This window comes from Neodiprion virginianus, chromosome 4 (assembly GCF_021901495.1).
Source record: "Neodiprion virginianus isolate iyNeoVirg1 chromosome 4, iyNeoVirg1.1, whole genome shotgun sequence".
Lineage (NCBI taxonomy): Eukaryota > Metazoa > Arthropoda > Insecta > Hymenoptera > Diprionidae > Neodiprion > Neodiprion virginianus.
Window position 1 is genome coordinate 18,029,838 of NC_060880.1, and position 118,090 is coordinate 18,147,927.

Consider the following 118,090-nt stretch of genomic DNA (forward strand, 5'->3'; position numbering starts at 1 on the left):
CTCAAACACCCTAATGTTGTATACTTAGCATTACTGCTATATGTATATTATTATCACTATGGCGATTATTGTTATTGTTCCAAATTAAATCGAAGTATCGACATAACTTATTCCCGAATGTGTTCAATTCTACGTTAAAATTGAACCATTATTAAGTATACAATATATATCTGTATATGTGCAATGGTCGGAATATGATTGATAGCTTGTGGATTCGGTTTGTCAAATTTAATTTTGAACCATGCTATAAGAAAATTTCATTCAGTATTCACTTCATGATATAAATTCAGTATAATTTGCTGGCAGCTACGTGAATTTGGCAAGTTTTTTTTCTTAAGATGAAAAATAAAAAACAGAGTATTTAGTTTTTCGAGTTCTGAACACAGAAATGGGAAATAAAAATTTAAATCAACAAAGTAGTAGCGTAAAAGCTTACACGTAAAACTCAGCGGTACACTAACACATTTTTTTATTTACTTATTTCTCATACACCATGTACATATAACAATATATGTATTATACAATATATATATATATATATCTAAGTTATTAATTATATAATTATTTATTTACAATCATAGGAATGATATATATTTTATATAGTATTAATAAGGTAGATATCAGGTTGGCCCTTATACGGTGTAAAAAAAAGTTTATGGTGGAGCCTGTCAAATTGGTTCCAATTGGTAAAAAAAAAAAAAATTCCCTAATTTTTTCCGATTTTTATTTTATTCCCCTAGTCTTCCTGTTCAAGCGAGAAGTTTCAAATTATTCAAAAATATGCCCATTCACTATATTTTGTACTGAATTTTATTTCAAGATTATTCCTAGGCAAAAACATCCATGTATTCTAGAATATTCAATGAGATTCATCTTCCGTTCAGTGAAAAATAAAAAAATCATAAATGGGGTATTCCACGAGAAACGTGTGCTATATTAATTATTTTTTTTTTTTTTTTTCCAAGACGCCAAATGATCGGACTAAGTAAAAAAAATAACCTGAATATTTGCATGTCATCGACTGCGATATTACGTCGTGTTCACAGGTGGGTTATTCCATTACAGTGCTGACTAAATGAATACTAGTGTTTTGTTATAATTTTTAATTTTTTTTTTTCAGATCATGTCTGATTGGTAAAACGATGTTTTTTTTTTTCACTAAAAAAAGATGAATCCCACTGAATATTCGAGAATATGAATTTTTTTACCTACGAATAACTTTAAAATAAAAGCCAGTAAAAAAATGTAGTGTATACATAAACATATTTTTGAATAATTTGAAGCTTCCGCTTAAACAGGGAGACTAGGGGAATGAAATAAAAATATAAAAAATTGGGGAATTTTTTTTTAACCATTTGGAACCGATTTGACAGAATGCGTCATTAATTTTTTTTGCCCCCGTATAAGGACCACCCTAGCAGGTATATCATATTATTAATGCTTTAGAGCATGTATTATTCTTAAATTTACTTTTTGCAACTTTATCATTTTATTTTTTTTCTATAATCTTGTTTTATATTGGCAAAAATTGACACTTTTGATTTATGTGGATATAATGAATAGTAGTTTAAATACTAATTATTACTTTCTCAATACTATTACGCGATTCACGAATAACTGTTAAAACTAAAAAATCAATTCGTAGTTGATAAAAACGGAGAAATTCGGTTGGTGGAGCGTTTGATATTATTACGTACATACAAAGAATCCGACAAAAGTACCTAATATAATATTATTTCGAAAAATATGGCAGTACATGAATAATCACATATCGCTTAATTTCATCCGTGACAAAATCAATGTCATAATATCAGAAAAGAAATTGAAACTAGATATTGTTTTTATCTTTACTCATGTTTACTTACACTTATTTATTCATTTAATTACTTTTTGTACCGGAGCCGCTGTCTTTTATGTCATGCATAATAATGGATTTCAACTGTTCACGTACTTTTTCGTACTATCTATACATTACGGATCGGTTCTTTTTTGCTTTTATACTATTCAAACAACAACCTATTTACCGTTTGTTATTAAAAAGTAATTAACATCGAAAAAAAAATTACTTACACTGAGATTTAAAATAACCAATTAACGTCGTTTACAGTATACATGCATATATATATGTATATAATTATGTATATATATATATATATATATATATATATATATATATATATATATATAATTGTGTATACGTATACTTTAAGTTGGGCGACCTCTGGATTAAATTAAACTTATGCGCATACATATAGATACAGTTCATGGCACGTGGTCCAAAGTTCGTCTCGTTAACACATCGTATAATCATCGCAATGATAGTCACTAAATATTGTTTTTGCGATAAATTGCCAATATCAGCAATGGCTAACTGTAACAATAATAGTAATAATGACTATTATCATCGTTATTATTATCATAAACGCAATTTTTCTTGTCATGTCAAATAACGTTGTCTCATATTCGTACATCGTCAAATTCGTCACCTCCGACAATTGTTGAAGCTTCAGTCATACCGAAATCGAGGCTCTTGCTGTTAGAATACGTTTGATGAAAAACAGAGGAAACATCATGTCACACGTTGTGCGAAGAGCAAAACGGTCGAAAAAATTGTGGTAGTAAAATTTTCGCACCCGCGTTCATCGAGGAATTATCGCTCGTGAGAAAGGTGCAAGGAATTGATTATCCTCGCTATTAACATTGATAACGTTCGATCAAAGATTATCGTCATCATCGTCCTCGCCACCTTCGATGAACTCCTCGCTGTCCTCGGAATCAACGGCGTAATATTCGGCGGAGAAACCCTTGTTCGATATCGAATCATCGGATCGGAACCTGATCAAAAGTGCCTCGTTCATCGATATGATGTCCGTGGGATTCTGTGAACCAATAGCCAAAGTGAACAGGGGATCGAAAAAGGTGTCAACGCCATTAGCAACCTTTCAAAAACCAACCGAGTCTCCGCAGAACCTTCCGTAGCTCGGACCCGAGGTATCCAGGCTCGCATAGACCTCGACGAAGTCGTAGCGACATCCGATTTCATCTTCGAGCTTAAAGGTCTTGAAGGACAGATGTACGTTTTTTCCAATCGGCGCCTCTATCGCCCAGTCGCAGTCGGAATTATGCTCGTAGTTGTGGTCACCGAACTTTGCGTGGGAGTATAGATACCTCGGTGTCTCACTAGCCGTCAGATGACCACCGCAGGCTGGAAGCAAAGAAAAGGATTATTGGGTGACCGCCTAAACAACGCTTTGAAGGATCAGGAATCCTTTCACGGAGAAAAGTTTACACAGTCATGGTTAGTATGGAGATTGTCTTAGAAATGTAGTTTTCGGGTACAATATAAATTTGGGTGTACTTTATGAGTTGAGAACTTATAACGGACTTCATGACTTCAACTGGCTTCACATGCTTTCAGGTTACCGCAAGTTACCTGAAATGACTTTAAGTAACTTCGCAAGACTTTTTTACGCTACTACATCCGAATTAAGGAATCGTTATTCGCCCTCTGGTTCTACATCTTCCAGGTATTCCACTAACATACGAACCGTCATTGTTACAACCCATTTTACTGGAATTTTCTATCGACTTTAACAAAATAATATTCTCCTCAGTGAATGATGTACTCACCCGTCGTGTGCGTCGCGAGGAACCCTTTCCTCTGGACGGACTCATCGCTCTTGAATATCATGTACATCTGGTTACCCGTCGCCAGGATTGGGTGCGGGACTTTACTGCCGCAGAATCTTCCCAGAGTGTGGCTGTCCGGCGAGTCCCCGTCGTATATCGCGATGTGGTCGTAGGTGCACTCCTGGTGGGGTTCCATCTCGAACACGTTGAAGGTCTGAAAGAGTCAAGTGAAGCTGAGTTCCGAGGCTGCTCGTACGCGCTTGTCGTTCTCGACTGTGCGTCTTACCAGCTTTATTCGGTGTCCCGCTGTCGTTGTGAAGTGCCAAACACAGTCCTTTCGTCCTGGATAGTACTCCGGGTAGTTCGGAGAGGTAATCGTACCCGATGACGAGGTGATCTCGTACTTGCAGCCACCCTCTTTGCAGTCGTGACCGTTCTCATGGAGCGTGAATCCGTTGTGACAGAAGCACTGGTACGATCCTATCGTGTTTCGACACTCGTGCTGACAGCCGCCGTTGTTGCTTGCGCACTCGTCCATGTCCGTGAAGAACACCGCTGCGAAGCCTGACTTCTGGACGCTAAAAGTAAACCGTCAAGGAGGGCACTCGGTAAACGCCAAGACGCAATTGACTTACAGTGCGAGGGGTTGAATATTCCTCGATAATGCAGTTAACCGAAAATGTTTATTGTGATGCAGGCTTTTCATCGGGAAATGTCACTTCAGCAATGCTTTGAGCACTGATCGGAGATGACTTCGAAAAGCTTTGAATTCCAAATACTTCCAGTAACTTGACGTCAGCTCATATTCCGTAAGTTATATTTAAACCTATTCGAAATATTTGAAGCGTAACTTCAAAGATCGAATGATTTTATGAATTCAGAAATGACCAAGGACAAGTGTCTTGATGGTTATAAAAAACTTTCAACTACTCCGAGTGATTTCAGGTAACTTAAAAATGTGAGGAATTTCAAGAGAATTTAAGGGGATACACGTGAAATACTACAAGAGTAATTTTGAGTACCTTCAAGTGATAGTGATATCGACGTACTTCAAGAATGACTTTAGGTAATTTTGAATGACTTCAAATGATTTGATAAATTCAAGAAATTACAAAATATCATTGTTCTATTGGATATGAACCACTATGTAATAGTTCCAGACTGTCTTTAAGAGAATTTTTCGCTACTGAAAGAGAATCCCGAAGACTGGTTACTTGGAATATATGATGGAAAATGAAAAAACTTGAGTCGCCAAGGAATGGAATGGTCAACCCCTCGTCGAGGTGTGATTATTGTGATTTCTTTTTAACCTGTTATCAGACGTGAAGGTAATGCGCATAGAGTTACCCTCAGAAGTCAGAAGAGGCGGGAACTTTCCACCACAATATATGCCGTGCTTGCGGAGCACGTCGTCACCCAGCTTGCTGTGTACCTCGACCGAATCGTACTCGCACTCTTGCTGATAAACATTGTTACCCTCCAAATCGAAGTGCGTGAAATTCAACGTTATCCGGTACTGTGGCGGGGCTATTATCTCCCACACGCAGTCCTTGTTGCCCGGATACGCCTCGGGGAACGACGGACTCGTTATCGTTCCGTTACTCATATCGTATATTCCCCCACAGGCATCTGTGAAGCATTGTTTTTTGAATTATCAACCCTCTGATTGACAGCCAGATTCATTTTCTCTTTTGATGGAGCCTATTTAGTGTTGTGAATACGATTGTGATGTGAATAATCGGAACACTCGTGATTTACCGAACCATTCCAAAATACCTACTCAAACTGGAAAATGTTGGAGTCCAAAATTCTTCTGACAATTACGGGTAAGTAACGTCCCGTTTCCAAAACTACCACGGATCACCAAACATGTGAAAATCTTCTCACTCACCTTCGCAATGTTTTCCGTCAGAGTGCAGCTCGAACCCAACTCTACACGAGCATTCGTAACCACCCAGGGTATTGATGCACTCGTGTTCGCAGCCATGATCGATCAGCACGCACTCATCGAACTCTATTGTAAGTGTGAAAGATATCTTGTTAAACAGGGAACGGGGATGAAAACCGAAGCAAGCTAATCTACCTTTCATGAACGTCGCTGAGAATCCGGCCTTCTGGACCGAACCGTCGCTGACGAACTTGACGAGCAGCTGGCTCCCGGTGGATCTGATGTCGGGGGGCACCTTGTAGCCGCAGTAGACGCCGATCAGATGCGAGTCTGGATTGTGGCCATCGCGTACTTCGACGTAGTCGTAAACGCAGTTGTCGTGGTTCTCCACCTCGAAGGACTGAAATTTCAGGGCGACCTGATAATCGTGCGGAACCGAAAGCTTCCAAACGCATTCTTTGCTCGACTGGTAGTCCTCGGGGTAGTTCGGAGACTCCAGGTGACCAACACCGTCGAGTTCCAACTCTCCACCGCAAACGGCTTCGTAGTTCGCGGTGAAGCCTCTGTGCCCGTTGTGGTGATTGGAGGTCACGTAAGTGACCAGCATCCGACTTCCCGTCGATATCACCGGCTCCTGGATCCGCCCACTGCCGCAGTATCGTCCTGTGAAATCGGTCGCGGAGGTCAGAGAAGACGAGGAACACGAACATTTGGAACAGGACGGAGAGACGCGACCTTCACTCACCCAAGACCGCGCTCTTGTGCCAGTATCCGTCCCGGATCTCGATGTAATCGCTTCTGCAATAATCGCTGGTGAATATGTCCAGCGAGGTGATATTCAGGACGATGCGTTCCCCGTGAGTCGCCGTTATCCGCCATTCGCACCGCTCACCTTCCGGGCTCGACGACCCCACCGGATGGCCGGGGGAACCGAAGCTGCCAGCGTTATCTTGGAAAGTCCTTCCGCACCCTACAAAGAGGATCAGGAACCATCCCGGATAATCATTGCGTAAGAACGGTCGATTTTTCAACGATAACTTTTGCCAGTCGTACTCACTGTGACACTTGTAGAGCAAATTGGTCTGCGCTATGTCCCCCTCGCTGAGCCGGATGCGCTGACCGATTTCCGGACGCTTCTTACCGTGCGTCTCCATCGGCAGTATAGTGTCCAGGTATGTTCCCTTCGAGAATGTATTCTTTGCGTAGTGCATTATCGAATCATAGTCGTACGGGAGTCCCAACGAGTTGACCTCCTCTTCTGTCAGCTTGTTGAAGTTGTACTCTTGACCTATAGATTGGACGATTGACCGGAAGATGAAACGTTAGCGAACGGTTAAATTACATGTGATTCTCCAAGAATGTTCACGGAACTCGAGATCTGGCTCGATCCTGGGCCATTTATATACCTAAACGGTAACTGAGTAAACTGTGTAGTTGAGAAGGGTTGGTTCTACATTGCAGCGTACACTGTAGATATGTATAGATATACATACACGCGTAATTAAATACAACTTTACGCAACCATTAATTAAACCTGTGAATTTCAGTTTGTCTTGGCCGTTTGCTTGGAGTTTGATCTAAATCACCGTTTCCGTTCAACGCAGAGTTCCGGATACTTGTACCGAAACTTTGCGCCGGGGGTGGTTTAACACCTTTCATTCAATATTCTGGTAAACTCAAACTCACCGCTCATTATGTTGTCGCGTATAATCTGAACGTGTCTGTCTCGGTCCGGACGAGTGTGTTCGTGCCAAAAACCGACCACGTGGCCAAGCTCGTGGACCACGATTCCAAACTTGTCGCAGTTCTTCCCGATACTTATGGCCTGCGGTCCGTTTCCCCGTTTTCCAACAAACGAGCAGCACCTTTAAAAAATGATTATCGGTTACCCTGATACTTTGGCTGATTCCATGATTCTTATCGATGCTCGACTTACCCGCACGGTCTTTCAGTGAAGACGATATAGTTTGGATGCTCGCGCGGTACCCGTTCGACGAACTTCACGCAAGTGAAATTCTCCCAGTGTCTCATCGCCTGCTTGAAGAGCGCCTTGTGAGCACCTGAGAAATTCGCGTCTATCTCATACGGAATCACACCATGATCCCAGACCCTCTCTTTGCGGGCGGTTGCTGCACGCCGGGATCTCACGCGAAGCGGAGTCCTTGAGAAGGACGTTCCTCGAGTGTTCAATTGGTACTTTGGCTTGTGCTCGTTGTAGAATTCTATTGAACGGAGACGCCGGTCGTGAAGAGACACAACTTCGCTCGAAGACTCGAGCTCGTCGTTCACTATCAAGTGTCGTTCTTCTCTGAAAGGTTCGTTGTTGAGTAGAAGAAAAAAATAAATAAAAAATTTGCATGACCAAATACCGCTGAAAGCTCGTCATTTCGAGTCACATAATACGTGTTCGACGCTTTCTCTTAGCATACCTCTTTTTTTTATTATACTCAAGATTTAACCGTTCCTTTTTTTTTTTTTTTTTGTTACTCGTAAACTCCATTCGTGATATTTGTTTTTGGGTAATTTTGCAATACATTTGAGAGTGAATTACAACACACCGCAACATTTCAGAAAAGTCTCTGAATAATTAACGATAACTAAAAACGACCCTTTCCCCAGGTAATGCAGGTGACTCTAACTTAGGTACATGTTTACTGGAGGACTATAAACAAGCCCCTAACAATACTGCGCGGAGCGGGGGGAGGGGAGGTTGGTTGGGGAGGAGTTTACTCTCTGCAGGGGTGTTAATTAATAATATCACTGCAAGCTCTGCGCTTCTCTGCATTGTACGCGGTGACTGCAGGAACACACAGTGAAATATGTATAACAGGTACCCCTCGGATCAGCAACGAGCTCGCTGGATAAACGACAATAGCCCGCTAGGGTGGCTCACTCGAAGTCAATTACTAACTGGGCGCGACCGGGTGTAATTAAGACTAATAAACCAGCGGCAGAACCTCACGCTAATCTCCTCTCAACTCATGAGCACTGTCTGCACTGCACGTTTGTTAAGAATAGTATATCAGGGAAATTGACATGTTTCCCGAAACACGTGATCTCTTTGTTCTCGAATCTTTTCTACAGGGAGAATAGGGACGTGCGATTAATCAATCGCTTAGAAACTTCGATTAATTGTTTTTTTTTTTTTGTTTGAAACAACCAATTAATCGATTGATCAGAAAATCGGTCGACTAAAAGGGTGGATTAATCGAATAAATGACTCGTTCAAAGAGCAGATTAATTGCTTGGCCGGAAGGCTGATTAATTAGAAGCTTTTATTTGTCGATGGATCGGTACAACGATTAATTGAAAGGGCCAGTTTGTCGATTACTTGGAAAGAGGATTGATTGATGGGGTCGATTATTCAATCCATCCAAAAAATACGATGAAATGAAATGGAATTGGCGATCAATTGGAAAAAATTTTGATTGAAAGTGCCGATCAATCGATTAATCGGAACAACGGTTGATCGAAATTGCGATTATTCGAAAAAAACAGTAAATCCAAGTCTACGAGTAGTCCCAGAGTCAGTTTCTATTAAAAGGATGTCAAGTATCAAAAACCTAGGAATAATTTTCACTTATCACATGACTGTAAATAATCAGAATTTGTAAATTACTCCGAAAATCTTTGCAATCCGAGACTGAACTAGTTACCATTATTTCTAATATCGTTTGAAAATTGTTTGTCAAAGTATTTTTTGATGCAAAGCTGATGAGAAATAGACCGAAAGACAAACGAAAAACCTCGACCTCCGGTAGAAATGTTGCAATGAATTTCCTGTGCACAATCTTTTATTTTTCTCATCTGTCGAGCGTTGCCGCGATAAAAAAAAAGTTGAAAAAAGAAAAACAAGAAATATAAGGCAGCTTAACACGCGATTACCACCGTATAATAGAAACTGGGACACCTAATGACTGACGTGTTTTTCTCTACTTTCAGGGAAACGATTGTGGGATGAGGAACTGATATGTCCCGAGGGTTCGCTTCGCAACGCAGAGGCGCGTTTGACGTGACGTGATCTGCATTAGGCTTACAGCTGATAAAAGGTCTCTTCGTTCGGTCGTTTGAATGTGCAACCGTCGATTTCTGATAAAAATTTACGCCACTTCACTGTCCTATGAAAATATCCCATCTTGGCCTAAGCTGCAGAGATTAGATCACACGGGCGTCCATTTAGCAAGTCAGAGAACTCGCCAAAATCTCAACTTTCAAACTTGCGCGTAGAGTTGAGGTACAAATAAAGGCAAGAAATCACTTTTTACAGAAAACTCGGCTTTTCTAACAAAATAAATTTTTCAACGCATTTTGTAGGCAAGTTTTTCAAAGGGAAGCAATTTTTCATTCACAAGTACCAAAATGATTAAAATATACTTTTTGCGAAACTTGAAGTTTTGTACCAGGGTAACTTGACTGTGCTCGTGAAAAGTCAGGATTCTTTTTCCAACTGAACTGAGAAAGTACCGACAGCGGAGAGAAAGGAAAAAATGGAAAAATGCGGGCTAAAAGTAAATTGCAAACGTTGCGATTCTCCGTTTTGAAAGCCGCTTTCGTACCGTTAACTTACTGCCACGTTGATGGAGGGTTTTATTTTTACGGTATGCGATATGGGGCGTCAAAAGTGCCTCTCGACAGCGATATTTTCAACGATGTCGACTTCTATCTACGAACCCTCGGGGGACCGATTCCAGTTTCATTCGTACATCAGGTTGCGCGGGATGTGGGCATGAGTCGATTACCAGTCGCGCAGAGCTGACGCCCGACTTTTTGCAATAAAAATAATATTCCTACCTGCGAAATATTTTCCGCCTTTACCCCTCGGGTCATAAATTTGAGAACTGCACCCCGCTGCATACAAGAACAATATTTCGCACATGAACCGCGGTTGGACGTCAAAATAGTGAATGCGATGTACCGTGCGAAGTACGAATTATTATGACGCATACATTCGCAATTTTACATACAGAACGGTGTGTACAATTTCATGCGGATTGTAAATCGGGCCGAAATTTGTCCAGTTATAAATCGAGTCACGAGTCACGTAGTTTCGGAATTCTCATGCGATAAATGGATTGTTACGTTGTATTCTGTCAATCTCTGCGGTCATTGTAATGACCAACATGAAGAAAAAAAAATGAAAATAATTAAAGAAATGTTTGCGGTCGAATTTTTGCGCCTTACAAACTAGAAATGCAACAATTTCATTTTTCTTCGAATTCATGTTACATCGAGCCTGCATCGTCAAGCTCAAATTTGTTGCACACGCCGCATAATGGATGTAAAAAAATCAAAGTTTCAAATTTCGATTACAGGAATATATTATTAATTGGACAGACAAGTTTTTAAATTTAAAATGAGCGAAATATGTTATTAATACTACTGCCAAAATATATTCCGAGAGTTTCAATGAAAAGAAAGGAATTTGAACATATTTTTTGCATTCAATCAAAGGAATGATAAAACTGTTTTCGTGTGGTTTACTGAAACAGTTTTCACAATTTTCACTACACGATCATATTTGATCAGAAAATATTTCAATTTTCACACAGAATCGAATCACGGAAATTGTTTTTGGTTTAATTGAATTTCTTTTTCTTCGGTACATCCAGATAATATATTCTATTGATATAAATTTTAATATTAATCGGACCGGCTGAATACTATTCAAAATCAACTATTTGTGTAGACATACACATCGGTAAAACGGGTGAAATTGGCTCACTTCCAGAATGGAATCCGGCATAATCAAGTAAGCGAATTGTTCGCCAGATCCGGATCTGCGATTCCGGACGCGGTTCACCGTGTTTGACGTTTTCGTAAGCTCGTCTACATATGTAGGTACATATAGGTATAATCCACACATGCGTCAATATTATCATTATTATATACACATAATTTAAGCCAGGGTAACTAACGTTCGTTCTCTCGGTAATTTCCATTGTCTGAATGGAACCGGCGTCTGGTTCTCCAGGTACTTGACGCAGGTTTCAATCGTGCAGTGCGGCTTTTGCACGACGCATAGATCATTCCATTATCTCTGTCGGGCCACCGTTACGGCTCACAAGGGACCCCGGCTCTATGGGGGTTTGCAGGCTAGCGTTAGCTTCTCCGGATTTCCGCGCGTCTGCACGTTTGCCTTTGCATTTCGCAAATTATACCGCGAATCGGACGCGCATGCATCGCAGGAGTCGCGTTTTTCCGCTCGTATGGAATTTACTGCATATTTTGTAATTTGTGGGGCAGATATAATACAAATGTGAAATATCGAGAAACGCTTGGTTCTGTATCTCAATTTCGAATTATTCCACTTTTCCGTTTTCGCTTCATTCGCATTCAATGAACACTCGTACGATGGAATTTAAAGATTGAGCTGATTTGTCTCATTTTCAAACCACAAAGGATAAGTGACGGATGGAGTTACCGGATTTATCTGTTTAACGCTGATATATTCTAGAGCAAAAAAAAAAATAAATAAAAATCGCGATGAACAACCCGAAACGAAAAAACAGTTTGGCACAGATCTCAGAAATTTGAATTTTTCAGTTTCAAACATGCGGTTTGTACATTTTTAACATTTTTCAAATATTTCATTTTTTCAACTCGATTGATTCAACCGTAGCTGAAATTTTACCTAGATTAATTGCAGAACGATAGAAAATAAAAAAATTAGATCAGGAATACAACGCAACGTGAAGAAATTACACAGATTTTTCCCATTCTCCGGAAAACGTTTTTCCATTACATAATTATCAACGTACCTATGAGTTTGCAAAAATTGGTAAACTTATACATGAGCTTCGATATAATCTAATAAATCTGTAATCGATTCTCGAATTGATGTTTATGCCTGAATCTGATTTGCAGTAAATTGTTTTTTTTTTTTTTTTCATTCTTTCTCCTTTACATTGGTAAAACGATATTGCCTTGAATATTTTTCTTCTCTACTCTTCGTAATCGCAAAAAAAAAAAAAAAAAAAAAAAAACTTTCAACGACAGAAAAGGCACGCGTCTAATTTCGAAGGGAGAATTTTGTTCCAGGTCGCCGATGGACCGCTTGAATTGAAGTCTTTTTTATCGGGCAATGCGTCGATATATCAATCCTGGCACAATGGGAAATGAGCTGGAGACCCTACAAAGGCGCAGATCTGAACGTCCCGGGGAAAGGCGACGTCGAATCTCTGTTCTTCGACGCACGATGTGAGTATGTATATATACATATACGTGTATATACATGTGTATATATATATATACATCTATATGTATGTATGTATGTATACATACCGCAGGGTACGAATGACGCTTGATATTTGTCCCGAAGCTAAACCTGAAGCCGAAGCCTAACCTGAACCCCGGAGATTAATAGCTCAACGTATTAGCTCGCTTATATATATGCGATGCTTCGCCAACCTCGCAAGCTCTCCGGGAAACTTTTTGAATTCTGGGCGTCGCAGCATCAGGTGACTGATTTTTTCCCTCCTTACTCACTGTCTTTTCTTATTTATTTATTAATTTTTTTTTTTCAATTTATCCAACGTTTTTCACAAATTTCCTATACCTGTAAATTTTCTACAATTTTTAAATGATAAAGAGAAATCGAGTCGTGGTCGTTTAAAAAAATTAACAATCCAGTCGGAAAATCTGGACGAAAAATTCAATCTGACATGATCTGACCTGAGTGAAAATAATTCTCATACATCTGCGGTTATGTGATACCTGTGTCTTTGATGCCGACGGCGACGTTTCTTCTCCCCGCCATTTTCCGACTCCGAAATTTCATGGGGCTGAGACCTGGGTGATGACGATGGTTCGCGGTGACCTGGATGGCGTACTTTTACTTCCCGAGGTAATTCCGTTGGTTCTGAATTTTTCCGGAGATTTTTATTCTCGGTTTCATCCGGGTCGGTTTGGTGATCTCGATTGCCTCGATGCTCGGCGTGCCTTACACGCGATGATTCCTTCTTCTCCGCTTTACTCGATCTTAAAAACGATAGCGAATATCAGAGCTGAATACTTGTCGCGGAGAAATATGCCGGAAAAATCAGACAGTCGATGAAATCGGGGTTTAAATACTGATCGATTGGCCAAGTTGATGAATGAGATGAATTTTTATCAAATCGAAAGTCGTAATTCTAGTTTGCTGACTCGAAAAAAAAAGAAAGCTTAATTAGTAAAAGGTATTGATTGAATATTTTTACGTGTCATTCTCTTTATTTAATGCGAAAATCATTCAACTTAGCAAATTTCGATGAAAATCGACTTAATTATATTTGCAACTTTATTCTTCACAACTATTTTTAAGCATGTATAATAAACAGCTGAAAAATTCATGAAAGTTTTGTATGGAATTCATTTTATACGAACAAATTTATCCACAATCACTGAAATTGAACAAACATTGTATTTTTCGAACCGAAAAAACGATGGAACGCCATGCAATTGATAAGTTCTCGAAGTATAAACGAGCAGGATTTGTTCATTCAAATTTCTTACTCACAATCAGTCAAAGACATATACTGTTTTCACAAAATTTGATTCGATTGATACCAGTCACAGCTTACTAATTGAATCGTCTCTTTTTAACACTTTTTTCGCACAGAACACCTCCAACTACCTAGACTTTTTCAAATTGTCCGAGATATTTCTGCGTTTCATTCTTGTTTCAATTTCCCTCTTTTTTTCATCACAAATTTTTTTTTTCTCCCTCTCCGTCGTCGTTAATTCCATTCTCTCATTTCTAGAATTCCCCGTTATAATTAAATTATGGAAATTAGCCTTTTGTTCTCGTCGGAAATAGCGACGAGACTCTAAAGCGAGTGAAAAATCGCCATAGAAATCACAACTTGTGTAATTAAAGTGCGAGTTTGGGTTCTATGCAAGGGCTTGAGCTACGAATCGAAGTTCCGACCCACCCTGAATCAACCCCGTAGTTCGGCGGCAAGTTGGTCGCCACCTTCGGACTGAACTCAAAGGCTTCGCCAAAATCAGATCCTCCGATTTCGTACTCGTTTCTATCGACCATGATTCCCTCCGAGCCTCCCTCGTTGAGGTGAAGTCCTGCTTCCGCCGAACTGAACCCTTCAACCCCGTCATGCTCCTTTTTGAACTGCAAGACCTCTGCGGGGGAAACGTCGAAGGTTGAAAAAAAATTTGTCAACCAATTTCAAGGTAACCATAGAGTCAAATTCATTGATTAATCGTTTGCAAAAGTGAAATTTTATTCACAATCAGTGAAAGGGACATCCGAACCCATAAAAAAATATATCCGAATCGAGTTGAAGAATTGCCTTGTGCCGTACTCTACAGGTCGTACAATTTATCGTTTCTCATTATTTGAAGCTTCTTTTATCGTTTTTGAAGGTGAAAAATTTATCACAATTTGCAGATTTACTTTTGAACCTCAGACTTGTATTGAAATTAATTGTATTTCCGTATGTATGCGATAATAATGAGGGAAAAATAAGGTTGATTTGATATAGTATACCCGTTTTCAATTTTTCGTACCAAAATTTTAATGAAATTTTCCGGTTATGAGATCAAAGGATTACGAATACAGAAAATTTTAAAAACTTGCAGACCATCAATTGTTAAAGTCTTTGGACTGAATATTCGTACGAACCCGTGAGGCCTTCTTCTTCGACTTGAAGACCCTCGTTGAGAATCTCGTCTCTGTATTTCTCCAACTCTTCGAGGTAGCTTTTGTTAAGCTTTTGCTGTCGCCACTCTGTCTCATATTGGATATTTGGCAGTGCGATATCACCGAGAAAACCACCTGTAATTAGATCGTAAATTGCATAATAGTCAAACGACGTTGACAACATTCAAATTCAGATTCGGCACAATTATTGACTTTGCTATAAATACGTCCCAATTTAATTAGAAAGAGTATTTTCATTTCAAAGTTATGTTGAAGGATTCTTAATATATTTCACAAAGATGATGAATTTTTTCATTATAAACGTTATCGGTTATTATCTCGGCTGTTTGGACATAAATTGATGACTGGTTTTTTTTTTTTTTTGATAATGTTTTGAGGCCCTACTTGACGGATTCTGCGGGTCCAGCAGAGAAGGGGCGAGGAAATTGAAAAGTGGCGGGTGAAAAATTGAACAGAGCTTGGGAATTTGAAATGATCAAGAATCGTCGTTTGTAGGCTGTTGATCGCAGTTAGAGGCAATAACCGTGACCACTCCGAGCTTATCTCGTATGAAGACTCGGCGAAGAGGTCTAAGGACGCCTGGGTGTCAGAGACACACTGAATTATCGTTTGCCATAAATCAAAGTCAGTTATCAGTCTCGAAACAAAAAAAAAAGAATGAAAAGAAACAAGACGCGAAGCCATTCTCAAATCGTTAATGAATGTAAACAACCGAGCATTCGCTATCTAACGTTTGACCTCTTCGTGGAAATAATATCTATATTGTAAAATTAAAGCTGAATTCACAATAGTACGAATTGTGGACATAATGATTGGGTGCACGATGTCCGTCTTTATCTCTAACGGAACATTATCTTCCTATGACGTGTTATGAGGTGAATTCTTAATCATCGAGCAACGATCTTCTCAAACCAACCGCTACATTTTCTACAACACAAGACTTATTACCGACCGGCCTTGCAGACGTCGAGGTCCAGGTCGCCGGTGATGAGGGTTGGAAACTCGATCGAGAAGAGCTGCTCTATCGTAAACCGCTGCCGATCGCTCGACGCGGGTTTTGCAGCCCGCGGCTCGGCGCCGAGGAGAAAGGCGAGAAGGACGAGGAGGACCGGCGTCGAACTCATGGCGGCGTTCAAAGCACCGATCGATTCGAATCGACTGATCGAACTTCACTTCGACTCATAACACGCGATCACTTAGAGGCGGGAGACGCGGCGGCGTCGATGAGCTTTCGATGCTTCGCGACGAGCTTTTTCACATATTCCGTAACTCCGCGCGCTTTCCGACGCTCTGGGTGACCTTGTGCCGGAAAAGCTCGGCTGGTGGCGCGGGTCGTACGTCGGCGGGAAACCGGAAGGCGACGCGACTCGGGACGGGCGAAGATCCGCGGGTGAACTGACGCGAGACAGGCGCGGGGGCGGCCGAAAGCGCTCTGGCGTTCCTCGGGGCGCAGCGGGCGCCGGAACGACGACGATCCGCTCTCGAGAGGCGACGCGACGCTCGGTCAAAGTTCGGATCTCGGTCAGAGCATCGCGAGACGACGCGAGTCGCGCTCGGCGCCGCGTGTCGGGCGAATCGCCCGGGTCGGGATGCCGAAAGAGTCCTGGAAAAAGTCCCGAAGGATCCCGCGACGTCGCCTCCTCCTCCTCCTCCTCCTTCTTCTTCCTCCGATCTTCGCCGCTCGCTGCTCGCCCTGCACTGCCCTGCACTGACCTTCCCGGCTCGGCGAAGAGCGTGGATTGCTCTCGACCTCGACGGCAACTTCCTTCAACCCCGATCCTGCCCCCGTCAACCCCCACCGCTGTGCCACCGAGCCACTGAGGCACCTGCGCATTTCGTATGCAGAGCTCTAACCGTTACCGCGCGAATAGATGTAGATGGACAAGAGTCTCAAATGAAACAAGCACCAAATTACGGTGAAAAGACAACCAATACAAATTTGGTCATATTTAAAAGGTTTTTGAAAGTCTGAAATAGGCGATTGTCCAAAAATATTGTCGTTGAAATGACCGTTAACTTTGATACTGTGAGTTTAGGAGAGTATAGATGTATATTTTTGTCATGATATAACAATGTTGATCAGAATCAATTCGAAAAAGATGAAAATTTCAGAAATTTAAATCCTTTACGTACAATAATTCTGTTTTGTCGGAATCATTTGCGACCAGAATCGTGGAATCTATCAAAGTGTACAAGTGTGTGATTGATGAATCGTACGCAAATTTGCTCGAATCGGGTTAAGCAATATGAAAAAAACAAAAAAATTAGTTCCACTTGTAAGAAAACGCAGAATTCGTGAAGTTTCACGTCAAATTTTTTCATTACAACGTACGTACGTTCGTCTCAATTTCAGGAGAAAAAAAAGTCACGAGTACGTTGTAAACAAAGAGATACGGGATGAAAATTTCAAAAAATACGATCGCGTTTCATGAGTCTGGCAAAATTCGATGCAGGCAGTAAAACGGACACGTAGATATTATCAGAGATCAAAGTTACGTGTAAGCTGTCGATTTCCACGGAACGCTTCATGCATTCACGATGTATCTAAACCCAACGTTTTTTATTCTAGGTAGTTTACGAGGGTTTTTGCCCCGCGGCTCTGCAGGATCTATAATCTATGCAAATCGCACGAAAAACGATGATAGCTTATAGCGGCGTGTGCCTCCGTGTCAAACACATGCGAATCGATTAAACGTTTGTGTGAACTTCCGCCTCGTCTGTCACGTGTGTACGTCTAGCTGTAACACACGTGGCGTTGCGAACCGTGTACACACGGCATGGCTGTTCAGGCACACACACGCAATCGTTGCACGGGCACCCTTCGAGCCCATGTTTAGGTGAAATAGGGTAGAACGCAGCCGCCCGTTACTGCATTTGCAAACGTGACACAGGGGCGGCCCATTAATTAATAGCATATACCAAATTATACAACATACCGCGTACCTGTATAAACGCGGTGTTCAAGCGATAGGGATTTTCAGAGTTCCGCACATCGATGTTACGTATAATTGTGTGTAGAGAGGTGTACACGCGTATATCGATGCTGACGCGCACTCGATATCGGTATCGTCTGTAACCACGCCCCTTTTTAATCCTCTCCAAATTCTGAACGAAGAATGCGCGGAATACTAATTAAAAGCCAAACGGTTCGTATCGTGGGTTCGTTTGTTCCATCTCTAATTTGGTCAAACACGTATCGTCGACTTTTATTTCATTCAATCAATCAACGTTTTTCTTTTTTTAATAGGGCTTAGCACGTAAATTTTCCATGGGTACAAAGAGATGAATAGCCAGTGTAGAGTGGACGTTTCAATTCCTGTTCGGTTAACAAAGCAGTTGCGATTATAGTTTCAAAAAATTCCTGTCTCATCATAAATTCGGACAGCTGCCGATAAATCACGGTCATTCAATTCGCTACGTGCAGACTTTGCCTTACGCGACTGCAGATTACTGCTGGAGCTCTCAATTTTTCAACCTTCGAAGGGCTTCGAGAAAAGCTCAGTACGTTACACAATCAAGGCGGGATTGCTGCAGTGCAGAAGTAAGTCTTTCAGTTATAGTCTTTCGGATGAAGGCCTGCAAGTACAAAACGATCAGGACGCAACAAATCGCGGTTTGCGATCATTGACATCTTCTCGAAAAAAAAATTTTTGTATTTATCTAAAAATCTCTGAGTTTAACTGCAGTTGAATTTCAAGATGTTTTTTTTTTGTTTTTTTTTTTTTTTATTTATATCCTAAAGAGGTTCCACTTGAACTATGCAAGTTGAATGTGATATCAACTTTAGTTGCGATCATCATATTTTTGTGTAACCAAATTTTTGACTCGCCTATAACCTGCAAAGGTTCTTAATCTCGCCGTCTTCGATCTCTGTCACCCAAAAGGCATAATTTTCTGTCTACGTCACTTTCATTCATTACCCACAATTATTCCCAACTTTTAATTTTAGCCCCAACTCCACTCACTTTGCTCTTTCGTTTCTCAGCGTTTCATAGAAATGAAACTTTAATGAATACAGATGTAGAAAGCAGAGCTTGCAGCGCACACAGCTACTTGAATTGGAGCGTGATAAGTCACGGCCAGAATCCCGTTTTATACCTCATATGTACACCATGCAAGTCGTCTAGTCGTCTAGTCGTCTAGTTTAATTCTCTCCGCGGCTTGTTCTTTCTCATTCTATTCACCTTATTTCTCCCCATGGTCATGAGGTAATGTTATCAAAGAACGTAGAAAAGAAACAATGTTTTCTCTCTCTCTCTCTCTCTTTCTCTCTCTCACACACAATCTTTTCATCAATCATTCACACCGCTGTTCATGGAATCTCCGCTGCGGAAACTGTTCCGAATTTCGCACGACGTATAACACACAATTTGGGCACGCACCTGCACTCGGGTAATTTCTGCCGTCTGCATAAGTGACTGCAGTTTCGTGTCGCGTATTGATTTCAATATCGAGAAGCCTCTTCATGCGGCGCAAGGTAAATGGACGTACACCGTACATGATGTAGACGTCTGCACGTATGATCGCGAGTGTGTGCAGTTTGTGTATACTTGCAGCTGTGAAAGTTCGCGTAACTTTTGCAAGCACCGTTTACCCCGCGGTCGAGTTGCGTAAGACTTTACATGACCGAACGCCTGCCTCGGCTACTCGCCCTGCGATGCCGATCCAAACCCTCAGGTATGAATGAAAAGTTAGCAAGCAAGAATGAAACAACGGCCCCGCTGTGCGGTAGAAATCAATCGGAGAAAATTTGTTGCACGCAAGCTAAAATATCAACAATTCAAGAGAAAGTGTAATAATTATTTATCGGTGATATAATTATTTATTCTATAATCCAAGATTTCTCAAATTTGATCGTGATTGATATGAGCCGAAAAACGTTAGAATCCGTGCAAAAATACCATTGCAGAATTTTGTTGTTTTGAACGACTTGATTTCAAATTATGAAACTTTTTCTCAAATCGTTGATACCTTAGTTTGTGTTACTCAAGTTTTCTCAAATCCGTTTTTATCACACGGTTGCTCAAAATGTTTTTTCATTCGTGTCAACTACACTGTCATCCGCGCAAATTACATTACTAAAAATTGTTTCAACGTTTCCTTGCCTTTTCTATTATAGCTTCCGATTCACACGGCCTGGCCGATTCATCCTTGGATGTTTGTTCGTTTTCTTTTTTTGAGCCCTCCTCTTTTCAGTCAAATTAATATCACGAATAACCGACTTCAAAAAACTGGTATAAGTTTTGTGTATTGTGGTAGCTGCGGTTCAATAATTCAAATTAGGAATATTTTCAACGGTGTGAAAAATTTCAATGGGGAAGGTTGTCATATTACGATATTCTGGTCCGTTTCGGTCTATCGCACGTGTCAATGTGTTACAAATTTATCATCGTACATGTATAACGTGTGTACGTGTGTGCAGTTGATGACACCCGTGACACCTATACACGTTCCACATTATCAGCGATGCGACGTAATCTCAGCGTCTTTGACGTCCTCACGTTCGTCCCTCTTTTCCAAAGCCGACAGCTGCAGTGTGTCAATCTTGACATGGGGAGAGTAAGAAAGACTAGAAGGAATAATGAAAATGAAAAAGAGGGATAGAAAAAAAAAGGAAGGGAAAATGGAGAGGGAGAGAGGAAGGAGTCTTGGTCGAAATAAGAGTTCTTCCGCTCTTGCGCGACGACGCGACCCGGTGACGAAGACCTCCTTAAGTTTATTTTTCACGCGGCTACGCTTTAATGTTGTTGTGTATTCACGGATACGCTTATGCCGCATGCCGCAAAGATAATATTATCGCCAATTCTTAGGATGTTGCACATGCAGGAGAGTGAAAATAAAAAATACCCTAAAAAAATAATCAAACCGCGAGTAGAAAATTATACAACGATTGTGGGAAGACAAACCTGTGGACGTTTTAACTCAATGCCAAATGTACTTTTGGTTAAAAAGGATTATCGATAGAACTTGAATTTTAAAAACGAAAATGACGATTAAATCAAATCTTTTTAATGACAAAGCCGAATACTATTATTTTTGTCAACACTTACGTGTTGTTTGATCAATTTTTGTTTTTTGTCTTCGATAATCTCAATTTCGTGACAACGAAATTTGAAATTCGTTGCCATTTCTGTTGGAAGGTCCGATTTAGAAGCAACGATTTTTGAACAGGATTCTTTTCGATGTGATTTCAATTGGATTTTATTGTCTACTTTTCCTCTTATTCCTTCTTCTCTTCTTCTTCTTCTTCTTGTTCTTTTTCTTCTCAATGAGAAAACGGGGAAATTACAACCTCATTGGGATTTCATTCCAGTTCTTAATCACCCTCACCCCATTTTCAATCGCGATTCTCGCGATAATTTCCGCGACGATTTCGCAGTCTAACAATCACCGCTTCTGTATATATGCTGAAAGCTGCAGTAATTTCTTGCGATTAATTGTCGGTTGGAAATTGAAACGAGATCCTTATCTGTTCCTCCTTCCCATGATGCAATCCGCTCATATTACAAATCGCGAATGAATCGCACATTACTTTCTTTTACTTCTCCACTGCAATCAACTTTTTTTTATATCAAAACCACAACCGGAACCCTTTTAATAATGTTTCTCATTATTATAATAGTTTGTTAAAATAAATGTTGTTTGAGAAATTGGAAAAAAGAAAACCCTCGTGTAAATTAAAGAATTTTAAGCCTAAGAACCGATAAAAAAAAAAACTTACAGGGAATTAAAAATTCCCGCATCCTGCAAGTTGGTGACTTGGAAGGAATAAATATTAGCTTTGAAACTGTCCAGTTAATTGCTGTCTTAAAATTTTCAGTACTTCCAATTAGTATCCATCACTAGTCAATTATGACATTCCGGCAGTTATGTAATAACGAAATAAGAATTTGCATTCAAAATAACTGAACTGGTAATATAAACTGATGACGTAATGTTAATCATTTTTTACGATTGCTCTTTGTTTTTTTACTATTAAAAAAATGTTTGCATTAATTGTTTCACAAGTTTGAAAAGAAAATTTGAATACACTTGACCCCGTACGTTATACCCAGTAGCTACAAGAATGATCGATGCAATTTTGCTTTCAAAAGAAGAGAAATGAAAAGCCGAAGCTTTCAGCTTCTCCATTTTTTACCTCTCGACTCGGTGGAGCTTTTTTCTTTACCCTCTTTAATTCAGCTCGTTTAGCGGGAAAATTTTAGCTCAAGTTTCAAACATATCTGTTACATATATATATGTATATATTGTTATACATTAAATATATATATATATGTATATATGGGGCACTCCATGTCAATTCATCCAATAAATTTCCTTCACGATTTTTGATTCGCTCACGATTTTTCGCAAGATTCTCCGATCTCGGAAAAGCACTTCGGAATGTTTTCAAATTTTTTTTCCCCGTCGTTAATTTTTTTTTGAATATTCAGAGCCATCTCGAAATCTGCTTTTTTTAAAACTCTCAAGAATTCTATTTTTCATTCCGATCATTTTGACACCGTTCCATAGTAGGACGATATTTTTTTTATTCATTTTTTATCGCCTTAAACAATTTGAACCAACAAAACACCAAGTTAAAATATTTATAGGTATGTATTCCGTTTAATAGCTTGCGTGTATATCTTACTTTATTATTATAATAAGAATGGAACATAAGGTCATTATATAGAATGGTTTGTACATTCCGCTTGGCCAGTTCGGCTAACTTTCAGAGCTTCTTATTATCGTTATTGTTATTCATATTATTACTACATCGTATTTAAAACGATGAGGCAGCAGAAACAAACTCAAATCAGACACAAAGTTGCTTCAAAATTTACACGGTACATTATCGAGGGAAGAATACTTTTCCCAACATTTTTTCTATTTACAATTACGTAGTATTTGTTTAATGCTTCCACAATTACATTTATGTAAAGATTCGTACGAATATTATTCGTACTCCCTAATTAAAGTCTTGATATTATCTAAACTGGTACAGTTTTCCTCGTCACTATTAAAATTAAAAAAACAATAACAATTATCTTACTGAAAATGGAATCGTTGGAAATACGTATTTGTGCAAAAATTCACTGCGTCAATACATAAATATGTTTACATTGATAATTTTAATGTTTTTCACCATTTGAGTAATAAGTAAAAACTCGAGAATCGTTGCAAAAATTTAAACAGTTTCGTAACAATGTTTTTTTTATCTATTCAATTGAAAAATAAACTTTCTTGGCGTATAATTATATTATGAATTTGACTGAATTTATTACAATTATCCTCGTACATACGTATAATCTGATGAACGGACTGTTGCCATAATTTTCTCCCTCGTCGCGACTTAAAATTCTGTCTTAGCTAAATTTCTCATTCAAATACTTCAATTTACGTAAAATGACATGCCGTTGAATTGAATCAATCGTAAATAAGTAAGAAGAAAAAAGGCAAAACTACGATGGGAAATGAATTGGTTCAAAAAATAAATATTGTTGTAAAAATTAGAAGAAATATTATAAGAGTCAAGAACGAGAAGGAAAGTTTATAAGCGAAACAATCTACCTCGAGATTATAGCAAAATATTCGCACGTCACACACGGAAAAAAACGCCATTCTGCAAATCGGAGATATAATTATCCGCACACCGCGCGATAATTTACATCAATCACAATAATTATGCAATTACAATAATCATAATTATGCAGTTATAATTTAACCTAAATCCCTTTAAGCTGCAAAGGTTACTGCAAAATCTTTGGTTTCTCTTCTTTAATACGATTTTCTTCTTCTGTTGTTCATTTTCTTGTTTTTTGTGCCCTTTCTTTGCGTTCGTTGATTTTATAACAAGTTTCATATGGACTATTATATATATATATATATACACACACATACATTATAGCTCGCGTTTCTCAATGTTAAAAGGTTCATCCTCAGCATATAAATATATACTTAAACAACTTTGCGTCGAATAATCGAAAACATCAGCTGAATTTCTCAGGAATTTAACATTTCCTCGTTTTTTTTTCTGTCATTTCGTTTTCATCTCAAATAGTCTCGAGGATGGGGAAAAAGGTGTTTTTTCTCGTTATTGCTCTAGACTCCGCTTGAAATTGGCTCGGATCTATATTTTTCTTACTCAGATATGTACAATGTATATACATAATATATATATTTATATATATATATATATATATATATATATATATATATATATATATATATATATATATATATATATATATACAGGTAATTCGGTTAACTTCAACGAAAAGTGTATAGTTACTTCAATCTTCTCTCTCCCTCTCTCTCTCTCATCCTATCTCCTTTTTTTCTTCTTTTTTTTTCTCTCTGTCTCAATTGTACAGCAGCTTATCACGCGTTCCTTCGAAATCCGTTAAAATCGTCGACACTTACAGAGAGACAGGCATCTCTATGTACTTACGTATATCTATACGCTGTTATGTACGCGCTTTCCTTAGGTATACATATAATATATGTGTGTGTGTGTGTGTGTATGTATATATATATATATATATATGTATATATAGGTACATTTATATAGATATAAGGAGAACTGCGACAAAAACTCGTCTGTGGTCCTCATCCCTCTTTAATCCAACCGATGGTTTATGCTCCATCTATGTACGAGGCGTAGCCGGTTTATGTACTTGTATCTGCTTGTATATCTATGTATACCTAAATACATATATACCCTTATACACTCATCGCTGAAACGGAATACCTCGACGGGAAATTTGATCCGGCTAATAGAAGTGTACCATGACACCTTATAGACTGCTCATGGATATTGTTAATGTATACAGAAATTTGAATCTATACATCGTGTATACCATAAATTATACCGAAGGAAAAACAAAACAACGTACCCAAATCTTACCCACTTATGACTTATTTTCATACATTTCTCTATTCGTACAGCTATCCCAAACAAGTTTTATTTCTTTAGCAGATGACCTCGATTTATACCTGCATTTTCATTAATAGGTAAATTTTATTGGAACAAACAATTTTGCGGTTAACAGTCGATTAGATGTAATTAATTTATTCTGGATAAATGCCGAATGCACAGTCCGTGTAAGTGAACTTCCAAGTTAAAACTACGTGGAGAACTAAGCGATATTTGTTTTTTTCGAAAGTATAGAAAATAGTCGACAGTATTTCAAATTTGAACGACGATAAGCACGATACTCTGAATGAATGCTTCTATCTTGATAGATTGTGAGATGATTTATTGACTGAAAATAGTGTATACGTCCATCTATTTTTATACTCTAGGGCTTTCTTTTTTACAACGTGCATTCTTCACAAATCACCCGCACCGTCATATTTTTTTTTTTTTATAGCCATAAAATATTTTCTTTCACTATTATATACCAACCCATCAAGATTTCACTAATCTTAACCATAGATTTCAGAACAAATATTTCCAGAGAATTTACTTTCATATAAGCGCGGAGAGAAAATGAATCCCATTCAAGTTACGAAAATTGGTCCAAAGTTACGCAGTACGCTCTTGAAATGGTTTTCTAATGTTATACTTTTTACTCTCACAGATTCCTTCATAGATGAAGAAGATACTGTTTTCAAATTCAAGTCAATCACTTCAAATGCATCTTGCAAAGTTCGCTTTCGTGTCATTTTTGTACCGACAGCTTATTCTTAGGTTCAATAGAATCGACAGATATTTTATTCCACTCTAAGCTGTTTTAATTTGTGAAAACGAAATCGACATTTTACAGAATTTGTAACTCACGTAAACACATTGATAAATGAAACGAGCTTATTAGATTCAGGCAACTTTCTGAGTTTTCAATCATACATTAAATTGCTAACAATTTTTTTAGTGCATAATTAAAAAAATACAAAATACAACTCTCAGTTACTCTTGTGATTTATATATTATTTTGCGTGAACAAAATTCAATCGTACGGCAGTCTTATTGAAAAATAATTAATAATGTAAGAATGGAAAAAAAAGAAGAAAACTATAAGCGTTTGCCGTATTCTTTTCAATTATACACATTAATTAGAAAAGTAATTCGTGATTGAATATCGTTTTCAGTAGTCACTATAAAAGTAAAATGAAATCAGTGTGATTCTTAATGAGAATTTTCGTTCCTTACTGTTTTCACAATGTTGCATTCCTAGATGCTTGTAAATATTTAGTGTTTCGGTATATTTCGCAACGCGCTGTAGACCTTTTTTCCTTACGTCTGTTTTTACCTCATTCTATTTCGTTCTTCTTTCTTCCTCCTTACCGACCCGATAATTGAATCTAGAAGAGCTATTTGGCAATGCGGTTATTCGGTAATTAGATACCTGCTACTGGAAGAATTCTGAGATTGATAGACGCTGAATCCAGGAGCTCGACCCTCGACGCTACACTTGAAAGGGATCCCTCGGGAAGGTTATACCGGAACAAGGGACGATTTTTCAATCCAGCACGGACGAGTCTTTCAATTCTCATTATTTAAATTTTTCTTCTTGTCGTCGTTTCTTCATCTCGCCCATTAGTTTTATTTTTAACGTGCTTGAAATAATTATTCTACCCTGGAAACCCTATAAAATTCCCCAAATTATTCCCCACTTCCATACTGTTTTGGCAAAAAAATTAAATCCCGAAATAACTTCCAAAAGTTACTGCCACGAACCAAGGTAAAGCGATTGGTTTGATTTTTTTTTTTTTTTTTTTTAATCTTGCTATTATTATTATACTCTCTGGATTGAAATTCTGGCTTTTCACAACTGCTGTAGTTTTTTTTCGCTAACAATATATTGCTTCTGTTAGTATTAATTATCGGCAAAGTCCGGCTTTCGACGTGACCTTGAACTGGCTGCGGGTGGCGATTATAACTGTCTTCAGTGTTATAAGAAATCAGACACGTACGTACAGCACGAAAAAAATTATGATAAGACGCCTCACGATGAGAATCGAATCCGTTTGTCAACTAAGGATGTAAAATAATCGGACAACGTGATATCGTGAAGCGAGAAATCGGAAGAATAATTTTCCGATTTACTAGATCACTTAAATCGGTTCAATAACGACTTTGATAATTATTGATTAGAATATATCCGGCTTACAGATGCATCGGTAAAATAAAAATACTACAAAGCGTGTGAAAAGTGATAGAATGAAAAGTTTAAAAGAGAATAGTGAAGTCGATTATGCTGTGCAATTGTCGATACAAACGTGAATAAATATTCCAATGTAATAGTTGAGAGTAAAAACATACGGATATTTATGAATTACAATGAATTTATGATTTTTCTATTCTTTACTTTCAGACTCTGATTGTTTATCAAAGTGAAGTTTAATCGTCACCGCGGCACCCGTGAGGGGCTACTAATGCGAAAGGATATACTGAATTAATTAGCTCAACTTTGAACTCGATACGGATTTCAATCTCCCCTTTAAGCGGGGAGCTTAAGCTCGTTCCAAAGTCTCGGCTGTTCGCTGTTATATAGATTCGGATATAATGTTGCGTCTGCAGATTGTATGCGAAACTCGGTTTTACAGCGATTGTACGATCGCCTAGAAAGTCAGTTTCTACGTTCATTATCCAGACGGTTTCTGAGTTTATCGATAATTGAAATTTGACGAAGACGTAGAGCGCGGTTTCGGAATAAAGTTTGTAAAATTTTGTCGTTTGAAAGAATTATAATAATCATGCGATTAATTAGAATACCGTGTATAATAAATCTTTGACAACAACTTACATTTTAGAATTTGATATATCGTCTTTTAACTGCACAGTTTACCGAGAGAAAAACTTATTCTACTAAAAAGGTGTACTTTTAATTATTCGAGTAGGAAAAGTATTTGACACGTATATCATATTTCGAACGATTCGTTGGTTGATGAAAATTGTTCGGTCAGAAGAAGAAAAATATGTGTTGCAATTTACACAGACTCGTTTTAGAAACGAATGCAGCTTTTTTCAGTGCTTATCGAAATTCTTCCTCGGTTATTCCCGTCTTTCCAGCAAACTTTGGTAATTTACAATATACTGTAAATTCGCACCTGAAAATTTACAAATACAAAACACTGCTGCATGGTAAAGGAAGCTCGCGAATGCGAGCAGAGTAATTTTTACCAACCGCACCGCGTTGGGTGGTGTTTCGTTCGAAAAAGACAATAGAGAACGGGGGTTGAGAACTCGCGCTTACAGCCACTTTTTGGCTAATAAAAGTAAAGCACTCGCGACCCAGTTGCCGCTGCTGGATTGTTCCGTGTTGTGAAAGCTTTCGCGAAACTTGGAAACAAACCGTATCACACGCGCGGATACATACGTGTATGTTATGTGCATATTCGTGACCGCACACGTATCTTTAAGTAAATTATTAATTCACCTGAGGTCAAAAAAGAAGAAAAAAATCAAATAAATCGCCCTAGTTACACCAAAAGTGGACTCAGCAATATATTCATTCGTATGCATGCTTTTTGCTAAGGATGAATTAACTGAATCGTCCGAATCAAAAGTTTGGAAAAAGAAAAGGCGGGTAAAAAAATTTACAGCGATGACATTTTTGTCGATAATAGTGATATGCGAATGAAATCTCTTCCGTGCAATACGACGTGGATCCGAGAAAATTGGAACAACACAAGTTGAGAAATTGACGTTTTGAGAAAAGGTTTTGTCGTCAGAAAATTAAAAATTATTAAACCCCTGTGTTTCTGATCCGATTTTGGTAATTGTGATGATTGATTTTGATCTGCTAACATACGAGGGTGTATAAAAATTGTTGAATATTCTTGCTTACGGCGAGAAATTGATGAGCAGAAAACGGCATCGGTAAAATTGAATCGAATTGATTAACTCCAGTTTCTTAGTTTCCAAGTAGCTGTTTTATCATTCACGTTTTCGAACTTCGTGACCTTTGTAAGTGTTCGGTTGCGGAGAACGGATCAAACTGTGTGTACACACATGTACTAATGAAAAATAAAAGAATTAAAATCAATTTTCATTACGATGTGAAGGTTAATTTTGATGAAACGCAAGATATAAATTGGCGAAGCTCTCGACGAAGCTTAGCTGCGGCAACCTTCGCGACGATGAGTGGTAATAAAATTCCGGAAGGAAACTAAGACTGCCTGCTAAGGATCCGGTGAACGAAAGTAGGAGAGACGAGTCCTAGTTGTCACAAGGTCCGTATTTCTGCATCTAGATATCGGAACGAGCGGCGGTATAGATTGAAGTTGTAGTCCAATGTTTAAAACAAATTAACGTTGTTGCCCAGAATGTCGCATAAAATGCGGCCCCGCTGTGATTGAAAAACTGAAATTGGACCTGATAAATAATTCTTTTCCATCTTCTAAATATGTTTTCTATTATTTTCTTGGCTGAATTGGGATATTTCACAATAAGGTAACGGGAAAGGTGATTCTTGTCGTTTTCATTCGATACATATGTTTCTGATATTTGAATAGCGGGTCAGCAAGATATGCACAATTTTAAACAAAATCGCGGGTTTGGGTAAATTGTCACATCTAACAATAATTACCCAACTTGCCCCATTTCGACTTTTCCGCGGTTTTCTAAGTCCGGGTCAAGTTTTTCGGCATTCTTGGGAACTGAGGCGAATTTTTCACGGTTTTCGGAGTCTAGGTTGACTATTTCATGACTTCCAGGAACGAATACAATAAAAAAAAAGAATTATTGCTTAAAAATATAAATTGAAAACCCGAGTTTTTTACATCAAAATAAAAACAAGAATACAACGGCGCAAAAAAAACAAACTATTCATCACTTTTAACCAATTTTCGTCATTTAAAATACTTAGGACAACATACCCCGCCTCTGGATTTTTTTATGTTTTTTTTTTTTTTTTTTGTAAATCCGAAAAACCTTATTCAGACTTGCATAGGAACAATCACGCATTTTTTCTAAGTATGCAAAGGACGCATCTAATACAGTGCCCCGTTTATGAACTGAATAAAATTTTATTACAAAGAATTTTAAAAATCAGAGAGTAAAAAGTCCGACCACTAGGACCCGTCTCCCCTACTGGATAGAAAAACTATTCTATTCAGTTCGACAATTGCTTGCTGCCTAGGCACTATTGAAGGTATCTATATTGAGTGGAGACCCTGCACGTTGTTCTCGTGACAAGAGGGTCTCTTATCTCCCTTTCTTCCTCTCTCCTTGCGAGGCTGAAGTTAGTAACGTCAACGTAACGAAACATCGGGGAAAAAATCGTTACTGTGCAATATCAGAATGACTTTCAAGGAGTTGGCTCTCAAAATCATGAGTATGTTTTGTTTATCGTCGTTTATCAAATTTCAGAAGATCCCAAAGGTGCGAAGTGACGATTTCTCCTAAACATCCATCGTTACAGTAACGTAACTAACCTTATCCCTATCTCTCTTTAGCTCTCTCGCTTTCACTTGCTCCGTTGAAGAACGGTCTTTTTATCCAGCTTATGGATACCGAGGACACCCAGTCTCAAGCACTCTCTCTCTCTCTATCTCTCTTTTCTTGCTCTAATTTCATTCCTTACTCTTAACTGCTGTATTACACTGTACTGTCCATATCTTTTAGTCACAGAGTGATTTTTGATTTGTAATTTTATTAGTTGTAATGCTCTGTGGCTACATTGTCCGATGCTGTTATAGGTATAAATATACTCATCCATGTATCTATCTCTCTATCTTTCTCTCTCTCTCTCTCTCTTTCCAGAAGATGAGGGGAGATTTGTCGCATGTTCCCCCTTATTGTTCTCCTCGTTTGCGGCTGATCTTGAACGGGATCGTTGGTCGCCATGATCAGCGAAGCAGCTTCGGTTTTCACCCTTGAGTCACTTGAGACCGAGGAAAGACGCTGGGAAGGGTGATTAAACCTAACGGAAGAAACGGTATGTACAATGTCTGTACCGTTTGGAAAGCTTTATAGAAACGAAGACGTGATCTGGGGATCAAAATTGTGATTGTTCTACAATTTTGAAATTTCATATTATGTACTTGTACGCAAAAATCTTACAATCTTGTTGGCGGAAAAGCCTGACCTTTCAGGTAGATCTTTAGAAACTGTAATAAAAAATCATTCTCGTATCCTTCCCAGCTTTTCTCTCAAATTTAACATCTTTAAATCTGAAAGCTCGCATTCTTTTTCCCCGGCAGACGACTCATATTCTTGGAAATGCAGGAAGTGGTATCGATTTTATACAGCCTATAATATTTTTTGCTGTCCCACAGTCAGAGGAACTTTTTCAATTCCCATGTAACACGTGCCAATCATGTATGTATAATTGAGTTGCACTATACTGCTAAACACCATATAAAAATACTTGAGATCCGTGAGTAAATTTTTAAAGAGCTAGAGTGTGGGAGCCAGTTGAGGAAATATTATAATATACAGAGCAGATGGAGCAAGCAAACAGTTTGTGGTTATCAGTGTTTGTTTACTGCCGTTTTCAGTCACAATAGAGACTAAATAATCAGTGCATTTCGCGACAACGCGCGATGATGATGATGAAATCAAGAATGACGCGTGAATCGGTTAACGAATGTTATTATGGTCAAAACACTCGGATAAGTGAAATAAAAAAAAAAAAATTCGCAGATAAAAAGTAACCTTACAATCTCTGCCGATTCCTAACGGGAATTTTGCAAGGCCACAGAATCCGGGGAAACAATCAATTTTTATTCACTTTTCTGAAAGATCCAAACCCCCAATACGTGTGTTACATATTATATCAATATCTATTTATCGCTATTGGAAATTTCATGCTGACGGAGATTTCTTTTTATGCTGGTATGATACCTTGACTTTTATGTTATACGGTTCGAAAAACGTTGTAGCTAGAGTTTGAAATTCGTCGATTGAAATTCCTGTGAAAATCTAGGTCGTCATGGAATAAAAATCTAAAAAAATAAATAAGTGAAAAACTGTAACTGCTGCTTATCGAATTGCGAGCAACGCTAGCATATATAAAAATAAGTTAAACGGTCCCAGCGACAAAAATACGATTTTCTTTAAGTGAGCACATTGAGTCGGCGATGTACGTCTGAAGCCAGTCAAGATGGCAAGTTGTTTTCGCAAGTTTCGCGTATTGATCTCGCCTCCTAAAGTTCGGATCTCTTATATACCCATAGCTGTTGCTTGCGAAATCCACACCTATCGTCAATTTTCAGGCTTGTAACAAACTTTTCATTCAAAACATATATACATACGGATACAGGATTAAGATAAATTTCCAATCTTCCGGAGCGTGATCGATTCCTGCGATGCTTATAAATTCTGCTTCAGCAGCTGATCTATTTGGGCAGAACTTTTTTTCCGTACTAATGAGCAGCAACGGAAAAAAAGAATTCATAATTGCATTTTCGCTGTGCGAATAATTCTGAGCCGTCACAATATTCAACACGCCGGTGACGTGACGGAAGTCGAATTTGTATCATCCGCCTGGATAGAAATGCCTTTCACACACGACGTATCCGAGTCGGCGGTATTATAAGTTTCGAAACGGTCCCAGGTTGCGGATCAAAGGAGTCTAATGGCCTCGTTGCGCAGATCCGAACTCCTCTATTTGGGGCATGCAAGAGAGTCTGTCTGTGTCACTGTGCTCGAATCCTTTGAACATCCGTCGAAATGGGACCCCTTTCTCGGATCTTCCTCTCAATTTCGGTGCGACGTCAAATACAGGGATGACAAAATGCGGTGAAAAAATCGACGACTCTGTGTAACTTCCTACTGAAGGGGTCACGGAGGTACCGCGAAACTACCGGAGAGAAGTTAGCACGCAGGAAGTTACGAAGATTCCATTGCAGAACGCTGTACCGATCATTCGGTAAGATATTTTTGCAGTTAATTCGTTAGAGTGTCCCTCTGAAATTCCCGTAATTTTGCAACCTGCGCGCCCATTAATTAAGGCTGCAAATCGCCAGTCGGTGAATAGTTAAGCGCATGTAGAAGGGTGTCGTTAAGTGATAAATAAAGAGGCAGAAAAACTCATTCCGCCGGCCAAGTCCTCCGTTTCGCAAGGAAAAACAGTCCCCTGATAAATATTTGCCTCTGAATTTAAGTATTCATGAGGCGCGTGGATTTGAGTAAGCGATAAGTTCGTGTTTTATTTGAATTCGAGGCGTGGACCTCAAATTCTGCGTATTTAATTCAGCAAATGCTTGCAAATGAAAAACTCGATCTTGTTTTTATTGCGCAAGTTGCAGCGCGGTTTTTCATAGTGTATACAGCAAGAAGAGAAATGTATTTCCGTGTCCAGTTACAAGCGCTCATAAATTATGGCTCGAGAATTCCTGGACGGCAATACTAACGGGCAAAAAATACACGCGGGTGTTTTGCCGCGTGCTGTCGAGCCGTGGTTGGGTTGGATCTATATCACGTCTAGGACTCGCGAATTGTCGCGTGCGTGTATCTTGTATAATGTATAATGTATCTATGCATGCAGGCTGCGGCCTAGGGTCGGCGTATTCCGTCCCCTCGAAATGCCAACTACAAAAAACTGCGCCCGACCTGTGGCGATTACGTTTCGATTATTAGATTAAAGATCGTTATATACGCGCACTTGGCGGCGCCTAAGCACGACTCGCACAGCACGACTATGCAAGAGCAAGACCCTACCGAGCCTCTTGGCGGTGGGATTTCACCGCTTATCATTGAGTGAGGAAGAAGGATGATGATCGACGAAGAACACTGACGTTTTCTTGAGAGGTAATTGAGTGTGAATTACTGACCGGCCTTGCAGACGTCGAGGTCCAGGTCGCCGGTGATGAGGGTTGGAAACTCGATCGAGAAGAGCTGCTCTATCGTAAACCGCTGCCGATCGCTCGACGCGGGTTTTGCAGCCCGCGGCTCGGCACCGAGGAGAAAGGCGAGAAGGACGAGGAGGACCGGCGTCGAACTCATGGCGGCGTTCAAAGCACCGATCGATTCGAATCGACTGATCGAACTTCACTTCGACTCATAACACGCGATCACTTAGAGGCGGGAGACGCGGCGGCGTCGATGAGCTTTCGATGCTTCGCGACGAGCTTTTTCACATATTCCGTAACTCCGCGCGCTTTCCGACGCTCCGGGTGACCTTGTGCCGGAAAAGCTCGGCTGGTGGCGCGGGTCGTACGTCGGCGGGAAACCGGAAGGCGACGCGACTCGGGACGGGCGAAGATCCGCGGGTAAACTGACGCGAGACAGGCGCGGGGGCGGCCGAAAGCGCTCTGGCGTTCCTCGGGGCGCAGCGGGCGCCGGAACGACGACGATCCGCTCTCGAGAGGCGACGCGACGCTCGGTCAAAGTTCGGATCTCGGTCAGAGCATCGCGGGACGACGCGAGTCGCGCTCGGCGCCGCGTGTCGGGCGAATCGCCCGGGTCGGGATGCCGAAAGAGTCCTGGAAAAAGTCCCGAAGGATCCCGCGACGTCGCCTCCTCCTCCTCCTCCTCCTTCTTCTTCCTCCGATCTTAGCCGCTCGCTGCTCGCCCTGCACTGCCCTGCACTGACCTTCCCGGCTCGGCGAAGAGCGTGGATTGCTCTCGACCTCGACGGCAACTTCCTTCAATCCCGATCCCACCCCCGTCAACCCCCGCTCCAACAAACCGAAGCTCGCGCATCTGCGCATTCGCCGCATCCAGCTATAAGCTGTGGCCTCGTGGTGTACTCGTATGCTTGGAAAATTTAAACGGCATCCAAATTACGCGTGTGATACTTTGACCAGATCGACAAGTCTACTGGATTTGGCAACCCGTTTGCAAAACATGAAACGCTGTCCCGTACAGATCAAGTCCCTCAGTTTCGACAAACTGGCGACAGGCTTGAAGGCAAGACTCAAATATATACATAAATCTATGAAACTATAAGGTTACGCGTAACCTATAGCCGTGCCTGTTGCAATATTTGATTGCGGTTGTGAAAAGAAACGCGATCAGATATCGAGCTTCGCATTGTATAAAATCTCTCACTTTATGCAGCTCAAGCACGCGCTTAAGCTCTGCTACAGTAATTAATCGCCCGCCCTTTTTCTCTATTGGATAATCATGTATCAGCCGCGACTTACGTGTCGTAGTTTTAATTTCACCATCCGCAGCATGAAAACTTATCTCGTTGCGAAACAGCAACACTGGAAAACGCGGTCCACCGAAGCGGTATAACGCGGCTGCACTGCATCACGCCAGTTCTGACAGACGTAATTCTATTTCCCCACTAATTAGATTCGTGCGATTTCAGGTTTGTGCTTGCGTGTAACATAATTTTAATTACATCATTTACAGCCACGCCGACACCCGTACATGTTTCAAAGCGAATGCGTAGTTATATCTCTGTATCGCAACTCAGAGCTTATATAATGACTCGTGTGAAGTCTAAATGTATCATTGAATTATCTCTTATAGTTACAGATGAACGAATAGATTAAAACAGTACAGATAAATGAAATAGTATAAATGCCAATGCAATACAGTGTACAGCATATATCCGATCTTGAATCATATTATAATACAAATAATATATAAGTCAATTCGCATGATGAACAAATCTGCAAAATTTTTTCTACAGGTTATAGTTATAGCTGAATCGATATTTAAACACTAATCAATTGCATATGTACAGTCTCAGATAATTTCCAGAGAAATTTGTGTTTAAATATTTATATCTATGCATACAGAGATTCTTGCAAAGAATTTTTTGAGAGGAGTTTAAAAAGCCTAGTAATTGCTATTCGAGGGAGATTCTGGGCCAAAATCCTTACCTCGACTACCGAGTGTACTCTGTTGTATCAACATTTCCTACCTTGCGTAAAGTCAGTGCTAACCTACAGCGGTCAAACTAGCCTTACCAACAGCTGTCGTTACATGCAAGGATCAAACTACTCCAACCATCAGTCCATTTCTACTGAAGGGGAGTCCTGCTATACCATTAAACGCGTATTGTAACCGCAGGAAAGCATCGAAAATCATTAATTGATTACCGTTCATTTTAGATTTTCATTACTGGGGGACACGCTTGAATTTTCACCGATCAATCGTTGTTCTGTTTCACCGACCAATCTCACAGCGTCAGCTGATAAGGTCTGGCCGGGTACTCCAAGCGATTTCGATATAAAATAGGTAATAACTACCAGTAACCAAATCTTCGTTTGTAAATTCTGTAATTTCGCGCTTCGGCGAAAGCAAACAAGGTGCCAGGACGACAACGGTCCCGACCACCAAGGGACCAACAGATACCGATGACCACCGTTTTCTTCTCCCGATGACTTCATCTACCGACTGTCTGATGTAACCATCCCCGTTGCGTCTCAGGTTTTTAATTACTACCGTTACAGAAATTGTTATATAGCCTCGGAGAATATCTTCGAGACTCATTGCCGCGTTCCTGTCAACAAGGACCATGGTTATATGGCGGGCAGATGTCCACTGTCAACAGGACGTCATTGGTGGGAGCGAACACGAGTTGCTGTAAACCGTCACTCTCCAACCGGCAATTAAACTTTTGTTGGGAGACATTCGGCGTGTATCTTAACCAAAAGAGGTCCCCAAAGATGAACAACCGAACCGGTCAGTATGGTGCAGCGGTTGTAAACCTGTACAAGCTGGTGTCAAAGAAGAAGTCACAGGCAGAACATTCCATACATCTTACAATCCATCCATATTAGTAACACGAGTAGTTTCATATTTATTTAGTTATACTCAAAAACACTCTGTACACCTACTCCTGGTTGCGTTTTCGATATTTTTAAACAATTTTTGAACGATTTGATTGAAAGAAACTTTTTAAATTGACCGAATAGAAAAAATATGCAAATGTTGAGAAACGCCGGTTGTGCTTGATCCTTAACCCTGTGAGTGTCGCAACCCTTGACTAATCGGCATAACTCCCGGAGTTCGATCTCACGACCAGCAGGGGACAGAGACCCGTATAATAAAACCCTTTGCGTAATATATATGCCGCAGCCATTGCCTGTTACGGCTTCTGACGGTATAAGCCTCTTACCGGGTATCGCGGTCATTATATTTAACGTTTGACATGGGCTAGTCAACTGACGCAGGGAAATGGTCAAGAGTCTCATTCCTTGATCCGTAATAATAACCCGGAAGGATTTCACTGCGGAGTATCATTGCGCATAAAAAACAGGCAAATTCTTCACTCAAACTAGCGATGTCTAAATCCATGATATGAAAATCCAAGAAAACGTTCTAAGGTTTTATTTCACATTCTCGCAGCTACTTGTTTTTGTATTTTTAGCCACTTATTTTTGAAAATTCTCTCACGCGGTTCGGAACAGCAATATTTTTGTCCTGAGAAATTTGAGAGTGGAAAAAGTTCCGCCGTGCGAATGGAAAGAGAAATAGAGACAAATACGTGCGACAGGTGCAACCCCAGTGACAGGGCGAGAATGCGACACAAGGTTTAGTATCGGTACGGCACATGAGGGGCGAACGGTCGGTGCGTAAACGGCATTAATTAAAATCGCGACTCGCTAGAGGGTGAATGGTTAAGGTTTCGCAACAGTCGGTATGATATATGCTTTGAGAGAGAAAATAGCAATGGAATTGAGCGGGAACCGGTTCGAACAAGCAGTGTGATGGAAATTAATATATCTGCACAACGGTGCTGGTAGAGCAGTTAGCTAGTAGTTTTGTGTCGACTGCAGGATTGAAGGAACTCAGAAAACCTCGTGCACCTTGATAGACTATGATTTTGTTACGTCAAAGTGATTCAGGGTAATAAAACATATGGCAATAAACAACCTTCGACATGAGATACGTGACATTTCTGAAGATTTGTTCTGCTGAACCAAAAAAAAAAACATTGGTGTTATGCAGTATATATCTGTGTCGATATTCGATGCGCATAATGTTCTATTACCTGATAAATTCGGTATCAATTATTATAATGTAGAGTTTTTTTGAATTTTGTTTCCAATTAATTGAAACTAACGAAATAAAGTTAAGTATTGTGAATGAAGAAACACGAGGAATAAAGAGGAATTTAAAACACCGTAAGACGCACTGAGATAAATTTTTAGTTCCGGTTACCGCTCAGTCCTTAACTATTTTCATTTTTTACCACAATCGAAAAATATAGTTCTAGGTACAAAATGAAAATTAGTTTTTGTTACTGTTACAAGAAAGTCTAATATCCGTTACTATTCTTTCTCATTTTGATCACTGTCACTATATTTTCTTGTAACTGTTGCGAAAATGTAACGCTTGCGTGACAATAAATTGACGTTAAAGCCTTGTTTAATTAAAAAAATAGAGCAAACCGAACAAACTGATGTTGCGCTGCGATTACCAAAAAAGGATCGACAATAGAGCAAAATGGTTACGCATACCTCGTTTTTCGTAATTCCAAAAATATTCAAACAGTTTTTTTAACGATACCTGTTTTACTGAATTTTTCTAGTATCTACAATAAATGAATTTTTTCTCAGTGTGGATGCAAATTACTTTAATAAAAGAATCTGTATCATTTTTTTTTAAATATGTGTATAATACAGCTCAAGTAGAGGATTTGAAGCTGAGGCAAGAGGAAGAGAATAATAAGCTTAGGCTGTGCGAGCTGAACTTTAACGACGGTAATGAAGGAGGAAAAGAATGAAAAAAGTCAAGAAGGAAAATGGCGAAGTTGAACTCGTTAAACGGACTGGCTGTGGGTGATTAATCAATGTTAATAACATCTCAACTGCGCTACTCTGAAACAGATCCGAGTAATGGTAGCGATTAGCCCCTGCTATCGTTTACTCTCTTCATTAGATAATTTACTTTAGGTCTATTAACTTCAAAGTTTGCCAAGTATCGTAAAACATTTTTTTCTTTAATATTTTGTATGTTTTTTTACATTGTAAATACTGAAAACATTAAAACGATCGTACGTTTCATAAATTCTTTTTTTGTTTTTCATTTAATTTTTATTACAGCTGTTGAAGCTGTTTAAAATCCTTGAGGATATCCGAGGCTCCTGCTCTTCTAAAATCATCAATATTTGAGCTGTACATATTGCACACTGTATGTACGTATAATTCATAATAATAATGATAGTAATATCAATACGATGAAAGATGATACACCTTTTACTGAAAATATTGATGTCGTTTAGACATGCTATTAACTATTAGTATTTAGTATCTAGTACTTAGTACTTGTCCAATATAAAAAATATTAGGTAAGTTAGGTTATAACTGCGTTTTGGGTTTCTCAAAGATTTCTCGTTATCCAAAGATTCCACGTTCCCCAAAGATTTCGGGTTTCCCGACCATTAGGGGATCACCAAGAAACCCGATACGGTATGGTATATGTTTGTCTCTTTCTATAACACCTCAAGTTTTCGTGTTACACTTGATTTTACTCCTCATATAATTTCCGTACCAGGCCCTATAACTCAAATCGTTTTTTAAGGAGTAAACTCCATAAATCTCAAATTTAATGTGAAATGTCATTAATGAGTGGGAGTCTGGACAAACAGAGGTAGGTGAGTAAAAACAACGTTTATTGTGAACAGATTCTTTATTTACATAAAATTAAAAATGCGTCTCATTAACGATTTATGTTTTATGCATTTTATTGGAAATTAGTTGTATCAAAAAATACCAAAAGATCCTGTCTGATAATAATAGCTTCTAATATTTTCATGTACGAAATAATTCATTGTCAAAGCTGGACTAAATTTTTCAGTCATGGAAGCATGTAAGTAAATTTCTAATTACGTGATCTTTGACAATTACAATATTTTAACATGGATTCAATGATAAAATTCGTTTTTTTTTCAGCAGGCTCGAAGTTTAAACTTTGATCAACACGAGGAAAATTATGCCTTACCTGATGGTCAAAACGTTTATGTGGCAAGGATCCTGGTTTCTCGAGCGGTGCAATCATTATAACCATCGAACCTGGTTGTTCCGTCAAACATCAGGTGCCAGAGTGAATTTCATCGGACCATCGCCACCTTCTTATCATCAGTTGAGGCAAAATTGCAGAGCGGGATACACTACAGATCATAATGGCTGAATATCCCATCATTTTACTTTGATCGAGCCAATAGCCATAATTTTGTTACTTAACCGTTGCCGCCAATTCGTTCTACCGAGGAATCATTCTGTGCACCATTGTAATTCAAGCATTAATTGACCAGCATTGTTTTTCAAACTTTATGCCATTTAATTTGGTATCTTATTTTGAAGCTTACTTTTATTCTCTTTGGCATTAAATTCAGATAAATAGTTTTTCAAGTCCTCAATTAGATTGTGGGGTTGAATTTTGCTAGGCAAACTGAATCCATCTAAATCTAGAATCGTTAAATAACTTCAGTTAAAAATGTCTTTAAATTTAATTTTAATTGACGGTGTCATCTGGCTAGCTAGTTGCACGATAACTTAAAATCAAATTCATTTTACATTCTTTATAGGGTCCTACGCTAAGACTGAAAGCTTGTGAATCTCCATTTACCGCAATTATTTCTGCGTTTCATGTTAGCATTGTCTGGAGCAAAAGAAATCTCATTTTGAGATTGGAAATGGAACCTGAAATGCAGAAGTTATTCAGTAGCACGAATTGAAAACCAAGAATTTTATAATGGTTCCTGCAACAAAGAGACTCTTTCCAAATATCCTTGTTACAAGGTGATGTTTGGAGGACTATGAACAAGATATTGTATTGGATTACATTATTTGGAAAAAAATCTTCATGAACTTCGTTAAAAATTAGATATTCATTTATTTTGATGGAACAAGGGACACAATCTTGAATCCGATAAGTCAATATCCTCGTAATAATGTTCTGACACTACTCTAAAACATGATTGTCCTTGAAGCTAATTGTGACGTTAAGGCGCATTTTGAGAAAGTTGATTTTCAACTTGTGTCACAGGATGTGATCTACGTTCCTGAGTTCTACGCTTCCGATTATATTTTCTTTGTTTCGAACCGCACTAACATGAAATACAGAAATCATTTTAATAAATCTAATATTACTTGAATTTTCAATTTGAGTATTAGGTTCCCTACATTTATTTAATCGAACACGAAAATTTTTAATAGTAGTAGCAATAATTTATTGATCGGAAAAAATAAATTGACTATCGACTATTTGTAAATTTTGTTGAACTATTTTCGAGAAAAAAAAGATTCACAGTTCTATTACAGATAGTGATATATTTAAATTTCTTGAACACTCGGTTTAATGTCCCATTTTCAAAAGTGATAAAATTCAATATTACCGCCTGAAATCACAAGAGAGTGAGAAAGTTGCTTAGTTGCTTGAAAGTGGCGATGATCTTTGTACGTGTGATAAATTGAATAAGCAGATAACAGTAAATATTAGAGATGTAATTATTTTGGCCGTATCACCTGTTGACAGAAAAAAATTCATTGTTATTTCTAATGTACAAAATAATAAAAGTGATCAAATAAAGTGTTCCCACCTACCTGCTGCGTTTCTTCCAAGCACCCAACATTTAAACAGATTTCTCATTTCAGTCGAATAAAGCCAATTTTCAAAGAGCATTAGCATCAACTTTCCGAGTCACTATTTCGACTATTTGAGATTCTAACTTCAAAAATTCCTATGAACTACATCGCCGCCAGAAACAGAGTTTGACAGCTGAAATTCGGAGTGGCCAGCCTGTCCCAGCAGCCGATAAAACTCGCGCATTCGCATTGTATGTACAGAGAAAAACCTTCGTAGGCAGTGAGGTTGCGACTAAGAAATGTCGATCGGCTCGATTATCCCCGTGAGAAGACGCGTAACCGCGTCCACCGCCAACCGCCTTCAACGACCATCGCCAACTACCCCCAACTACCTCCGATCATCTCTTACCACCTCCGACCACCTCCTACCACCCGCTACCACCTCATACCACCTACGACTACCTTTAATCACCTTCGATTACCTCCGTCCTCCTAGTCCACCTCGTCCTTCTTCTCTACCTCTTTCAAAGTCGAATTTTACTAGGTAGCGGACCAGGAGCGCAGGAACCACGGATCGCTTATCCCTAAAGTCGAGCGTTGACTGAAGAATATAAAGACAGTTGCTCTAATGGCTTTGGTGTGACAACCGAAAATCTTCGTGCGCTTAAGCCCCCTCAGATGCTTGGAAAATCTTAGAAGAGTTGAGAACTTATTGCAGAACATCAGAGAGATACCGATTTCGACATGATTCACCTTCCGAGTAACACAGCTTCGCAATGGTAACCCCAAGCCAGTACTTTTGTTAGCCTGCGTGTACTTACCGACTTGTCGGCGATACAAGAAATTAATAATGGGAATAAATTTCTTCCAAAATTCGTAGCAAACCAGTGATTTAATTAAAGTATAGGCACCCGAGAGAAGAATGTATACATAGATCATAAATATTAAGAGATCAGATGTAATAATGATGCAGAGGCCAGAAAGTATATATGTAAATGCGGTCCATGTACGATATTAATATATATAATCCATTTACGATTAATACGTGATGCATACTATAAATTTTCCAAAAGACAAACTGGATCATTTACAATAATACGTCTATCATATGGAAATAGAAGAATTATTCATTTCGAAATGAGATTCTGTTCGACACGCGCTCGATGTATTCCATAACATTGATATTCATAATTATTCGAACAATTTTTCATTTGCCCACTCGATCTTGAATTTTCGTAGGCATAGAATCGAAACGCTGTTTTAGCTAGTCGCAAGTGAAGTACCTACTTTGGGTAGAGAAGCAGAATTGTTTTCGAAGAGTGAACACTCTTATGTATGGAAAAAAATTCAGACTAACTGTAACACATCACGGATGCGCTAATTTTGATCGAAATGAAACGGATGCTCCGTATGTGAGACAGTATTTAACGCAGTATCCTGATTTAAAGACCTGAAAATGTGATTGTCGGTATTTTTTATTTTTTATTTTTTTTTGATAGGGAGTAAAAGAACGAAGCTTCTTAAAACTTCGAGTGTATTTTATCACACATTTGAAAGGTACGAGCAAAAATTTTGACAATCCAACTGTCGCAGAACGGCAGGGTTATTAGCTGACTCGTTAACTGAAGAATATATCTTCAGTCAAAGGCTGACCATCGAAGAGCCTAGCCGCTTCAGTCGGGAATCGGCAGGAGAGATAAAGTGTGTATTTCCTGTCTGAAATGTAGAACTAAAATCATTATACATCATGTCATATTATACATAGTATTGAAGTTCGAAACTAGAGTTTGGATGTTCGGATGTGCAGAATGTGACGTCGCCCAAAATTTTTTTTCTCTTGACGTCATCGATCTATATAGACGAAAATCAGCTAACCGAATTCCTCAGTCCGGAAACAACCGCGCAGTAGAGAGGACGTATGAAAATCGCGCTCCGCAGATTTCGAGTACCGGGTTCTCTACCTCCTGAATCCTGCGCTCTGAGTCCACTTTCTGGTGTAACTCGAGTTCCAGGACAAGCGGTCCGTGGTTCCTGCACTCCGGGTACGCTGCCTGGTGGAACTCGACTTCCAGGACAAGCGCTGCGTGGTTCCTGCGCTCCAGGTCCGCTACCTGGTGGAACTCGACTTCATAACAAGCGCTCCGTAGTTTCTGCGCTCCAGGTCCGCAACCTGGTGAAACTCGACATCCAGGACAAGCGCTCCGAGGTTCCTGCATTCCGGGTACGCTACTTGGTGAATCCTGACTCTCGGAGGACAAGAAAGACGAGGAGAACAAGGTGGACGAGGAGAATGAGGATTTCTGCACAGTGAGTATAGATAACATTCGTGTAATATTCAATGGAAATCGTAAATATATTTCATCTAAAATTTTTTGAACTTGTCATGTACACAATAAATTATTTCAATTCATTTTTCGGGCAAGCACAAATTCACTAGCTACAAATGCGCCAGAAAAATTTATTCTATTATTAATTAATTAATTAATTAATTATAAAAATCCTTACACAATATTTTTGCTGTGTTCTTATACTGTAGATATTTATTTCTATTCAAGGTATAACTCAAGGTGGTTATCAGTGGTTGTTGGAGGTGGTTGACGGTGGTTGGAGGTGGACGAGGAGGGGGACCAGGAAGACGAGGAGAACAAGGTGAACTCAGTCCATGGTGAGTGACTTACTAATTACATTGCATACATGATTCAATTGTGATAGGTGCGCAATTTTTTTGTCATACGATCGCGTCAACAAAACTTAGCGAGCCGATGTCATCACTAATAATTAATTTCAGCCGAGACCAAGTTTCTTGAATTCGATCCGTTGCTTTTCCTTAATGTTGGAACGATTGTTCTACATGCGATTAATTCTTGTATTGTTGCAGTCCACTTATTTCACGTGTGCACAACTTATTTTACAGGCGTGCGGAGGATGGCGGCGTGTATTACGGTGGATGAGCCAAAATGGCACAGCCGATAACTCAGTTTGCAATTGTTGAGTTTGCCAAGCCGAATATCGGGGAGAATAGGCCGTCGCGCGTAAGAGCCGACGTCACTGTCAATCTGAGCGTGAGAAAGGAAATCAAGGCAGAGTGGGAAAACCTGAGGAAACACGACGTTTGCTTTTTAATATCAATCAAACCTCCTAATATCATCGGTGAGTGATTTTGATATATTGCTGCCCGGACGAGTATGCATGCGTATATTGTAACGCTAGCATAGAAACGCCCGGCTGCAAATATGTTTATAATTTACGTAACATTTATATATATGAAATATTATAATATTTAATTTTTTTAATTTCTTTGATGCACAGATATTATTTCATCAAAATCTCATATTCTAATAACGGCGAGTTCCACCCCTCCTGGCAAAAGTCACGTAGAGACCAACAATGATCCCTAGTATAAGGTTAAACTGTTTTCTATTTAACTGGTACCAAGAACGGAGATAAGGGACTGCTGAATTAGCATCAGTAGCGCTCAGCCTGGAAATATCCCTCTTTTTAAGTTAAAACTATAACCAATAACTAGGATAAACCACTACCTTTGGAAACACCAAATTAAAATAGATTACTTATTAGAATGTATGAACGAATGTGCGAACATTGTATGTAAATATCTCTTGTTCATATTTTTAATGTGTCACCAACGAGATTGAGAATCGTCGGAACACCGTCGAACAGCATGAAGTAACGCTGACCATGTGGATTTGGGCACCAGGAGGTCGCCCTCGCACCTCATTGGCTAATTACCGTTGTAACTTATTACAACTGCAGCTCCTTGGACTCTCGGGCCCAAGAAGCCGCGTCTTTTGTCTGTCAAGTCGCGAGGTGCGTGGACGTCAACCCGTATTAGCCCTTCTTGAGCAATAGTAGCGTTTGGAAAATCTTAGTTGTGACCGGCCTAAAGTCTCGCGCTAATTCGTCAAATTCGAGCATTCAGTTATTCTGTTAGTTGCAAAAGACTCACTATCTTCTACGTTTCCATCTTTTCTGTGCTTTACTAAATCTCATCATTTCGAGAATAGACATTTTTATGCCATTCCATTTTCCATAATTAAATTGAGTTCGGCCCTGATTCAACCGAATCTAATAATAATAACTACACTATCATTTTTAATAAATAATCTTTGGAATCATCTTTAACATATATCAAAATCAGCAAATTGACACTTTCAACTATAGCTTTCGATAGTAAGATAACATTCTAAATCTACAAAGACTAAGTGACCGACGTTCAACATCGTTCGATTCATCAACTCTTCCGAATTTGAGGTGAGGCCCCTGGTCCAGAATTCTACTGACGCAGACCGACACGATCCGACGGCTCTCAATCTCGTCGACCGATTCACCTGAAGCTAAGTCAATCCGAGTGTTAATCTTCGAAATTGAACGAATTCTTGTTTCACCTTTATAATTAAAATTTACTTCAGTAATATTCATTTAAAAGCAAGTCTAGAATTGGTGGCTAGCTTCACTACCCCGAATTAAATCATACTTATTGTTTCCAAGAATTAACCAACAAGACTTGACAATAGGATATATAATTGATTTAAGATAATCTAAAAACAGAGATACAATATCGAATAATCACGACCAGCTAGTTATAACCATCGTTCAGAGTAGATGTTGCTGGTACCAAATAATAATATCCTTTAGAATAGAATAACACACGATTTGTACAAACTCGAACACTTTATAAATTGTTACTTTCGGCTCTTATGTCATTATCACCATTGATTGTTACCAGACATTAAATAAGCAAATCGAAACAGAATATACTTCATCTTCAACCATTTATTTTGAACGACCTTTTCCCCATTTTCATTATTATAAAATTGCCTCAACAATTTGAACAAGCCTCGCAGACCTGTACAGGACTATAGCAACACGATCCTACAAATTACCGGCTTATCGAAAGGTAGGTCTTTTCTTAGTTTTAATATTTATTCATTGTCGTTACGTGGTAGCATGATTATTCAAATAATCATTAACTACCACCGCTCAATACACTCTCACCCCAACGTAACATTGGCCAAAAATACAAAGGGGTTAGCCTTACATTTTCTTCAGTTTTGGAGCTGAAAATTTTTGAACTCGCAGCCTATCGGAACTGCGCCCAATCGATTTCTCTCGCAAAATGACGTCGGACTAGTGCCAGAAAAGATTTATTCCAGCACTTTTCAAAATCGCGAAAATTTTCGCCAAAAATACAAAGGGGTTATTCCTTTTTTTTTGACCGAAAAATCTTCCGTCTTAGAATTGATTTGTATGACCCTTTCCCGACCAATTGGACCCCCAGGAAATCAGAAAACGCAGCAAAAAAGCACCCGCTGAAAAATGTCGAAATCTGAGGTTCTGGTTTTTTGGCTGTAACTTTTTATCCGCTGCTCGCAGCGTATCAGGACTGCGCTTAATCGATTTGTCTCGCGAAATTGCGTCCGAATAGTGCCAGAAAAAATTTATTCCAGCACTTTTCAAATATTAATCCTCACGTAATATTTTTGATGTGTTCTGAAACTGAAAATATTTATTGCTATTCCAGGTACAATCCGAGGTGGTTATCGGGGGTTGTTCGAGGTGGTTGACGATTGTTGGAGGTGGTCGGAGGTGGACGAGGAGGAGGACGAACTGAACTGAGTCTCAAAGCCCTGTTGACATAAAAGCAGCTATTTGATAGAAATTATAGTTTATAGTTTACACGGCCCATTGCATGATATTTCATTATAAATACATATGTTTCAATTTATTTACGAATAATTTATCAAATATACAGAGATCATGTGCAAATAATAAATGAATTGATTCGACCGCAGTTTGATGTATTCATTAGAGCTTTAACAATAAATTTAAGCTTTGTTACTTCTTTTATTTTATTATGGATAATCAAAAACATTTCCGACTAATCGTGCTGTGGAAGCATGGGGATTAAACCAAATGTAGCAAAAGATTAGAAACAGTGTATGTAGAGTACGGGTATTTTTCTAATAATGCAAGTAGAATAGAATACCACGCCTTGCGAATTAGCTTTCCAGTCAGAGATGAATGATGAATTTTAAGGACTGCATTATCGTCGTTGAATACTCTATGCCTCATGGGAAAAGAAAATCTGTAACGACAAACTTGATGCACCGGATCATCGTCGACTTTAACTTTTGAAATGTCCTACCATTTTCGAACGCCTCCTACCTCCCCCTGCCACCTCCGACCATCAATGACCACTTTCGAGCACCCCCTATCACCTTCTGCCAGCGCCGATTACCTCCTACCATTTCCGAACACCTCCAACCATCCTATTTACCTATATTACCAGATTAGCTACGATATGAAAAGAGAAGAATTATTCATTTCGAAATGGGATTCTATTCGACGCGCGCTCGATGTATTCCATGACATACGTATTCATAATTATTCCAACAACTTTTCATTTGCTCTCTCGATCTTGAATTTTCATAGGCATAGAATCGAAACGTTGTTTTAGCTGGTCGCAAGTGAAGTATCTGCGTTGGGTGGCGAAGCAGAATTGTTTTTCGAAAAATATTCGGATGGAAAAAAATTCAGAGTAACTGTTATACATCACGGATGCGCTAATTTTGAACGAGATGGAACGGATGCTTCGTATACGAGACAGTATTTAACGCTGCGTAGTGATTTAAAGACCTAGAAAGGTGATAGGGAGAGAAAGAACGACGCTTCTTAACATTTCGAGTGTATTTTAACACACATTTGAAAGATGGAAGCGAAATTTTTCATCATCCAACTGTCGCAGAACGGCAGCGTTATTAGCCGAGCCGTTCACTGAAGAATATATCTTCAGTCAACGGCTGACCATCGAAGGGCCTGGCCGCTTAAGTCTGGAATCGGCAGGAGAGATGAAGTGTGTATTTCTTGTATGAAACGCGAAAACTAAAATCATTATACAACATACATCATACATCATACATCGTACATCATACATCATACATCTTACATCATACATCATACATCATACATCATACATCATACATCATACATCATCATACCTAGTATTACAGTTCGAAACCAAAGTTTGAATTTTCGGATATTCGGAAAGTGACGTCACCAATCTAAAATCGGCTAGCCGAGTTCCTCAGTCCGGTAACAACCGCGCAGTAGAGCGGACGGATGAGAGTCGCGCTCCGCAAATTTCGAGTACCGGGTTCTCAACCTCCCGGATACCGCGCTTCGGGTCCGCTACGTATTTCGAATACCGGGTTCTCAACCTCCCGGATCCCGCGCATCGGGTCCGCTACGCGGTGAAACTCGACTTCCAGGATAAGCGCTCCGTGCTTCCTGGTTCATGTTTACAATAAATTATTTCAATTCGTTTTTCGCGCAACCCCAAATTCGGTAGCTGTCAGTCCGCTAATAAAATTTCTCGACTTCCAGGATAAGCGCTACGTGGTTCCTCGTTCACGTTTACAATAAATTATTTCAATTCGTTTTTCGCGCAACCTCAAATTCGGTAACTGTCAGTCCGCTAACAAAATTTCTCGACTTCCAGGATAAGCGCTCCGTGGTTCCTCGTTCACGTTTACAATAAATTATTTCAATTCGTTTTTCGCGCAACCTCAAATTCGGTAACTGTCAGTCCGCTAACAAAATTTCTCGACTTCCAGGATAAGCGCTCCGTGGTTCCTCGTTCACGTTTACAATAAATTATTTCAATTCGTTTTTCGCGCAACCTCAAATTCGGTAACTGTCAGTCCGCTAACAAAATTTCTCGACTGCCAGGATAAGCGCTCCGTGGTTCCTCGTTCACGTTTACAATAAATTATTTCAATTCGTTTTTCGCGCAACCTCAAATTCGGTAACTGTCAGTCCGCTGATAAAATTTCTCGACTTCCAGGATAAGCGCTCCGTGGTTCCTCGTTCACGTTTACAATAAATTATTTCAATTCGTTTTTCGCGCAACCTCAAATTCGGTAACTGTCAGTCCGCTAATAAAATTTCTCGACTTCCAGGATAAGCGCTCCGTGGTTCCTCGTTCACGTTTACAATAAATTATTTCAATTCGTTTTTCGCGCAACCTCAAATTCGGTAACTGTCAGTCCGCTGATAAAATTTCTCGACTTCCAGGATAAGCGCTCCGTGGTTCCTCGTTCACGTTTACAATAAATTATTTCAATTCGTTTTTCGCGCAACCTCAAATTCGGTAACTGTCAGTCCGCTAATAAAATTTCTCGACTTCCAGGATAAGCGCTCCGTGGTTCCTCGTTCACGTTTACAATAAATTATTTCAATTCGTTTTTCGCGCAACCTCAAATTCGGTAACTGTCAGTCCGCTAATAAAATTTCTCGACTTCCAGGATAAGCGCTCCGTGGTTCCTCGTTCACGTTTACAATAAATTATTTCAATTCGTTTTTCGCGCAACCTCAAATTCGGTAACTGTCAGTCCGCTAACAAAATTTCTCGACTTCCAGGATAAGCGCTCCGTGGTTCCTCGTTCATGTTTACAATAAATTATTTCAATTCGTTTTTCGCGCAAGCCGAAATTCAGTAGCTGTCAGTCCGCTGATAAAATTTCTCGACTTCCAGGATAAGCGCTCCGTGGTTCCTCGTTCACGTTGACAATAAATTATTTCAATTCGTTTTTCGCGCAACCTCAAATTCGGTAACTGTCAGTCCGCTGATAAAATTTCTCGACTTCCAGGATAAGCGCTCCGTGGTTCCTCGTTCACGTTTACAATAAATTATTTCAATTCGTTTTTCGCGCAACCTCAAATTCGGTAACTGTCAGTCCGCTAATAAAATTTCTATAACTTTACAATCTTCTCATAATCTTTTTGGTAAGATATGTCGATAAAAAAATTATATCAAACCTTACACATTATTTTTGATTTGTTCCTACGCTGAAAATATTTACTAGTATTCGAGGTATAACTCGAGGTGGTTGGCGGTTTTCGTTGGAGGTAGTTAGGGGTGGTTGCGGGTAATCTCGGTGATTCAGGAGGAGGGGGACGAGGATTTGTGCTCGGTGAGTAAAACACTTTTATAATATTTCACGGCAATTGTAATTATATTTTATCTGAAATATTTCAAACTTCTCATGTTTACATTGAATTATTTCAATTCATTTTTCGCGCAAGCACAAATTCAGTAGCTATGAATAAGCTTGGACATTTTATTATATTATTAATTAATTAATTAATATTCTTATAATATTTGATGGCAATTGTAATTATATTTCATCTGAAATATTACAAACTTGTCACGTTTACAATAAATGATTTCAATTCATTTTTCGTGCAAGCACATATTTAGTAGCTATGAATAATCTTATACAATATATTATATTATTAATTAATTATTTAATCAATTACTCAATTATATTAATCCTTACACAATATTTTCGATGTGTTCTTATACTGAAATATTTATTACTATTCAAGGTATAACCTGAGGTGGTTGAAGGTGGTCGGAGGTGGACGAGGAGGAGGACAAGGAGGACGAGGATTTGTGCTGGGTGAGTAAAACACTTTTATAATATTTGATGGCAATTGTAATTATATTTCATCTGAAATATTACAAACTTGTCACGTTTACAATAAATTATTTCAATTCATTTTTCGTGCAAGCACATATTCAGTAGCTATGAATAATCTTGTACAATTTATCATATTATTAATTAATTGATTAATTACATTAATTCTTACACAATATTTTTGATGTGTTCCTATACTAAAAATATTCATTACTATTCCAGGTATTACCCAAGGTGGTCGGAGGCGGACAAGGAGGAGGACGAGCTGGACGAGGAGGAGGACCAGGTGGACGAGGAGGAGGACGAGGAGGAGGCGGGCAGGGTCGTGGGAGAGGACCTCTCCTCTCCTCAGAGGAGAGGAGGGGAAGGGGCAGGGTCGTGGGAGAGGACCTCTCCTCTCCTCAGAGGAGAGGAGGGGAAGGAGCAGGGAAGGGGGAGAGGTGGGCGGGGAGGGGGAAGGGACGGGAAGGGAGGGGGAGGGGAGGGGGAGGGGGCGGGCGGGGGGAGGGGGGAGGGCGGGAGGGAGGGAGGGAGGGAGGGAGGGAGGGAGGGAGGGAGGGCGGGAGGGAGGGAGGGAGAGAGTGGAGGACGGATGTCAATGCGAGCCCGTTACAGTTGATAGAGCAGTACACCCCCTCGCCCTCTCCCGCCCTCCCTCCCTCCCTCCCTCCCTCCCTCCCTCCCTCCCTCCCGCCCGCCCGCTCGCCCGCCCGCCCTCCCTCCCCCCCCTCCCCCCCTCCCCCCGCCGCCCGCCCCCCCCCGCTCCCCCTCCCCCTCCCCCTCCCCTGCCCTTCCCGTCCCTTCCCCCTCCCCGCCCGCCTCTCCCCCTTCCCTGCCCCTTCCCCTCCTCTCCTCTGAGGAGAGGAGAGGTCCTCTCCCACGACCCTGCCCGCCTCCTCCTCGTCCTCCTCCTCGTCCAGCTCGTCCTCCTCCTTGTCCGCCTCCGACCACCTTGGGTAATACCTGGAATAGTAATGAATATTCTTAGTATAGGAACACATCAAAAATATTGTGTAAGAATTAATGTGATTAATCAATTAATTAATAATATGATAAATTGTACAAGATTATTCATAGCTACTGAATATGTGCTTGCACGAAAAATGAATTGAAATAATTTATTGTAAACGTGACAAGTTTGTAATATTTCAGATGAAATATAATTACAATTGCCATCAAATATTATAAAAGTGTTTTACTCACCCAGCACAAATCCTCGTCCTCCTTGTCCTCCTCCTCGTCCACCTCCGACCACCTTCAACCACCTCAGGTTATACCTTGAATAGTAATAAATATTTCAGTATAAGAACACATCGAAAATATTGTGTAAGGATTAATATAATTGAGTAATTGATTAAATAATTAATTAATAATATAATATATTGTATAAGATTATTCATAGCTACTAAATATGTGCTTGCACGAAAAATGAATTGAAATAATTTATTGTAAACGTGACAAGTTTGTAATATTTCAGATGAAATATAATTACAATTGCTATCAAATATTATAGGAATATTAATTAATCAATTAATAATATGACAAATTGTATAAGATTATTCATAGCTACTGAATATGTGCTTGCACGAAAAATGAATTGAAATAATTTATTGTAAACATGACTAGTTTGAAATATTTCAAGTAAAATATAATTACAATTGCCATGAAATATTATAAAAGTGTTTTACTCACCGAGCACAAATCCTCGTCCTCCTTGTCCTCCTCCTCGTCCACCGCCGGCCATCTTCAACCACCCCCAACGACTACCGCCAACCACCTCGAGTTATACCTCGAATACTGATAAATATTTTCAGCATGAGAACAAATCAAAAATAATGTGTAAGGTTTAATATAATTTTTTTATCGACATATTTGACCAAAAAGATTACGAGAAGAATACAAAGTTATAGAAATTTTATTAGCGTACTGACAGCTACCGAATTTGAGCTTGCGCGAAAAACGAATTAAAATAATTTATTGTAAACATGAACCAGGAACCACGGAGCGCTTATCCTGGAAGTCGAGAAATTTTATTAGCGGACTGACAGCTACCGAATTTGGGGTTACGCGAAAAACGAATTGAAATAATTTATTGTAAACATGAACCAGGAACCACGGACCGCTTATCCTGGAAGTCGAGAAATTTTATCAGCGGACTGACAGCTACCGAATTTGGGGTTGCGCGAAAAACGAATTGAAATAATTTATTGTAAACATGAACCAGGAACCACGGAGCGCTTATCCTGGAAGTCGAGAAATTTTATTAGCGGACTGACAGCTACCGAATTTGGGGTTGCGCGAAAAACGAATTGAAATAATTTATTGTAAACATGAACCAGGAACCACGGAGCGCTTATCCTGGAAGTCGAGAAATTTTATTAGCGGACTGACAGCTACCGAATTTGGGGTTACGCGAAAAACGAATTGAAATAATTTATTGTAAACATGAACCAGGAACCACGGACCGCTTATCCTGGAAGTCGAGAAATTTTATCAGCGGACTGACAGCTACCGAATTTGGGGTTACGCGAAAAACGAATTGAAATAATTTATTGTAAACATGAACGAGGAACCACGGAGCGCTTATCCTGGAAGTCGAGAAATTTTATTAGCGGACTGACAGCTACCGAATTTGGGGTTGCGCGAAAAACGAATTGAAATAATTTATTGTAAACATGAACCAGGAACCACGGAGCGCTTATCCTGGAAGTCGAGAAATTTTATTAGCGGACTGACAGCTACCGAATTTGGGGTTGCGCGAAAAACGAATTGAAATAATTTATTGTAAACATGAACCAGGAACCACGGAGCGCTTATCCTGGAAGTCGAGAAATTTTATAAGCGGACTGACAGCTACCGAATTTGGGGTTACGCGAAAAACGAATTGAAATAATTTATTGTAAACATGAACGAGGAACCACGGAGCGCTTATCCTGGAAGTCGAGAAATTTTATTAGCGGACTGACAGCTACCGAATTTGGGGTTGCGCGAAAAACGAATTGAAATAATTTATTGTAAACATGAACCAGGAACCACGGAGCGCTTATCCTGGAAGTCGAGAAATTTTATTAGCGGACTGACAGCTACCGAATTTGGGGTTGCGCGAAAAACGAATTGAAATAATTTATTGTAAACATGAACCAGGAACCACGGAGCGCTTATCCTGGAAGTCGAGAAATTTTATAAGCGGACTGACAGCTACCGAATTTGGGGTTACGCAAAAAACGAATTGAAATAATTTATTGTAAACATGAACGAGGAACCACGGAGCGCTTATCCTGGAAGTCGAGAAATTTTATTAGCGGACTGACAGCTACCGAATTTGGGGTTGCGCGAAAAACGAATTGAAATAATGTATTGTAAACATGAACCAGGAACCACGGAGCACTTATCCTGGAAGTCGAGAAATTTTATAAGCGGACTGACAGCTACCGAATTTGGGGTTACGCAAAAAACGAATTGAAATAATTTATTGTAAACATGAACGAGGAACCACGGAGCGCTTATCCTGGAAGTCGAGAAATTTTATTAGCGGACTGACAGCTACCGAATTTGGGGTTGCGCGAAAAACGAATTGAAATAATTTATTGTAAACATGAACCAGGAACCACGGAGCGCTTATCTTGGAAGTCGAGAAATTTTATAAGCGGACTGACAGCTACCGAATTTGGGGTTACGCAAAAAACGAATTGAAATAATTTATTGTAAACATGAACGAGGAACCACGGAGCGCTTATCCTGGAAGTCGAGAAATTTTATTAGCGGACTGACAGCTACCGAATTTGGGGTTGCGCGAAAAACGAATTGAAATAATTTATTGTAAACATGAACCAGGAAGCACGGAGCGCTTATCCTGGAAGTCGAGAAATTTTATCAGCGGACTGACAGCTACTGAATTTCGGCTTGCGCGAAAAACGAATTGAAATAATTTATTGTAAACATGAACCAGGAACCACGGAGCGCTTATCCTGGAAGTCGAGAAATTTTATTAGCGGACTGACAGCTACCGAATTTGGGGTTGCGCGAAAAACGAATTGAAATAATTTATTGTAAACATGAACCAGGAAGCACGGAGCGCTTATCCTGGAAGTCGAGTTTCACCGCGTAGCGGACCCGATGCGCGGGATCCGGGAGGTTGAGAACCCGGTATTCGAAATACGTAGCGGACCCGAAGCGCGGTATCCGGGAGGTTGAGAACCCGGTACTCGAAATTTGCGGAGCGCGACTCTCATCCGTCCGCTCTACTGCGCGGTTGTTACCGGACTGAGGAACTCGGCTAGCCGATTTTAGATTGGTGACGTCACTTTCCGAACATCCGAAAATTCAAACTTTGGTTTCGAACTGTAATACTAGTTATGATGATGTATGATGTATGATGTATGATGTATGATGTATGATGTATGATGTATGATGTATGATGTACGATGTATGATGTATGATGTATGATGTATGTTGTATAATGATTTTAGTTTTCGCGTTTCATACAAGAAATACACACTTCATCTCTCCTGCCGATTCCAGACTTAAGCGGCCAGGCCCTTCGATGGTCAGCCGTTGACTGAAGATATATTCTTCAGTGAACGGCTCGGCTAATAACGCTGCCGTTCTGCGACAGTTGGATGATGAAAAATTTCGCTTCCATCTTTCAAATGTGTGTTAAAATACACTCGAAATGTTAAGAAGCGTCGTTCTTTCTCTCCCTATCACCTTTCTAGGTCTTTAAACCACTACGCAGCGTTAAATACTGTCTCGTATACGAAGCATCCGTTCCATCTCGTTCAAAATTAGCGCATCCGTGATGTATAACAGTTACTCTGAATTTTTTTCCATCCGAATATTTTTCGAAAAACAATTCTGCTTCGCCACCCAACGCAGATACTTCACTTGCGACCAGCTAAAACAACGTTTTGATCCTATGCTTATGAAAATTCAAGATCGAGAGAGCAAATGAAAAGTTGTTGGAATAATTATGAATATCAATGTTATGGAATACGTCGAGCGCGTGTTGAACAGAATCCCATTCCGAAATGAATAATTCTTCTATTTTCATATTATAGCCATATTATTGTAGATAATTCAGTTTGTTTCCTGGAAAATTATCAAATTTACAGTATGCATGACGTATTAATCGTAAATGGATCATATATTAATGTCTCACATGGACCGCATATACACATATACTTTTTGGCCTCTGCATCGTTACTACATCTGATCTATTATTATTTATGATTCATGTATACATTTTCCTCTCGGGTATCTATACTTCAATGAAATCACTGTTTTGCTATGAATTTTGGAAGAAATTTATTCTCATTATTAATTTCTTATATCGCCGACAAGTCGGTAAGTACATACAGCCCAAGTACTGGCTTGGGCTTACCATTGCGAAGACTGTGTTACTCGGAAGGTGAATACAGCCAGCATCATGGCAAAATCGGTAACTCTCCAGTATGTATAGTCTCAAGAGATTGTCCCGGTATATCTCTGTGGTCTCACGGCCGGGTGAAAACACCGCGTAAGCTACGCGCAAGTCGATCAAATGTATAGAGGGTTGCCGTAACATGCGACGTCAGGCGAAGTTTGAATTCTCCGACCACTTATGGCAGAGATGAGTATCAGCTTATGGTGATGACTGAAGTGGGAACGTCGGGTGAATGGAAAAGAGAAGAAAGAACACGCAAGCTAGTCATCTTTATCTCACTCTAACGAATAATGCACGACAAAGATAGAAATGGTCCCGTTACTGACGTTCTGGAGAGTGATGAGACAATGCCTCATGCAGGCTCTCTCTGTTTTGCAGCACCAAGCTTTTCGTTGGCGCCGCCCGAAGAGCGCTGCGAACGAGGCTATAATCGTTGACTGAATAATATAAAATATTGAAGATACGCCATGTTGTTGGTATAAATACTATTGGAGCACTGTTATCTTCTTTGAGGAAAGCAAATTTGTAATTGACCGTTGAACAGCAGCCGCAATAATTTGCTGATAAAATTAAAGGACCCCCGACAAAGGAGCAGCATTTACAGCCCACGCAGAGAGCGCAGAAAAAATCGCGAGGTAAAGCATTATAGACCTAACCTAAAACCTAACCTTAAACGTGATACGCGCTAACTCAATTTCCGTTGCACTTTTCAGTCGTAACCGATTCGAGTCAACAAATACTTGTGCAGAGATGCCAAAGTACTATTGCGACTACTGCGATACTTATCTGACGCATGACTCTCCTAGCGTAAGGAAAACCCACTGCCAAGGCCGAAAGCACAAGGACAATGTTAAGTACTTTTACCAAAAGTGGATGGAGGAGCAGGCCCAGCACCTGATCGATGCAACAACTGCAGCTTTCAAGGCTGGAAAGATAGCGTCTAACCCTTTCGCAGCCAACAAGGGCGCTGCCATTCCACCACCCCCAAGTCTCGGCCCGAGACCCGGAGTTCCGCCGCAGGGTCCACCAAATATGATGCATCCTCCAGGAATGCACGGAGGTCCGATGGGACCTGGTGGTCCGATGATGATGGGACCCCATGGGCCAATGGGACCTATGATGGGAATGAGACCGCCTATGATGGGGCCCATGGGTCCAATGGGACCAATGATGGGACCCATGGGACCTATGGGACCCATGAGACCGCCAATGAATGGACCACCACCACCGATGGGAGGACCACCGCAGATGAAGACATGAAAATGATAGCAATAGTTGAACAGTTTGATGTTCGGAGACGAAAAAAAAAGGACTCTTTTCGCTGTGCATCGCATTTTGTTTCATTCTTTTCTTGAATTCTTTTTCTCATACTTTCTTCTCGGAGTACAGATTATTCTGTAGAGATCAAATATCCGAACAGACTAGGAACAATTCCAAATTCCTGTATATTTCTTTCTTATGAGGCGACACTGTGCAAATTAGATCTTAAGACATCGCTAGTTTTTTTATGTCAACTATGGATAGTGATTATTATTAATATATTGACATTAATATTGTAATTACTACTACATAGATATTATGCAGAGTTCGTGGACAGTGGAAATTGTGCGGAATGAACAATAAATTGAACCGTGCATTACTGTTTGTAGCTACATTTTACCCAATCCATCTATCACAGTTTTCGTTTTCGAAAAATATAAAGCAGCTTAATTGTTTTCTCGTATGCAGGTATGTACACACGCGACGTCGTGCTGCTACCCCGGGGAAAATGTTATCATTACTCGTGGTATCGCGTAACTATCGTACAGCAGATTTCAACCATCCGAATGCGAGGAGAATGGAAAAGTCTAAATGTTTGCAAATTCAAAATTGTTGGTAGAACACGCACAATGAAGTAGTGAGGTAGACACTGCGACACAGACATCTTGATAGTTCGAAATTTTAATATCGAAACACTCATAAACCTCAATTTTATTTTAACCGCTTTCTTGAATTACATGTGAATGTTATCTTCTTCTTTCTGACAGTAAATTGAAAAACTTGGACTTATCCACACCTTGTGATTTCTATTGATTGGATTTTTCCCTTATATAATTTATAGTTACATTGAAAATTGAGCTGATTATAGAGGAACATGCAAGGATTGGGAAATTTATAAAAAAAATGAGAAAATTCAGTAGATTACTATAAGATAACATAGCTTGTATGCAATGTATAAAATTCGCTTTTTTATTCAAGAACGGAGGGCATAACATGTTTTGGCCTCAACACGATATATTCAATTAATTTTCTTACCTCTTCCGTTTCGTGCTTTTTTTATCCAACATTAATTGAGTGCTGCATTGCGTGCGAACGACCGGTGTGTTTTGTTATAATCGCACTATCAGGTTGTACTTTGTCTTCGATTCTTACAATACGTCCGAACGTCACAAATCGGTAATTATTATCATTATCAAGCTCTTATAAATAATTTAAGGCAACCAGCTTTCAATTCAACATAACATATGCAGCAGCTTTTAAATATTTTTACTCTCATTCTCTCTCAATATATTATATTAATATCTACTTATATACCCAGGAACCTATATGCATGTATGTATATCGTTCATCAGTAAGCTAAACGTTATATAATAGCCTTGTAATCTTTCTTATTATATTATTTTTTCCGTTTTACTGTAGATTCATAGCCAGCGTGCAGTTTCGATTATATGTTAATGATTTTTCTATTTCTCCTCTGACACTTAACATCAGCTTTGAATAATTTACAAAGATGTTTCTTTTCCTCTTACTTTTTTTTCTCGTTTGTCGGATAGTCGCATCCACACGGATTAATTGTACCCGAGTATGGACGACTTTATCTGACTTTTTTGGTTTTTTTATTATTTTTTTTTTACTTCCAAAAATTTGCATTTACCACAATAAAACAATAGTCCAAAATAAACTCTTACTGAGATGATTGTATTATAAAAACATTAAACTGTACGTATTTTAAGCTGCCAGGAATTGATTTATATTTCACGTCATGTACTAGGTTATATGTATACTCTAATTATCGTTCTATCGCATATGTACAGTCATTTAATTTATCCTCTTTTTTTGTAATCTCACGTCTGTTTTTTTTTTGCTGCCCTTTTTCTCTCACTCGAGTACAATCGGATGATGAATATTGTACATAGGACGCGTATTACTCAATAATGATAATAATAATAGTGGTAGTAAAAATAATAAATTAATAACCTAACGTTTTGTGCAAATTCGGTGAAATTATAGACTTCTCAAGAAAATAAAAATAAAAAAAATAAAACACGATGAATAAATATAAATAAAAACGGCAAACGCGGTCTTATTTTTGAATGACTGAAATTAGTCTTCTCGTTTATTTTTTTTTTTTTTTCAAAGGGCGGTTTCTAAAGTCGGTGCGCTTGGGCTGCGCGAAACGTTTTGCACGACGCCATGTTGGGGCGATTCAGACCTGGCGCGATTGTGTCTGGTAAAATAGTTGGCGGAAGTTTGGTTTTGGCTCGTTGTCCAGGACGGTGTAACGGTCGCCGGAAAGCTAGCCAAGAATTGGGCCCTTGCCAGCTGATTGTTGATTCGCCTGCTCTCGGCGATCCCATGCAAATCCTTAAGTCCCGGAAGAACCGTTACGCTGCTGGGAATTTGCGACGAATTTTTAATCTCTTCGAACCTTCCGGCTGAGCCTTCAGCAGAGATCAACGGCCGCTTCTTCGGGGTCGAAAAATTGGCCGCATTAATACTTGAGTTAGGAACGTTTGTGGTGGGTGCGATTATCGAATCGATTTTTGGGCCTGGGCCCCCCAAGTCCAGCTGCCGCTTCGAGACGGGCCTCGACATCGGCGAGGGGTTTTCCGGCGATGGTTTCATCGCCTTCTCCTCGGCAGCCGCGTCCTCGATTATTGTCGAGGACAAGACGTCGGATCGCGGACTCGGGAATCGCCATGCTGCTCGGGGACTCAGCACTTTCACCGGGGGCGGCGGCGATTGCAGTTGTTGTTGTTGTCGCTGTTGGTGGAGTAGCTGTTGTTGCTGCTGCTGAGTCTGCTGCCGGGACAGCTTCAGCTGCTCAGCTGCCGACAACCTTGTTGGGCCTGCTTTTACGCTCTGCTGAAGCAACAGGCGCTTGAAATCACGACGAGACGTTGACGATATTGGGTTCACGCTCTTGGGTACCTGAAGATTAGAAATCTCGTCAGTGCAGTCAGTAACTGCCAGGAGTTTGGGAATTTGTCCTAACCTTCTCTTTACTTATTCTAGTTTTTGATATGACCGATTTTTGATATGAATATATTCGTGTGGTTTTCAACTATATGTATATTTTGGAATAATTTGAGTCGATGCGTTTTCAGTTTTTCTCAAATGATTTGGGGTTTGTTTATTTCTCCGAGAAAATTATTGTAGAATTTATTTCAGCGAGCTTTTCAAGTTCTGTAATTACTTATTTGGCAACAATATAGTTTACACAAGTGTAACAACTGTAACGTAATATTCTATAACCCGAGTTATGGCAAGTTGAATAGCAGCAACTTTTCTCAAAACTAGCCACGAATCAACTGTGAGACAGGATTTAAATTCCATTATTTTTTTTCACAATATTAAGGTGGTTGGTTGGCCGAAAATCGATACTTTTTGCTAACTTTATTACGAGATAGGCGCGCATTAAGTTTTTATAAAATTAATAAGCTACGAAGAATTCGTTGAAAATACCAAGGTAAAAAATATCGACATCATAAATAAAAGATTATTATAGACTTTACAAAATTGGTGTTTTGTTTCAAATCGCTCCAATAATTCAAAGTTATTGAAAACCTAATAGATTCGTTCGATTCTACTTGACGATGAATCATTTTGTTCAGAAAACTGTTTTCTGCAAATTCACGGCAACACTGTTTTTTTTTATCATTTTAAAAACCTTAAATGAAACCTTAAAGAAACTTAACAAGTGACGATATTCAATTGACTATTAAAAAAGGAAATCTGTTTTGAAGTGATTTGAAATGAAGTATCAATATCCAAGCCTTTGTTCCTTTCAGTATATTCGATTATTTTATATGTAAGGTGATTTAAATTTGATAAATATTTCAGTGTGCAACTATCGCAATAAAATCAATAGAAAGTATTTATTGTCTTTTTGAGGTTGAACGAGTATTTATTTTTGGCCCACCAACCTCCGTAGCGTATTAAATAACTAGGAAATTTTCTCACTACCGGAATTTCCTGCGACTCCGGGCTCCAGCTGTGCCTGGAGTTAGCCTGATTGTGGGAGGAAGCGGCGCCAGGGTCGCCGAAAAGTCGAAGATCGGGTTCCTCCTTGATATTGAGGCGCCTTTTCGACTTGTGGATCATGGCGAATAGCTCCTCATTGGACATGGTGCTTCTGGTTGGTGAAAGGACTAGATTGGCGGGAGTGTTTCTTCCGGAACTGTTCTGGACTGGCGGAGCGAGCCTGGAATGGTGCTGCGTGCTTTGCGCCCCCGTTTTCGATTCTCCACCCCCTGGCGTCGATGACTGGAATCCCCTATTTCCACCCGGTCCGATCGGCGATAATCCAGCCTGCCGCAGAGGGTCTCCAGTCCCGGGGGACTTCCACCCCTGATGGGAAGGAGGATTTTGAACAGGGGGTGCTGCTATGAACCGGTAACCAACCGCCGCCAAACTCGCAGGAACGATGAATCTGCGGAAAGGGAAACTGTTGACAATTTTTCTTTTTCTATATTTTCGAACACTGGTTTTGGGAATCTCCAGGAAAAAATTAATACATTCGAATTCTGCCTATATGCCATCTGATCGAACATGATTTATAGATCTGTTCAGATCTAATCAGAGATATTTGGATCTATTGATCATACAATCTAGTTTAACTATTTATTCCCGACTTAACCATGATGTTCACTTTTTTGACCTGAAAAACGTGGGACAAAAGTAGCATATAATTTCCTCTTATCATGTATTCCCTGATCTGCGCGAAGAAAGTAGCCCTTTTCTCCCGCGTTTTTCACCCGCAGGAATAATCTTCGACTTTATTCCCTTGTTACGTAAGTTTCTATTATATTCAGATCTGTTCACATCTATTTATATGTATATAAATTGTATACCTATATTTAAATGAGATTAGAAAAGAAATAAAATTTGTATCTAATCAAATCTATTCTTTTTTTTTACGGGATTCTTCTGAATAACGAACAATTTTTCTACACAAAGTTGATCCATAGCGGATTGTTTAGTCAGAACTGTTCGAAGGAAATGAGCAGAAGCACCGAAATTCCAATATGAGAAGATTTTTTTCCTATCGCAAGATAACGTTCGATCAAAAAATTCTACATTTGAGTAACCATTCATTTTCATTTGATGAATGTCGTTTTACCAATGAAGAAGAGATTATTTTTGTTGGTAATTTCGCTATGGAATTTTTTCAATTATTCAATCTTATCTGGTTTTGGAATTTTATTATTTGTTCCGTTGTAAATTTCTCCATTTCTCTGTGACAGATTTTCTTTTTACATGAGATACTATAAATGTCCAATCGAGTTTGAATAGGCCAAAATTGACTAGAACCTAAAACTATGAACTGCAAGTTAAAAACTGTATCGAATTTAAATTGACTGTATCGCGTTCTAATTTTTCAAGAATGATCTGATTCTGTTGAGAAAATTGAGAATTTTCTTCAGTCACGGAGAAATGAAGTAGTCCCACAACGTGTGAAATAAGGAAGTTGAAAAACTCCTTCACAAGGATATAATGTATAAAAATGAAATTACGCAAACCGAACCGACGTAAAAAAAGGTATCATAATATTTTTCGAAAAAATGTTGTACCTGTTCCTGGGTATCGACGCTTTCTGTTCCTGGCGTTGATTCTGTGTTTTTCCCACATCGTTATTAGCGATGTGTCCATCGCTGTCTAAGCCGTGACCGGAAGGGCGCGACGGGCGTTCCGCAGATGCGGAAATATTCTGTCCGCGTCTGGCCATCATATGCATGGCGGAAAGAGGGCCGCGTGCAAGGCCACGAGTAATGTCGGGAGTGACGCTTCTCGGTGGTTCGATAAGCTCCCTTGGCGAAGTCCGAGAGTTCGGCAGGGTGTAGAACTGTTTTCCATTTCCATTAGCGTTCCCGTTTCCGTTTCCGTCACAGAAACGATCGCTGTTTCTCTTGTTATTCTCCCTGTCGAAGTACGCCGATTGCTTCGGAACCCGGTTCTGGTTCTCCTTGTAGTTCGATCGGTTGTCGTTCGCGTAGTTGGACAGCTTCTCCTGATCCGGTGCTTCGATCTTCCGCGTCGTTCGATCGGCTCTGTCGTTAAGGCAGACATTTTGCTTCACGTTCGACGGTTGCCGACGAGGATCGCTCTGCAGATTTTCCGCTCGATCTTTGAGCTGCGGTGGATCTATGTATGGCGGTGCCGTCGGCTTTTTGCTCAAACCATCCTGGGCCACGGTCTCTTTAGAAGCGGCTAGCAACGCGCTGTCTGCAACAACGAAAGATTGTAAAGATTAAAGAAAAATTTTACACTTTTTTCCCCCCTTCTTATTCTCTTCTAACGCGAAACTTTCCCGTCCATCAAACTTTTCCACCTCCGACGTTTTAGATTGTATCATTTACTTAGAGCGATTTTCTTGAAAACGGTCAGCTGATCGGACGGCGTGACGCCATATTGCTATTCGGTATGCTCATACTTTGTGAATTCTAACAAGAAACAGCTGTCATATTTGTTTTCTATTCAAGTCCATACAATCGAATTTTAATTATTATCAATCGATTAGGCTGAAAAAACTATTTACTTGAGAAGTATTTGATGATTCATTGGTACAAAATGAGTCAATTTTTCAGAGAATAATTTGAGTAAACACGAAGTTTCAATAATGAAGAATTCCTCTTATATCGGAATCGTTTAATCTGTCTTACAATTTAGGTTATTACTCATGGTGACGGAAATTTAACTGTCGTAAATAGATTATTCTACAGGCTAGTTATACCGAGTGTGGCACTGAAGAAACGCTTAAATAACGGATTCAAAATTGATAAAAAGTCTCGATATAAAAAAAAACTATCGTAATGTGTTTAATAAAATAAATTTGTGGCTGTTCGATGATCATTGTATTTAATAATATTTAAGCAGCTTTTACACATCATATGAAAACATGAAAAACCGTAACACTAAAGCACTATAGGGTTAACCGTAAAAAAAAAATCGGAAGTGAGTTGCAAAAATTGTAAAGCTCCGATTGAATAAACAAACATGAAAACGGAGAAGCAATTATATAATGGTAGAAGTCGAGTCGATCATTTGTATTAGATATTCTTTTTAAACTCTGAACCCTAAATATAAGCATAGCATTCAAATGATTTATTAACATAGAATAATTGAGAAGCTCTCAAATTTTAGCAATTATTATCAAGTTTTCTAAAAATTTCATCAAGCGTGTCACTTTCGCGTTGAACGTTGCACGCGCACGTGATTCATGATAATGATATGTAAATGTATAATGATGAGTACTCACCTTACCACCACGAAAATATAATGTATTGTTACAAAGTGCAGATGTGCATCCCGTGTATTATACATTATGATATTATATGTACATTATACATATGAGGAGTGAACTTAGTTATTATGATTAAATATTATTGTGAGGGGATACAAAAGTGTTTATCCAAAAATCTATGCACACAACACAAACAAAAGTAGAAGGTGCAGGGGAATAAGTGAATTACGTGATAGAATGAGACAAATACTTGGTAGGATTAGATTAAAAAAATAATTATCGTAATAAAATAAATTAAATAAAAACACAATAGAAAACAAAACATGAAAAAACAGTACGAACACTCGAATGTAAACTACGTTGTACAAAATATTTACAAAACATTATTTTGATGAACGTGAGTGTTTAACTACTGGTGTTACATAAATATTATGTAATAATGAGTGCAGGTGGGTGAGAAACGAAATGACAAAATGCGTATGAAAATTATAATAATTTTTTTTTCTTCATTTCCAGTAAAAAACAAAAAAAAAAAAAAAAAACAATCGAAAAGAAAACAGCACATCGTGCCTGTCATCGATATATACATATATGTATATATATATATATATATATATATATATATATATATATATATATATGTGTGTGTGTATATATAATATATAAGGGTTATAAAATAATAAATTATGTACAAAAGAAATAGAAACAAGTTGAAAAGACATGTACAAACGTGTGTGATGTTGATCGGGTGTTGTATTATATACTTGTGTCATATATTCAAGTTACTGCATGTTCCCCGCATGTTGCAATCGTGCGTTGTTTTTTTTTTTTTCCTATTTTCCTTACTCTGCCGAGAAAAAAAATTGATGCCGGAAAAAAAAAAGTTCAAGTTAAAATTCGAATAAGTGTTGCATTGATACTCATAAATTTGGTTTTATGGTTTCCAATGAAGTCTATACGCATTTTTTATTAATATTTTTTTTTATGAAAATGAAAAATCGGAAGTTAGTTTGATGTTATATAGGTGTGTTAAGAGACGTCGCCTCGATTTTTCAACGTACGAAGGACACGCAATACGCATAATATATGTATGCATATGTACTATACAGAGCCGCATGCAAATCTAACATTTCTTCGTTTTTTAAAATTTTTTTCGTTTTTCAGCTGTTTACCTCCGAACAAATGAGTATAAACAATAATAATAATAATAGACATAGATATCGTACATTCAACTACATAAATACAGAAATACTATAAATGGTAGATTTATCATCTAAATATGGATGGAATAACGGTGCGGTTTTGCTATACAAAACGATTGCAAATTTTATCTCACTACATAATATCTTGATAATTATTTTCTCGCTAACTTGTGCAGTTGTGCATTGTAATTCTGAAAATATCATTAATTCTTTTCTTTTCCTACTTTTTTTCTTCAAATTATCTAAACCGCGCAATCGGCAATCGTTCGTATTTATACACATGTATATAAAAATATGTAGAGTCGATTTATTTTACAATATTTACAATAATCTTTCTCGTATTTTTACGATTCGCCTACTAATGATCATCGACATTACGCATACTATATTATACAATAGACGACTTTTTCCATATTACTTATATTATTAATATACCTGTAAAGTCGACTTACTATTCACTAATTGGCACATATTTCTTCAGGGTGCTTCCGAAGCGATATAATACGTCCGATATCCACAAGTCTCCAAACGAACGCGAGATTAATCATGGTACAAGATAATATAATACCGACCTCGCTCATCGTCAGCAAGCCAGCTTCTTGTTACAGGCTTTTTTTTCTTTCAAATTAAACTAAAGAGCAGATACAATTTTATCATCGCGGTTCGTCGATGCGTGAACGTTTATTTTCAGGTCTTAATTTTTCTTGTATTTCGTCTATATTACGGTCGCCAATAAGTTTAACAAAATTTTCTACATTCATCGCGTAAATTAACCGACTTTCGATCCGCGCAACAATCGAGGGAGTATTATGGTTTACTTTTTTCAGAAAAGCTAGAAGCATAACAAAATGCGAGACCGGAGCTCCAGGTTCTAAGTATCGATAAAGTCTATATTCTTTATCGTGACAAACCATCGATTTCGTGTTCCTCACCAAATACAAGTAAAAGAAATTGTTTACTTGCTATTTACACGCATGTTAATTGAACGCGTATATACATGGGTCGTTAACTTCGGTACTTGATAACTAATATCTACAACGTATCGGATACGTAATATATGTATACTCGTTTTTCGCACTTCATCAAATATATCCTAGTCACGTTCGTCCGATTACACGCACTCTAATATATAACGCACGCGAGTATTTTTATTTATACACCCATAAATCAATTTTGAAACTATTGCACGTGAATAAATTGTATTGTACGCATTCAGGATTTTCATAAGTAGGGTACGTGTTTCTATTCTATTTTTTGTAATATATCTTTAATCAACACTCGAATAGCAGGCACAAATATAATTGCGATGAATTTATAACACGCGAATTCAGCTTCGTTAAATGCTCAGTTTTGCCAAAAAAAAAAAAAAAAAAATCTATAAGGTACTAGTTTCAAGCAGTAAGTTCTATTCATAATTATTATTTACAAATCTGGCGATTTACGATTATGAATTGGCTGACTAAGAAGATCATATGCATATGTATTTGTGTGTAATTTAGATTGTAAAAATACAGAGAAAATAAGGTCACACGAAAAAATAAATTATTGACCCGATAAATACGACAAAGAATAAGAAGTGGAATATAATTTTATTTATTTTTCTCAACGGAGTGGGGGGTTAGCATAGAAATCACGGTCAGATTAATATTTTACTTCTAACAGCTGACTGTTTGTCATATTTTTGAATGAGTTGTACGTACGTGCATAATATGTACGATAAATCAGACACTGCAATAATGGGGATAACGAGTGTAGTGCGTGTAAGCTGATAAAAATACTGTACGGATCTAATTAAAATTATTAACAGATTTACGAAAAAAAAATTCTATCAACATCACGGCCGTTTACGTATTATGTAATACGCTTGAACCTGAACAACAATGTACGGACGCAAATCTAGAATATGTTAAGAAAAACAAGAAAGCATTGGAATCGAAAAAAAAGAAGCAGCTAATCAAACTTTAAAGTTCGGCATATTCGATGAGCTGCGTAAAAGACACGTAATTTGATCCACTTAGTTTAATGAGATGACATGTGTAAATGTAAATAATTCCGGATGAACTACGACAATAAGGTAAGCAGTAAAGCATGATTTATAGTCTATACATAGCATCAGGCCTCATTAAGGAGCGATAACGCCACGAGGAATGATGATTATTTCGTTGTACTTTGTTAGATTTATACATTAAGTATGCGATATATATTCATAGAGATATTGTAAGTAATTTTTACAACAACCCGACTCTGTTTCCGTACGTGATGTTAGATTCGCCGCGTTGTGTGTTGAACTTATAATTGCATTGGGAAAAATACCAAATGACGAATTTGAATGTTTACTGAGAAATCGCGATGATAAGTACAAAAACTAACGCTATTTCGATAAGACGTCATGTACGAAACTTCAAAACTGAAGAGAAGTATGGAGTGAGAGAAAGAAAAAAAAAAATTTGGGTAGCGAGAAAGAAACGGTCAAATCTCGAGTTTGTCCCCCGCAGATTGTTATGTGTGCCGTATGTCGGCGAGATGCAGGTCGCGTTCCGTAACCCAAATGACTCCATCATTTCGTAACGATAAATGTATATTTTTAAACATTTTGAACAACGATATCGTCCGGCGAGAGAGGAAGGGAAAGAGAGAGAGCGTAATAGGTGCATGCAAAGTCAAGAAGTGAGATAGTATATTGTGTGACAAGTGACGAAAGTTGGTGATTGTGACTTCGCTCAGGCGGCAATCACACGAGTTGCGATCGCCAAGTTTTGGCCCACGTCACACTCGATAATTTTTATGACAAGAGAATGAAAAATGGTGTGGCTTTGCGCGGAAGTTTTGCGGAACGCGAGTAGCCAATTTAAAGAAAACATTTTGTACGGAATAAATCCGTAGAAACCAAGAATCGGGATTCATTATATTGGCTCGCTCAAAAAATTATCACCTAATCTGCGTAAAAATACAATTTTCTCATTAAACAAACCGGTATTTAGTATTATGAGTCAAAATCATGGAAGCGGAAAGCTAATTTCAAATCAACCGCATCATGCATTTGAAATATCGATATTAATCATTGCAACAATTCAAGTTTTAAATTGACAAAGAAAATTAGGATTTTGTATCGATTGAATCGGAACATCGGTATGTGCAAACGATAATCAGTCATCGAATTCAGAGAATTGATCGTTTCAATAGTTGAAAAGCAAATTTCATGCCAAACAGTAGTCAGAGAATGTAAAGAATCTCTGGTCATTATTGATCAAAGTCGGAAAATCGACACGTTTGAGAATCAGAAAGCACGTTTAACTCGAAATGAATCAAGATCATTCGAGAATCGCTACTTGTTTCGAGTTAAACTCAAAAGGAGGTAAAAAGTGGATTTTGATTCAGATCGTTATAAGTCTTGAATGAAATGACAAGCATTCACGCTGTTTCGACGCAAAGCACTGACACGCTCAAGAAGAAACGGGTACAGAAAATTTTCAAAATCTCGAAAATACGGTTGCTGGAATTTCCAGGACATTGCCTTTTCCGTTTAATAAAGTAGAAACAAAAATTATTGATCTTCCGTTGAACTTCGACGAGTCACCGACTTTGTTAGAATTTGTTTTCGCGCGTGATAAATGATGATTTTATTTTCTTTCTTTTTCAATTTTACCTCATAGAACGTGTTGCTTCCAGTTATCCTCGACGATACAAGCTTGATGGGTGGTATTTTTTTTTTTTATTTTGGCCTTAGTCATTTCACTCGATGAGCAAGTTATACAAGGTAACGGGTATCTCCCCACAGAGTATAATTGTAATCAACGACTATTTATGGTACTGTCAATCTGACCTATAATCTGATTTTTTATTCAAAAACTTACGGGGTCTTCGCGCTGCAAAGAATAGGAGATGCCTCGCGAGCATGATCAAGATGTTCGAGTCCCGCGTCGGCCGGACGACCGGCCACCAAGGCAATCTGAAGATGACTGGTTTCCCGGCGACCGCTTGTCTAGCAGAGAACCAGTATTTGAAAGACGTGTCAACTGATAACGCGGCTTCTACTCATTCCACTTTTCTCCCCCTCCCACCCATCATCAGCGATAAGAAATATTTGTTCCGCCACATTTTCCCCAGTTCTTGTTCGTCGTTTCAGGTCGTCTCATGAATTTTTACACAGGTATTGTTCTATCGTTTCGAATTACTGCGTCACTTCAAGATGGGAAAATTCGATTGTATTTGTTCTACTGTCCGACATCGAGCTAATCGCCGGACCACCGCCACAAAATCGGTAACGCCGCACATTGGGACTTTGTTCTCGCGTGGTGTAATGACTGTTGTTTCGACGTGGTCACGTGACCCCGGCCGTCTGGGGGGTTATAAACAGCCTGATGCAACCGGGCCGACTATTGAGTCAGCTTTTAATACTGCGTGTGCAGTATTAACGACCCCCGGCTCACTTTTAAACAATCTTTACCCTGGCTAGCTCCATTCAATATTTGTTTCCTTGTTCTCTTGCCCCTGATACGGAATGGCCCTTGACTTGCTTTCAATGCGTATCGCTTTTAACGGGTTCTCGGAAAAACCCGAGGGTCGATATATCGCGCATTATTAATACCCACATTCTGTCCCAAGCCGTTTTTGGTCTAATATTTTAGTGATCTGAACTTCTCCGGCTGAATCCTGAACTCTCCGGCTCTCGCTGAAAGTCAAATGGTGGTCTAACTATTCTTGCCATCATTTTGTTCCTTGTGAAACAGCTCCCGACAGTTTTTGTTAGTTAGAAATTATTTTAAAGCCACATTAAAATGCGAAGCGGGTCAGCGGCGGCCATGTTTATCGGGAATAGATTCTTTGCACGGAATTTACATCGACGAATATCGGCGAACCGATAAACTAGAAGGGAATCACTGTTCTGCGTCGCATTGTAAAGGATTCTCGGAAAACTTCTAATCTCGCTCGTTATATATAACTCGCTTTGTAAATCGAGTGGCATACAATGTGTGTATACATGACTCAAGAGCGCAACAGATAACGATATCGCGCGAAAAATACTCTGCTCGCTCTTTGCTGGGGTTGTTTGTTTTAACGAGTCAGTAATCAAAGGGGAATATTCCACTCGCGTTGCTATCGAGGTTACTTCCCGATCGCAATTATCGCCGCTGGCAAATTCCAATGCACTCCAGTCAATGTCCGTAACTCAGGGTAGCTTTAGTATTTAAACTATCTGAAACCAGAATTCCCCGACTTTCCTTATTCGAAAAATTTCATGCACTCTCTTTTTTTCATCTCTTCCGAGAAAGGTAACAAACACGATGTTCCATATTGATTTTGCACAGGTATACTTAATGCATTTTCACATTATTTCGTGACTAAAAACTGCCGTTTTCTTGCCTAAAGATAAAATTACCTGCAGATTATTTCCCGATTTCTGCAACTGTTCCTTAGCGATTCCTAACTTTGACACACTGACAGTATCGCGCGTTTACCAAATTTCTGTATCATTTCCAGCGTACTTTAGTACTCGAGCTGGTTCGAGGTCCTGAGCTCTCGGTCTTGGGCTCGTCGGAGTCGCGGAAACGGCGAGTTTGGGCTTGATATCGACATCGAAAGGATCATGATTGGGTGGTTCGGGACTAGATACAGTTTCGGGATAGTTGATGCGTTCGTTGATGAGATCCTCCTGTAGCTCCTCGGAGGGTGTTCTAAATATTTTGGAAGACTTTTCGGAGTTAATGGATAGCTTTTTGATGAACATAATCGGGCTGTTAGCCATGCGATAGCTTTCGCTGCGTTTTATTTTACGATCGGACCTTTCGAGCTTTGGTGTATCGGGGTTATCGCCGACCGGCGGCGTGACGACGTGATCCGCGTTTATTTCCGGGGACTCAGAGTTGATGAACTTTGATTTCTCGCTGAAATTCGCCACGTTTTCCTTTTCCTGAATTGACCCTGACTTCCGGCAAAAGTTCGGTGTGTCGAAATCCGATATCAGCAGTTTTCTGACGAGCTTCGGGGTCGTTCCGCTTGGTCGTAGCTTCTCTAAACCGTCGGAAAACTTATCCCTACTCCGGTTCACCCGGTTGCTAATCGGACGCAGCAACGCCTTTGGCTTTTCCTCGGCCCCGGCTGCCGATTCGCGATCGTTTGGAGCGCTCGTATTGGCTACTTGCGTCGAAGGCCGCTTACCTTCTTCGCCTTGCACGTTGACGTAGGCTCCTCTCAAATGTTTCTGGGGGCTGGTGGGGCTCGTGGGTCCCACAACGGTGCTCGGCGTCCTTACGTAGTTCGGACTCGCCGCTCTCTCCGGGCTCTTTGGCGCTCTGATTATCAATTTCCCCAGCTGCGGTGACATCGGCGGCGTCGAACTTTCCGGACAGTCCGTTGTTTCTCGACCTCGTATCGACAGGTCTCGATTCACCGCTCGCACCGTCGCCTGGGCTCGATGCAACAGCGGCGAAGTCGTCGGGGACACGCCTTCCTTCACGAAGGGCCCTAAAATTACCAAGTACACGACGTAAGATCACGGATTTCAGAGTTCATACCACTCTTACATAATTACTTCGACTATTCGGAAGATTGTCAAAAATTTTCAAGATATTTAAACGAATGTTGATTGGACTTGCAAAACATTCGACGATAACGATTACACTTCGAGAGAGATTACGCGATTCAAAGGTTATGAGATTTGAAGAAATTCCTACATATTTTATTCCGTCAGAATTGATTTCGTGGGATTTCAACAGCTATCACGTCATTTTGATGACCTTGGTGAGATTTCAAAAATTTCACAAAATGTATTACATTATCGCGTTCACGAATTCTTCAATCGATTGAAATATTCAAGATAGTTCTTGATTGAATATTGCCTTCATGAATATTTTCTTCTGATTGAGTATTACATTCAACTCTCGAATGCACATTTCAAACACAACATGGTAGTTTGAATTTATTGACATGGTTAGTAAAAATGACATTGAAAGTCTCAGAATTAATTGAACCAAATCGACAGTATGCAAGCGTAAAATCGATACCGCAATCGAAGTCAAATTTCAAATTGCAGATATTTTCCCTCGTTTTCATACTGATTCCAATAGAGATGTCGAATACTGTGCAACCCCTTTCTGGGATGGTTACTGTAGATTAGGGTGTGCAGGAAAAAATCGATGTTTTTTTTCGGTTGCATCAGCATTAGAAGTTAATTTGGGGTAAAAAAAAAAGATTTCTAGAAGGAGAGCTCAAAAAAAAATTATTTCGAACAGCGCATTGCATTTTAAGATTTCCCATAAGAATAACATAGGAAAATATACATAAATATACATAAATAGCATAAAAAAACAATTTTGCAATAACTTTCCAGTGACCGCTGTTTTTTTCTTGTACGAATCAAAAGTGGGCATTTTTCATTCGAAAGTTATTGCAAATATTTTTTTTTAACAATTTGTTAATAACTTTTGGGCAATATTATTGTTGATTATTTTTATTCGTGTCATGCCAAATGTTGTCGATTTTTTTCAGATTTTAATTGAGTCACGAAGTACGAAAATTCTCATCGAATACAGTTTTTGTCTGGGATTGTACTGACAGAACATCTTTAAATAATAAAATTCAACTTCAGACAGCGATGTCATTTGAATGGTTGTTCTGAGCTAATTTTTTGTATAACGTTTTTTGTAGGGAATTCGATTCTCTATACGAATATTTTAATGGCGTTTCTGTGCGATTTTTTTCTGGAAAGTTGCACTCCCGTATTTAGAAGTCTCAATATTTTCCTGTGTTATTCTTATGGGAAATCTTAAAATGCAATGCGCCGTTCGAAATAATTTTTTTTTGAGCTCTCCTTCTAGAAATCTTTTTTTTTTACCCCAAATTAACTTCTAATGCCGGATGCAACGGATAAAAAAACATCGATTTTTTCCCGCACACCCTACTGTAGATATTTGGCAAGCGATAAAACATGTACGATCCTTGAAACGCAATATGCTGAGTAACTACCGAAACAATTCACAATTTACCCGGATTGAAGGTGGTATGAGCGCCCTTCCGCCTCTTGAGGCTGTCCGAGGAGTAAACGACCTTGCCCTCCGAGTCAAGGGTGACCCTGGCACCCTGCCTCCTGCGCTCCAAGGAAGAGTCCTGCTTCCTGGGAAGGTCACTAAGACTGACGTACTCGGCGTCCTTCTTGAAGAGATCGGCATTGGCGTAGGTCACGGCAGGCTGGGGAGCGCGGACAAGAGTGGACGAGTGATCGGACCGTTTGTTGTTGTTATTCCTCACATCGGCTATGGTGACATAGTCGCCTGAGTCTGGATTGGCCGGGTCCGGCTGGGCTGCGGTTCCCGTCTTGGTCGTTGCAGCCGAGGTCTTCTTCCCTCCTCCGGGAAGAACGCACCGAAGCTTGCCCAGGACGCCGCTGAGCGGACTGACCTTCGACGAGCCCGCCGCGGGATTATGCGAGCTTTGGGAAATCCGTCTGCAGGAATTTTCGCCTGCCTTTTCATGCGGCAGGACCGTCTGGACGGTGGCGTAGGGATTCTTGTCCTGCCCGTTTATCACCTCCATCTTTGAGGTACCGACCGTCGCCGACATCAGCACCGAGCCCAGCTCCATCCGCCCTCTGAAGGCCTCTCCGTCTTTCGATGTCTCGTCGTCCGAACCTGGCGGCGTTATCACGCACATCGATGGTATACGGCTGACGTTTATCGCCGTTTTTGACCTGATCCTTTCTACTCGCTCGCAGCCCTCCAAATCACTCGACTCCGAGTACTCGAACTCCGAACATGACCGACCCGTGCATGCTGGGCTTGACGCCGACTCCACTGGCGACGACGACGTGTTGTGGCCGCTGTCTGGCGACTGGCCACCGTTTTGGTTCTGACCATGAACCTGAGAACGGTGAAAAATGTTGAAAATATATGCGGAAATTTTCTGTTCGTGGAATTTTTGGGATGCTGGCCATGAATTTGAACTTGAAATTACGAAATTGTAGCGTGGTAAACCAGGAGATCAATTCACTTGATCAGTATTTTGAATTTTGCGATGGTAGATAGTGAAAACAGAAGAATCATATTTTCGAATTTGTGAACTTCAGGGCTACAATAAAAGAAAAACTCCATTAAACAGCTTCCGAAAGTCAATGTTTACATAAAAGAAATTGGTGTTTCAAAGTTTGCATAGGTAGATTCTCAACCATCACAATTTCATAGGGGAATCGATAATTTATTATAATAATACGAAACGAGCGCATCCACCATATTTAATTTAATCCACGATTTCGAACATAATAACCCGAATCTTAGACTTGAAAAGAACACTTTGAAAAACTTCTAGTGATTGAATTCGACAAAAACAAGTCAATTCATTACCAAAATGAATGTTATTTCTTCATTGTGTCCACCATTCTTTAAAGAGTAAGAATACCGTGGATTCCTACACTTTTTATCGTTGTCCAGACTGGTATTCAATTGAATTCATAATACATGTCGAGTTACAGAAACTTGATCTGACAAAGACACTCTAACAACGTGAATTGACGATATCTTACCATTGCCACGACCGTCAAGCTGGATTTTCGTTCCGGAGGAGGTGGCGCAAGAAGAGTGGTGCAAACGGTGCCGGCCGAGCTAGTGGTGGTGGAGGTGGAACCCCTGCCAAACAGTTCGTATTCATTTTCGGCAACGGGAGAAGCGAGTTCTGGGCTGAGGTCGCAAGACTTGGTGAGCGGACTTTGGGGCAGGGATTCCTCCTCCCTAAGAGTCTTGAGCCCGGAATCAACGTGGAAAGAGGTGTAGTAACCTTCGGTGTCGCATGAGTAAACCGAGGAGTTTTCACCGTCGTCGGAAAAGGGTACGGCGGTTATGTCGTGGATTATATCCGGAGTCAGAGTTCCCTCCGAGGTGACTGAGGATGATGCCGAAGTATCCCTTCCCTTCGGGCGTCTGACATGGCTCAACGACGTTGACGAAGTTCCGATCGAAGCGGTGGTCGTTGACCTGGAATTGAAAACGAAAAACCGATCGTGAGTTTAGCTCCGGAGAATTTGACGGGAAAAAACCACCCTAAATGTTGAGGACTTATTTTAAAAGTTGCGGATTTACTTTTGCAAACAGTTAGGTACAACCATTACACTTCAGGCTTATTTGCAAAGTTGGGGGTGTAACTTTATAAACAATTGGTCATAACAATGAAATCTGGGAGCTATCATGTATAAAGTAGAGTATTAGCCCTAACATATTGAGGGTGAAACATCGCAATCATTTGGGTGATCATGAGTTCGAGGGTTATTCTTAACCCTAATAGGTTAGACCTCGGTAGAATCGCGTAACGTTCACACAGGGTGAAATTCACCCTAGCTCCAAAAAAGTGATATCCTGCTTCAACCGTGAGTCTGAGAAGATATCTAGTCATTGGATAAGAATCGTAAAAAAAAACTCTCACAGTTTCCTCAACCAAAATTGATTGTTTAAATGTTGTCAAACATCGGCAAAGTTAAGGTAAAATGGTGAAATATTTTACGGATTTAAAGTTTTTTTTTTTTTTTACAGCATTGTTTTGGTATAAAAAATCTATGAAAGTCTGTTCCCGAATTCTACGAGAATTTTGGAAAATGTCTGGGATGAAATTCACCCTCAACGATCGATTAGAGTTAAACTTGAGGATCTATCCTCAAAAACGGTTGGTTCTAAACATCAAATTTTGGAGTTCTCCTACCTAAGGTTGAGTGTTAGCCCTGAAGTGTTGAGGGTGAACCGTCAAAAAGAATTGGAATGTAACTATCAGTGTGAGAGTTATCCTTGCGAGGCTAAACCAGGAACTTTTTTGGTGTACCCCAAGTCTTCGAGGGTTACCACAGTTTGATGTTTTTCTGTAGAGAATGAAACTACCTGTACCTCGGCGGATGAGTGGTCGTTGTGGTTTCGCTTCCGATGCTGGCTCTACCGCTCTCCGAAGAGGCGCTCCAGTTTCCAGAGCTGGAGTGCGGAGCGTCTTCGCGATTGCCTTTGCGGCGTTCCCTGCGCTGAGCGGCGCTCTCTCTGAGCTTAACGTTGGCCTGACGTTCGACCGGAGGTGCAGATACAGGGATGCTGGAGGTGCTCTTGCCGCTTGAGCTCGACGAGCTGGGTTTGCGCTCATGGAACTTCTCCTTCCTCCTCCGCATCGTCACGGTCTCGTAGATGTTGACCTCCTCCGGAGAGCCGGACTGCTTCTCCTCGGCCGACTGATCATGCTCCTCCGAGCGGCTCGATCCGCCCCCAACGCCTGAGTCCTGTACGTTCTGACTCGACTTTGGACTGATCAACTTCAGTCGTGACATTCCCCAGGCCTTCAGCGTGTTGAAGTGCGACTTCTTCTCCGACGGCGACTCTTTTTTCGAGCCAAGGAGGTCCGTACTCGCCGATCTGTGCGCCCGTGAACTCGCCACTGGCGATGCTTCCTCTTCTTCCAGACCCTCCGTCGCCGTTTCCCTATTGAAATAAAGCGCAGGGGTGAGAACTAATAAGTCAGAGGGTGCTCTTTCAATATAGGGACATACTACTATTAATACTTGCCCTCCTATCGCCTGACGGATTTCCTTATGGTCGATACCGGCGATGGTGTTTCGCCGTTTGCCTCTCGGTCTCCTGGGTCGGGATCTTCGCTTTACGGCAACTTCATTGCTCTCTTGTCCAGCCGGCGAAAGAAGGGACCGTCGTCTAATGGACATTCGTTCGAAGCCCCTTCCGCTGACGTCGACGGCGACAACTTCAGCTGGGAATCTGTTAAACGAACGTTTATTAGTGTACCGAATCAGTCGCTTGTTACCTCGAGTATATTCAATAGTAGAGGGTGTTTTGGAAAATAGTTGGGTTGAGATACTGCACTCACCTCAGGGCGACAGCTTGCACTTGTTCTTCCGGGCTCGGGAGCTTGTGGTCAACGGCATCGTCGTCAGTTGCATCGGTAAGGATCCTTGACATACAATCCGGTGGTACGGTAACGTCGCCAAGGGCTTCCGTCGACGTCCATCTGCGCAAGTCTTCGATGGCAGCCGGCTGAAATGAACGATTGAATAACGTTTAGTGTAGATAACGCAACCTGCCGATCAATGGTCAGGTTGTTGACGGATGAAACTTTGGGGTCGGAACCCACTCGGATAAAATTTGACGCTGAACAACTGTCCGGCATGCATTATGACAGTGTAAAAATTATTAAACGTATTTTAGAGTAAGAGGGATGAGATGGTTATTGAACCGGAAGAACGCAGCTGTCGCTCATCGACACGAGCTAGCCGATCGAGACTCGCCGAAGAATTGCTATTGCCCGTGATGTTATCTTGCAGGTAATTAGATCTAGTGGAATCTAGTCAGAGAGCAGATTATGTTTCAGGACTGGTTCTTTTATGCCTGGTATTTTATCAGCCTGGCTGGTTGCCGCGATGAGATCTGGGTCCGTGTGTTGTGTCATGCAGCTATCTCACTTGTTAAGCCGCGTCTTCGTTATCTCGTTCTCTCGATAAGTTCAAAAATCCAGTCAAACCGATCCGCCTACCAACAACTTACATAATTTATGCAAAATTCAAGGCACGGACCAATCAAGAAGTGGTCGAAACCCCGGGGTTCTCGGTATGAAGAATAAAATCATGCAAATCAGGCCGACGTTCAAGCATTACAACCACCCACTAACAGAAAAAGAAAAAATAGAGACATTTACGAAAGTAAAGATGAATGACGATGCTTATCCGAGCATAAATTTTGGCGCACAAAGACCTCAAGGCTACTGCTCAGTCAATGAAAAAGGCCCGAATAGTGAAAGCGAAGCCCTGTGGATCCGCTGCGCGAAGGTTATACTGTGGATCCTCGAGACCATTAAGGCGATCTCACAATAGCAGGGGAGACATTTACGCAGTACAAAGATGAACGCGATCGTTGATGCTTTTGAATCAGCTTTGAACGTATTCGCGTCTTCAAGGTCGTCTATCCCTCCAATCGCGTCCCAGTGAAGCTTTGCTTGAACGCATTCAGCGTCCGTTCCAATCCGTCGCTAGAAGCAACAGGTAGATAGTCGTAATTCCAGCAACGAAACGTACTTCAGTTCCAACCCGTTCAGCCCATTAACGCCGCTGCCAGCAGCAGGTAAAGCAAAGGACCACCGCTGAAGATCTAATTCCCAGGAAGGCCGCATGAAGGATTAATACGGCATACCTGACCGAGGCACAGGTACCACACCACGTCCTTACTTCAAAAAATTCAATTCCCAGGGAGTGCCTACTTCGTGTCCAGGAAATGAATCAGCGTCACCGGATCTCCGCTGTGAATATTTACTTTCCCGCCGACTTTCGTCACGCGCGTGTTAATCTAACAGCTTTCTGCATTTTCCCTCCCTCTCTCCCTCACTCTCTCTCTCACTCTTCCTAGAGTTGTAAAACGGGATGAAACAACTAGTCACGTAGAGAATCGGATTTGTGCGACACCCTGTATAAATCGCTGTTTGTACCCACACCAGCGCCAGACCCAAGATCTCTGACGGAGACGAGAAACCCCATGAGCACGTTGTGGTGGTAGGAGTAGGAGGAATTCCGGCGTTGCCAGACCGGACTCTCCTCTTATTTTTGTGGTTCTCATTCGGAAACCGGTGAATGATCGCTACGTGTGTGTATGTTTACAGTCCCGCGGAAGTTGACCCGATTTTAACCGGTAACAGGACTCGGAAGGTAACAGGAATGAGGATAACTCACCACTCTTGACTCGATTTCCAGACTCTGATCGACGCGTTTCTTGCCCAGCACAGGTGTGCAGAGGTACATGTCCGTCGAGTTGTTCCTGCCATCCCGACTTATCGAGTCCAGACTTCTGACAGCTACGACAGCCGCGGCCTCGTAAAGCTCCCTCAGGATCTTTGGCCTTGTATCAGCCGTGAATAGCTTCGCTTTGACGTCGTTTCTGCCATGGTAGTGATCCTTGCGGGACGCGAATGTCGAAATGTCAGACTCCGCTGAAAACAAAAATCAAAATATGAATGAATATCAAATTGTGGGGAAACTATTAAAGATCGTTTGAAAGCTCCGAACGAGTCCCATTCGCAGCTAGTTCAAAACTATGTATAGTATAGTACAGTGAATGGCTCGAATCCATTTGTAGGTACCCGGACCAATGGAGTTTCCTTGGGGGTGCAGCTAATGCCCCTTATCCGGTCATATGGTTTTTTTTCGGCGATGTCACATTGTCGAGGATCCAGCGATACACACCGGCTGTGACTAATAAAAACTCCTAGATACCCAGCAGCGTAACGGTCGCCCAGCCGAACCGTGTCGCTGATAGGGTATACCTACCGGGAATGAATAGCGGGCTTATTCAATTACATTACAATCTACCAAATGACGCCCGAACCGTGCATCATCGCGCGTTTCATCTGGAGCATTGAATCATGAATTTTAAATTAGACATTATCACTGCCTCGGGGATAATCTTGAGCTTGGTAAATTTAAAAATATCGGTAGTTCTCCTCTTGCAATTAGTGATCAAAAACGGAGACAAAACAAACGATCACACGAAGTATTACAGCGAACTTGAATAAATTTGACTGTCATCACGGTAATCGATCTACCAGGCTTAGCCGAATCGAAATTAATTTGTTGAACGAGCGCGGCGAGTTTGTAATTGGGGTCTTTTCAATGTGATCTCAATTCAAAGTTTAACAGCGAACTCGGTATAATGGCGTTGTGCGAAACGCTTCCAGGGTATTGTGGAGTCTGTGACCGTATTTGTTGTTTGTGGTATGCCATTGTTCAGCCCCTGGTCTTTGTTTTACCCGAAGGTATAAAACAAGAACCGAACACACGTATATAATACATGAGCTATGAGACTATAATGGGTACAGAATTTATCATCGCATAATAAAATTCAGTTTTTGATGTCGGATCTTCGATCGAGGGAACCGTTTTACAATTGGCACGACGCAAAAATCGCTAATCTCGTAGCATCTTAACGCACAGGCAGCAACAGTTCTCGACGTAAGTTCGTCGCCGTCTCCGCGTGCGGCTGGAACGGAGTTATATGGTTACTTTTACAGACGTCAGAAGTGCGAGTTACGAGTCAAGGCCACTTTCGAGGCAGTTACCCACTGGCACGTTCACTCCATCCTCTGGGCGTCCATGATATCGGCGCTCGTTATACGAGCGAGCAGGTTTCCTGGTGCATCGGTTACGTGAGCCAGTCGGCGATTCTGCAGAGTATTGGAACCAGCCTTCGCAAATTGCCGCTGCAATTTTCATCAGAACTCCCTAATGAATGATAAAGTCGCAATTAAGCGAACGGCTAGACGCAGAGGCGAGGGAAGAAGCCACCCACTCTTCACCTTCATCATCATCATCACCATCATCACCATCATCATCATCATTATCATCGTCGTCGTACTCTTCTTCTTCGACTTCTTCTTCTTCTTCTTCCTCTTCTCCTTCTTCGGCACGTGGGAGGTCTCTTTCAGGGCAGTGCAAAGTGCAAGGTGTCCCGAGGGGCTCTGCGCGGCGGCAGAACCAAGATATCAAGAAACGGTGTAATTTGTGAGTGCGCAGCACACCGGTTTAGGTGGATACGCAAATTATCCCCCCACGCTCCCCGAGAAGACGAGTATAACGCTGACTGCACCGGCAGAGATGCAACGATCCCTGAGGTCTGGACTTCGGCCTGACTTCGACCGACTGACGCGGTCACATTACTCACGTGGACAGTAAGTAGACCGTAAGCACACGTTACTCTTCTACTCATATCCTTGTCCAGTCTTATCTCAAGACAACCATCTATCCCCGGTCATCACCACTGTCATACACGGATACTCAGAGACGTCTATGTGCGTAGTCACATCGGACTACCGATTCGAAGACAACGAATCATTACGACATACTCTTGGGCAAAAATGAATAGACACCTGCTTCGGCGTTTCACCGAGTGGGCATTCTATACGGAGAAGAAAAAAAAATGTAACATTTTTCAAAAGATATGGAATATAAGTTTTCAATATTTTTCTTTCACCGAAAAATTACCATTTGACGAAACAACGGAACAGGGGTCTTTGTATTTGTCGAAAAAAGTTGGTTGGAATGGGTTTCCCTTTCGGTGACCTCCTCTTCAGAGCCCTTTTGAAGACCATTCAGCACAGCTACTGCGCCTTTTTGCATGGCAGGAACTCAAATTCATGACTTTCCATTTTTGAGGTAATAGTTTGTCTATATCTTGTATATCTATATCATTCTTAGCTTATAAACTATGCCTACTTATTGTTAGAATAACGGCGAAGCGTTCTCAATTACAAGGTCTGGTTCGTCTTTTAATCGTTCTGTCTTCTATTCTCTCACTCCAGTGTATATAATACCAATAAATTCTTTCAAAAGCACATATAACACCAGAACTAGTGTGCTCACCTGTGCCAAGCAATAATATTCACAGGGGAAAAATTTATCGGTACAAAATTGTTCGCTTACAGTGAATGGCGAGCCGGGCTCCTGGCGATATTTTTTTCCCCGCCTTATGTATGCTTTAATTTTATTTTTACTTTTTCTCATTCTTTTTTATTCCTCTCCTGCCTCTGGTTCATTGCAGAAGGGTCTGTTGGATCTTGCCGGTGCAGGACTGGTCCGCGATCTACGGTAACCGCATTCCTTCGTCCTTTTTTTCGTGCCTCTTTCCATCCTTCCTTCCCTCTCTCTCTCTCTCTCGCTTTATCCTTTTTTTCGTTGTTGTTTTTACTCTTACTTTTTCCTTTTCATCCAGCGACCCGCCTCGAGCCCTTTCTTTTTATCCAACAGGGCTTCGCCGGCGTGTTTTCACGTTTTTTATCTTGATTTTTTAAATTGTATTCGGTCCTTCTTTTTGAGTGTATTCTTATTCACAACGCAGCGGTGGATCCACCCATATTTTTATTCCAACCTAACCTGTAGCCTCTGCTTCAACTTTGCCAGATATACCTGTGTGCATCATGCACCTGCAGCTAATGTACAGTTTCCTAGATGGTTTACAAGCAATTAGATGGATGTGCCGCAGTCCTCGAGGAAGATGCAGCCTTTGGATTCTTTATTACGACAGCTGTAGTGGACAATAGTTGTACACATACATATTATTATAGGTACCGGTACCTACAGAAAAATAGTTGCAGGAAGAGAGAAGAATGAAACAAAAGAAGAAATAACAGCATCGGGATTCATATGATTGTCTAGACCGTTATAATTTTTTAGGATACAAATACAGAATAATCTGAAACGCAGACGAGTGAGGATGAACGATTGGCTAAGAATTTCTTATTATCTTTTCCACATTCTTCTACAATTCATTCATCGAAAACTCCATATTTCGTATCCGATTCGGACAAGCAAGAGTTCATTTTACTTATAAATGAAGTTTTCATAAATTCACTCAGCTAGACTTTAAGTAACAGTAACGTATTTCTTACTAAAGCTAAAGTCTGTTATCTATAAATTATAAAGATTGTACGTGTTGGATTTTTTTCTACCAATTGATAAACTAAGAACACAATCTGTTTCGGACGATTTTTAGGAAATTAATTCCTGAATAAAATCATCTATTATTCTTTAAAAACCGAAGATCTGTATGGATTCCGCGGTAAAAAACCTATCAACGAGGGTGATTTCTCTGACGTCATCAATAACGTAGTGTCAACAGTTAAAATCCAACGTTTAAAATTATTTTCACGAATCACAGGAATTTTTTCGCTGGGACGTATACAGCGTTCATCAGCTGGAGTCATATTTTCACAATTCTAATCTTCTTGTATTGATAAATTCTTCGCCTAACTGTACATCCAAAACATCCTCAAATGTCGTTCGACAAATTGCGATTACGTATCGTACAATTATTAATATCAGTCCCGGATCCTCGAGCAACACTGTAATAATTCACTCTTGGAAATTGACATCGTTGATTTTTCCTGTCGCGTGTGCATCAAATCAGAATCGAAATGCATTATGCAGCAAGTATAATACACGGTATGTAAGTTGTTGACCGTTGCATAATGGCGACAACAAACTCGGTGACCGCCTGGATCCCGATTGTGGATGACGAGGATGGCTATCGGTCAGTGCCATTGCTCACAATGTGTGTAAGCCTGGTCGCAGGTACTATTATGCCTCAGGTAGGCATGGGCATATCGTTTCGTGCTGCTCCTTCTTTCATCCCGCAGGCGGCGACCGGTTCGCCGGCGTCGTTCCGAGCCAAAACTCATTGACCAACAAGCCGCGGGCTGTTTTCTCCGTTCTCCACCAAATTTGGCCTACGGTGACCTCGGCGAGCCTTATTCAGGAGAATAACACCGACAGGCAGTGCTCTCACGATTTTAATGCCGCGATCGTTGATGTCTGTAATAACCGAGATGCCTGCCTCGCGAAAGCCTACATAAGCGGCTCGATCGAACGATCGGCACAGGACGTTGTGATTGTTGCAAAATTCCTCCTAGATCTAGTTTTCGTTCAACTATTTTTCAGTTCTTTAACTTGACTGAAAACTATTGTAGTTATAGGTAGAAAATGTATATGTATTTAGTTGCTGTGACCAGAAAATTATCTACTACGTTCTACTAATCTCTTTCGTTGTGGTCATTCGCGTGACATTTTATTTCAAATGTTGCGATAATTTGATGCTGATGAAACGATAAATTCATGCTGTAACTTTATTTAACTAATAAAATTCACTTAAGTAGACAGACAAGCTTGACGCTGCCATTCAATAGTTATTAATATTACCAAAGTTTCTTGTCATACTATCTGCAGTGGTATTTAAACCGTTATTGAAACTGTACCATTCTTTAGTCACCAAAACAAATGAAATTTTTCTTAGTGTGATTTTATTTCTTCCTTAGTTATTTATTTCTTTTCTCTTTCTTTTGTGATCGTTTTATAAACCATGAATTGATCGTTTGTTCAACTCAAGAATTGCTCACATGCTTTTGCATTACCGAAACCAATTTCAGATGGTATCTGCATTATAACCTTGAAATGTTATTTCATGGCCATTATATGCCACGTGCCGGTAACTACTGTTCTTGCCTCGCGTGATGACGTGCCCCTCGATTATTTATACTGTCGCAAGGTTTTTCGTAATGAAACTCGTGCTTTTGTGATACCAAAAACTCTATTTTCGGTGCAATTTTAGCAAATTAGATAAATACCGGAATAACAAAATTTCGTATAACTTGATGAAGCGGTTTCTCCTTGTACTCTCGTAAGCCGATCCACCTTCTTTATTTCTACCCACACATTCCGTGGAATTAGGTATGTAAAATTATTTAATCAAATTGTAGAATCAAGGATCAAAAAGTGAAACTGAAGGTGATCGAGTTAACCCATGTAGTTAAAGACTTGAAAATAACTGAAGTGTTATGAGTTTGTTTCTTGTTTTTTTTTTTTTTTTTTTTTTTTTAAGTACAAAAAATCGTTTTATTTCTACACAATACAATATCTGCAAGAATTCCCTGTGAAATGGAATTTTCAAGGGTATGTGTTCGATACAAGCATAGCTGCATCGATTTCAATCAAATGAAGAGCCTGGTGATAAAAATTGATGTCAAACAATTTGCGGACAGTTCATTTACGAGAAAAATCAACGAAATAACTTGGAAACTGTCACGTTTCAATATGCATACTCATTAACCAAAGTGTCGAAAAATCCGATCAATCCGTAATTTACAGGGACCCAAATTAATCGTAGGAATTCGTTCAATTCGAGGAACACGTTGTCGCCTGATATTGGAGTGGGTTAAGATTTCGTTTGACCGTGTCACTTAAAACTTGTCGGCAACTATTAACGCGCCTGGCGTCGGCGTCGGTTATACGGTTCAGTTCGGCTCTGTGCCGTTCGGTGTGCATAACTCATTCCGGGACCGAGGAGAGAATTATGATCCATCTAAAGTACAGTTAACTCAATTCTAGGCCAGAGAGTTAAAACTGTAGACGAACAGCCCACGAGCCGGCAGTTTAACATTACCGCGGCAAGTTCCTCTCAAGAGTCCTTATTCCCTTCACAAGACGTTCGTGACGCGCGGTGCGGCAAAGAGATGATGCGACGAACGCTTCGTGGTCGTCAAAATGAGCGATCGCCGCCGTCGTTAGCATTACTATTTCGAAAATTAAACGTTGAGTTTTAAACGATACGTTAACAATTCAGGTTATTTTCAAGCGATTGTTAAGGTCAAAGTGAATAAAGGGATTTCAGAGTTCTTGGTTTGAATCGATTCGGTTCTTCCTAACCTGGTGCTGCGGAGATTTTGGGAAAAATTGATCGCGTTCCCGAGTTATATGCAAAAACGTGAATTCTTCTTGCCAGACCATAAGATGGAAACTGACGTGAGAAACTTGGTTCAATGATCGTAAGTTTCATTCAAAATCTTACTAATCAGACTCAAGGTAAAATCGTCTGACTCACATCTCAGTTGTGTTTTTTTTTATCTAAAAACAAACATCCTTTTGTCCAAACTTCTTATTTCCGGGAAATAACGGGAATATTGGAAAGTTTTCCGAGTATTCTTTTTAGGCCAAACCGTTTTCCCCGCAACTGGATTTGAAGGTGAAACTATTAATAGGTGGACCAAAATTTCGACTTCTAGGCGAAGTTTTCAACGCAGATAGGGGCGATTTGCGACGGTATGTATTTTGCATGGAAAACGTCGAGCGGCTCGAATCATCTCGAAGTAGCCTCAACCCGTTGAACAATCGGTGCCAGTGTACGCGAGTGGTGTGCTCAAGAGTCGGCTTTCATCTCCAATTAACCTCGTCTTAACAGTCTGGCTAATTGACTGTTTTCGCCGTCTCTTTCTATGCTCGTTATCGTCTAGATGTTTATTGTTTGCATTGAAATGCCGACCGAGGTCTTCTCACACGCCTTTGTCAATGCGTCCTCCGTCTATCCTCCGTAACGAATTTCCGAAGCCACTTTCCGACTCCTGCACCCATACTTGAACACGAGACGAATATTACACTCGTTCAAAATCTTCCTCCTCGATGATCGATTCCCCGTCACGAACCGCATCTTTCGATATTATACATTACACGACGTATTCGTCTTAATGCGGTACACAAAAGTGTACCGCAAGTCGATTAGAAATTATCGTTCGATCATTCGAGCTGCAAGTCACGTGCGGATCGGGCAGCCTAAAGGGCATGGCTATGTATTTCAAACTGACATGAATTGTTGCGCTGGCTTCGGTTCGAATAACGATTGTCGAGACTCATTTTCTCCGTTGCTGTAAACCGAGAGAAATTTCTACTCGTGGTTAACATTGTTCAGTCCTCATAAACTATTTTCATCTTTTACCAGTGCCCGGAAAATATTGTTTTCGATATAACGTAAAAATCAGTTTTCTTGCTGTAAGCAGAAGTTCTAATATCTGTTACTTATCCTTCTTGATTATCATCTTTTCAAAATGTAGCAAACTAAAAAAACGAATCACACGTTGCAACAGCCAAAAAATTTAGTTAACAACTATAGACCACGCTGATTAGTTGATCGTATAACACTTTCCGGTAAATCAAACAATTTTTGAACTATTGTTGTAACGATAATAGTCTCCTTAGAATTTTCTAGTAACTGTAAAATAAATGAACTGTATTATCGGTATATTACATCTGATCAGAAACTTTCATGGCTTCAAAATTTTTTATGTGATATTCTTCGGACACCGTAATCACACAAATCAAGCTGCAAAGAAAAAATGAAATTCAGTTGCCGATCTTATCGAGTTCAATTCGAAATCGGATATCGTCGTGTAAATTAATCAAAGGAAGTCTCGTTACGAGGCGATAATTCACACCACTGCCAGTCCCTCGATCCCTACGATCCGACAACGTCTGACCGCACGACCGCAATCTTTAGTAAAATTTCTCTTTGATTGACAGAATCTGAGGTAGGTAGGTAGGTATAGCGGATTGACTGTCCGGTACGATATCCGTACTACGATCGGTACTTTCGACGATAGATCCAGGATGTCTTTTTTTTTAACAGTCGAGCACGTAAGTAGCCAAACGATGTGCAGATTTGTTTAGATTCTATAATTATTGCCAGATTTTCAGTAATGGCGAAAAGCTTGGTCTATACGCGGAATGAAAACGCCCCTCGTGAATGTTCAAAACTATTTTTGCACAATGTTTCTTTTTTGCTTTTTGCCAAATTCTCTGGATAATACCGACTTTTGAAAGTCTTGAAGAAATAAAAAAAATTCATTGGGTTTTAAATTTAACTTTAAAGACAGTCTCACACAGTTACTTGTATGATTTTTTTATTAAAAATTATTTGTCTAGCGTATAAATTTTGATCAGTGATGACGAATGACAAGTTTTTAAATACTACTCATAAATTTGTTAGAGATATTTTGTTTGACATCTCCCTGTTTTGAGAATTGGAGTTTTTCGCATGCGTGTGTATATTGTTGTAAAAATTGTTTAAAATGAATTATTATCGGTAAATCACCGTACGCGTGGAATTACTTCGCGTTTAATATCACTGGACTGCATCTTGTAGTCGATATTTCTGGATAACGGACAATTTAACGATCTCGGCAAACTCGATTGCGAGTTTCATTAACCAGAATCGATGACCTGGTTTGATGTTTGCTTTGCGACTTTGAGCGCAGACGCATTAAAGATAAAACTCGATGATTAATCGATGACGAAATGGCGCGACGAGTTTTTCTCGTCCGTCCGGAGGGTAAAGCCAGAAATAATTAATATGGCACACTGACGTGTGCAAAAATAATTCGAAGGATGATTCCTGCATTTCTGTTGCGTTTTCATCTTCAAGTTTCTACGGGAAAAGGGTTCGACGGATTTTGTGGCTTTGCTTCACCGTGCCAGCCACACAGTCGATGAACTATAGTTAGAGTACAGAGTGGGTATGACCAAGTATGCGTGGGCAGACGTGGCTCCACATGGATGCTGGGTCCTGTTTGCCCACACCTTGTATTATTATCCCTGAATGTAAGGCCGCGCGACGTCGCTGTCTGGCTAACATTAAAGCCTGAAATATCTCCGATTGTACGATTTTACGGAGGAAAAGAGGTGGAAAAAAGAGACATTTTTTCAAACAAGAAAGTGTAAATATTTTTATCAATGAAATTCACAGCTGAAAAGCTGAAAAGCTTCAAAACTTCGCCGACAAGTTATGTTTGAATGTTTGAAGAATTCAATGAACTTAAAATATAATCAAGTATTAGTAAATTGAAGGAATGGAAAGACGTGAATAGTAGCAAGACGATCTGACTTCAGTACAAGAAGTATTGAAAACGTATGCCAACAAAATTTTAATTACTCTCTTGGAGATTACTCAAAAATGGGTCGAGAAACAAAAATTGAATACCCACATCACTGAGAATCTTTGAAAGTTCAAGTTTGTATATAAGTATCATTCATATCGAAAGAAATTTCTAGTGATGTCATATAAATACCTAGATAATTCAAAGATTTGGCTTCCCAGACTTTCAAAAGTGTAGCAGCAATAAATTTAGAAGATTGAGACAGGGCTTAAGATCTTGTCTTAATGATAAATGCTTCTTACGATTTACGATTAATTTTCGAGTTTTTCGGTGAAAACTTATTACCCATAAAAAATTTCCACCGGTCACCCGCGGTCAGAGTTCGTAAACTTTTGGGTAGAATTTATCTAAAGTACAGGCGATGATCCCGAGTCCTAATTGCAGCAGAGAGACACAAAAGTTCGGAGCAAACGCAGCGTTAAAAGCCTCTCAGGATTCTTTCAACCAAACTCTCAGAGTCGCGGAAAACTCATTACCGGAACAACGCCGTACATACAAACTCAACAAACCGGTGTTAATTCCTCTTTCTCGCACCTCTTCATAGCCCCGAGACTTCATTACGTTGCAGACGCGAATTAACCATGAAAGAAATAATCAATCTCGCGATCTGATAAGAATTCCGATCTATCGATCTTCAACCAATATTTGCATCTCATTCTGTTGTCGAGTAAAAATTGTTTTGTTTGATCCGTTAAGATTTCTCGATACGCTCAAGTTCAACTTTTTACTTACGTTTCCTGATTTTTGAAGCGCACATCTGTTCTTCAATCCCGACTCCCAAAATTGTTTTCAACGTAATTACGAACTCTGTGATTACTTACAAAGGATTAAAGCGACAACGTGACCTCTCATTGCTAAAACTAACGAACACAGATTTTTCTAACATTCTGACATTACGTATCTTCAGAAGTGAAGCTAAACTATTTTCTCAGCTGCAATTTAAGCCTGATTTATATCGAATGATAATTTTTTGATAAAAATTGAGGGCACGTTTAGGAACTTAATTTAAAAAAGTTACAGATAAAATTTCATGTGACTGCGATAAAAATTGGGCCAGAAATAGTTCATTGCGAAAAATCTGCCAATCAGAATAGATTTCCTGAAAATAAATCAGGCCAAATTTTACCAAACTTGAAATGTATCGAAATTGTGGCGCAGGTGTATAAAAAAAAATTGTATCTGAAAGAGCACAAGGGCGACTCGGCAAGAGAATTCTCTGATTCATTCACTTCTCTTCCCAGGAATAAAACTGGGCACGTAGTATATGCACATATGCATATACGCGGTGGAGGGTAAATACAACGAATGGTGGGTTATGTCATTAATGCGCGTGAACGGCGGCGATAGAAATCGTCGTCACTATGCTCGGGGCTGATTGTGAGACTGACCCCTTTCGCAGCCGAGGATAGACATACACACCAGTAAAACCTTTATGCTGCAGACGAAACCCGAGCCAACTTGACGGTCGCCGCCTTCCTCGTATGGACTATAAGCCGCACGCGAGAGAAACGGAATATCCGATAATTAATCACTTGGTACACGTAGAGTGTAAACGAGCCCGCCCCAGGTATCCCGCTTATAGTCCTGCAAGCGTCTGATGTAACTTGTTCGTAGGCAACCAGGACTGAGGCTCTATGGCTGTTCGTCCCACTTGCTCCTTACGATAGTCTCATTAGGAATTGAGAAAAAAACAACAGCGAATAATCTCTTCAACCTTCATTTAAGACCGAACCAAACTTTGGTTATGCATTCAGACAAATTTCATTCGGTATGGCTACGAGGAAAGTTTAGTAAAACTGGTAGCGTTGCAATAACTAATGATTAAAATATTGCTGGAAGTATGAAAAGGAAGGTGGTACAAGTATCTGGTCCGTCCGATTATAATTTATGGAAGATGAGAACTGAGAGAAATTTTGTTAACATTGATCGAAGAATGGGCTGATGCAAAAAGTTATTACATATTGCGATCATTACCTAATTGCATTTTTCACGATAACCGAAGTGTATAGTTCTGGGTAACAAATAAAAACTAGTTATATAGCTGTAGCAGAAAATCTAGTCTTTGTTACTGTTCTTTTTATATAACTATTGCGATAACATGATATCGACGCACCAATAAATTGACGTTAAGGCTTTACTTGATTGACTGTAAAAATGTATGTAACTAAACTACCAGATTTAATATTACAAAAACCAGGAAATGTATTATTGACAACAATAATGAAACTAAATTGTAGTTGCTTGAACCACATTTTCTTGCAATTCCAACGATATTTAAGCCTTTACTATAATGATATCCATTTAACTATAATTTTCTAGTACTCGTAACAAATGAAATTTTTCCCAGTGTAAATTCCAACGAATACCAATAACCAGCTTCGTATTCTTTAGTTGTTTTGCAAAATTTCCTTCCTGGAACAAGACTGCCGGAGGATTCGCCAATTAGCCGGACTCTTCGCCGGCTTGTTTCCCTGGAAATCGGGTGTAGAACCTGCAGTCTGAAACAGGCAGGTATACGAGACGGGGAAAGAAGCCGGTCGGCGTCTGCACCGAGTGCCCCTTGACATTCGATCCCTTTCTTATAGGTATAAGGTTTCTACGATCTCCTGTTACTCTTGACCCGCCAGAATTTCATGCTACAAAAATCGCTCTTCTCTGCATCGCGCATCGCTGCATTATCGCAACGTGATTATATCAGAGCTAAGCTTTCTTGATCACTGATTCATTTTTCGCGACTCGAGTGATTAATCATTCCTTTGTTCGTTCACATAATATACAGAAAAGGGAGGACAATATTTTAGGCAATGAAAACATTTTTTTGCTAGTTCGTGTTCTCGGTCTTCCAAATTGAGTCAATTCTTTCCTTTTCTCTTGTATGGATCTAAATTGTTCGTGAAAAAGTAATTAGATGATATTTTTTCGTTATCGAATTTCAGGGGAATTACAACTTATACGATGGATTGAATTTACCAAAGTTACGACGTCACTCGTCGTGATAATTAGCAAAAACACTGAAATTCAATTGCCTGTAACATTCGCAAATGTTTCTTTCAACGAAAAAGATAAACTACGCCACTATTATTTCAAGTTACTGTACCAAATGTACTTATCAGTACTCACAATGAAAATTTAGGATAAAGTCTCTAATTCTCGTGTGGTTCGGCTCTGGCCTGCCGCGTGTTTAGCTGCATAGAAGCGAGAAAGATTAAAGCAGCTGACCTCTCGCGTTCGTTCAGCGTTGTGGAAATTAACCTATGTACACAAACGTGCCGTTTATACACAACCTACAAGGCGAGTAATCGTAAGACGCGGTCGTGAGACTGCCACGAATTACACGAATTATTTCATCAATTACAACGCAGCCTCCTGGAAGTCCTCCTGCAAGTAAACGCTCTCGCATTCCTGCGGTAAACGGCGCTATACTCCAAAGGTTGTAATAATATGTCTGTTTGCCGCTACTGCAGCAAGAGTATAAATTCGGCTCGAGATAAAATCCAGACTCCCAAAGCTACCCATGGCCTTGTCAAACACGCTCTTGAAACTGCGGGACCTCCACCATTCCACCATCCATCCCCAAAAAGGAACGAGGGGGACTCTGGCTTTTGCCTTCCGCGTTCCCCGTGTTTACGGAAAATACCACGGAACTGACGGAGAACAGGCTCAGGACCAATTTCTTGGAGTTTGTTACCCGGAAAGTTTCATACTGTATTGAAAAATGAGAGGACTTAACTGGGAAATAATACAAAGGTAGCCAACGTTTTTTTTGTTCTACTGTCTTTAAGGGAGTAGACGACTGAAAAAGAGGATAAATTTTGGGAATTTATGTCTTGACAACCAATTATTCAATTCAATTGGGGCTCGTTTTATCCGATGCTATGAAGATCAAGCTCCATTTGTATTTTCTTTTATTGCTGGGGATATTTCGAGAACCGTTCAACTGATTTACTTGAAGTTTGTAGTTAGTATTATTGGATAGGTGATCCTCTTCGCCACGATCCCGTTTTTCGTAAACTATCATATTTATTTTGTTGAATAAAATCGACTCTCGACTTCAAACGTTTGACATTTCATTGAGAAACCATCCAAGAATACTAAATCCATATTTTAAGTAAATCAGTTGGTTCGTTTTTCTGATATTATGCAAGAAACCGCAAAACATGGCATCGTGCAAAACGATTGACGTTATTGTCAGCAACGATGCTCTCTATTAATTAATTCGATAGAAAATAATATGAATACCAAGCTCGCACTACGCATTTTTCGATCAAATAAAATCCCATCGAATGAAATGATTTTTCGTTAAGGTATAAATACCCAAAATTCACCCACTTTTTTTATACCTCTACACTTTCACATGCCTCGCCTTATAAGTGACGCAGTTTTCTCTCCCTCGTTTTCTCGACTTAGTACGAAGCTCGTTCGATGCGGGTCTTTAATGTTTAATCAAATATGCCGAAGCCGAGTCGGGCGGAGCTCATAAAGCGATTCCCAATAAGCGACGGTAGTTTGGACAAAATTGGTCGCGTGACCAGGGAGGATATTGAATTATTAGTTTCCTGTATACGAGTAATCACTAAATTCTACCACCGAGTGTGTTTTATTAAGCCTCGAACCCGAGCGGTGAAAATGTTCAAGCAATCTACAAATATCGCTGCAAAAATATCTGCCGTCGCTCGTTCAATTCGCAATCAGTATTAGTAAGACTCCGTGGACTTGAATAACACGCTATTTGCACTTTGCGCTGTCGCGAAACCCACGCGCGCCTCCTCAACTCTTCTTAAACACTAATTGGATAAGTTTTAATCGATTATAAGCCGCATGTAAGGTGAAATTAGCAATCACGGTGCGCAAACTTGGAGCAAATAATCGTACGCGATTGCTAATTATCGTGGTGGAAATTCAGGACCAAGAATATGTACCGGGAATCGTTGATCCAGAAAACAAGCGTAAATATTTATTGGGAATTCATTCGACCGTACCAAATTGTACCGTACAATCATACATCGTTTCAGATCCACATGAGATCCACGAATTGATACCAATTCGCGGAAAAGGTGCGACCCCAACGCGTTTGGGTCAATAAAATGTTATTTGTAGTGTGTGTCTAGCTTCGATTGCTCGTTTTGTAGATTAGATATTACTTGTGTTATTGCTTTTATCGCTGTCTCGATATGTGTATAGCGATGTGTATACCAATAATAATACGCTGTCACCGAGGGAAAGTCAATGTTTAGTTTTCGCAGCCTGGAGGAAATCGTGCTGCGGTGTGTGTATGCTCACAGCATAAATTTTTACCCACGTGAAAGACTCACCTCATCGAAAAGGGACGGCCAATTTCCAAACCCATAAAATATGTACCCTGGACGTATACGTTTCACGGTATCTCGAACAGTCGAAATTACGGTCATCCGAATAAGGAAGCCGAAAGTCAATTTCAGCCGATCGATTTTCCACTGACAGTATAACAAGCCAAAATGCGCTGGGCGATGCTAAGATTTCGGCATTCGTTTATCGCCTGTCATAATAAACATAAAACATAATGTAAGCGTGAGGAATAATAAGATACCACTGAAGTATAATACAGACAAACCCGCGAGTGCAAATAAATCAGCGCAGCATGAGGATCGAAGTATCGGCAATTCGTTCAACGATAATGCATCATCGATTCCGGTTACTGTCCTTCATCCTCGTTTCTCATCTTCTTATCAAAGCCGTCTCGAAGACGCGGCAGTGCGGCTCACAAAGAGCTCTGGTAAAATTACCTCTGACGCGTGCCAGACGTTCCCATTGCATGTGCTTGCAGGGGTTTAAGTAGGCGCTGAAGACGAGCGGTTTATTTTAGTCTCCCCAACGTGTATCTATATAAACGGAGAAATTTTCTTGTAACCGCTCTTCATTGATTCCCCTTAAAGGCATTTTTGTCTTATTTTTTTTTTTTTTTTACAATACTGCAAAGAGAATTGAGCGAAAATCAGCACACCGTGTGGATGCAGTTTACGTATAAACAAATACCGAGGCACTTGAATTCGTAAGGAGGCGACACACTCGAGGATCGCTGCTTACGGGACATTCTAGTTGGACTTGAAACAAGACAGGAAAGTTTAGCTTCGGGACATTTGCCAGAAACTAAGGAGCCTATCTCGGTTCCATACACGAGTACCTTATACTTCTTGAGTGGGCACATATATCCGACCGACTGCTTTTGGTCTTACGTTTTAAATAGAACCGTAAGGGGTGGCTGGCCAGAAACAACCCGCACGTTTCTTGTACCCACTCGGGTATGTATCTTCTAGACTTAACTAAAATAGCCCCCGCTTAAGCTGCATTGAGACTCGGTGCTCAGACCAGACATCCCAGTCTTTGACTAAACACGGTGTTCGATTTTTTACCGATTCCGAGTCCGGAACCGGTGGAAAAACAGAGCCCAAAAGCGGCTGAATCCGTTCCGTTGATTATTTCGAAAATTATATAACGTCTCGAAGCTCACGCTCATGAGCATTTTCACAACAGTGTTTGAGCTACACGTGAGAACAACGAGAAATGGGACTGCGAAGAGCCGAGTCATATTGAGGAGATACGGAAATGTCAAATAGCGCCTGCCACTTCTGACTGCAAACACGGCAGTATTTTGGTCCTGCAGGCATATCAGTGCGCACTAACGACAGTTTATCCCGTTTCTTTCACCGGCGGAAAGCCGGCGTGTGGATGAGGAGACGGAAGAGTGGCTTTGAATAAAGTAAAGTGAAGCAAAGCAAAGTTTAGTGAAGTGGGGAAAGAGGATGCAAAGTAAATAAGCGCCACGTCGAGGGAAAGTTTAACGAGAAGACAGCTAGACGTGCAATTAGGTCACGCCCAAGAACCTCTTTCTCACATTTTCCGGAAACGATTACTCTCACCGTCCGCTGTTTCCTTTCAGTCTCACGTCGCGGCATCCATCCGCATAAATCGACACCGGATCTTGAAAATATCTGCCCTGTGTTCCTCCGACGATGCAACGTAGAATCCAGTCGCGGTCTTATAAGGACGATAGCGCGAGGTTAGTGATCCGGAAAGTTATACGACCCTCAGCTTCTCTCAGCCGAGGGCATTAGGCACGGTTATTTTCTGTCCCGAGGGTGAGACACTCGAGGAGTAAATATACATGGTATATCATACTCGGTTTGTTTTTCTTGCTAAAAGTGCATTTCCCCCTTCTCTCTAGAGCTAGGATTCCGTAGCGGATCTCTGTTTGACCCGCGATGTCGATCCCTCCCTTCCTCTACGTCTAATTTCAGTTTTCTCATCCCTCGGGATATCGCTTCGAGCATCATCGAAACCCCGTGCTAATCATCGACGTGGTTTTTTCCCAGCATTCTCTCCTGGGAAACAGCCCGAGTGGTGTACAAACCGAGTACGCGTTGATCGCGTCACTTGAAACCGAGCCGAGAGTCTAGGAGCGGAAATCTAGACTGCAGAGAGGGCAGAAGCGGAATACTCGCCTGGCCAAAACCCGATCCTGGCTACCGCGTAAAGTGCACCTTTGTGGAAATTCGAATGCACTCGATACCCCGGAAAGCCATTTGGAGCTGCTCCAGTCGTTGGCACGTACAACTCGGTTGTCACACCTCGACCATCGATCAGGCTGAACGCCACTTCACGGTACTGTGCTGCCCACTGTTTCTTTTCTCTTTCATCTCCTTTTCCGATCACCTCCTTTTCTTCGCTTTTACTCGCCTGCCTTTGTTTGCGCTTGCAGAACCACCCCATACTGCCCACTTCTCCACTCGACTGGATCTCGGCCAATTTTTCTGTTGTTTCGTAAATTGCATCCCCTTTGCTATTACGCTGTCCTGTAAAAGTTTACCGCTGCAGTGTGCAGGCGGTCACCGGGGAGTGAATGAACTCCGGCGGTAAATGAAAGTGTCCACACGCGTTACGGGAAGTTTCCTTCTTTCGGTGTGATTTTCCAACTGCTTGTACGATCACCGTAACTCTCCGTCAATTCTCACGTGACCGCAAAGAGTCTGGTTCAACATCCACGATCCATCGATGTCGACATACTTTCCAAGTCCATACTAACAGTGAGATGTAGCTAAAGACCAGTGAGTGATTGATCGCTGTGTGCAGTCGGGAATGTCGTAACTTCAGGAAACTATTAAAACGAACACCGTTAAAACTGCGATGAAAAAGTTTTTTCTACCGTGCCCATAAAGAAGGAACTTTCAGACTTTGAATTGGACCTCGGCCAAGTCATGTTCTTGGTGCACGGTGTGTGCACATTTGCCAAGTAAAAAGAGTGAAGTGCAATTTTTCTCGCGTCACAGCTGCAGACTTATAAGCCGTTGCACCGCCGGTGTTACGGCCGCGTAGAATATTCCCATTTCCAAAAAAGTCAAAGAAAAAGATAAAGAAAAGAACAAAAAGTCTTGGCACAGTTTATCGCCGCTCTTCGCCAAGGACCGTTTGCAGATTCATCGCTCTCCTCGAAGGCCGTTCAATCCAACTTTTATCTCTCCCCCACTTTCTCTCTCTCTGGCTCTCTTTCTCCAAAGTTTGAATGAGCCGTACGTCTGCAGTACGAGGCATGGGAACGTGGGACAAAAGCCGCATTCTACTGCCTGCAAGCTGCACACATGCACGTCTAACTGTAAATGGGAGGCTGTTACCGGACCGAACACAACACACAGCGTAACTCCGTGTCCATTCAGAGTCCTCCTACGTTCACCGAACTCTCTTTCCCGCTCTTGCCCGCTTCCTTCTGGTTTTCGGTTTCGTATACGGTATATTTTGACGGGGCGAAGTAGTATAAGCTCGCATCGATAGCAGCCACTCGTGGTAGGTTGCACGACGATTTACTCCGCGCCCGTGAGTCGATTAGAACAGGTCCGCCCACTGACTCACTCGGCAATCGACAAAGTTTCATCCGGAGTCAGGACATCTCTTGGGACTGCGCTGTGAAGAGATGGTAACAGTGCTGCACAGGAAGCAAGCGTGCAGCGTGGTCTAAAAGCAGGCTCGGAGACGCGAACGAAGTGCCTCTGAAAAACGAGAATCACGTTTCCGACCACCCTGCCTCAGAAGCCAGCGCTTGAACCTTGAGCGCCTCTTCAGGCCCGAGGAAGACGCAGTCGAGGCCGAACGATTACCACGCGGCCAGCAGCAGCGCTGTAATAACATGTCTCCTGCACTGAGGTAACGCGATAGCATAGCAGCTCTCAGATCGTTGCTAGTAAAAGCTGCATTCGGTCTGCCGCGGTCTTAACGGTCGTATAAGACCGCACTGATCCATGCGGCGACTACAAGGTATATAATCTCCGGTGCCAAGTGTCAACCGCAAAACGATCGTACAGTTGCAGTCCGGTATCGCACTTTGAGACGTCTCTCTAATGGTTTCGGGTCATTTTCAGATTAAGAATTCTCAGTTTCGTCGGACGAGGACGTTGGGCCGTTTTCCATTAAGGCTTCCAGCTCCTCCCGGAGGAGCCGTTCTCCAGGGTGCACGTTGCAGGGTGAAGAGTATCTGGAAAGGCATTCGTTACGGTGCGGTGGGACGTTGACCCTGGTTCATCGGTCACCTGGGGTTCTGGGTTCTGTTGCGCACTTGTCTCGGCAGCGATTTCCTTATTTGGATTCGACTCTCTGTCCGCCGCCTGAGAAGCAAAACGGGCATGAGGGGCACTTGGCTTCGAGAGGCTGCTACGGCGTCTGTGTGCGGCTGCCTGCGTGCAGCGCGCTTACTGCCCGGACACCGACTCCTTACGCCGCTACTACTATGGATAAGAAGTAAAGTCGATATTACACGATTATTTATCGCCCCCTGCCGCCGTGGCTGCTGGTGCAGCACAGACGGACGGTCAACCCGGCAAAACACCGTTTCCGCGACGAGGAGACATCACGTGCCTGGCATTTTCATTAAAGTCCATACTACCAGCAGTTCGGAGAAGACATGCGGGCTTTGAAGGAGGCAGGTGAAAAAACGTTTTCGAAGCCATGGTTTTCTTTTTTTTCTTTTCGTTTTTAACATACTACCAGGACTGAGAATATAATAGATACTTCAGTACTTCCGACCGTGGTATTTAATTAGGAACTTTGTGAGGCGATAAAACAGAGCTGATCGCCGTATCGCGATACCTCTACGACCACCGGACCTTACGCCATTATCTTGAAACGTGGCGACTAGCGAGGCTTGCTGGTCGGCGGGATATCTCTTTCACAATCTGTGTCAAGTTGGTCACTATTTCTTAACCGCGATCCTTCGTCGAGAAATCCCGGTGTACCTACCTTGTAGAGCTCTTGGACTATGAAGGAGATAAGCGGCGAAAAGGTGAGAAGAGGCCGTTTTCCTTTCAGAGGAGATAAACAAACTCGATAACCTCGCCACTTCCGGGGCATCTTTGACACTTGTAATAGGTATACCTTGCAGCGACCCTCAAAACTTCATAGACACGTGTGGCTGACTGTACTCTGTGCATTTTTCACCCTTCCTTTTCTTTTTTTGTTGTTTCATTAAAACTCTGTGAGGCGTACAGTCCGCTAAAAAAATTATTCAAATAGATGCCGTTAAATTCGAGGTTTGAAAAGTCAAATTAAAGTTCACGAAGTTTCATTCTGTCAAAGTGAATCGGTATTCCCTGATGTAGAGAAAAATTAAAAATCACATATTGAGATAGAAAATGTTCAGTGTCAATATTCTTTGGGGATATTACATACATTCTTATGAACAGATTCTTTACAAGCAGTTTGCAGTGAATTTTCAATAAATTTAACGCTTTCGCATGAAAAAATGTTTGCAGTCCAGTAAGAGGCTGCGAAAAAAATAATCTCAAACGAATTTCCGAAGAGAATTCATCCCCGAACAAAAGGGGATGAATTCAACTTGATCGACTCCATTTTTAGATTTCGAACCTTGATTTCACGCCGTTGCTGTTTCTTGAATATTTTCATCAACCACTAGTTATATACTTTTCTGCCATGGACTTCGCTTCTGAGATCCTATAATAAAATCTTCCTGACATCCTGTCGAAATGAAACGGCGTATTTTTAGCACCTGCCGATCAAAGTACCCTCGGCTAGGTCACTGCAGCTCATAGGGAGATACAAAATTAAGGGAGAGGACACGCCGAAATGGCGGAACGGGAGGCAGCTCAACCCCTTTGAGTGTCGCCCTCGTGTGGATTTTGCATTTGGCACATGTGTGACGATCACACTCGACTCACGCACGTGTATGCAGGTCCTCCGGGCAGCTGACCATCGGACCACTCGTTGCACTGCAGGGGTATTAAAACGACGGGCTGGCACCTAGCCGAGCTGCCGGGGTCCGTCGGTGAAAAAAGAGCTCAGCATAATGCCCTGCATCGGCAGATGCAACGCTTATTGTAATCAAGATCCATCATGACAGGCCGCAGAGCTCGTCAGGGCGCATTGTTGCCCGCGCTCCTGAATCAGAAGGGCGGTAGATTTCCGCTTCCGGATCTCCGGGTGTCGTCAATCTTGATTTTATGTTACGGTTTCCGGCCCGTCGTGGAAACGCACAGACGGCATTGGAGCCATTTCGTGAAAAGGTTTCGACTGCTCGAGGTGTTCGTGAGGAGCCTGAAGCTGCTCACGGGTGGTGCACGCTACGCAAGGTGTGGAGGTTATACCTCATGCCTTCTTGCAATGTGAGAGTCTACTGCAACGCCCCTCAAAGAGTTGTGCAATCGACGCTTAACTAATATATGCCTCGGGTGAGGAAGAACGCGGGTATGGTAATCTATGGTAATCTCTTATAGCGCTTGTACGGAGCGCGGCCGATCTCTTGAGAAACCAATTTACGTACCTATCCGTGCACCACTACCTGCCCACCTACCTATCTCTGTGTCACGCGATGTTAAAATATCAAATATACCATGTGTGCACACGCGTTTCTTCGCTTCACGAACATGACGTTTAGAGTTTTCATGCCTGTACCTACCATTATACGGTGTACATTATTCCCAGTAAAAACCAAGTCCCGCATGTCCCGCTTATTGCTGCGGACACTCCCGAGTTAGACAAATGGTCAAAGTCCAAGTTCCCAGTGGTCAGAATCCAGATCATTCTCATCAGTTCGAAATGTAAAACTAACTCTGGAAATTATGACCTTTCGAACTGATGAGATTCGATACAATGATAAATCTGAGCATCGGCCATTCGAATTCATGATTCACGCCTGATTCGGAATTCTGCCTCAGCTGTCTTCTGAAGTCTGAGAATTAATGAGAATCCAGTATAATAACTTAACCCTCTTCCGGTCATGCGTCTCTTCTCCAGGCTTTATAGCGCTGTGGAGATCACCGATTCAATTCACCGACTTGAGCAGGATTAAGAGACCGCAACATCGAACATTGTGAATCAGGAAAAACGTTTGTGGTCCAAGTAGGGATGGGGCATCAGTGAGGCAAGTGTGCGAGTGTGGAATATAGCGAAGTGGAGAGCGAGGTCGTTCGACAACCGGGATCGCGAATACACGTGGGGCGTGTGGGGTCCAGCCTGTGCGAATGGCATCAGATACGTGCAGAATCCGGTGGATATCAGCTACCGAGAAGCTACCGACCAAGAGATATGAAGCTTAAGGACATTCCTGCCAGACCTTGGAATGGACGCGAGCAATTCTCGGCTCTCTTGCTTTTACTTCGAGGCTGTATATGTATCCGCAAGGGTTCTATTTTCTTCTGTTATCTCGGACATTTTCGAAGCGGTCTGTGTAGTTCACGAAAAATAGCCGTAGGAAGCTGATCTGGATATTGCCAATGAAAATTTGAAGGTCGATGGAAATCGCGAAAGTTGGACAACGGCCAATCCGAGATAGAGGATGAAATTGAATCTCACGCTCGTTTCAGTGACAGTACATCTTATCCCTGACGCATGTAATGCAACGCTTAATCTCCCTGGGGATAAAAAATCACGCTCACGCGTTATGCTCGAGGAAGGAGGTCCGAGGATCGTGAGAAAAAGATGAAAAAATTCCGTACATAAGAGATTAAAATTAGAAGACCCGCTACGCCGGCTAGCCTACAGGCGTAATTTGATCCTTTCCACACAAGATTATCGCGTCTTACTATCGCACGCTTTCGTCGTCCCGGCGTGAATCTGGCACCTTGTCGGTAACAGTTTCTCTTCTTCTCCTTCTCTGTCTACACGCGCGTGCGTGTGTGTGTGTGGTTCTTTTTTGCGCTGTTAAAACCTCGCTTCGTTTCAGCTATCGGCTTCCTTGGCTCGAAACTGCAGACTGTTGTTTATTTTCCTTTACAGAAGAAGAAGACGACGAGAAAAACAAATCGCTAATATCAACGGCTGATCCTATTCTGCACGGCACGTAGAGCCACGGTACGTGGTCGGTAATTGAACCCATACAGTCTGCAAGAGCCGAACGCCATTCCTCCTGTCTGACCATAATGTGACGAGTTACCAGTATCGGCTATACGTGGTTGAATCGATCGCGTCAGTGCGGCTATAATCGGGTGACCAGTTCTTGAGAAAGCCAACAAAAAAATATCGATGTAACGAACGTTCCATGACCATTCTTCTCGAGCAGGTACTGGTACCCACATAAAGAAACTTAACTTTGAAGCACGTTTATCCTTAACCTGTTGCAGGATTCTTAAGGGAAGATTCTTCAGCTGGTTCAATCTTCGTATCAAACTAGATTTTGATTAGGAATCTGAAAGAGGATAGTGAAAACAGGCTTAATCCTTTGTCTGATTTCGAAGAAGCTACAGAAGAGCGGTCAGTAGTGGCCATGATGCAATTATCTGTCGAAAAACATGCTTTGATCGCCAACAACTGGCAGTGAGTGAATGGAAACGAAAATGGCAATGATTGTTTCTCCTTAAAGAATTGGTTACAAGATGATTTCGTTTTCATTTTCAGCCACATCAATGCAGAGTGTAACTACTCGATTGGGAACCAAAACGGTAGTTTCTTCATTTCTGCCGACGAACATCGACAATATCCGATAACAAATACCACTGAAGCCTGATGATCATCGCAACTTTTATAACGGAAGAAGCTCGCCTGCACAAGCCACGGTCCATTCCGTGTGGCGTGTAAGTTTGGCCATGAGGGGAGACGGGATACACTACATCGAGAGGATTACAGGATGCAAGAATGCCTCGGAGCTGGGAGCGCCTTTCTCGTCGTACGTGCCTTGTAACCGAGAGACAACGACGTCGACGCACACAGTGCGCACCCACTCGCTGAAGAGCGTGCACCGATCCCACATCCACAAACTCATCGGTCATTTTACTCCCACCGTACTCGAGGACCGTACGTGCCTGAGTCTTGGTGTTGAACCGGACGATTCGACGGTTAGTTTCTTACGATAGAAAACGGAATTTAGTCCCGATAATCGAGTGACGATTAATCTGAATCCGAAAGACCAAAAATATGGAGCAGAATTCTGCGTGCATGGTGAGAAAAACCCCAGCTCAAGACGAACCTCTGTTGACTCTGTGAATCAACAGAGTTTGGAAAATCGAGAGCAATCCAGCCTGTGGACTGCAGTATAAACATGGAGGACTAGGTCGAACCAAGACTGTTGGAGGACGCTGATCTGGTCTCGATTCCCAAAGAAAAACCACCGCTGCCTGACAGCGTTGCAAAAGCGCTCAGTGATGATGATATTTGTTGATTTGGTGCATATGAGCATACGTGCGTGTGTACAATGCATCAGTGAGCCATGGTTCCACTGCGGATTAAACGGCCAATTCTGTTTATCGATTGACGGAGTAGAGAGAGACAAACGCGATGGAAGGAAGCAGAGGTTGGAACGACGCTAACACGACGCTGCCACAGAATGAGCGGGATCTAATATCGTATCGAGGAAGTCTTTGAAGTGTTTCCGCTTCCGGAGTCGATGATCATCCGGCGATACCTGCTCGCCGAAATTCGATACACGAGCATTATTTCATTTTTCGAAACTCTTTTATCGAGTACGCGTGCAGCAAGCATGGAGAAAACCCGAAGAGACGTGTTTCGTCTGGTGAGCAAACGAACCACTACAGATTCGTTTGCACAGAGCCAGTAGTGGCCAGTCTATTTCCTATTCGTCTATTCATAGAGCACCGGTGTCTATCCTTAGCGGAGAGCAATATTTACCCACAGAAATAACCGAAGAGCTCGAGACTCCAAGACTAGGCCAACGTTGAGTTATACACAGGTCAAAGACAGGCTGGAGTGACCTTGAAAGCGGGAGTAGTGCATTAAAGTGTGGCATAATCAAATTCCCAAAATTTCATTTCCTTACTCGCAATTCCAGCTGGCAGCACCGCTGCACCGTGGAGAACGGCGCGCCAGCGATTCACCTGTCGCGAGTCACGCTCTGTTTGCCATGATAAAGACCCCCTGATAATCCCCATGGTTACCGGTAACGGTGATAAACCAAGGCGCAACGATACGAGAACTGGCTAGGATTCTCAGACGTTGGTTTAGTGAATGAAACCGAGAGTACGTAAAGCGACCAAGTCGTGAGTTCACCTACCTATAAATCCAGTGAACTGGATAATCACTTATTAGAACGCATGTGCAATGGGCGAGTCACGGAATCAAAGGTTTTGTTTGGAAAATTGTTGTTCATTCGCTTTTATTCGCGTGGGAATTATTACAGTCAACGGTAGAAGTGATGAGTTTCGGAAGCTTGGAACATCAGTGATTATACTCGGAACGCTGGTACCGTTGAAAATTCATTCGTCCAGGCTCAACGAACGTCCGGTATTTCGCATTGTTCATTTTTCAGAGGGCTGACCACTCGACCGTGACCAACTCCGTGTACGATATTCAATATACCGATACGGCTGCACCTTCTGACAACGAGCGTTCAAATTTCGTACGAGTATACCCGTCTATCGTCTCTGCCTTTGAGACAAGGAAGCGAGCCGAGACCCAAGGCCGCGGTGTTTTTCATAGCTGTTTGTTCAAGCCTCATTTTTGCCATCCGTGTTTTCAAAATTCGGCACGCGGTGTCTACCGCTCGAATTCGAGCACTAGCAAGTGGAGCGGGTCTTGAAGATCGGAATTAGGCAATGTTTGCGTTAGCCGGACGTGATTTTTACCGGACTTTATAAGAGTGATCATCTTTCGATTCAACCTTTCAAATCCTAGAGACCAATGAAGTGGTTTTAATAAAACTCTGAAAACGATGCGCACGGTATCTGAGTCGATTCACCAGTGACATTGGTTGCGAAATATTCGACTCTGTTATTGCCAAACAGTACGTGCCGCATCAGGTTTCGATTACGTCATTTGAAATAATCTCGCATTTGACTTTGAGAGAGTCCATCGAATGGGATTCCTTTTAACAATCCGTGGCACATCAGGCCGCCAAACTAAGTCACGTCACGCTGAGGCACGCCACAATGATTTCATTTCATAGCGTTCCATTCCATTTCATATCATTTAATTTCATTTCATTTCGTTTCGTTTCATATACAAGACAGCCGTACGACAACACGTCGTGGCAAAACTGAATCGACAGGCGTCACGCAGCCGAATCATCTGCAGGGTGAATATGAGTGAGTGCAGTGTACCTATATGGCAGGCGGATATAACATCTGCTTGAATTCTGCGGCAGCATCAGCTACCTGGCGAACATGCACCGCACTGCTGCACTCCACTTCTCTCTTCATCATCATATCTCCCTACTTCTCTCTTTTTCTGTCTCACTGCAGCACCGCGTTTCGCATGTCATATGTTGCTGCTGCCTTCCCCGTCCCGTTTCACCACACCGAAACCGCAGGCGGTATTCCCTCTCTATCAAAACACAATAGAATATATTTTCTTCTACAGAACGGGACAACAGACCGACGCGGAGCACTGGGCTTGCTAAACCGTCAATTCAACTGGAAACACTCGAGCACAGAGGGCCGATTTTGTATTCATTATACGCCGATTAAATTGATACACATTGCGGATTGATTTAACGAACGATTTACCCCCGGGGTTCGTATCGCAAAAAAAAGTTATCGCATTTTCACTCCACCCTTCTCGTCATTCGGTGCTTGAATTCGCATTCAACTGCAATAACTGTTCTTTCGATCAGGAGATAGAGAAATCACCGAGTTTTACGGTCCGTCTCTTCTTCGTCCCTTCGCCTTCTCTATATATTCTCGTGAATATTTTAACGGCAATCGGGCCAGCTGTAAAATCAAACCGATCGCGTGGCAGAAGTTAATATTGATGATACCCAAGCGATGGTAATGCGCGCATCACGCAGGGATGGGATAGAGACGTCACCTGCTGTTGCTGCTGTTGCAGCTCGGTATCTAACAAAGTGAAACCCAACATTGTACGACATTTGGTCTGCTTTTCGACGCTTTTCAACTCCCGTATCATCACGTACATTGTGCAGACCCGTAACATGTGGTATTTTTTTCTAGGTATCGTTGTTGTTGTATCGCTTATGTCAGGACAGCCATTGTGCCCTGACCGCAAGTCTTCCAGAGTTCATTCAAAGACTCGTTGTAAGACCCGGAAATCGGAACAATCGTCACGTTACGAATCCGGAGAACAGTAGCTGCACCATGTGTTGTTGGTTCTTCTCACCTACGATCTCCAAATCTGGAAGAGTACTTCGATTTTCCTACATTTGCGTTTTTGAAACGGGGATTAGGAAGAGAAATTCGGTCACAGGCGAAATTGAGGGCCCCGCATTTACTGCCTGACAAACATAAATTATGAGTCGTGTCCCTCGGTTTGAATGGGGATTTAATTTGCTGACAATATAAGTCGATTTTCAGGCATAATGCCGGGTTTTCCCGCATCCAGTTACGGTCGCCTCTAAATCGAAGCGTTACCGAGGAGGCAAATACCCGGGGGGCAGATCACGGACCCCGACAACTTTTACAGTTTAACCTGGCGCAGCGGGCCCGTGCAGACTGTGCAGGTAACGGTGCAGCGGAAGCTAATTCGATCGAACTGGAATTTGCACGTCCGTTCTACATTTAAACTTTCAATTTCACCCCGGCAAACCGGAGCCAATCTGTGATTGCCATTGCACAGTATCACCGACACCTATGAAAAATAACTAAATATGCGGAAGCTGCTGTCTCCGTGTTTCGGAGCAGGCAGAAATTGATGAAAAATTAAACAGTCATTGAAGTGTAATTAAAAAAAAAGTGACATCGTGGACCGGAAAAATCTGGGCCCGTAATCTGTTTCATCCTTTTTATTATTGTTAGCATGTAATTTATGGGCTTTTCCGAATTGTTCATCGACTAGATTGCACGAGGGGCGAGTTTACGGAATGTCAATAACCTGGCGCGTCGCGTGATCGAACTATTCCCTCGACCTCAGTCCTCGGCTTAGCCGGTCGATCGGTGAAACGAAAATGGGTGGTAAAATCAGGACAAAATCATCGAGCGCATGAAGCGTAGGCTCAAAGCACGCGTGCAGCGGGAAGATACTGGATGGTAACTTAATAATCGAGGGCTTAATCACTCGCGATCAGTGTTGTTTTCCCCAACGGCACGCGATGTGCGAGTAAAGAGCACGAGCGATTTTTAATAACTGAAAAACACGTGTCGATCATCGTTTCTGCAGCTTGTTGACAAGCCTTTTGCTATTTCGTAAACTCCAAGACTCGGTGTTTCAGCAGTCGCAGTTTTTAATGCGATGAAACGGTTTGTTCAACACCGTATGTTCGAAACCGTACGCTTTTCACAACTTTTATGCCCTCGCCGATGTTGGTAACAGGTGGCGTTGACCGTTGAAACACACCTGATGCCACGGTTGAACTCCCAATGCGTCTGCAGGAAGAGACATTTTCACCTGCGGCTATTCGTTTCGAAAGTTGAAACTGTATGTTATTTTTCTTTTATCGGGGTACATACAAAGCAGAATTAATTATTTTTTTCTCTCTCTTTCTTCCGTGTTTTGTACCACTCTCAGTTTCATCATAGGATGCGCAAGTGGTGTGTAAAAGTTACGTGATGTTTAGGTTCGATTTGTTAATTGAAACCAAAACCGCATCGAGGATTGGAAGTTTCATCAAGCTTTGGAGAATCGGTTACAATTTTCAGTAAAATCCAGGAGTCTCACAATTAAGCTATTCGAGAGTTTAGTGGTCAATTTTTTAGTCAAGTTGGATGAATCTTAATTCAGGGTACAATATTCATTCAGAAAATATAAATATGCCGTGCAATTATCCATTCGGATAAGCTAGTTCTGCTAGCTTCGATTAGTGTTCCGGTTTGAATAGCCGCGAATTTCTACGAGTGCTATTCGATGGCAATCGAGAGTGCAAGTGTGGGTAAAATGCACACACATACACGCGCACACGCAAGAACGAAAGTAAGGAAGAAGAATAATAAAAGTGGGACACTGCAACGGTTCTTGTCGTTCGTTTGTCCCCCCTATCGAACGTTTCTCGGCACCCCTGGAACCGGCGCAAGGAAGGAACGGCCTTTTATTTTCCCGCCTGTTTCTTCTTATTCCTCTTCATCTTCATCTGACTTCCGGCTGCCAGCTGGTACGCCGAACGAGTGCTGCAGCAACGGGGCGGGGATCGGCATACCCGCTATATACTTTCCGTTTAATTTTAGCCATCCGTGACACGATCCCTCCCTCATAGCCTTTACCGCACGTGCGCTTTACTGCTTCGATTTGCGGCACGGAAATGCGGAATTTCCCCTCTGATTCCAGACGCGAGATTCATCGGTGATCGGAGGGTGAAATTGTCGCCATAAATCCGCTTCGTGAACGAAAAGAAGCAGGCATGAGAAACACAAGAGCACCGAATTTGCAATGAGATACCGTCTTCTTGACGTTTTCCAAACGGCTAAACCTACCGCGCTCTTAGGTAAAAATATACCAGCTGCATTTACCATATTTTAACCATAAAACCGGGCGACTGAAGCAAATTGCTATATTTTACTGTTAGAAGTAATTACCGCAGTATAATAATATGGATGTTGCGATCTATAATAATCAAGTCTGAGCTTGTATAACTATGGTTAGAAAAAAAATGGTTTTACGTGGAATTATCGTGCGTCTTACACAAGGCTCTTCAGTCATTTCAATATAATATTGCTGATTGGATATCGCTATTAATACGGACCATTGCAGTCTGACTTTACACATTACTAGGATAATGTCGGGAATTCATAAACGAATAATTGTGAGGGCTGCGCTAGCTTTATGGTGCAATATAGAAATTACGGATAAAAATCAATTCGCTGCATAAATTTTCGACCATACGGAAATCAATCGTTATATTACATTTTTCTAAGAATGCACACGTGTATGAAATCACCGTCAAACTACACGTTATAGGTATACCTATACGTGGCAACGAACGGCAGCCGGTAGTTACACGCTCGCCGTGAAAAACTTTTCTTCCACAGCTGACGGAGACCCGTTTCTTTCCTTAACAGGGGGCCCGAGGGCCCAGGACCCCCTTCTAGCGGCCCCTGCAGCCCTGCAGAGGGTACGAAACACGTATCATGCCGCCTCATTCAACCCCGACTCGACTGCAGGGCAGATGTAGAGAATTTTGTAACACGTTTTTGAACACAGTGACGTGGCCGCATAGGATCCAAAATTCTCTGTACCAGCAGTCAGCGGGAATCACGACGTATCTTACCATTAATCTTTGTCGTCATCAAGTGTTTGTCTGATGATCCATACGCAACGCTCAAGAGAGTAAGTCTGGCTCTTTTCACAGCTGTGATTGGATGAACGTCATCACTTGATGGGAATCTTGAGTGTATTTAATGACTTCTGAAGCAGTGACGTGGTCCGCGCACCGCGCTGGATATAGAGATGGAAGTTTTTGTCGTACTGTTTTAGTACCCGAAGGGCGTGTGCCACGGTTTTTATCTGAGACGTCGAAAAAGCGACGGGCACTTCCTCTTTCCCGAAAATAACACCGAGCAAAAAAAAAAACCGACCGCGGCTTGTATCGCCGAATGCAGTTTACGTTCTTCAACATTCCGTATGCAGTCGTCAACGACTCGAGGACACTGTAATCGCACTTTATCAGTTGATGAAGCAGGAGCCAAGGAAAGCGAAACATTCCCACGTCAATTTCCTCCTTCTAACCATGAATTCCAGTTCCTTTTCTCGCTTTTGGTCAATTAATCTAATTCAATCGAGAGAGTCAAGCGACTAACTCCATTCCTCATGCCACTTACCGGCATCCAACCAAGTGTCGCTGCGCTATCGCGCAGGCCGGTATTATAGCCGATGATTAATGAACTATTAGCGATCTCCAGGCGCACATACACGCGCATCAGAGACGGCCGCAAGAAATTAAAACAAGCCTGTGTCGGTGCTAGGTATCAAACCCGCAGGGGGCTGATAAGATAAGCGTTGAATCGAATCCCCGCTGCAGCTTCTGCGGACAGCCGAACACCGACTGCAGTATCATCCATATTATATATGTATACGCATGACCCCCGCAAGCGGAATAGCAAACGCGAAACCTGAGCTGAATAAACACGGCCAACTGCCGCAACTCCTCCAGCCGACGCGTAACTGCGTTATATCCACACGGTAAAGGGGTTTCGGTTATCACCTGCGACACGGAATGTCACTCTACGCGAATATCACGTTTGCACCGGCTCTGTCACGGTTCGTGATCGGTAGCTGCACGGCTCCGTCCAACGACATGACACTTGCATTTCATCGTCGATAACGATCAGCTGGGACCCCCGTCGACATTGGCAAATTGCCGTTCGGTTTTGTCCCTTGACAATTGATCATGTCCATAAGTTTCGTAAGTAAAATATTTCCCGGTAGGTCACAAGTACCAATACTGAAAAACGAGTCGACAACTAAAGATTGATAACGAACGCAACGACGCATTGAGCAATTCGGAATACGTCTAAGACTTTGAAGAGGTCACACCGATCTTCTTAATTAAGCGATTTTCTCCGTTTCGAATGAGGCGTTGCGTGACGAAGTGTCAGCACATCTTACGGAGTTACTATGGATGAAGTGCATGAAAATTATGTAGTACCATCTCTCGCGGAATACCGCAGTGTCCACCAGGGTTAATCAATGGATATTGTCGATCTCACTCTCACGTTTACTAATCGCAAGTTACAAAAGTGTTTCAGAATTTTAATATAATATCTCTAGCAAACTGGATCACTCAATTACGATTGTTCGACGCATGTTCTAGTGATCGTGGATTGGCATATTGAACATGTTACATGCTCGATGGAAGTTACTTCACCGCTTTATTCCTGCAGGATGATTTGAGGAAGACGCGTGAGAAAGGTGAACGAAGCAAGACAAGGTCTGGAAATATTACCATAATTCCATGGGTATCGGGGGGGGGGGATCAATCCGAATAATCTACGGGACTAGGACTGCATGGTTGAAGTTACGTGTTGGCTACGCTGAGCCACCATTCACTCGACTCCGATTAATCCCGAGGTCTAAGGTGCTCAAGAGCCGGTCGAGTTATGAAAGCCGGTACGAGAGACGGAATCCCCGTTCACCAAGCCAGCTCACTTAATACTCGGTCATAAAAATTGCTCGCCCTTTGCCGGTGAAAAATTCCCAGCAGCAAGTGACAGGAATGTAATGCGGCAATAGCAGAATGCGAAAATGGAGAGAGGAAGCTGAGAAGAGAAGAAAAGGAAAACGCCAGCTACCTGTGACTGAGTCTCGACTGACCTTACCGCACTTTTGACCCACGAATTTTCTGACAATTCAAGGTTTGAATAGTTTGACGAAATTTTTCGAATACTGCGTGAGAAAAATTGATGATATTCTTAATTCTACACCTGGGAGGGATCGATGGCAAAGCTTCAGCATGCGATGTTGTTACTGGCGCATTTCACAATACGTGGTATTACGTTTGGGCCCGCCCACGAGTTGGTGTAATCACAGGTATGAGTACACAACGTTCATAATGTATGAATCTCTGATAAACGTAAAATGGATGAGAGAAAAAACCCGTTCGTGTATTAGAACTGATGCACATGATAAATATCGTTGATCAAATGAGGCCAGATAGAGATCGGTGGCTCGTAAAGCCGATTGCCACTAACCCCGCGTGTGTATGTATGTACACACGGTATATACAGTGTGGATACCAGATTAGATCCAGAGTTGTTCGACGTTTCATTTTACAACAGCCGGAAGTATTTTTTACGTACGCTTGGGGGGCCTAAGCTCGATCCTCTTTTTCTCCCTTTCTTATTCTCTTATTTCTTTCTTTTTATATTCCCAGGGTAAAAATGTACCGAAGTTTACTCCTACTCTTCTCTGTGTTTAAGCTTCGAAATGCGTTTCGCGGTTTTCTCGGTTAATTCTTCAAGATTTGTCTAGACGAGTAAAATGATCTTATTTTCATCAGACTGAGGTTGAAGTCCAGGACTTGATAACCGTACACGGTGATCCAATTTTATGCAGCAATAGTTTGTCAACTGCGGTTGTTCAAAATCAGGAACAGGATTGTAAAAAAAGAGTTTAAACGACTGATCGATCGCACGACCTCAACGACCATCGGTTTAAATTGACAGGAAAAAAAACTTTCGTCACGAACTGTCACTGTGTGCAAAATCCAGCGGTAGACGGTGCCGCGTGTACTTTTCAAAACTTGTTTTGTATTTTTACGAGCGCCGATGAGACGGAGGACACTGGTATGGCTTGGGTGTGTATTCCTGGACAGAGTGAGTGGATGCGGGAAGAGTCATGGCAAAATAGATCTATGGCTTCCATCGGCAAACAGCTTAAGTTCCTTCGACCCGAGAGACTCCGTCCGATCCTTCCCTCGAAGGGTCTACGGGGTGTCTAAACTGAACAGCTAGCACGTCGGAAAAAAACTGACAGAAACGAATGCGGAGATATCCCTTTCCGAAAAGACTGCGGAACACCGAGAAAGAGAGGAAGGGAAGATAAAAGGCGGGCTCGGATGCAGCTGACGCAGGTAGGTTGCAGCCGCACTATCTGTATCATCCGGATTGCGGAGATCTTTGCTTGGGAACACAAGGCTCTCTGATCGACATCCATCTCGAATCTCGTCGCACGTTCAAGATTTCCCGCGCTGTACGCCGCGGTGACTAGAAAGTGCGCTTATGCAGTATCGAAACCTCCGTGCAATCTGACGAGAAAGCTTGCGAGCCGGTGGGGTCAAGGGTCAAATCCACCGGTTAGCCGGGTGATCTAAATAATTGTAATATCTGCAACGGTGACCCGAATTAGCGTGCGATTACGCGAACGCTGCTTCTCCAGGCACTTAATCTCTGCTGCGACTACTCGCATTTTTAAGAAAGCGGACTTAACGTGTGGCCGACAAGCGCAACAAAGTTACAGTCGCGATATCGCTTAGTTCGCAACTGCATTGCGCGCACGGAAAGTGGATACTGTTTGCATATGCGCATATCGGAGCCCGCGTGCTCACCGGTAACAAGAAGGCGATCTTTGTCGGGCCCCAAGGCGAGAGGGCCTGTTCTGGCCTGGGCCGACGGAGGCGAGAATAGGCGTGGAAGAGCAAGCAAGATTTCTTGGGTAAAACTGGCCCGAGGTTTAGAGATAATCGTTTCCCACGCCCGGCAGGATCGTCCGCCCAACAACAGACGAAAAATTTCATGCTTTCCCCCTTGATTTTTGAAAGAAGGATCTACTCACGGACTGGGACCTTCTTTGGGTCGATCGTTGCCAGGCACTCGTCGACCTTGTCGACCCTCAGCCTTAGGGCCCCGCTTCTGTCAGCTATGGTAGTCAGCTCGGAGGTCAGCTCGGCGAAGATGTCTTCGGCCAAAGTAAGCACGCAGGCGAGCTGCTTCAGGCAACTTGTCAGGGCCCCGTGAGCTACGGAATCCAACTCGGCCCCGGCGGCCCCCGAAGAGGGGCCCGGGGGTACGTGGCCCCTGCACAGCAACCGCGGTTCCACTTTTCTGGCAACGAACGGCATCTCGATTCGCTAATTCTAGCTTGTTAACGATCATAACATCCGGGTGGGTCTTCTTGTCGACGATTGTCAATTCTTTTTTTCACTTCTTTTCAACTCAGGCCCATCGCGGTAGCTCTTTCATCGTACACGCTTCGTCGTCGGATCCTGCTTTCGTCGCACTTGCGGGCTTTTCCCATTCAATTTCACACATTTCCACAGTGTATTCTCCGCTTCACCGTTATACTAACAAATCATACACACCGAACACTTGTTGTACATGAACTGTATTAGCGAATGAAACGTGCACACTGTAGATTGGTTAAAACTTAATTCGAGCTGTTTATTCGATTTTTATGTTTTATCAATTCAAAATTACTATACAAATTCTGTTTAATCACTTGTCCTGCTGTAAGAAATTCGCGACTAGCTTACCTCCGTTAACCCCACTGATTCGGGATTCGATTTCACGCGTGCGAATAATCAGAGGGGCCTTTTTTTCGGAGTTATCGAATGCTATTTCACCGGTGATAACCGAGTCGCGGAAACGGGAATTTCGGGCTTTCGCGTCTCTTGAAATTCCACATTTTCTTCCCCGTTGGGAAGCGGTTCACCCGGCGGTCGTGCGCGAAGTGCGTTCAGGCGGAGACTCCGGCCTGGCGGCTGCCGGCCGGCGCCGTTTCGTTTTGAACCTGAAACCCGCTTTCACGGCGTCGTGACGTCGCCCAATGGAAGCGAATCGGGTCCAGAGCCTGCGTTGTGGATAAGTTCGTAGTTGTCGAGTCTGTTTTGTCGATAGTAGTACCCGCGCTTATCGACAGACTGTACAGACTGACGTCTCATTTGCTTCGGCGTAAACAAGCGGGAAATACAGTTCACGTTTATTTTATTATTGTATATTTATTTGTAAAAGCGTTGAAAACATGATTGAAATTCACGGCTCAGAATTTCGAGTATTTTAAACCATTTGTTTTTTGAGGTCACGTGGATTGAATTCTGTATTAGAAAGAACTGACAGATTGTATCGTAGCGACATTTTTTAGGAATTAAGCAAGTAAAATAAGCTTGCTTAATAATTTGTTTTCTTTTCTCGTCATTTACATGTAAAGTCGCGATCTTGGTGGTGATACATTTGGGGAATATTTCGATACAGTGGCCACTGTGAACCTCTTTGCACGAATAGCAAACAGCATTTTTATTCCAACATTTACAAGTAACACTTAGAACTTGAAGCTCTCCGTACGAACAGTAAATAGCATTTTTATTCAACTCTTGTATGACAATAAAATTTTCCTTATCTGTTTCTCTCCATTGGTTTTTAGTCTGATGTTATGTCGGTTCAGTTTATAACTCACCTCCATTAGTCACACTAAAAACCTCAATCTCTCCATCCGAATAGTGAACAGACTTTTTATTCAACTCTCGTATGACCGTAAAATTTTTTGAGCTGTTTCATTCTATTTGTTTTCAATTCGTCGCACGAGGTGCTAAAGTTGCGCACAACGATGTAGCCACCCTGATCACACTCCGAGAATGTTAAGTTACACAAAAAATTTTTTGCCACGAACACAAGACGTACGCTATTTTAAAACATGGAAAAACACAAATAGGCATGTCATAATTTATTTTTATATATAAATTTATATTTACTTAGATTTTAAATGGCTTATGGTTGAATTAACTTCAGATTTGGATTTAGCGGACGAAAATACATAAAAATCATACTTGGTCTATAGTTCCATAAATTTTTTTCTTACCAAAACTGTTAATTTTTGGCAATTTTTATGGTTTTTTGCAATTTACTCAAAATTTTGAGGGTGTACGGGCAAAACTGACTTCAGATTCGGATTCAGCGCGTCGAAATACATAAAGATAGGTAGGTCTGGTCAAAAGTACAGACCAATTTTTTTTTTGTGGGCCGGTGTTATTATTCTATTTCGCACCAACACCGATTACAAATACTCTAATGTATGTATTCAATCTCATATGTTTCGCGTAGAGTCGAAAAAAACTTTTCAACGTGGAAGGCTTCCGTGATTCTACAGTAAAAAAATGAGGATTGAAGGATGAGATATGGGCCGAAACAAAGAAATCAAAACACTCGATCGAGCCAAGAAAATTGTTGCAATTTATTGGCTCGCAGGGGGAAACCCGCCGAGGCATAAAAACCCCTTATTATATAGTAACAAGGTCGTGTCAAGAGTGTATGAGGTGTGAGTGTACGATTCAGAGGCCTGAAGGGGTGAACTTACGGAGGTTCGATCGACTGGCGAGAACCTGTTGTTTATAATTCGCACGGAGAGGAACAGAGACTCAACTGTGAGGATCGGGAAAGTGAGAATAGGTACCTAAGATGATCCGCGGCGATGTTATCGTTACCGTATACGCGATTAGACTGAGGCTCCGCGGCTCGATTCCCGGTTATTCATCGCTATTCATCCACCGATCAGCGCCATCTTTCGCGATTAACGACGATCCACCCCCGCGATCGCGGCTTGCTGGTAGCGGTAGAGATTACGGGTATCAGACGGGGTAGAAAGCGCGCACGGACATGGGAAAGGAAAGGATAAGTTCGGTCTAAATATTACGTATCGACATGTTTTAACGGGCGAGGAGTGGAGTTAACTTTAGGAAATTTAATCTGGATGACGCATAGCAAATTTTTCACATTCGGTAAAGGAACAAGGAAAAAAAGTTTTTGCAAAAGAGAAAGAGCTTTCGAAGCAATGTTGGTGTTTAAAAAATAATATTACTGGAGGAGGTGCCTGGACCAAAAATTAATACTCTCCATTAATTATATTGCGACATTGCCGCACATTGAGCATTTTTCTATTTAATATATTTATAAGCCACAATTTCTTATCTCAAAGTAAAAGATTGGTAAACATTGGGATTATAAATCAGAGCACATATACCTATATCACCTTTTATTTATCACACTGGCATCGTTGAATGTTTCATTTTACAACCTTGCACCAATGGTGATTATGATCAAAAATGATAAAATTAAAGTTGCCGATTGCGAAGTATAGAATCGATTTTAGTATACCGCCATGAAACAGTCTTGAACGAAGCATCGTCGAGTGTAGTTAAACGAACTGTTTAGATTTTTTATGATTTTGTAGTGATGCGGAATTAAACATCGATATCTTAAGTTGTTGTTTATAATTTCAATACCATATATTCGTGCATTGTACCGCGATCAAAAATAATCACAACATGGGATTTGACACTAAAGATATTATAAGTTAATTTATGTATTCTTATATTAAGACTCATTAGAGTAAGAAGTAATAAATTTCATTAGAATATTTGACATCGTCCCTTCATAATTTATCCAATATTTTGCGTGATGAATGAAAGTAACGCAGTCTCATTTTATACAGAGTGATTAAATACAACCATTGTAGAAATGTTAACTTACAATGAACTTATCTATGAAACTCGCAACAAATCTGTTTTGACTTGCAAAGGAAAAATAAAAACACGACGTTTCGCGTATTTCTTGCATACAAATATGTTTAATTTTCGAAACCTGAGCGTTATCTTTTACCTGAAGTTTTATTACCACCTTTTTTTTCTTTTAATTTCCTGTTTTTAATGATTGCTGCACGATGTGAATCTGTTATTACCGACACGTTTCAACGGTTTGATTATAATAATTTGCACTTACAGAATGAAACTCCCTCTCTGTTGCGACTGAATTGATATGTGGGGTTCCAACTTGTGTTTACCGTTCCCTTCATGTCGAAAGAGCAGGTGATATATTCCTCTCGAAATACCAACTGGTTATAAATACTTTGAAACTGCAAATTTAAATATGCAAGGTGAATCACTC

The 118,090-nt window shown here is 41.0% G+C and overlaps 3 protein-coding genes across 6 annotated transcripts; 1 reads left to right on the forward strand and 2 right to left on the reverse strand.

The window, feature by feature from the left end:
- Positions 1–1,033: 1,033 nt before the first annotated feature.
- Positions 1,034–34,564, reverse strand: LOC124304030 (bone morphogenetic protein 1). Of its 2 annotated transcripts, none has more exons than XM_046761962.1 (15): positions 33,876–34,564; positions 15,135–15,287; positions 14,428–14,632; positions 13,232–13,495; positions 7,455–7,826; positions 7,205–7,383; positions 6,576–6,806; positions 6,264–6,488; positions 5,714–6,181; positions 5,522–5,644; positions 4,941–5,259; positions 3,917–4,208; positions 3,631–3,844; positions 2,955–3,205; positions 1,034–2,879 (listed from the first exon to the last, which is right to left on the reverse strand). In XM_046761962.1, the coding sequence occupies exons 1-15, from the start codon at positions 34,045–34,047 to the stop codon at positions 2,715–2,717; spliced, it is 3,633 nt and encodes a 1,210-aa protein (XP_046617918.1). In that variant the 5' UTR covers positions 34,048–34,564; the 3' UTR covers positions 1,034–2,714. The 2 variants fall into 2 exon arrangements, with proteins under 2 accessions (XP_046617918.1, XP_046617919.1); XM_046761963.1 differs by lacking the exon at positions 33,876–34,564 and adding an exon at positions 16,126–16,457.
- Positions 34,565–56,893: 22,329 nt separating this feature from the next.
- Positions 56,894–58,092, forward strand: LOC124302946 (U1 small nuclear ribonucleoprotein C). The gene is made up of 2 exons (XM_046759556.1): positions 56,894–57,088; positions 57,167–58,092. Exon 2 carries the CDS (start codon positions 57,204–57,206, stop codon positions 57,711–57,713), a length of 510 nt encoding a protein of 169 aa, XP_046615512.1. The 5' UTR covers positions 56,894–57,088; positions 57,167–57,203; the 3' UTR covers positions 57,714–58,092.
- Positions 58,093–58,659: 567 nt separating this feature from the next.
- Positions 58,660–114,919, reverse strand: LOC124302922 (uncharacterized). Of its 3 annotated transcripts, none has more exons than XM_046759513.1 (11): positions 113,991–114,919; positions 79,843–80,099; positions 77,994–78,160; positions 77,678–77,884; positions 77,018–77,593; positions 75,673–76,120; positions 74,144–75,014; positions 72,318–72,623; positions 63,287–63,938; positions 61,677–62,145; positions 58,660–60,644 (listed from the first exon to the last, which is right to left on the reverse strand). In XM_046759513.1, exons 1-11 carry the CDS (start codon positions 114,274–114,276, stop codon positions 59,847–59,849), a joined length of 5,037 nt encoding a protein of 1,678 aa, XP_046615469.1. In that variant the 5' UTR covers positions 114,277–114,919; the 3' UTR covers positions 58,660–59,846. The 3 variants fall into 3 exon arrangements, with proteins under 3 accessions (XP_046615469.1, XP_046615467.1, XP_046615468.1); XM_046759511.1 differs by having other exon boundaries at positions 77,012–77,593; XM_046759512.1 differs by having other exon boundaries at positions 61,680–62,145; positions 77,012–77,593; positions 113,991–114,917.
- Between the last annotated feature and the right edge of the window lie 3,171 nt (positions 114,920–118,090).

What these genes read in the sequence shown, in the direction of transcription:
- LOC124304030 (XM_046761962.1), bottom strand. Translation starts at nt 34,047, where the DNA reads ATGAGTTCGACGCCGGTCCTCCTCGTCCTTCTCGCCTTTCTCCTCGGT. An exon ending in CGAAGAAGAAGGCCTCACGG is followed by an intron (nt 14,633 to 15,134) that starts GTTCGTACGAAT and finishes TTTCCCCCGCAG; the next exon opens with AGGTCTTGCAGTTCAAAAAG. An exon ending in CCTCGCGACGCACACGACGG is followed by an intron (nt 3,206 to 3,630) that starts GTGAGTACATCA and finishes CTTTGCTTCCAG; the next exon opens with CCTGCGGTGGTCATCTGACG.
- LOC124302946 (XM_046759556.1), top strand. Translation starts at nt 57,204, where the DNA reads ATGCCAAAGTACTATTGCGACTACTGCGATACTTATCTGACGCATGAC.
- LOC124302922 (XM_046759511.1), bottom strand. Translation starts at nt 114,276, where the DNA reads ATGCCGTTCGTTGCCAGAAAAGTGGAACCGCGGTTGCTGTGCAGGGGC. An exon ending in GCTTGACGGTCGTGGCAATG is followed by an intron (nt 75,015 to 75,672) that starts GTAAGATATCGT and finishes CACCGTTCTCAG; the next exon opens with GTTCATGGTCAGAACCAAAA. An exon ending in TCATACCACCTTCAATCCGG is followed by an intron (nt 72,624 to 74,143) that starts GTAAATTGTGAA and finishes TGGTAATTTTAG; the next exon opens with GGCCCTTCGTGAAGGAAGGC.